Genomic DNA, 114,872 nt, shown 5'->3' on the forward strand with positions numbered 1-114,872 from the left:
TACCTGGAGGGGAGAGAAAAGGGACTGCCGGCTGCCAGCTGGGAGCCCAGCCGGTGGGGGAGGCGGGTCGGGCGGGTCATGGGAGTCTGCCATCCCTTGCCTCGGAGAGCTGCTTTTATATGCACTTAGGCTGGGGATGGGGCTTGTGGAGGCGTAGCCATGCCCCCAGAGGCAGGTGGGGGCATGGCCTCGCCCCCCAAATCTATACCTACGTCACTGCTAGACTAGCTAGACTTGGCCCCCCATTTTCATGGTATGCAGCATTCTGAACTTGGAGAACATTTTCTAAAAGATGGATGAAAGCAGGATTCATGCACAGAATCAACACTATATGAGCCGTGACATTTGATGTCAAGGACACTGAGGTACTTGGATAATTTATAAATCAATTTATTTACAGATTTTATTATCTTAAAGTACATCTCAAATTAACAAAGATATTTACACTGGTGTACACAGGGCCTACCCTGGTTATTTTACAGATCATAATTACAAGAAAACCTTACACCCTGTAATCTAATGAGCCGTGCTACACAGGGGTGTGCGACTATCGGCTGAAATTGGCCAGGAAACCAGTCTGACAAAGTTATTCTCACACATACACACACACACGTACACACATGGTGAGCAACTGAGTCTCTGCACAATACAGTACACATGGAGACAGGGTCTCCTCAAAACAGCTTTGCAAATGTGTATCAAAAGTCTCTGCAAAAAAAGAAATCAAGGAAAAAGTCCTAATTATTTGGGTGTACTACAGTACAACTTTTCAACTTTTGTCTCTCTTTTTTGCATTTCTATTATGTTAGAATTCAAATAAGTTTGTCAAGAGTCTTGCTTATCAATGTTAAGCTTTTTTGTAAACAATTAAAAAATCCTACCATTTACAAAGAACATTTCATAAGTGTCAACTGTTTTTGCCGCTGGAAAATAAGCAATCGAGTCTCTTAAGGTAGCAAAACTGATTTGAAAAAAGTCTGCGGTGCAGTTACTTCAATGGTCTCTGAACGCTATGCTACGGAATTCTTTTTGCGAATTCACACTTTCCTTCAAGTATTGCAAAAATGCTAAGGCCACGTTTTCAAAGAGGATCCAAGAAAACACACTGGGTTGCCTCCCACCCTCTGCCAACCCGACAGGTCACAAACCATGATGCTATTCTGTTGCTTCCTGAAAGGTAACAGCATTCCAATGTCCACCTGGCACAATCCATCGAGAACCTTAACTGGTCAAGCTTCCATCGAAATAACTGGGAACTGTACAAGAGCACAGTTGTGTTTCTAAAACCTACTAATTTAAAAGGAGTCCAGGCCAGTAAATGTTCTTGGGGGACTCTGTGCTAAATCTGTAGATCGGAAACAATTCTCTAAGGAGAATTGCTGCTTTGGGTATTTGCATCATCCGCTTCTTTTGTATACATTGCACTGACGGTCCTTTTCTGGAACCGGAAGAACAACGGTGGCACAAATAATCTTACTGGGCGGTAAATAGTTTCTCACTTTCAGGTTTAAAATGACTGTGTGCCCCCCCCCCCCCAATGTTCTTCTCCAGTGTGAATTAACAGTCACAAGAGTACAGCTGTCTTAACACCTGTTTAAATGTAGGACTCTTGTGTGCTGCTTCAACAATCCACTGTGCTTCAGGATGCAAATAGGCTAAGCCTCAGGTCTCCAAGAGATTCCAGGTTAAAGTCCACTTTCTTACTTGTTAAGTAGAGGATGGCCATTCCCATGTCTGCACAGATGTGAAAAGTATTCTGAAAATGTGACAGGCGTCTCATTCGCTAGCAAGCAAGCTCTTACAACGGAGCTAACCAATCTCTGTGCAACCCAGGCATACGTTGACCAATTTACATATGCCAAACATTTCCACATAGATGCAAACATGAGAAACGGCTCTGAGGGTGGAGCTAAAGGCATTCTCACAACATGTGTTCATACCCTGTGTCTGCAAAATGGATTAGAAGAATATCCCTATCTGATGTCTGCACTGTACAGCCTGCAATGACAATAACCCAGTGCCCGTACAACAATTTATTTCTACATAGGCTGTGAAGGCTTCAACTGACTGCCAATGTTGCGCTTGTTCAGATCAGCTGGAAATAGCAGCTTTGCCAGGAAGATCTCTCCAGCACTTTCTATGCCTCAACAGAATGAGACAGCAATTCTACAGAATTTTACGCTCAAGGTGATAGCAACAGTCTGCTCACTTGAAAATTGCTATTGCTATTGTTTCTGGTAACCTCGGGAATGGCAATGCACTATTTGTACAGTTACCTGCTTAAGAGGTTGCTCCCAGTGCATGGATATTCTTCTGATTCAAGCAAGTTTATCCAGGCTGCTCACAACCACAGCTAGCCCAGGTTTATTAAAATCTAAGACACTGTCATAAAAGGCATTATGCCTGTTGTATATTTTTTTTAGAAAGCAGCTCTTCTTTAGGAATTTAAAACATGCATGAGATTCAGCATGAAGAGATACTCTTAATTCGCAGCAGCAGCAGCAACAATCTGCTCCACCAGATTCATTTAAAAATAAAAGGAAAGACGTGGTTGGCACCTAGCTCTGACACAGTGAGGGGAAAAACGTTCCCAGGTCGATGTGCTGGGTGTTCTTAGAAGCATTTAATTCTTCTCTGTCTTTCATCCTTTAGCTTTTCCAGACATGACAAGCCGACGCATGAGATAGTAGCAATGCCACATTAGAGATTATTTTAATTTGGTAGTGTTCTCTGTGCTGCTCCTATATTGTGAGAAGCTACCGTGGTAGTATGTCAAAATACAAAAAAAGGCAAACTAATCCCAGAAAAGTCTCAAAAGAAGAGGCTTGGAAAGGACTATTGGCAGAGGTAAGCTGAGTTGGAAGTCCCAAGGACCTCAAGGAGATGGGTGGGAAAAGGGCACAACTCTTCCCACAAACATCGCCTGGGCCACACGGCCTCTGGAGTGCTTCCTCCCACGCTGGAGTTTGAAGCGAGTTTCCAAACTAAGAACATGTTATTCGGAAACTGCTGTGGCTCCACAGGTCATGTCAAGTAAACCAGATTTCAAATTAAGGCATCAGCATTCAAGCCTAGATTTGCCGTGTTCTCTTGCAGTCTGCTCGGCCTTCTCCACATCGTGACTGACGGCGGCTGCGTCCTAACTGAAAAACCATCCAGTGGGAAATACTGGGGACAAAAGGTGTCTACAATTCATTTCAGGTGCTCTCTCTACACATCTGTGTCTCCCATGCCACTCTTTTGAAAACACGCATGACTCCACAGCCTCCCCCTTTCTCTCCTGGAGATGGAGTCTTTCCCCACAAACCTTGTAACTCTCTATGATCACACAGTGATGGTCCTAATGCAGCCACCCTTCTCAGACTGTGGCATTTTCAGATAGTGCAGCCAGTGTAGTACTAGACTTGTACTTCTAACATACAAGTTATAAAATAAGTTAAAAAGGTATACTGCATGCATACAAAACAAAATTCGAGTCATGCTCTCTTTGGTACACACACTCCTAGCCCTAACAAGTTCAAGTCATGGCTCTGCTGACATGTTACCCCAGGTGGGAAGAAAGAGAAGAAGGAACGGGATCAAAGGCCTACCAGGACCAACTCCTGCCTGTCAAAGGCCTGAGAAATCCTAAGTGCGCATTTGTTTCAGGGCCGATGGAGGTTCTCTAGGAGAAGAACTGAAACACTGGGAAAGTAGGACCATGTGCCTCAGATTCACTCTAGTGCCTGCTTTTCACTCTGCCCAGAGGCAGTACGAGCAAGATCCCCACCCTCCGTCCCCAGCTTCCCTTGCATTAATCCAGTAACATTCTCCAGGTCTGCACTTTTAAGCCAAAGATGAAAATGAGTGGAAAAATAGGACAAAACTGGGAGCTATATGCAACATTGGGGGAGGAGACCTGTGCGGGATAAAACATTATGTTGGCTAACAAAGTTGCCACTTACAGCCAAAACTAGATAAAATCAGAAATTAAATACAGAACAATGTTTACTAGGTGACCTCAGTTTCTACTGCTGACAGTGAATTTTATACGGGTTAGCTCAGGTAACAAAATGAATCTGAAATGCATATTTCAGTGCCTGTAAACAAAACTGTTAAATAATCAACCGGGGGTTTTGCCGGGGGGCGGGGGGAGGAACCTCTTTGGAACACATTCAGGGTGAAGTCTCTAAAATTGAAGATGAGATGGGGAGACGTCACGTCGTGTTCTCTCTTCTCAGCCATGTTTAAGATCATGTTATGCTCTAGCAGCAGCATTGCTATGACATGGGCAGCAATCTCTCCTGTTTCTCATTGATCTGGTGAAGGACATCAATCGTCTCTCTGATTAAGGCCTCAAAAATCCCATCTGCCAGTTGCATCTTCACATATAGCTCGTCCTCATCATAATTCACCCACTGAGCTTCCTCTTCATGCAGTTCCTGCACCTAAAAATATTAGGAGGGAGAGCAGCGGGGAAAAATCACTGTAGTTAAATAGATGTAGTTATGTAGTTAAATAGATGTTTCTTGGCACATATTCTTGCATGGGGGTGGGGGGTGGGGGGCTGGGGTGCTTCCAGGGCTGGAGCCGACATTAGCTGGCTCCCATCTGGGGTTTAGGGGGAGGAGTGTGGCCCCCCAGCCTTCAGACGTACGTCACCCTTTGGGTGTCTTAAGTCCTGTAAGCCCTATGGAGGGCTTTCCAGCATCAAAGGGGTTTCTTTGCATTTTTTGCTCTCCGAAAAGCCCTCCTGGAGGCAGTGGGGCAGTGCCACAGCAGCACCACGTCCCACCACTGAGGGCTTTGGATGGGGCTGACCAATGGAAAAGCACAGAGGGGCAGATTACTGACAATTATAAGCAATGAATTCCACATTTTTTGCCTTCAGACCTATCCAACACTTCAGGTCCTGATTTCTGAACATCAAATGCAGTCTGTTGTTAAATCTACTGACCAGTATGTGATCCACTCTGTCACGTTTTTTACGTCCAAATTTGATCATTTTCTGCCAGTCCATTTTGTTGTTTGGCTCCTTTTTCAAATTTAACAGCTTTAGCACTTCAGCTGCTATGAAGCTCTAAAGTACAGCAGACAAACACAGAATTATTAGAAGGGAGTGCTTTCTATTCACACCATGCGCTCTGAAGGAAGCTTTTAGATGGAAGATCTCCATTTAAGGAAACATATATTTCTGAATACAGGACAGTGCAATCAAATAGCTTATACATTCCCAAATAATATTTCCTGATCCTTCTGAGAAAACAACATCCACTTCCAGAGTAAATGAAAATAATAACATTCTAATTACTATGAATATTCATCCCAGGAGGTGGCAATAAGTTACTAGAAGACTTTGAATAGTTCTTAATTTAAAAAAACTAAATACAAAGAACGTGGAATACTGGGCTGGGCCAATTTAATAACAAAATAACTAGGTAGTAAAACTGCAGGAGTTAACAATTAACATAAGTTTTTTTACATTATCATTAGAGAAGACTGACCAAAAACATTTTTGTTACTTCCCTAAATATTAGAAAAAAACAGACTAAAGGGCCACCCCCTTCCCCTGGCACCACAGTCCTGTCAGGTTGGCAACAATATAGGGCCGTGGTGGTGAACCTTTGGCACTCCAGATGTTATGGACTGCAATTCCCATCAGCCCCTGCCAGCATGACCAATTGGCCATGCTGGCAGGGGTTGATGGGAATTGTAGTCCATAACATCTGGAGTGCCAAAGGTTCGCCATCACTGATATAGGGGGAGGGGACTCCTAACGTATGCTGGAAACATAGTAGATGCAAGAATATTTTTGCTCAGGATGGGAAAGGCCTTTCTCATGATGGCCACTCCTATTAGTGAAGTTATTCTGCTCTTTCCATCTGTGAGAAGACCCTGGGACACAGAACAGGCTGGCTAGCCCTATGCACTTTGCCTACAAGAAGGAAAGTAAAGGACAAGATAGGCTGCCACCTAACATGTTTCAACAAGATCAGTCAGGATTTTCTAACACAAAATGTACTTCATCTATAATAGGCAAATCATCAGTAAGCCAGTTTTACACATCAACAAAAGAAGAAACCGAGTTGGGGCTGGGGTTTGGGGAATCCCTGTTGCAGACACCATCAAAGACCGTTTTTGGGGATAAACCTCAAACTCTGCCTTGAACTCAAGATAACTCTCACCTCCACAGAACATATTACGAGTCACTAATCAAGTTAGCAGTTTCACTCCTACCTTGATTTCCTCAAGGTTGTTTGGATCTTTCACCCGGCGGAAGTAAGTAGAAGTGATCCTGCAGGGTTTCATCCATACAGGTTGGTTCAAATTTGGATCTTCTGCAAAGATTTCTCCAAAAATCTCTCTTGTTAAGTCAAACACAGCCTTGGTAAATAAAAGTTAGAAGTATTAAGTTAGTTTTTGATTAAATTTACAATAGAACTATTCACCAGGCAGACCAGAGGTTGCAATTCAGTCTGCACTGCGATTATTATTATAGGGCCTTTCTAACCTATCAAAAACCTCTCTCATGCTCTTTCACACTCACTTTTGTGAGACTGGCCCAACCCACCTACCAGTGCAACCTATACAGGGTGTCAACAGAGTGGTCTCCGGTTTTCCAAGAATCTTGTTCCTCTGGGCATGAAATCTTGTTCCTCTCGGCATGAAAGCATATTAACTGTTCCTAGCCACTACATCTGCTTGTCCCCAAAGCCCTGGATAGTGAACACAGCATAATCATGGTGTCAGCCTCTGCTGGGTCTGGGAATGCTTCAAGCTCGGTTTTCTTCCAAAAGATACACAGATTCAGAACCCTTGATCTAGGGCAGGGGTCTGCAACCTGCGGCTCTCCAGGTGTTCATGGACTACAAACCCCATCAGCCCCTGACATTATGGTCATTTAGCCATGCTGGCAGGGGCTGATGGGAATTGTAGTCCATGAACATCTGGAGGGCCGCAGGTTGCAGACCCCTGATCTAGTGGATGGGAAGAATGGTCCCAAAGCTGTACCTGTTTATAGATTTGTTTGCTGATGGCTTCAATATCGTCATCTTTAAGGGAATCGCTTAGATCTCTGGGGAAACCAGCAGCCTGAAGATCATGCCCCAGTTCTTTGAACTTCCACAGTTCCTCGGCTGCCTCGTACACCAAGACCTCCACCTCCTCTGCGGTGTGTGGGACAGCTAAAGGCTCTTCACATGGCTTGGGCGGCACTTTGGGAGGCTCTATCTTGGGCAACACTGCCGACTCTTCAGCTTGCTTTGGAGGGAGTTTACGGGTACTCAAGCCAAAGTCCTCATCAAACCAGTCTTGGTCATCTCCTAACACACTCAGGAATTCCCGGCTAAGTTCCAACTCTGCCAGCCTCTTAGCAAGCTCTTCCTGCCCACTGGCACCAAAGACGGGGCTCTCCTGTGCAATAAGAAAAAATAAGGTTATTGTTTTGGAGAGGGTATGTGGTAGGCACTGCACTTCATTTATTACCAGAGTTCTACAGACTGTGGCGAAATCCCCACGGTCAATTAATCGCATGATACTCATGCAAAATATCAAGGTTTCATCAAGATCTCCCCACTGCTTAGCTGCCGAATATCTGGTTCTGGCGCTCCCTCTCCCCCTTATCACGTGTTTTTTAAGAACCTGTATGGAAGTGCACCTTTTAAAAAAACATGCGCCAATTCCAGATCGGTGGGGATGTTTGGGGGTTGAATCTAGATTTATTTTCCCGCCATGGGGAGTGATGTGGAGCCTTCCAGCCAACCAGAGCATGGCGGGGATTCCCCCTGTGATGCTAGGCAACATCACCCCGCATTTTAACAGTAAAGGAAGCTGAAGAAGAGCAGCGTTTGATTATTCATCCCTTAAATGTGTTTATTATGAAATCAGAGAATTGCCGTTGGGAACTTATAGTGAAGGGTCCTTCTCCTCTGAGCCTACAAGGTCATCTAACTGGGTAGTTCTCACCAGCTCAGAGGGTGATGGGCTCATTGCCACACACAGAAAGGGAAAGCAAATCCACATTTCAGCTAACCCCTTTCAGATGTTTTGTATGTAGAGCAATTACACTGGGGAAGGTGACAGTAGTAGCATGTAGCCTGGAGCACAAGCATGCAGACAGAGTCCACACAGCTACTGCTGTAGTAGAATTAAATGAGTCAAAAGAAGCAACGGAAATATAAGCTGGACCTGTAGACTACAGGAACTGACTTTTTCAGTTCACAGGAATCATTTGCATAAATTCAAAGGATAATCTATTATCACACAGTGTAGCAGAAGTGCCTTTGCTCTTGTGCAAAGACCTGGGGACCACTGGACCGCCTTTCCCAATATATGACCCAAAGAGCGCTGCACTCATCTGGAAACAACCTACTGGTGGTCCCTGGCCTGTCTTCAACCAGACCCAGGGCTTTTTTTGGCTCTAGCCCCAGGTTGGTGGATCTTTTATCTCTGTACTATGATTCAAGAGGCATATTTTGGAACTTGTGTCACTATCTGAAAAACTGGGAGGTTTATTATAACATTGTGTTGATGTGAAATACGAGACCCTGTTTATTTTTTTTCTGTAGAAATTGACACGCTCCGTTGAGCAGGCTTTCTACCTTGGGTTTATGCTCCAAGCCTGTGAAGGTTTCTGAAGCAAGCTGGGTGTGTGTGCGTGTGCGCGCGTGCGCTTAGATGGTGGCTTTTACAGAGGCACTGCAACACTGCTACATGGTAGCTTGAGTTTGCGGGTTTTCACAATATTATCCAGTTGCTTTTGATTTAGATTGTGAGCACTTCTGATGCTAAAGTATGCTTTGATTTGTTGCTTTAAGCAGCGTGAGCGTTTGCAACATGACAAAACTGTTTAGCAGATTGTTTGGCTGTTACCTTTTCAGGCACAGCTAGTGCCAATAACACTTTCTTGTGTTTTGAAATCTAATCAATGTTGTTTTCAGTTTGTTTTCTAACATGCAGTCTTTTGACTTTAAAATTCAGCTACAGTTTCTGTCTGTCTGATTATTGTGTCCTCGACCAAAGGCAGGGCTTCTCTGGCCCTAGCCTGGTGGAACTCTCTGTCGAATGAGACCCACGCCCTGTGGGGCTTGGCTCAGTTCCACAAGGCTTGTAAGATCGACATGTTCCACCAGGCCTGTGGCTGAGGGCAGCAATAGTTCAATGGACCTTCTTTGCTGGACCCTACTAGAAGTTGGACATAGTTGTAAACATAGGTAAAAATTAGATAGCGTCTAAACTGTAATAGTAAAAAGAGGACAAGGGATTAGAAGTACAACTAATTGATTATAGATCAATTAGAATATATAACACTGGGTGAAGTAATATGGTTTCAGTAAAAAGATCCGATATCAAGGTGAATTCCTATTGATTGAAGTTTATAAGTCACTGACTTTGTGTTTCCTTTACTTCTCTATATTTGTTTATATGAGATAAATAAGAACTACATAGAAAAAAAGGGGGGAAATTCCCAGAAGACAACCCCGGAAGTGAAGGAAGGAAGTTACAGACAACTACCGACCCGGAAGCACGCCATGGAAGCTGAATTGACTCAGCTTTTAAATAAAAGAAAAAAGAAAGGACTATGCAGAGTCTCAGTTAGAGACACGTACAAAGTTATTTTAATTTTAACTGATTTAGGAGTTAAGAAAGAATGTATATGGAGAAATAAGAAATATGTTGCTATTTTTCTTCTTTCGATATATCCTCCTGTAATGTTGTTCAATTATTTTAACCTAATAAAAAGTATTCAAAAAAAAATAGAAGTGAATGTGCCCTGCTGTTAGAACTTAGTCTTGGGAACTTTTACCCATGGGAGGATGATCCCCCGGTCCTTTGGTGAATAAAAGAGGGAATTTTCACTATGCCATCTTAGCCAGTTTGGTTTTTAACTACATTAAAATTTGAAATATAGTTTTATATATTATATGAATATGTTGTTAACTACCCTGAGCCCAACTTTGTCAGGAGAGCGTGGGAAATCAAATAGCTAACAAAACAAGAGAAAGCAAATACAGTGGAATCTCGGTTTTCATTGCCTTTGGTTTTCATCGGTTTCAGTTTTCATCGATTTCTTCAGTGAAAAATTTGTCTAGGTTTCCATCGATTTGCCTCAGTTTTCATCGATTTGCCATAAGGTGCAGGGGTTTGTGGAGAAAAATCACCCAGACAAAGCTGTTGCAGGCCGTGTCTGCAACTTGTTTAATGACAATGTCTTGCCCCATTTCAGACAAATCTTAAAGAGGCGTCAGAAACAGACCTATTTGGACAGCTTTCTGGTGCAACATTGGTCCGCTGGCTCTGAAGCTGGTTCTAGTGTTATTGTTTGTTACTGTTTTCAGCGTTAAACACTATGTTTATTCACCAAAAAATGTGGTTTTGGTATGTTTTTTGGAGTGCCTGGAATGGATTAATTGGATTTACGTTGATTCTTATGGAAAAGTTTGCCTCAGTTTTCATTGGTTTCAGTTTTCATCGATTCTTTTTGGACGGATTACCAACGAAAACCGAGGTTCCACTGTACATAGTATTTTGGTGCCAGCAGGCCCAACCTAAACATAAGCCAAACGGTCAGATCCAAGAACCATGAAGATATGGAAGGACCTATCCCTAACAACAGCCCCTTTCCCTAACAACACCCAAAACAGTTTGTGACAGGGCAGGAGTGATGTACTTAGTTCACAGAAGTCAAAAAGTGTGATAAATTAGCATAGATCCCTTGTGTGAGCTTAAGCAGCTCTTGGGATGCCTGCATCTTTGCACATACACTCTGCCAAGCATTTCAGAATGTATCACAAGAGGTTGCTGCAAGTAGATGTACCCCTTCAAATTATAATGACACATTTTTATGGCTGAGGCAGCACCACAACGTTCATTCCTGGACCCATCTGAGGAAATGATACTTACAGGTCTGGGACACAAGTCCGGAGAGGACACTTCTTCTCCATCATCCAACTGAGAACTTAAGATGGCCTGCAAGTCGGCAGATGCCAACTTCTGCTCTTGGACAGCAGCTAGTTCTTGATTACTGAACTGAATCTTCTCATTCCTGACTTTTCTGATGTGCTGCAGCTGACTGACAGTGTCCTTCACAAACGCCTGCAGGAGGCTGTCCGTCAACAAGCCCACTTTTTCCTGTTGCTCTTTGGACTCTTCTTCCTCGGGGGATGGGAGCCTAAGCTGGGCTTCTAACTGGCTCCTTTCTTTTGTGAGCAAGTCCAGGAGGGGAGTTGCCGACTTCTCCAGCACTCCTGTGGAAAGGTGCTCTGACTTTTCAGTGTATTCCTGCCAAGAGGGCTGTTGTTGCTTCCATTTCTCAGGGACGATACCATTCATGGCCCCTCCCACTGCAACTGCTGATGACTTGCTAAGGGCATCTGAAACGGAGGCAGACAAGAGCCTGCTGTTTTCTGCTGAGGAGTTTAGAGAATTTACAACACCCTTTTCTTCAGAAAGCACTTCTTCAACAGCATCAATAATTTGGCTTTTCGGGGCACTGAGTTCTAAATAGTCTTCAGCTGCTATAGAACCCTCTAAGGCACATGCGCCTTTTTCTGATCTATCCTGAAGACATTTCTCACTCTCAATTTTCCTCTCACTCTCCCCTTCTGCTTCCACAGCACTCTCTCTGTCCTTCTGATCTGCTCTGTGGTTGTGATCTAGTTGAGTAGTGCAGAAAGATCGCTCCTCTGTGTCCAAGAGGCCACCCAAACTCTCTGAAATCCGTGAGATTTTTTGCGGAGGAGCAAAAATGCCATGTTTTTCTTTACAATCAAAATATCTAATGCCGTCATAAGTGCCATTGTTCCTTCCTTCGGGTTTGTCCAATTCAACACCGGCCCAAAATCCTTTGGCAAAACTGGTCAGGCCCTTAAATCTCAGTGTCCCAGGTTGGACATTACTGACAAGTACTCTGTCACCAATGCTGAAATCTTGAAGAATATTTTCCTCTTCCTCTGTCTTGGAAGAGGTAGCCCAAAAGGATGAATCAACATTAGCTGATTCTCCCTCTACATCACTGCGCTCTTTACTCTTCATCAGTTCTGTTGGCGATTTCAGGATGAATAATCGTTCTGAATGAATGCTGGAAGCTACAGACAAAGCTCTGTCACTGAGACATTCGCTTATTTCCTCGTCACTTCCAATACTTGAGGATCTGCTCCTCGAAGTTTTCGTGTACCACGATTTCTCTCTCTGTGACTTCGAGTCTTTTCCAAGAGAGGCCGCAGAGGTGTCAAAATCATCCTTGTAATATTCAGTATGAGGTATCCCATTGGCTAGCCTATACTTTCCTGCTGAAGATCTCCCAAACTCATTAGAATACAGCGGTTCTGCACAAACAGGTAGCTGTTCTGCAAGCAAAGTCTTGTTCAGCTTCTGAGAGGTTTGGTCTGATGCAGAACATTCATCACCCTTGTAACATTCCTCTCGCTTCGGTATCTCCTTTGCATCTTGAACACAGGCAACAGCCCAGCCAGTCTCAGCACCTGCCTTTAACCGCGCCGGCAGGCAACTCTTTTGCTCAGCGTCCAAAGCAGAAGCATCAGATCTTCCAGAAAGCCTGTGAGTACCATCTGGCTCAGAGTCTTCTGATTTTACAGACTCTACCTCCTCTTGTATCACAGATCTGTTAGTGGAAACAAGAGTATCGCAACTTGTCACATCTTCCAAAGTGTTCAGCGACACATGGGATGTTTTGCTCAAGTCTCCTAAATCTTTGAGAACAGCCAAGGGGGGGAAACCATCCAGTGCATCACCAGATTCTGCTCCAGTCTTTTGTGGGGCCTTGCGGCCTGGGGATGGACTCTGAAAACACTCCTCTGACCGAATCTCTGCCTCAATGAATTTCTTGGTGTACAAAGAGTCAGATCTTTCAGAACGCAAGACAGCATCTGCAGGAGAGAAGGAGAGAAAACTGAAACACTTACAGTATTTTTCAAAGTCACAGTTGCTGTTTAATGTCACTAAAGTAGCTAAGAATAACTATGTCATAGTAGAAAGTTTAACCAACAGTACAAACAACCGGGTCAACCACAAGCAAATATTAAATCAACATTTTCACAGGCATTTTCAAAAACCCTATGGGGGTCAAAATACTTAAAGGAACATTGCCTATGTTTCCCCCACAACCTGTGTCACTTCACATTTCATTATTTTAGGCTGCTTACACACAATTCCCTGTCCTGCTCTGTTGTCACAGTGAATGCAAAAAAATTTCACAGAAGCAAAGGAAGCTCCACAATGGAAGTAGGGGACCCTGCACTATTCCCCACGCACCCGCCTATTCCATGGCCTGTTGATGTAACATTTTTGGCCTTTTGTTTTTAAATAGATAGTTGGTATATTCCTATATTGTAACGACACTACCATATACATCTACTACTAATCTTAAAAACACCCTGTCAAAAGCCTGCTGATAGTGGGGGACAGGTATGCTTGAGAACAGGTGTATTTGTGACCTCTGATACCTTCCCTTTTATAGCTGCACCCTGTTCTATGAACAATAATTCAACAGAACAGAGGAAAATAGAGTCAGAGACAAGCATGACGAGTAATTGGAAAAATTAACTTTATTCTTATAATTCTGGATCCTCTTTTTTTATTTATTTTATTTAAATATTTATCCTCCGCCCTTTTGTTGTGGATCAAGGCAGAGACCAATTCCAAAGTTAAAAACGTACAAAACTCCAATAACACCCCCTTCTCCAAAAAAAAAATCTTCAACTTAAACCCCAGTTGAAGTCCTCACAAATAAAATGGTCTGACAGCATTTCCTAAATGTTTCTAAAGATAGTGAGTTCCTCTTCTCCTCAGTGAGTCCCTAATCCAGTGGTGGCGAACCTATGGCACTCCAGATGTTCATGGACTACAATTCCCATCAGCCCCTGATCTGGAGTGCCATAGGTTCACCACCACGGCCCTAATCCATAAGATGGGAGCTGCTGCAGAGGCTTTAGCAGATGCCACGCAGGCCACATTAAGTGGGGCAACTATCAGGAGCCGGTAACCAGAAAGCCGCAGCGGGTGCACAGGGACAAATGGGGATAAATTAGTATTGCCCACAGGCTGGGAGAAAAATGTCCAGAGCCTTTAACAGAGGCTGAATGTGTGGAAATGGGAAGCTGAAGATTTTCACAACCTGGAAGGAAATAACATCACTTGAAGCACACCCCATTAAGCCTTTATTAAAGAGACAGGGAAATGTTCTCTCCAGGCATTGGGCAGCCCCAGGAGAAACAGTTAAAGTGACATTCTTATGTTACCTGGAGTGCCATGGGACGGAGCAACGGGGGAATGGCCAGTACTATAACTGCCCTTAACATTTCCCTGGTGGATCCCACCTTGATGTCTTAATCTTCCCATTCTAGTAGGAGGAATGGACTCCTGAAAGTGGCAGCTTTTTTTGTCATGCAACAGCATCTCAACAAAGTACAGAAAAATGAAGAGGCACAAGGAAGAAGGGAGAAATGCTAGATAATTCATATGACAGACAGATGGCAAAATGGGTGGGATTTTTATGATCGACAGTCAAACTGAGCGCAAAAGAAACAGCTTCTTTCTTTATATTGGGGCTGGGGTTGCTGTATACTACTCACCCAAAGGAACAAATACCCCACTGGTACAAACTGAGTCCTGCCAGTGCTTTAGTAGGACATGCCTTGTGGTGACAGGACCCGCTGCCCTTTGTGGAGCAGAGTGCCAGGATATAGCGCAATATTTTGCAAAATCAGTCTTAACTCTAAACAATTAACGTTTGAAATGTCACTGTCTAGAAAGTGAAAGAATATGATTAGCTTGAGCAAGCCTTGCTTTGAAAATTAATAGGGTGCAAAGGTTCAGGAGGCACTTCACTTTTGCAACTGCTTTCCTAGTTACATACCGACATGTTCTGCAATGGACTCCAGTGATCCCCTGCAACGTTCAGAATCAGTCAGTGATTTCCAACTTTTTGTTGTCTCAGATCTATTAAAAAATCAGTAAAGGACTAGTCATTACAGATGCCAAAAAGACACTAGCACAGAGAAGAAGAACAGTTGGATTTATATCCCCCTTTTCTCTCCTGCAGGAGACTCAAAGGGGTTTACAAACTCCTTTCCCTTCCCCCCTCACAACAAACACCCTGTGAGGTGGGTGGGGCTGAGAGAGCTCCCAAGAACTGTGACTAGCCCAAGGTCACCCAGCTGGCGTATGTTGGAGTGCACAAGTTAATCTAGTTCACCAGATAAGCCTCCACAGCTCAAGTGGCAGAGCTTTGCAACAGAACATACCTACACTACGCATTAGACAAAGGGGTGTCTGACAGAGTGTATCGCCCCTCCCCCTTGCTTACTTTTTGACAGCTGTCTCAGTGTGACCATAGGAAAGTCTAAGTTTGTAGTCATATGTTTTCTCCCTCTCTGGAAGGGTGGGAACTTTTTTACAATAATGGCACACACCGAGGGCTGAAGCAGATCACACAACCCATGACTATTCCTCTATGCATGGTGGGGAGAGGGGACAAGAGTGAGCTTTACCTTTCTACCTACCCAGCATGCCTGCCCTACCTTAGATGCCACCAGATGTACACAAGAGAATGTAATAATCCTATGCGCATAAAATACAATGTGCATAGATACATTTCCCAGATAAAAATTGTATCAACTTTGCAATCTCAGCCTGTGCAAGAAGGTTATGGAGGTGGGGCAGTCATGACAGGTGGGCGCCGTCTTGCTCCCCATCATACACAGAGGGGTGTGTGTTTGGGATGGGTTCTTATCAGGCTTAGCTCCCAAGGAACAACACCTTTAAGCATTCATTCCGTTTACCTGTGGAGTGGAGGCGGCTTGATCTTTGGCTTCTCCGTAACAGAAGATGGAGTTTTAATTTGAGGTTTAGCTGTAGGTGCTGCCTCCAGATCCTGACTCAGCTCTGCTTCAGTCTTCTTGATGAATTCATCATATGTCTAATACATTTTTTAAAGATGCAAGAGGGAATAAGTTTCTGTTCTTTCAAAGTATATCTCTGTGGGTGGCTTAGCTGCCCTTAGAAAAAAGCATTCTTGACAATATTGTCTTGCTTGGTTTTTATTTCCAGCTACTTTATTATTATTTAATAATAATTAATCCCCAATCCCCAAGGAGCTCTGGGCTGTGTACAGCAACAAATCCAAATACAATACAACAGTAAATTAAATACAAATTATACATTATGATATAAATGTTACAATCCTTGAAAATCACAAGCAGCAGCATCATTAACCCACATTAATTAATTAATTAAATTTAAATGAATTAAATTTATGGCGTCCTATCCAAAGGCCGGGAGGGGGCCAGCAGCAGCAACTGTAAAAGATGGATCTTAGCCTCGGTCCATATTCTAACATTAGGAAAGGGAATGATTTTGCACAATCCCCCTTCTCGATGGAGACACTTAGACCCAGGTGAGCCCAGCAATCTCCAGCATTAGCTTTTGAGAAATCAAAAGGAGCTGCTGAGAGATAAGAAACGCAGGAAAGATCAGCAGCCGCTAGTAATGCAACACAGAGATACATCCTCATTCAGCTTTCGACTAAAGCAAGAATTGTAATTCTGCAAATAGCTAATCAATATTAACAAAAATGACACCCATGAAGGCAGAATTTTATTTCCAACACATTACCATACTCTGTTCCACCAAAAGATAAAAGTAGAATTACATATTAATCTGCCACATGATGGACCTTCTTTGTTGTAGAATATTCCACTTGGGTTCTAGTGCCTACCTAGTTATATCCTCCCTACCCATTCCAACACAAAAATAAAAACTGAAAAACCCACCCACAAGACTTGTTGGTGATTGAGGAATAGCCCAGGAAGAGGCACACAAAGTTGCATACGGGCAGGGGCGTACCACCCAGGGGACATATGGGGTCAAATGTCCCTCTGGGCTGCGGCCATTTAGTCACGTGCAGGGGGAGGAGGCAGAACATCAATTTGCTGAATGATTGTTGTTTGGTCATGGTGGGGGAGGGCGGCCGCCCATACGAGTGGGGAGGGGGGGATTGGAAAACTCAGATTTTGCTCCGGGCTACATTTCCCCTATAAACACAGTTTGGCTCTCATTTAATGCCTCTTCTAAATGGCTCTTACCTCTAATTGTTTGATCAAGCTGGCCTCCTGGGCTTTCAGCCTCTCCTTGTGCCTCTTCTTCTGCTCCTTTTTCAGCTGGTAGACCACAGACTTTCTCTTCCGTAACTCATCCTTCAGGGCCCGGATTCGGCTTTCAATGTCGCTCTGATCTGAGGTGGTTTCTGACAAGGGAAGTTTGATGGTTTTAGAGAAAGTAGCTGCCTTACATGCTGCAAGATCAGACTGAGAACAATTGATCCTAGAACCGTGGTGGCGAACCTTTGGCACTCCAGATGTTATGGACTACAATTCCCATCAGCCCCTGCCAGCATGGCCAATTGGCCATGCTGGCAGGGGCTGATGGAAATTGTAGTGCATAACATCTGGAGTGCCAAAGGTTTGCCACCACTGTCCTAGAACATCTTGTGATGGCACCTCTTATTTTTTTCCCCTGAACCCACCACCGAAAGTTTCTAATCTTCAGCCCCAACTACAGCAGAATCTGAGAACTGTCTTTACATATGTCCATCTCTTGTTGACGTCTCCTGTTTCTTCCTGCTTTCTATGCCCATCCTCAGGGCAGGGTCCTGATTGGACTGAAAGTGCAACTTAAATACTCATGTATTGTTGACTTCTATCCAACTATGAGAACACCTCTTAATTTTCTCAATTCTTTGTCTTTGTAAACATAATTGTTAATAACTTAGACAACTCCATCTGCCACCATACCAAAAGAAAGAACAATGGAGTAAAGAAGCAGTAATAATTGATGCACATCCTCTTTCATGGCAATATTTAAGTATCCACAAACAGTTTTTATAATGTGAATGAAGAGTAAATTTTGCTGGCTGCCTACACTCTGAGCTTGCTAGAAATACAAGGTGTTCATCAAGAAGTCTAATCCTTACCTGACTGGGTCATGGATAATGACTCGTCAGACCAACTATAGGATACCTCCTGGGATTTTGCGGGTAAATGCTGCTGCCCACCAGTTCTGTGGGTACCTTTGCTGGACCCTTGGTTTGACAAGGATGTGCTGCTTTTAGAAGGAGACTGTCCAAAGGGGAAAAGAAAAAGTAATCTGTAAAGTGTTCACCTTTTTAAAAAAGCATGCATCATAGCCTCACTTTCAACACAGTAATTACAATCATGGAAAGCATTCTGTGGTCATAAATCTCTACATACAGAAAACGAGTCAAATCGGTGAATTTTGACAGGAGTTTCACCTGCAATTTGTTATAATAGAATCACTTAGAAGAGCTGAAGTTTTGTTCCAGCAAGACTACTTGGGTATGTTTTGGATAAAATGTAGAAAGAGAAGAAGAATTTGGATTTATACCCTGCTTTTCTCAACTGTAAGGAGTCTCACAGCAGATTACAAACTCTCCCCACAACAGACACCACGGTAACTCAGCAGTCTTCATGTGCAGGTGTGGTTCACCAGACTAGAGTCCACCGCTCTGAATCACTACACCATGCTGGCTCATTTAAAAGTCTAGAAGAAAGCTGAAACAGCAGATCTGCCTGAGTTGGCTGATTCTGTGTGTTTTAGCACCTGTATTTTTAAAGCTAAATGCTTTTAAATTGAAAATGCTGTATTTTAATTTAGGTAACCGGATCAGGGTTTATGTCTTTACAAATTGGCTACTAGGCTATTTTACCACCTTGGGTCTGAGGAGGTAGGGTGGGATCTGTTTGAACACTCTCCATATCTATTTCCAAGGCCTAACATCAACTTGGAGTTAAACCTGGGCCTTATCTTTGTCTCTTCTCTCACCTTTGTCCCCATGGGCAGTCTGTCCCAGGCTATGCCAGTGGTCTCTTTAGAACACTGGAAACAACACACAATCCCTCTTCTCCGCCCCATCGGATAAATTTTGCTTCACACTCTGGTCTGTCTCTTTGACTGCTGAAAATTTATCTTCTCCAAACTTCCACTGTCACATCTATCCAGCACTTTGCCACCCAAATCATTCACTCCTCATATTCCCTTCTCATTCTCTGCTAAGGCAATGGCCTCATTTAGATTGCTACATTTCCCTCTGGATCCAGCACAAACTCCCCATCCTTACCCACAACGGCCTTGCCCCTTTTATCTCTTACACGCAGACACATCTCTCCCTGCCTTTCACCTTCCCTTCTTTATCACTTTCAGGCACCAAAAGCCCCCTGCTCTATGCAATACCTTTACTCTTCTCCCTTGTTGACCCTCATGCCTATCATCATAATTACATCCATGATTGTATAAAACATAGAACCACATCAAAATGCCTAGATCAACCCCGTATTTCTAGACTGGTGACTGGAAAACCTTGGGTTTGCATAGTCTTTAGTACTATGATGAACAAGTGAACTCACAAGTTTTCCAGGTGAGGCAGAAGTTTCAATGTCCTGCGTATAAACCATTTCTTCCATAACAGTGGTGTGATCTGGACTTCCCAGCTGCTCTTGGACCTCAGAGACCTTTGATGGCCCAGACTCAACAGCTAGATTGCCCAGTTCCTCTGGGACAGAGCTTGCACTGTTCAAGCGAGAACAAGGCGGCACCGAAGAATCTTCTTCACTGGCTGTTTCTGAGATGAAATGGCAGAGTAAGCTCAGGCAAGGAAGGACAGCCTCTGTGTGCATCTGCAATGACTCTCTTCATCTTTTACCCTCCTAAATCTGATCCTCATAAAAGTATGAAAAATACATTGACTGTTTATAGCACAAGTGAATACAACAATGACACCTGCGATAAGCCAACTGTCCCAGCCTTGAAAAGCAGAGATTCTCCCACCCCCAGATACTCATGCATATTTTTTTCCTCTTCAAACCACAACACAGGGGGCAGGAATGAACATTAATAGGGTCGCCGTGAGTCAAAAATGACTTGACAGCACTTAGCACATATAACGTACAAGGTTAACCGCCTGTTAATTCAAATGCTATGTCAGCATAAGGCTGTTGAAGTCTCAATGTTTGGGTGATTCAGACCACTATAATAAGATTTTTTGTATTTTGCTTTTATTCATCCAAGTGCAATACTGAAGGAGAAACCATATTTTACTGTACTTTCCAAATGAACACAGTGAATGAAGTAACAAAGATTAGGGGTGGGAGGGGAGAGAAAAGTTTCACATATTTCAGTGCTCTTTTGGTGGAAAGTGTCGTCAAGTCACTGCTGACGTATAGTGACTCCACAGGGTTGTCAAGGCAAGAGACATTTGGCAATTGTTTGCCATTGCCGGCCTGCGCGTGGGCTGAGAGAGTTCTGAGGGAACTGTGACTGGCCCAAGGTCACCCAGGAGGGTTCATGTGGAGGAGCTGGGAAATAAAACCTGGTTTTCCAGGTTAGAGTCCACTGCATTTAACTATTGCACCATGCTAGTATTTTCTTGGAAACAAGTGCTGTTGATACCGACAGGATTTATTCCCAAGCAGGTACAACCCACAACTACAGGAAAACACCTTCGAACCCAGCCCACCACCCATCCCATGGTTGTGGGAGCTATTTCTATGTGGTGTGATCCCATTCCGCATGGACCATACACAAAAAAGAGCAATATGAGTAAGTTTAATTGCATGGGCCTTTCCACATAGCTAACACCCCAGTGGTGACCACGGCCTTACTCTCCCTCTCTCAGTCTCCCTCTCATTCTTGCTACCTTTCTGATCGTTCTGGTCTCCTGCTGCCATTTTGCTTGCTTTCTTTTCAAGCAGTTCTTTATCCCAAGCAGCCAAGGCTTGCTTCTCCATCTGGCGTATCTCTGCTTCTTCCGCATCCAGCCGGCGTTTCCACTGCAGCAATTCTTCAGCATGCTGGCGCCGCTGCATCAGTTTTTGCTCCCGCTTTGTTAAGAACCTGGCAAGGCAAGACATTAAAAAAAAATCAGTCACCAAGACAAGGCTGTAACAGAAAGATATCCTACCAGTATTCAAGGTAAGACAACTGAAATGACAGATGCTTTTAATTACTGTCAAAAAATACTCCTTGAACACAAGCAAGAGACATGTGACTGGGGTTAATCCACCACCTTTCATGCAATCCTACAGTTTCTGTGACAGAAGAGGGAAGTTCTAAAGTTATTATATATGAAGATTAATCAAAATTAATAAACCCTTTTCCTTCCCCACCTGATCTTTCACCCAATTCCATGAGTAGAAACCACATAATGTCAAGACCCAAAGTTGTAAGCAGTCAAGAGAAGACACGCCTGAATCTGGCACAGTGACTGCATTCCCAACCAAAGGGTGCCATTCACTTCCAAGATTCCCATTCCCAACCAAAGGGTGCCATTCACATCCGACATTTTACACGTTCAAAAGATTTTACTTACCAAAAAAGACAATTTGGGGAAGGACATCAAGCTTTTTCCCTAAGTGGGCCCCACTGCTCAGGGTAGCACAGTGTAACCCCTCTGGGTTACAGGATAAAGTTACATGTACCCATCTCCATCAACTCAACATTTATTTCAGTGTCCCCTACATTACTTTGACCTGATATAAGAGGTCAAAATAGCCAAAGATATTAGCTCTTCCCAAGTATTTTGCCATGACAGCAAAGAACTCAAAACAGTCCAACTTTCATGGCAAAATCTGGGAAGCTGATACTATAAGAGGCACATTTTGGTTTTGGAGGTATTTTGGTTTTGGAGGTAGAAAAAAATCATGATGGCAAAATACAATTGTAAATTAAGTAACTGATAGTTTGATGGCCTTTAAAATTTGACACCTGAGGTAGAACTCATGGTTGGTTGACTTGTGGCAAATGGGATACAAGGGAATGATTTCAAAAAGGTTATCAATCTAGCCTAGGACAAATGTTAACTGAACTCTTTTGACTGTAAGCCTTGAAGCCAAGTAAAATCAATATTTATTTACCTCGTTTATACCCCCTTTCTCTCTCCAATGGGGATCCAAAGTGGCTCACATGGTTTTCTTCCCCTCCGTTTTTCCTCACAACCACCACCCTGTGAGGTAGGTTAGGCTTTGTCTAAGGCATGGGTCTGCAACCTGCGGCTCTCCAGATGTTCATAGACTACAATTCTCATCAGCCAATTGGCCATGCTGGCAGGGGCTGATGGGAATTGTAGTCCATGAACATCTGGAGAGCCGCAGGTTGCAGACCCCTGGTCTAAGGTCACCCAGTGAGCTTCCATGGCAGATTCCATGGGGATTCAAACCTGGGTTTCCCAGATCCTAGTCCGATACCCTAACCATTCCACTGTACTGGCTCTCAATGCATAAGACTGTTTTATTCGGCAATGACTCCTGAAACATCTAAACAACACAACCAAAGTACTCTGACTAAAGGCTAGGGGGGACAAAATGTTGTCCTCTTTAATAGGCTTTTCGTTATTTCCTCATGAGGAAGTCTGAACAACAAAATACCAAAGGGATCATAAATATCTGTAGCATGTCTACCAGGGCTAACAGCATCCTTGGGCAAAACAGCATGGAGGTGGGGTGACAAAGATTAACTCTACCTCTCAGCTCCACAGTGTCAATTCAAGTCCTTCTTTGTAGTGCCTGTTTGTCAAGCATTTCATCCAGTATCATCCTACGTGCTAACAGTGGGATCAATGACAAAGAACAATCTCCCTCATGTTTGGTGTCTATCAACACAAAGTCTTTCCCCTCCAATTGTATTTCTTGCCATATTAAAGATCAGTCCTTCTCGATAAATCTGTGGTTGGATTCCATTCCAGGGAATGAGGTAAAGTGATCAAGTCTGATTTTTTTTAAAAAACACCCAGGAAGCAGCTTACCGAAGATCGGCATCCCAAATTGACAATGAAATCAGTGGCTTGTGCTAACTAAGATCTCGCATTCATCTTACTAACTTGGAAATGTGGAATAAAATCTTCCATGTCTAAAAATAATTCTAGGACATGCAAAACCTCCCCAAATTTGAAAAAAAAACCACAATGACTAAAAAAACAAAACCACTGAATGATCAATTTGAATTCTTACGTCGCATATTTGACATGGTTTCGTTTAGTCAGGTTAATTTCTATTCACTTTAGTGGGTCTACAGCTTCATTTTCAAATCACTTTGAAAAGGTTAAGAGAAGTAGCTAAATGAGTTCTGCAACTGAATAGAACTTTACTTGTCCAATTAAAAAAACCCCACCCAGACAGAAGATCTTTTCATTATGTACATGTAGAAAGATGCAATTTAATTTTCCGAGTCAAAGCCTAAAGCTTAGATTCCCAAAACCGACGTATGAATTAGCTAGCCAACTTCATATGCAGCAATAACCTGATTTAAATTTGTAAAGGGGAGGAAAGATTATGGAGGGAAAAAGCAAATCAAAAAATAAAACCACGCTCTGATGAAGAGCCTCCTAATCGCATAAAACGGAACAGAGCATGCTCGATCAAAGAGTCTTCCACTGAAAAAGGTGCAGTTACCTGACCAATTGGTTGTAGATATACAGCTGGAATTTAGGATGGAGGTTGGGAAAACAGACACTGAGAGAGGCCCAGTGGTGAGACGTAAAGACAGAGAAGAAGTAGTGAACAGGAGAGCAGTGTCTACAAAATAAGGAGGAAGAGTTTCAAGCCAAGATAGTAAGAAGCAAGGAGAAAAGTGAGAGTGGGAGAGCATCTAGCACAGAATCTTAAAAGGATCACAAAAATTATCATCTGCCCATAAATACAAGTCTCCAAAGGCAGCACAACGTAACTGGGAGTTAGCAATGGACTGCCATTCACTGCCACTTCCTGTTCTGGCGAACTTTTCTTCTCTTGCTTTAGCTGGTGAGCAGTTTTAATTGTGCTAAGCGGTGTGCATTCATGTACAATTTCATCCCTCCATTTCGGTTCTGAATTTTAAAACCTTTGCTGTTCTAGCAAAGCAACAGTTTGAGCAGCCTTTGAGCAACAGTTCCAAACGATGTTCTAGATTCACTCGTATCAATGAGTACTCTAGTCAACTGTCTTAATTTAAACAAATTAAACTTCTAAAAAAGGAAACGTGCCGCAGCTCCCAAGACACACCACTGCTGACCTCAATAAAAAGAAAGGAAGTGAACCAGAAACCACTTGAATTACGTGGTCTATCAGGATGCTTGACACTGCCCATTTAGAGCTCAATTAAGTTGCCATTGTATTTGTAAATGCTGGATTTTATAGTATTTTAGCTTATTTATTGCTGTTTTAACTGTGTATTGTTTCATATTGTTGTATAGCTGCCCTGAGCCCTTTAGGGATGGGCGGGGCAGAAATGCAAAAATAAATAAATAAACGAATGAAAATAAAATTGCAATTACGGTCTTAGCAAGTCTAGCAAGGTTGTGTCATCATTGATTACTGTTGCAGTGAATGGTCACTGTGGCTCTCTGGCTTTGCACTGAAAATTTACAAACCGTACTACTTGCACTTCACTGCCTTCTGACTACACTATTTACCATTGTTTTGCTTATACTCGTATCTCTCCGCCAACTGAAGTCACACTTCCTGCATCTAACAACATAGTCTCTTGTTTAGGAAAACTTGTGCAATAATAAATCTGTTAAGTCTTCAAGATGGCATTCTGGTTTTGCTTCAACAGCCTAACAAGGCAAACCCCTCTGGTATTAGCTGTACAACACACTGCATCACCAGGCTAAAAGCTGCAAAAATGATTTAGAAACAAGCATGAACTATTTGTTGGCACGTGATATCCAGAATTCCTGAACCACCATTTTGCACATTAGCGTTTTTTACTCTTTTGGTTTGCACTCTAATTCGTTTCGTTTCCAAGTACTGCTCTGCAAGAGCCACGGCTCTTCATATTAAATGTTCACATACCAAGCTGTTAGAAATGGGCTGGCTGAGAAAATTACCCATGCCACTCACAAGCACCGTTGCTAAAAGTAAAGCAATACAGATCAACATTTCTATTCTTAGGAGATTCCATATTGGGAGACTGAATATGCCAGGATCACAAGGGGTTAATTCTTTGACAGAGCATGCTCCTGTTCACATGCAAATGCTTCTCTGGAAGATAAAACATTATTTATGGCAAACCTAAAACGTTCTACTGAGCGTCCTCGGAAGCACGGTATGTGACAGTTATTCTCTAATGCGTCTATCTTTTTTGGCACTTTGCAAAAAACTGCCTAACACAGCTTCATTGACAGTACTGCAAAAGCTAGACCAGGAGTCTGCAAGCTGTGGCATCTTCGGAGAGCCACAGGTTGCAGACCCCTGAGCTAGACAGAGCAGTCTCAAGGTATTTTGCCACTTGAAACCACACCAACTGTTCTCTCTTGTGCTGCTATCATCAGCCAAGTCTATGTTGACCCAGCCACATAGGTCTATTGAGACATAAATCTAGAGTCTAAATTGAGGCCTGCAATGTGGTTTCCACCAACAACTTTTCCGGTGTCTGGAAATTGTTTCGAGACAGTAGGCAGGGCTGAGTGGGGTTTTCGTTCATCTGGGCTTCTGATTGGTTGTGCGGATTTTTTAAAAGTTGTTTGGGTAGCAGCTGCAATCACAAAACAAAGATCCTAACTGCTTGACTGAAGGTAAGTTGTGTACAGGTGAGACAATAGTTTTAAACAATATGCTCATTTTAAAAGGTGCCCAGTTGAACAGTACTTCTACCTGAAACCTTGAATACTTGCTATTAGTGCAGTGCCCTCCAGAGACAAGGGAACATCACACTTAAAGTTCTTGGGGTCTTGAGATCACAAGCCCAGTCACTTTTTCCCCTTAAGCCTTGTTTATCAACACAGACCCCTCAAGGTTTGGTTCATTTCACCCACCTCAGGGTCACAATGTGTTACGAAGGGCTACTCATCTCCTATTTTTGCCTCCTTCTACCAGCCTTTCTCCTTCCTCCCCTTTTATGGCCCTGGCTTCATAGCTTGAGTTAAGTTCGACCCTCTTCTCCTCTGTTCCTTGTCTTGCCTCAAAACACTGGGCTCAGAGAGCCATTGCTCTTACCCCCAGGTTTGTTCTCTGCTACCACATCCTTTCAGGTTCCCTGGGCAAAACTGCAAAGGCTGCCCTTGATCCCAATCTGTTCCACCCATGTGAGTCTTCCTGCTGGGTCCAAGGGCTTGCCCTGCCCTGCCCAGCCCAGCCCTTTGTTTCTGAGTAGCCTGCCACAATTAGTATTATGCATGACCTTACTCCCTGACATTGGGTGGGTGGCTCTGCCATTTGGGGCAGCCATTTTTTTTTGAGTCCACTACCCCATCTCACAATTCCAAGGGTGGCTGCCAGTGTACTGTCAAAGGCTTTCACAGCTAGATTTAATTGGCTGTTGTGGGGTTTCCAGGCTGTGTGGCCATGGTCTGGTGGTTCCTGCTCCTAACCTTTTGCCCGCACCTATAGCTGGCATCTTCAGAAAACTGTAATGGTGAGGAGCAAAAGCTACCAGACCACAGCCACACAGCCCACAACTACCAGGTGTCTGGCAGCTTATAAAGGTTGGGGTCCTTTGTTGTGAACTGATAACTGACATGAATTCCTATGTCATTTATGACAATGTTGTATGTGCAACCTTTCAGAGACTTCATGGAGTATGACTTTTCTGCTACACCTACCTACTGCAATCCCCTAAGCACCGCACTATTCTGCTTCTGAAGGAGTCAACAGACCTTCAAGAACTGCATAGGGTGCTCAGTAGGGGGAAGGGGGAAAGCTCCAGAAATTGATGCCCCTTAATGCAAACAGAAACGCAATTCCATCAGAGTAAATGTGCAGATGAACAGATGGCAATATCTTAATAAAGATTTCTATTTACACAGTAAATGCCTGTCAACATGCTGTAATCTGAATCATATAATTTTGTGCAAAATTCAAAAAGGATGGAACTGTGCCTTCATAATCCTAGAAAAGTCTATAGAAGTAACTGTTTTTCATGGAAAACAGGAACTATATTTCTTTTCTCCTACTCTATGACTGATCCAAAGGGCCCCTATGTACACATTAAGGGGGGGATGAGCCACCCCATTTTTAGTGTGTTATTGTCTGCCTCTCCGGACACTTCCCCAGTTTTCAAGAATAGTTCTTTTGAATGGCTGGTGGAGTACTGAAAAGTTCCAACATATGTGTGGGAAATCCTGGTGCATATTCCTTTAGTTCTTGCCTGTAATTTTAACAGAACGCACCAACAAGTTTCCCTTGACAACAAGATTCTATAGCTGTCTGCTACAATTACTGCCTGCTCTCTAGTATGAAAACAGTACTGCAAATCTTGGTCAATTTAGAGATGTCTATTATACAGGACAGGAAAAAAATATTACTCAGTTAAATTAATGGATAGTCTGCAGGGCTCAATTCATGAATTGTGAATCAATCCCCCACCTCATGAGAAGAATCAATCTTTCTTTTCAAGGTTACAGCTCTCATTTTGTCTGAGGACAACAAAATCCAGTATAAAAGACCACCTCCTGTCAGATGTACAGAAATACCAGAAACATTATTATATACATAAGTTCTTCCTTTAAGATTAACAGGCAGGCCTAGTTGAAAAGGAAGCTTTGCATAATCAACTGATACCACTGAGGCCGCTGGAGAAGACAGTTATCTTGAAATGTCACTGCAACTGTAGAAGCAAAAGCAAATTCTGAAGAAAAGAATCTCAAGCAGTAAAAATAGTTACTTCTCATCCATCCGGCTGCGCATTTTCTTTAATTTCTGCATAATGCTGCTGGTCTCACTGCTAGAGACAGAAGAAGGGCTACAGGACTCCGCATCTGTTGGCAGCGGACTGGAAGAATGAGTTTGTTTTGCATCATCCTCACTGCGATGCTCCTATGCAAAAAGTCAAGTAACAGCAACAATCAGAGGCTGGTTCACAGCGGCAACAATTACTCACATGGAAGACTGTAACTGTGTAAATATGGAACAGGGAGATTTAAATTATTCTATGAAAAACTACGGTTTCACAGAGGTAAAGGACAAGAGCTGGAAAATACACAGAAATGTTTAATAAGTGTGCCATCTTGTAATGTTCCACACACCAACTATTCCCATATAATCAATACCTTTATTAAATAAGAGTAACAAATCTAAGCTTATAAACGCTATTTATAGTTACGGCAACAAAAAACAGAGTTCTTATCTTTTTACAAGTCACCGTCATATAGAGTTAATCTTTCTGAAAACGATAAGAGTTTCCAAGTTCATTTATTATTTTTTTAAAAGAGCCCTTCTCTCTGTTTCAGGAAATCTCTTTTTTTTCAGTTTGAGAACTTTAGTAGCATAATTAACATTAACAGGAAACTTCTCAGAGGCAGGATTGCTGCTGTTGCACCTTACCAGCTTATTTTCCCCGGCCGATTTCAGTTTTTCTTGCAGTTTCATAGTAGTCTGGCGTATTCGCTCTATCTCTTCCTGCTGCTTCAGGATCAGCTGCCTCTCCTTCCGGGCAGCCTTATTAGCCTCCTGAAGACGCTTAATTTCTGCCTGCACAAGGAAGTACAACAGAACAAACAAATAAACAAATAGGAGTGGTGATGTTGCCATCTTCACTTCTAGCTCATTTCCACCTTCTCGTTCTTGTTCTTCATTCTCCTGCTCATCAGGTTGTTTTCTATCTTCTGCTTCTTTAATTCGCCTCTATCCTCCTTATTTTCTGGTATTCACTATTCATTATTTTTTGGTATTTCACAAAAGCACTTGCTATCAAGCAGTGGTGGAGCTACAAGAGGACAGGGGGTGCATCATGCACCGGGGGCAGAAAATCGCCCCAGGCCCCTTCCCCCATCCCCTTTCCAACATTTACTTTAGTTCCTTTCCTTTTCCTAGAACTTTTTCAGACTGAAAAAAGGCCTGTTCACAGTATGCTAAAAACAGCCTCAGGAACTACAGTTCCCAGGAGACCATGGGGCTCACAAGGTCTCCTGGGAAGTATAGTTCCCATCAGGCCATTTTTAAGCCTGAACTGTGAATAGGCCTTTTTTTCAGCCTGAAAAAGTTCTAGGAAAAGGAAAGGAACTAAGGTAAGTGAGGGGAGGGGGGATATAGACTGCGCTCCAGGCACAGTTTGGCCCAGCTACACCTCTGCTATCAAGTGAGGATGATTTTCTTGCTGGCAGGAGCCTTTTAAGCCAAAGGAATCTGCTGTGTTGTACTTTGAGAGATTTACAACATTAGGCTGTTAGCTGATCTACAATTTCCTTTTCAGCAGTGGTTCTTCTGTGCCTCAAAGCAACTTCTCTCAATGCTACACCTGTTTTTGAGGATGCAGGAATCAAGGTCTCTTCAGATCAAATGTTCTTCAGATTACAATTACTTATGCCAGTGAGAATCAGACCTAACCAGCTGTACCTGGATCAGGGCCACACTCTGTCTTTCTCCTAGAACAGGTCTCCTTCAGTCCAAATGAGAGCCCAACTGGAAATCCACATTTGGACTTTATCCCTCTACTAGCCTTTTTGGGAAGTCCGAAAATTCATCAAGAATCTGCTCCCCTACAAATCTGCTACTGGAGAAGCCAGGCCATGCCTTCTTCTGATCTCAGTTCACAGTGCATCCCCTGCCCTTGACTCTTTATGCTGTAAACAGAGAACAGACTTTAGAGGCTTATAACAGCCTGGAATGGGGAAGCGTACACCCCATCCACAATTCCAACTCCCTCTGCTGGTCTCATTCTTTACTGGAAAATTACTCTCTCAAGTTCTGTACCACTTAGCATTAGAACTGTACAATAGGGTAGCTGAGCAGGATTCATCTTATTCCTGGAGATCACCAACTGAGACATGGAGTAAGCAAGATTTATTTCTTTTAGTCCTTCTCCCTCCACAACTAGTAAAAATGATATAACAATGTATGTGAACAGTATACAGGTTATATCCAAAACCTGGATATAATCTAGTAGCGTCTGATATGTCTTTGAACAGTATTCATAGTCCATATAAAAATATAAACTATAACTATTTAAGAAGCCCCTACCTTTCAGAAGACCTCCAAGTGTCTTGCTTTGGGACTGCTTAGAACTAAGACTAATTACTCCTTGCAAGTCTGGAAATATTGAAATTGATGCTTCATAAGAACATAAGAAGAACATCAGAAAGAGCCTGTTGGATCAGACCAGAGTCCATCTAGTCCAGCACTCTGCTACTTGCAGTGGCCCACCAGATGCCTTTGGGAGCTCACATGCAGGATGTGAAAACAATGGCCTTCTACTGCTGCTGTTCCCCAGCACCTGCTAAGGCATTTGCAATCTCAGATCAAGGAGGATCAAGATTGGTAGCCAGAGATCGACTTCAATGCATAGATTGGCTTCAGGACTTTTGACCCTGATTTGGGGCCTTTCAGTTAGCTAATTTCATACCTGGTGACATGAGGGTACCTGCAGTGTAAAATTATGCTGTGTGGCTGAATAAATGTGCTGCTGGTGCTTCTGAAGCAAACCCCTCAGCATCTAATGGAACTTCTTCAAGAACCACAAGCTGTTTAATGCTCCTAATATGTCACACATTGATATTATACAGCACAGAATTAGCTTTGCCTCCCGACCACACTGGCTCAAACTTCAACAACTGGAAACACTGTTGTAGCTCTACAGAAGCTAGGTTTCAAACAGAATTGCCAGGTGTCCTACTTTGGAGGAAGATTTTCTGCCCCAAGATGGCCATTCCTGGTGCCACTGGCACTGGGAAGTGGGAGAAAAATGGGGGGAATTGCCAGCAATGTGGTATCACTTCCAGTAATACTTCAGCAATTGGCCAAAACACTATGGTCTAATGCTAGAGCATCACCAGCAACTCAGTATGTCACTGGCAAAAAGGGGACTCTCACTGGTGCCAACCGAGTGTTGGCAATCCTGCCTTCAAAGCAACAACTACCTTTTCCTGCTGCAGCTTCAGAATCAGGCCACGCTGCTTCTTCCGAATAGGCGGCATCTTGTCATCCTCTCCTTTGTCTCTCAAGCGTCTGTGAAAAATCAAGAGAACTGCATTACATTTTTGACAGATTAACTTGCACCAATTTTGTATTTTTACATTTCTTTCTCAAGAATAAAACAGTACCATAGCTTTCTCTCTCTCTTTAATAAGACTTGAAGTTCTCAATGATGTACAGAAGCCACGCTGTCAGTTATTTTATCACACATATCCTCTTCCCATGATTAAACTTCCACATGGCACATAATATTTTTATTTTGAACATAAGAGTTTTAAAAAACACAGGCTGAACCCTCAGTTCTAAGGAGGCACACATAGCTGTACAAGCTCACAAAACTCCATGCAACATTGCAGTGTGCTGTGATAGCCACTGCAAGAAAGGTGTTGGAGGTCCAACCAGCAATTTCTTTTGTCTGTAGTAGCCCGATTCTTGCAGATTACTGTCAAAGGTGAAAGAGGTGGATTTGCAGAGTTCCAAACTAAGCTGGTTGGCCCTTGAGAGAATGTAACCCTGCATTTAGTAAGCAAATCATAGGTTGATATAATTGTGCTTTCTCTTGCCCTCCCCATTGTTCCAAAAAGACTCTCCCTTAAGAGTTAGATGGACTTTTTTCAAAATGCCCACAACACCAATAATCTGAAATGCAAAGAGGAATTCCTGTATTCTTTTTCTAACAAGTGGGAAACTGGGACAAAACTTCGATTTGTGCTTCAGTTAAATTCATGAGGTTCCTGCGGATCCCTTAAATGTTGCTTCTAGGCCAGAGCTTGTCACCAGATGACCAAATCTACTCCAGAACATCACTTCTCATAAACTGCATGGAACACTTCTTCTTTGGTTGCTTGTTCATGGTGCTACATTAACAAGGGGAGTTTGTAATCAACATGTAGCAGAGTTGAAGAACAACAAAAGATGGCATCATATAAATCTCTAGGATGGAGTGCAAACTTGAATTACAAACTATTAGCACATATCTAATAATGATGGGTAGTAGCTTCAGCACTTCTGAACTCATTTTGGCCATGCCAGCAGGAACTGATGGGGACTGTAGTCCATGAACATCTGAAGCGCCAGAGTTGGACACCCCTGTTCTAGACTATCATGAAAGAAGTACCAAAGGAGGAGTGTTTTTTGCAGTTATAGGAAATGATGTTCTGAGGCAGGGCTGGTCACCTGATAACTCATGAGGGAGCTCTGATCCAGAGCTAAGAGCCTGAGCATAGTGCATGGATAAGCTGTCTTACACATATGTTGCACAAAATTGCAAGCAAAAGAAGAAAGAAAGAGTGACTGACAGACAGGAGGGTTGGGGAGGGAGGAATGGAAAAGAACATGGAAAGGAAAGGATTTTCTCTGCCCCATAAGTCTCCCATGTCTGGTTTCCAGGATCCCCATACTTTTTCTGGTGCTCCAGCCAGGCTAGCTCAGCCTTGGTCTTCTCTTTCAGTGCTTTCTCCCGCAATCGGAGCAGCGAGGACTGATGAGCTGCCCGCATTTCTTCTTCCTTCATGTACTGCCGCACCATTTCCATGGTGAATTTGGAAAAACTGTCTTGGCCTCCTGAGAAGGGCAGGCTTAGCTCCTGAAACAAGACCACAGTTCCAACTCTCAGTTTCCACAGAAAACCAGAAATTTCTCCTGCCCCCATTAACTAGAGCAAAGGAAAATGCCCTGGATTAACTTAGAGTAGTTGGACCGGCATGCCCTCTTTCTTCGATAAAATATATGCCCAACACTGTAGAATGAGAAGCTAGCAAAAGCTCATCTGAGGAATTAGTGAACATGTGTTTGTTGGCTTGTCTCCCTGTCCCCCCACCCCACGGTTCTCTTTTAGGAAACCACTGAAGCTGCAGAGCACCTTATAATGGCATAGTGGTTAATGGCAATAGCGTAGTGGTTAAGACCAGGTGCACTCTAATCTGGAGAACCGGGTTTGATTCCCCACTCTACCACTTGAGCTGTGGAGGCTTATCTGGGGAATTTAGATTAGCCTGTGCAGTCCAACACATGCCAGCTGGGTGACCTTGGGTTAGTCACAGCTCTACGGAGTTCTCTCAGCCCCAACCATTCCACAGGGTATTTGGTTGTGGGGGGAAGGGAAAGGAGATTGTAAGATCCTTTGAGTCTCCTACAGGACAGGAAGGGGGGTATAAATCCAAACTCTTCTCCTTCTACTACTAGCATGCAACTAGTTAATTTCCTATGATACATGAATATCCTTCACCCACAGAAACAAGGCTCTCGGGGTCCTGCAGTCACCTTGCCAGTAACACTGAGGAAGAAGAGGAGGGAGTTCAGGGGCAGCACAGGCCTGGAAAAGTTTCAGCTCAATCCCTTTAGACTTGAGGCCTCACAACTTTCTATTCAACAAAGGGGTTTTATTTGTGGAATGAAATTACATTCCTGCTTTCTCTGAAAAACATGTTGCCATTGCTAGGGAGCTAAAGCGAAATAAATATTGTTGTTTTGAAGATTCCAAGGGAAGGGGTGGGGGGGGGGGGAATAAGCCTTAGATTCAGTTCAATTCTTTCCTCCTCACACAATTTCATTTTTTATGATGAAACTGTCTGTTTTAGTAGTGACCAATGGGCCTTATGCAATTTTTGCAGGCCTGACAGCGTTTTCCTAGTTTGGAGCCTGCCTGCGAATAACTGGCCATCCTAAACTTCCTGGAAGACTCCCAAATATGTCAGGATATAAAATACTGAGAACTTGCTTTGACAGGGGACAAGGCTGGCTTTCCAGGAGCAGCTTCCTCATCAGAATAATCGTGGTGACCTCTTTTCTTCAAGTTGATCCGGCGGTGACTCTCGGAAGGTAGCAAGGACCGGAAGGACTTCTCTTCAATCTCATCTTCTGTCATGGACTCGTCAAATTTCAGGGAATATTCTGTAGCAACAGAAGTTGAATCTGAAGAGGAAGCCAGAAAGATTTATTCTCAAGGGAAAGCCTTCGTGATAGAAAAGGTCCACCAAGTAGATTTTGTCTCCAGCTTCACAAGTGAGTTATGCGTATCTGTGGTCCATAACTCAGTGGTTCAGACCATAAATGTGGAAGTGTGAATCATGGCACAGTGTGACAGTAAACTAGCTGACCTGAGCATGGGTGACATGAGCCACACAACAGGGTCACTCATGGATAAGGTGTGATATCTCCCAAGTAGGAGGGACTGCCCAGATATGTAGAAAACTATAACTTTGTAAATTAAAGGATAATGAGGAAAAAAACAGTCTCGTGAGAACAAAATATGCTTTAGAAGGGATGGAACATTCAGGCCAATGACCATTAGTTTAAAAAAAAAAGAAATGGGGGAGGAGAAATCAGTCTGCTTAACCCCCCTGAGCACCTTATTGAATTCTGGAAGGCGGACTTTTGAGGAATAGGGTTTTCAAATTGTTTCCCTCCCACAGGTTCCCATCTTGTTGGATTTTACCTCCAACTATTGGCTATTAATTTCCAGACAAAAACCTGACTTGGTCTTCCCTTTCAGAAAATAGCAGGGACACCACAAAGAGGCACAGGGAAGCTACAAACCCTACACCGCGTCCCTCAAGTCAGCTTACAGGTTGACCCTTTATGTATTTACTCAGATATAAACCCTGATGAGTTCAGGGTGTTTTACTTCAAATAAGAAAACAAAGGACTCTGATGCAGCTTGACAATTCCAGTCCTCTTACGTCTGGCATACCCTCCTGTCTAGTCATGTCAGTAGGTTCAAGAGTGCTTACAGTCTACACAGGTTGGTGCTGTTAGAAGAAGCTGTGTGTCAGGAAATCCCCCACTTCAAGCCTTACCTTCTCATTTGAAGTCCAGCCACAATTACCTCAGCCACTGCCTTCCATTATATTAGGGATCATTGTAGGCTAATCTATCCTGCACACCTGCTGTGAGACTCAGTGACGCAAGCAAAGTAGTAAGCCCATTGTGTTCTGCCTGCATGCCTCCCTTACACACCCAGAAACAAAAAAAAAATCAAAGCATCACCTCGAACCACATGATTGCTTACAAGAGACCTGAGCTTTTTCAAGATCAATGAACAGCATACAGAGTAAGAGATGTTCACAGCCAATCAACTTCCCAGAGTTTTCATCCCCATATTAGTGGACTTCAACTGCACAGACAACTTGGATGGCTTCATTCTTTGCTCACAACTAACTAGCAAAATGCCTATCTCTGTGGTGGCGAACCTATGGCCCTCCAGATGTTCATGAACTACAATTCCCATCAGCCCCTGCTAGCATGGCCAATTGGCCATGCTGGCAGGGGCTGATGGGAATTGTAGTTCATGAACATCTGGAGGGCCATAGGTTCGCCACCACTGGTCTATCTCCATTATGGAGAAGGATATGACCTCCAAGAAGAAGGCTGCACAACACACCTGTGCCCCTGCAGTAGACACGCGAGAAACTCACAGGTACGGTTGAAAAGATGGTTTCATCTCTGTACTGAAACACTTTTTCCTTACATATGAGAGAAAAATAAAAGGCGTGTAGCAAGACATACCATAAGGGTAAATCTCATTCAAGACTCGAAGTTGTTTTGGGGGGTGGGTTGAGAAGCTGGTTTTGCCCATTCTCTTCAACAGCATTACCTATTGAAACTCATTCTTCCGTGGCATAAAACTTAATTGAAGTTACTGAGTACTCAACCGCCACTTAACTACACCATCCTATCCTGAGCAAGACAAACAGAAGGAACCTAAGACACAGCTTTATCATACTGGTGGTAAATTATAAAACATCCATGAGTTTCTTTTAAAAAACAAACTCTACCGAGTTGTAGAGACTGAATTATTGTTTTAAAGAAGGGACAGTAATATTCAGAACAATGAAAGTGAGAACCAGCAGCCAGCAGCTCATAACCAAAGTCCAGTGAGGCAACCAAGTGACAGAGTGTCAAAAATCAGACTGCAATTTCCCAAGCAGCTCAAGAGCTGCCAAAATGTCATCAGAATTACTTGAATGTTGTCAGGCGGGACACCTGACATCCAACAGGGTCCTCGTTTCTGTCATGCTAATGGTGTTTCCCTACTTTCGGTTTCCTGCTGTCTTTGTGCTTTGCAACCTGTAGCAACGTAGATTGCGCCCAAGCGCCAGTTGGACCAGCAGGTTGGACTGATAGCCCTTCGTTTGGCCTTGAGAACTAACAGCTCTCATATTCCTGCTCTGTGTTGCTTCTGCTTTGATATCTCTGGGAGATGAAGGGAAGGGGGGCACATTGGTGGGCATAAAGGCTGCTTGGGAAGTCAATCTTTAGAACTGGCTTCTTCTGAGGCCACGCTGTCGTCTGTCAATAAAGGTACTACAAAGTCAATTGATTGAAATAACTGAGTCCGATGTTGGTAACAGATCCAGGGCTTGACACACGTGGAGGCTGACATGAAGCAGCCAGAGGAAAAGTTTCATCCCTTGTTATACATTTTCTGCATGACCCAGTCACAACCATTGTGGAGTGACGCACACAAATCGTCAGTTGGCAGTGCTCATCTGAGGACTCACCTCTCTCATCTGGGATAGATGGAATGCTATTACTCTGCAGGGAACCATTCTCAGCTGTCTGACACTGTTCTTCAATGGAACTGTTCGATTTTTCACGACGGGGGACTTTTTTGGCCTCCTTGGAAAATGGAACAGATGGGCTTTCCTGGCAACTGCTGCTGCTGCTTCATACAAAGATATAACAGGAGGACACAGATGAATGACTAGGATTGTACAGACAAGACTAAAGAAAGCCTTAGAATGACGGTCAAAGAATACACATCTATTTTTATCCAAAGAAGGTGATGTTTGCCTTCTCCTTTCAACGCCTCCAATAAAAACTGCAGTTCATTTGAAATTCTGAGTGTCTGTCAGATTGGCACAAATGTAACGTAGCTTGACTAATGTAACATCTAATATGTGTTAGACAAACTGAATGGGGAAGGTCAACATAAGCTGTGACTTGGCAGCTACATAGTGTGTGGCCTGCCAGATGCTTGGCAACCCGCAAGTGATGGCAAATGGCTGACGAAAGAATTGCACTGAGCCCTTGGTGGTGCACTATACAAGATGTGGGCTGCATTCCAAAATCATACAAAAACCAATGACATCCACAGCTGCCTGAAATTTTTTCTGAGTACAGCTCCACTGCTACAAAGGACTAAAGTAATAGTAGCAGCTACACATTCACAGGGGTCAATGAAAGGTTAGTGGAGAATAATCTGCCAGTCTTTCTGGAATACTCTGTGACTTGTTCATTTTGTCAATTAGCGATGGAACTTTATTTTGCTACCTCTATTCAGTTGTTCGAATAACCTCCCTCAAACAGATGTGTCAGTGTATAACTTGTCCCATGCATTCATAGTGAGGACGTATCAAAGCATACGCTCCCCTGAAATCTATCTTGTTGCCTTAAACCAGGGATATCCAACTCTGGCACTTCAGATGTTCATGGACTCACTTATCTCCCATTAAGCTCCTGCTGGAACAGCCAAATTTCACCCTGCCAGCAAAGGTCTGATCCACGGGAATTGTAGTCCATGGAATTACCTGAAGCCATGAATTGGACACTCTGCCTTAAGTAATCCTTTACTCCTCTGAAACTCTGACCAGTTTCCAGCTTCTTTCATGTTTTGTCTTGTTGATTTATTTGTTTTTCCAAGGTCCATACTCCTTGTTTTCCTTGGGTGGTAAAAAGGTTTGTGCTTTTTAAAGGATGCCTTCTTGCCTTTTTATGCTGTCCGAGACGTTGTTATACCTTGTCTCACAGAAAGAAAGAACCTCAAGGCGGAATCCTTCCTTTCTGCTCAGCAAAGAAATCCACTAGTGCAGTGGTTCTCAACTTTCCTAATGCTGCGACCCTTTACCACAGTTCCTCATGTTGTAGTGACCCCCAACCATAAAATTATTTTTGTTGCTACTTCATAACATGTGTTTTCCAATGGTCTTAGGTGACCCCTGTGAAAGGGTCATTCAACCCCCAAAGGGGTCGTGACCCACAGGTTGAGAACCGCTGCACTAGTGCAAGGTGAATTCTATCTCTGGAAGAGCCTCCTGCATCTGGAACAGCCTCCTGCATTTTTACTCCAAAAGAATATGTCACCCTTATCTGAACAGAGTGGTAGGATAGATACCTCACCTTTCTTCTATAAGTTCGAAGTGTTATATTTCGTTAGTCTCTTAACTAGTCATAGAAAATGCCTTGAAAGTTATCCAAAGCTGGCTTGAACTTTGCAAAATGAAACATAGTTATGAAACAAAGAAAGGAGATGAGAGAGAGAGACTAGATATATTATTTCAACCAGCTAAAGAGCAGCAATTTAAGAGCTAACCTAGGGGTCCCCAACATGGTGCCCATAGATGTGCCTGCTAACACCTTTGTGGTGCCCATCAAGAGTTTTCAGAAAATGGATGGGGCTAGGTCAGGAGTCTGCAACCTGCGGCTCTCCAGATGTTCATGGACTACAATTCCCATCATCCCCTGCTCATGGACTACAATTGGACTACAATTCATGGACTACAATTGGCCGTGCTGGCAGGGGATGATGGGATTTGTAGTCCATGAACATCTGGAGAGCCGCAGGTTGCAGACCCCTGGGCTAGGTGGACGGTTCTGCCCGGCAGGACTTCTGATTGACCTTGCAGATTAAATCCTGTTAGACACTGCTTCTGCCTGAAATGTTGAAGAGCTGCTATTAAAAGTATATGTAACTTCACTCCCTCACATTACGTGGTTAGCTTGACTCCTGTGGCAGGCATTTTGTCGCTGTGCCCACTACCTTGTGTCAGAACTCCAAAGGTAACCGCAGGCTGAAAGAGGTTGGGGACCCCTGGGCTAACACAAGTTTTCTGCATCAAGTATTATCCATTTCTTCCTTTGCTGCATTTGTAACTCATCAAATCTAGTTCCTCACCTCTGATCATGTGTTTTTGATCTTGATGATTCCGAATAACTATCAAATGAATGAGAGTAATGGTGCTTGGAATCACCCGTCTCCTCTTTATTTTGTGAATAATTACTTGACTCAGCTTTTCCTATCACAAAGAAAAGCAACCATGTTTGAATGACCGTAAACACTCAAAGAAACGCTGTCTGAAGCTAGATTTGATTTTAGGTAGTGAATGAACTTGAATATTCATAAGGGCAGAAGTCACTTAAAAAAAAGTGAGGGGAGCTGAATGAGAAATATATCAAGCTGCACCTGCAGGAAACCGATATATGCTATGGAACCTCACTTACCATTCAATAAATTACAAAATCTTATAGCAGCAGCAGAGAGGATTTCTAGCTTTGTATATGCAACCTACTACACTGGCAGGAGAATGATTAATTTATAGCAGAAGTTTCCCACCAAACAGATTAGCAACATGGGATGCTATTTGGCAAGGATCAACCCAAGTTAGGAGGCTTCCCTTTCCAATGCCAGGTCCTAGGAAAGAAATATTAAGTAGTAGGGGAGAAACTGGAAATGCTGCCTCAATGGCGAGGTGACTAAAGCAAAGGCAAAGATGGTTTCCTTCCTAAGGTCCACAGCAGGAGGAGGAGCACAAGTGGTTTTGCCTGACTGGCACACATCTTCCTCAAGGTCCTAGAACCATTCCAATCCAACCTAACCAATCAAAGAGGGACAACCTATAAGCAAAGCTTAACCATTTAAAAACCCACATGCATTTTTTTTCTAGGTTTTAAGAGGAAAAAAACACCGCCCATATTTTATCCCTGGAGCTTAAATGGTCCATAAAATACCTGCTCATATCACAGTGACTTGTAACTTCTTTATGAATGTTGCATGATAGCTTCGCTCTGGTCCAACAGCATGGAAACCAAAAGTTTGCAGGGTCTGAATCCAACCGAGATTTGCACATGGGCCAGCTCTGTCATCTGGAATAAAGTTGGAGGACATGTGCATGAAATTTCACAAATGTACCCCTGCTACTCACGTACTAGCTAGCCCTTTGAAGTTCACCAATCTGGCCTTTTAAATTTCTATGCCTGAATGTATCAACAGACACTCCTCTCAGTCCAATGCCCTTTTGCCTTAAGAGACAGTTGCACAAGACGACTGGGGTGTGTGGCTTTGGTGAAACGCCAAATTCTCAGTACTGTGCAAAGTACACACATATGGCTGATGGGAATCAAAGCTTAGTCCATGAACATCTCATACCACTTGGAGTTTGCAGACCCCTGTTCTGGAAGAGTACCTCTTCAAAATGTGTGGAATATTAAATGTAACTGGACAAGTGCTTCTCTAGAATTAGTATCCTGTTTGCAGACATACCTCCACTACTAACAAGTCATGGTTCAAACATTAGTTTTGTTTTCGCTTTAAAATAAAGACCCAAAGTATTACATTCCCAAGCTTTTACCACAGAAGCATAACAGGGAGGGTGGTGGGTTTCCAGAGGTTCTGTGAAAATGACCCATGGTCAGGGAAAGATCTCTTTCACACCATGCAGCGCCTTTATGAGGGTGCTGCTTCCACCCTGCAATCATCAGGGTTGACTGAATAACATTGTTTCAATTCACCAGGCATATACTAGGTGTATGGCTCGGCCCGTATGCTTGGTGCACCTAATTTACCCCACTACCAAAACCTGGGAAAACCTGGCTTGACTCGCAGGAAGCTGGCAGCTCGGGAGGCAGGAGGTGGAGGCTCCTCATTGGGCAGTAGGATTCCCCTGGATGTCACTGCCCACAGGAAACTCCCTCTGCCTACTGCAGGCTGGCTGGGATTCCTCAAACCCTGCTCGGGAGGCAGAGGGAGTTACTGATTTGGGTGCAGTGGGACTCCCTGGATGCTCACTAAGCCAAATTAAGTGAGCTCCTCCTGCCTCCCGTCGAGAAGTCCAACCAGCCAGGGTGCCCTCGGGAAGTTCCCCTTCGGCCCTCTTATGAGGAGGGCAGCAACAAGCTGCTTCAGTGCAGCCACAGGGAGGGCTGCGTCCCGCCACGCCCCAGCCTTGGCAGAGGGGTCTGGGGAGCCGGGCTGGTAAGCTGGGCACCCATGTATAAGCCGAGGGGCATTTTCATCCTTAAAACAGAATGAAAAAAAACTCATCCCTGTCCCACCAAGTACACTCGATTGCCTGCACTTCCAGGCATACCTAAGATCCAGACATACTCAACACTCAGTATGTCCAACAGCAGCATACAACTGATGTGGGAAAGTGTCCCACCTTCACTGCCCCCCTCCAACAGGGAGTGGGCTTTCTTTTCCAGTAATACACATATGCTAGAAAATTAGGAGGCTCACCATTTAAAAACCCACACCATTTGGTTTGGTACATGAGGTTTTCAAGAGAAAACAATGTTCTGACGTGACAGCTACGCCTGCCTGAGAACCCTCACACCAGCCACACCTTGCGGATCTCGCCGAAAGTGCAGCACCAAGTAGTCGGTCAGGGCAGCCTCCATTTGCATTGTTGCTATCTTAAATGGTTCCCTGGAGAGCCTCGGCTGCCTCCTGCCGGGACTGCACTAGCTGCTGCAGCCACTCATGTAACTGTAGAGAAGGAGGCCGACATCTTTTGGAACCACTGTCGGTTTCTCATTGGAAGTTGCAGGAATTAGAGTGGCTCAAGAGAAACCTGAAGGGGAGTCCAACCCTCCACGGAAGAGAAGACCCAGTATAGTGCAACACTCTAAACAAATCAATATACATGGCACACAGACAGTTGGCACTATAAATGAAAGGAATCTCACACAAAATACACTAAAACTTTTCTAGAGTTATGTTCTTTACCAAAGAATTAGGAAATTCCTCTCTTAGAGGGTTAGAGATATATAATTGTCCTCATTTCCCTTATTATGTGCAGGACCGCAAATCACAAGCATGAGCTGATCAGTTCTTCCAACACCCCAGGAACAGGAAAAGCTAGAGGAGGTCAGCTGGACCTAGGGTGCAGAAATCTTTAAATGTCTCAGCATTTTGCCAAAATTATAGGTGGCCATTTTTTTTAGAGAAAAACATGATAAACTGAATTGATGGGACAAATGTGTATTTAATATTGTATTATTACATTAAAGTATGGTTTTAATTACTGTATAGCTGGGTCTGTGCTCAGACTTGGAGGATTTGTTTTGAAATATGCTTTGTCTTTAGTATCTATACTTTAGCTTGGTGATTTCTAGTATAAGCTTTAGTTTTGCCTCAGTACAATGTGGGTCTTCCTGAATGGTACTTAAACTTATTTTGTCTTTGTTCCCCTAATGGACCTGTGGCAATAGGGTCATGCGTGAAAATCCCATTCTGATGGATTTCCCAATAATATTTCCCACTGGCATACTCTTCTTCTACACTGTTTGAAAGGCAACAAGCATTACCCTTAGCTGCTTTCTGCTTGCCGCGCTCCTTCCAACTGCCTCTAAGCTCGTCAAAGCCTCTCGCTCGTGGCTTCGAGTTTCCAGAAGAGCCAAGTCCACGCTTCATGTAAGCTGTTGCTGTGCCTTACACAGCAGTAAATTAACCCAGTCATTGAATCTTGATTTAATGTTAAAGATGCTCAAGTTGAAATACCTCCTGTAGTGGTGGTAAACAAGTGTATCTTTTTCTAATCTGGAGAACAGGGGTTTGATTTCCTGCTCTGTCACTTGAGCTGTGGAGGCTCAACTTAAGTGAAACCCGCATTAGTTTATGGGCACCCAAATGCAGGATAGTTGCAAGGCAATTTTAATAGCCTCAAGCAGTCTCTCTCAAAGCTCTCTAGTCCCACCCCACCTCTGCCAGGGGTGTTTGTTGTGGGAGGGTGCTAGGAGATTGTGGGCCCTCTGAGTTTTCCTTAAATAGAGAGAGGGGGATATTGAATCCAACCTCTTCTTCCTTCTCCACCCCAATGCTTTATGTTTAATAACTTCAAAATTTCTACTCTGATCATACAGAAATATCTGTGGTGTTATACAATTAAACTAGTTAGAGAGGTATCTGAGCTGACAAGAAAAAAACATGGAACCCTTTGGCAGAGATACTCTCTGGGGCCCATCTATTTATCGACACCAAGACCCAGAATCAAACTATCCAAACAAATCAAACAATTTGCACCCATTGCCTCCTCAATCTGGCAGAGTCCTTGTAGACCAGGTCCCCGACTTAGCCCCTGGTCTCCAGATGAGTACTTCTGAAGACATCATTAACTGATTTATTTTATGAGGCCTGCAATTCGCAAAATTATGACCTCATAGAACAAAAGACAGCAGCCACCAGTAAAGCGTAGTCATTTGTAGACACAATTTAACAATCAACAGAAAAGCTTTAGTATATTATTTCATTCATTTAAAGCATTTAAATGGGAAGTCAATCTGACAGTTCTGTAGACTAAATGGAAGTATGCAAATATTCTTCCAGTGGAACTCAAAGAAAAAAATTCTCTCAGAGCCAGCGGTGCAGCTATTTCCAAGGTAATCTTTACGAACAAAAAAAAGATAAATCTAAAGCAAATACGATTTGTGAACTCTACTGCCACCTTTAGCATTTGAGCCAATGAGACATTCTCTCCTGTTGGTGCAAGGGGAATGCCCGTCTATGCGTCCAGATCCGAATAGCCAGCCCATTGGTGACTCCTCAATGGTACACCAAAGTAATTTATTCTGTTGACAGGCTTGCTGGAGACCAGCAGGGGAGAAGCGCATGGTGCCTGTAAGCAAACACATGATATTAACATCTGAAGCTGCCTTGTAAACCAAGTCAGAACACTTTTTTTTGGTCTGCTCACCAGTCACACCACCTGCTCCAGTCCTGCTGGTTCCAGAGAAGGCAACGTTTGGTTTGGATCCTGAAGTTATGGGTGCTGGAGGGCTTGAAGAAGGTGGGTCTGGTCTTCTCTAGGGGCCAGAGGATCCAATTGTTTTGCACAGTCCAACCTGGAGATTGAGGAGAGCTTGCAGAGCTTGCTGTCCTTGGGGATCTTAACTTATCTGGGAGACTAATAGAAGAATAAAGACTTCATTTTTCTTCTGGTTTGATTATTCCTCCCTAAATCCAGTCATTTGGCTAGACAAACAGGGCATTCACACTGCAGAAGCCAAGAACCATTTATTTAGGACACTGTAAAATCTACTGCCAGGCTGCGAATCGTATAGTGCTAGTACATTTGAGAAGGCTTTATATGTACTATATGGTCTAAACAATTCAGAAACACTTTGATACCAAAGAGCCGAGCCCAAAGTTCATATTTCTAATCCAAAATATATTAGAAGTGCATATAAAAGGAATTTAAACCTTGGACATCGCATGTGTGGTTGACACAGGTTTGACACATGGAATCATAAACTTAGAAAAGACCACAAGGGTCATAAAATCCAACACCCTGCCATGCAGGAATACACAATCAAAGCACCCTTGACGGCCATCCAGATTTTGTTTAAAAACCTCCAAAGGAGGAGACTCCATCAGCCTTGGAGGCAACGTATTCCACTGTCAAACAGTCCTTACTATCAGAAAGTTCTTTCTAAGGTTTAGACGCGGAATCTCTTTTTCTGCACCTTGAATCCATTACTCCCTCTGTCTCTATAGTGCCATGCTGGCAGGTGACCTTTAGCCACTAGATGTTATGGATTCACACTCAGCCCCTGCCAGCATGAGCCCAATTTGCCATGCTGGCAGGAAATAGGCTGGAGGAATCCTGTAGTCCGGCAAGACGGGATGCTGCCCACACCACTGTCCCAGAAGTGGTCCTCCTGGAGCTGCAGATAACAAGCTTGCTCCATCTTCAACATGACATCCCTTCGAAGATTTAAACATGGCTATCATGTCACCGCTTAACTGCCTCTTCTCCAGACTAAACATACCTAGCTCCCTAAGTCGCTTCTCATAGAACATGGAATCCAATAAGTAAATGCACCTTTATGGGTCTTTTCACATGTTATGGTTCAGGAATACATTTTTTAAAAATGGATGTGGCAAGCAAGAGTTGGAAATATCCTATAGGTATATCTGTCAAGAGTTGAGATTGTTACAACAGTTTGTGACAATACTATACTTGCCCTTGGCACAGGAATGCCCAATAAGAATTGCTGACTTTTGAAATTCCAAAGGAAACAGAATCTTTTCCACACAGCGTGCGAATAAATAATGTTGCAATGACCATTCAACTTCGGATTTGTTGATATTAGTTTCCACCCCTTGGCCTGTGACCAACCTTCCTATTTTGCTGCACTCAAAAAAGTCTGACAAACCCACAGGCATGTAAGAACTGGGTGTCAAGGATCATTAGTACTATTTATTAACATGGCACTTCGTATCTAGAGCAATAAAATGATTACTAGAATACTACAGTATAAAGCCATAATTTGGTGGTAATATGCAATTGAACTTCTATTAGCAACTTTACCTCATCAAGGAATGACCCGACAGTTCTTCTAATGTGTTGTCAGAGTCTGGATTCTGCCCTTGTTCTCTACGAGATAATCCACTGAGAGGCACTGAAGTCTTAGTCTGTGACAGTCTGGGGTCCAGTTCTGCAGAAGTTTTGCTTTCTTCCCGCAAAGAGGCGTGAGAAGCCCCAGTTAAAGATTCCAGCCCTGTAACACATGTTTTTGGCAAAGGTTTTTTAACAAAACAAATATTCAAAAAAAAATTCAATACACATAGCTGTCGTGGATATGGCCACAAAAATAGGGAAGCATTTGCTGGAGCTGACTACACAGATCATGGAGAACGTTTCTGCACATGAGTCAGTTCTGGTCTAGCCTCAACTACACATGCCGAAAGGGTGTCCTCCTGCTGATGGCTTGGAGAGGTGCTGCACAACACAGCAAGATGAACCAATGTTCTGGCAATTAGCATAATGTAATGGTTATGAGGAAGTGATGTGGTGATCCAGGAAGTACCCAGTTCAAATGTGCCACAAACTCATCTGGTGGCCTCAGATGAGCCATTCTCTCCTAGCCTCCTATCTGCACATGTGGGAATGATAACACTGCTTTACCAAGGTCCTGGCCCTAGGTCAGAGGCTGAAGAGGGGCATGTAGGCCTCAAGGCAGCTTTTCCCTCAAGCACAGACCTCAGGTCTTGCTGCAAATTTTCCTGCAGGGATACCTTTCCAAAGCACACTCAAAGCCTTAGGACTGGACCAACAAAGAAAGGATATCATAGAAAATGGCACACGTACTTTCCTTTTTCCTTCTTCTTTTAGAAGATGCAGATGAGCAAGAAGAACTGGCAGATGGAGATCCTGAGGAATGGTGGGTAGACTCTTTAGCTTGCAGTTCATAAGGTGATTTCCTGCTGATAAAATCTTCTTTTGAGCTTGGGCTGCTTCTACAAACATTACCACAGAAGAAAAATACAATTAACACTTCTTAGCATATCACCACAGTGAAATTCATCTGACAAAAACAGAATCAATGACAATGATTTATCACTACAGCTTCTTACGTTAGTCACTGAAATATTCTATAAAGCAAGCTCAGGATTTTCAGCAGCCATAGTGGGAACAACTGCAGATATGCACTTAGATTTGATCTGAAAACATTACTCCATAGTTAATTAGGATTTAGTTGATGACTCTGGGGGCCAAGCATTAAGGGCACAATGATTTTAAGCTGATTTTAAGACATGTTTCTGCAACTGAGAATTGAAGAGAAAATATCACAGACAGCCTTTACTTCTAACAAGGCAACAGGATTTGTCCGTTAAACTGAACTCTCACTTTTAAATATATTCAAGTACATACATGGTAGTTTGCTAATGTACAGATTAAAAATATAAGTGATCAACAGGCTAATGAGCAAGCAAACAATTAGCTAGAAGTTGTAATTTAAACAATTTTGCCAGATCAAGGAAACTTCAGAATGTTTACATAATTCTTGAATAAAAATTCAGTTTCAAAGGTAACTGAGCTAACAGAACCATTTGTACTATTGAGCGGTTGTACAAAGTTGAGACCAGAAAGTTATTTTTGTTTCCTCAGTGCCACAATAGACTGATTCAGAAAAACTCTACTATATTCCTCTGACACTGAGAAACAGAAAATGAGATGCAGGGGGCCAGTGAACACTCCCAGGTAATGGAAAGCATGCATTCCCCCATATGGCCCCCAATTCTCCCCCCTTGCTCACTTCCCATCCCACCCATTTTCATTTCCCCACCACCACTGCCAATTTCCTAACTCCCCTCTCCCTTTCACCACATTCTCATCCCCATCCTGCTGCTTTCCCCCTCTGCCCCTTTCTTTCCCCCTTGCGTTGTTACTTCTTCCCCACCCTATACTTATGTCACCTACTTTCTGCTCTCTCTGACAAGTTGTTAGGGGTTTCCCCGCCCCTCCCAGTTTCTCAACTACACAATGCCAAGAACGATCTCAGAACAACTTACTTGGCATTTCTTTAAAGTTAGTCAAGGTGTTTTTTTTAAAAGTCCATTCTTACCTATCTGTTTCTCAGATTTTTCTGCCAATCCAGGCTTGTACAACCTAACCCACCTTCACACACCCAAATATCTTTGGTCCCACTGTGCAGATTTTTTGATCTACACTCTGAAGGCAGGTTCCGAATTAGATACATAGATAACACTGCAGTATATAAGCAAATACTCCTCAGCGCACAGCACTTTTAATGAATGAATTCTGTTCTGGTGCTACTTGTAAACTCACATGTACCTGGGCTCAACAGCAGACACTTTATCTGTCACCGTCCCACTACCCTGCGATGAGATGAAATCATCCTCATAGGAAAGAATACTATCCGGGGGGCTCATTATTGGAAGTGAAAGTTGCTGGATTGGGGATCCTGATTCTGACTGCTCCTCGGACCCTAAAAATGAAAAACGTGACAACTGTACAGTCCACATTTCAGAAATATTCAACCTCCTCAACAAGGCAAGGATATTCCAGATGAGCAGAAATCCAAAACTACTGAGGTTTCAGTCTCTTCTACATGGCTACAGAATACTTTGTAAAATACACTTTCTCTGGGAGACACAGTGTTGAAATGTTGGCCCATTTACTGAAGACAGTAAATTAATCCATGATATGATAGGATGTGCCAGTATTCCAACACAGATTAATTCAGCATGGCAAAGACGTTAAAATGTTGAATTAGGATCTGCTCTGACACATTAGGTATCCTTGGGTCAATCACTTCCTCTCAGCCTTACCTGAATGTTGTGGGGATAAAGGGGGCAGGGGGGAGAAAACCATGGAAACCATCCTGAGGACTTGGGTTGGATAAAAATGCATCTTCAAATGCACAATTTTATTGGTTAAAAAAAGCTGCATGCCAGCTATGCACTGAATTTACAACATGTGAAACATATAATGCACATAAAAATAGTGAAAAATGTTTGTTATCAATCATTTATTCTGGTCTGTTGCACTAAGCCTTAGCAATAAATTGTAGTACTTTTAATATAACAGATAATATAATCTCAGAGAAGACTGTCTTCTTATCAACTGCTCCTTCAGTCATAGGCATTAAAACAAAAGAACTTTTATACGACAATATACCAACGATATTTGACACTAAACAAGCTAACTAGAATTTACCATACCAATAATACGAGGAAGATGTTGATCAGGATATGTTTTGCTAATATTCACTACTTAAACAATTTTGGAGAAAGATACTTGATAAAAATACTTTAAATAACAGGATATGAAATCTCTTTTATTGGGACTCTTATTAGAACATATTCTTAAAGCCCACAGATGTATGATCTTTTTACTGCTGCAAACATGTTAGGTGTACACAGCTGGAAGACCACATATTTCACTGTATGATCTTGGTGTGGGAAACAGCAAAATTGTCAAATGGGACTAAATTAGTTAGGCTATGGATTGGATTTGATGACTGAGCTTATTTTTCTGAACGCTAGAAACTTTTTCATGATTTTTGGAGGGAAGTTATATGTGACTATGAATACAGATCATTGGTCATACTTTTTAAATTAACAGACTGATCAGTACATAATTATACCTAGAAGATGATATAGTTGGGTGCTATGTTTAACAATTATTACCACCATTGCTTTTGCAAGATTGTTTATTAGTTACTATACATAAACTTTATTTCAAAAATAACATGCACAGATAGAGTTGAACTTCACTACAACTCCAGCAAATTAAACCTCAGAGTTTATTTCATTTACAAAAGAAGAAGAGTTTGGCTTTATATTTCCCCTTTCTCTCCTGTAAGGAGACTCAAAGGGGCTTACAAACTCCTTTCCCTTCCCTCCCGCCCAGCAAACACCCTGTGTGGGTGGGTGGGGCTGAGAGAGCTCTAAAGAACTGTGACTAGCCCAAGGTCATCCAGATGGCATGTGTTGGAGTGCACAAGCTAATCTGGTTCACCAGATAAACTTCCACGGCTCAGGTGGCAGAGAGGGGAATCAAACCTGGTTCTCCAGATTAGAGTGCACCTGTATTTAGCCACTACACCACGTTGGTCTCGGGACAGTAATACACTTCTCATTTATCTGTTTTTCTTACCTTTCCCACAGAGCTGAAAAGATTTTGTGAAGATGTTGATGACGCTGTGTGGACTTCCTTTAGACAGTCCCTCCCACGGCCTTGAAATACTCCTCATCTGTGTGGAAAAGGGCAAATACTTTTCTGCTTCTTTCTGAAATTGTTCTATGGGCTCAAAGCCAGCTTTGTCTGCAGCACAGAACTCCTTTTCCTTCAACATTTCGGCTGTCCTTAAAGTTAAGTGCTTGAACTGGTCCTCCTCCTCTTCGGACAAGAGATGGTCACTGAGCGGCCCCTCGCTGATTGAATCTGTGCTACAGTCATGCGGAGCTACAACTTTACTCTCGGCCTTCGGAGAGCAGCTTGGCTTCTTGGATAGGTTTCCTACTATTCCTTCAGATCTTTGTTTGCATGGAAGACTGAGAGCGGCAGTGTGAGGGCTGATGGTCTCTGGGAGCTTTTTAAACTCACTAAGATTTCCCACTCCAGGAAGGCTATCATCAAAAGTTGTTTGACACACACAGGTACTCAGCATTTTCTGAAGCCTGGCTGAAAAGACATCGTTCTCTTCTCTCACTGGGGGGCTGCTGGCCTTTGCCCCATAGCCACTCCCCTGATTTCCTTGCACCAGGTCATGTCCAGAGTTCCAGGCTGCTCCATAATCAATGCCAGTTCCAGCTAACTTCTTGGCTTCACTTTCAATTCTGCTCGACAAAGAAGCTGCTGTTGCTTTCAGGGCTTCAATGCGGTCCAGTTTACTTTTATACTGACTAATGGTGGGTTGCAGCGTAGATGGCATAACTGGTTGCGTTGCCAAAGGCAAGGATCCCACAGCTGTGCTGTGGCTCCTCCTGGTTGATAACGCAGAGTCAAACCCCTTTTGAAAAACGCTCATTTGATCTAGAGACAGAAGCTGGGAAAAGAAACCTCCATTCAGGACAGCAGAACGCTGTGAGCAAGGTGGCTGGGCTTTTGAACTCAGTCTATCTGGCTGAATCCATACAGACTCCAACAAGTTGTTCCTAGAAAGCAAACAGTGGAACACTCATAAGTTTCAAGAATGGCATCTGGGCCGGGGGGAAAGAGAAAGAGAGAGTTGGAGTTGGCGCAGAAAGAGAATGAGTGCTAAGGAGAAAGAAAACTGGAATAAATGGGCAGAGAGAGAGCTGGAGTAGGGGGGCAGAAACAAAGCTGGGGTAGTGGGACAAAAGGAGAGAGATGGGATAGAGGGGCAGAGAGTTAAAAAGAGAGCTTGGGTGGCGGGGCAGGAACAGAGAGCTGCGATAGCAGGGCAAAAATAGAGATGATTAATAAGAGAAGGGACACGAGGATGGAGAATGAGAGGCAGGAGGATTAGTTTTCTAGAGGCTGTTGTATTTTTTTGCACAACAGGCGTTATTACCAGTAGCATGTAATCACTGCAAGTAAGCAAGAATCTGGCTTTCCTATTAAAACCTGGAACAGGTTCAGAGGAGGGCAACCAAAATGGTAAAAGGTCTGGAATCCATGCCCTATGAGGAGAGACTTAGGGAGCTGGGTATGTTTAATTTGGTGAAGAGAAGGTTAAGGGGGGACATGATATCCATGTTTAGATATTTGAAGGGATGGAGCAAGGTATCTGAAGCGATGGTGAGGGAGCAAGCTTGTTTTCTGCGGCTCGAGAGACTAGGACCAGGAGTAATGGGTTCAAGGTGAGAGAAAAGAGATTCCACCTAAACATCAGGAAAAACTTCCTGACAGTAAGGGCTGTTCGACAGTGGAATGCACTACCTCAGAGTGTGGTGGAGTCTCCTTCTGAGGTTTTTAAAGAGAGGTTTGATGGTCAGGAGTGCTTTGATTGTGTGTTCCTGCATTGCAGGGGGTTGGACTTGATGGCCTTTGGGGTCTCTTCCAACTCTATGATTCTATGAAAACCAACAACCAAAGCTCCTAGGAAGCTGGATGTTATACCCAATACAGTGTTATGCATTCTGTACTTCAGCAGAGCCCCAACACATACCCAGACTTGAGACCCCAAGCATATTAGCATTATGGCATAAAATCGTCTAGGCTCAGGATGCTGAACTGCTGCATTCTAAACTGTGAAGTGAAATTGCAGGGAAAATGCTAGTCACCTACAATACAACAAGTTTTCTTAGCAAAAGCTCTGCTTTGGTAGCCTTTTAAAAAGGACTCCAGCTCCCTTACCGAGCAAGAGTATGATGAGGTTCCCTTACCTAGCAAGAGTATGATGAGGTTCAGACAGAGACACATCGCTACTGGAGGAGGCACTAGGTGGACGCTCCTGTGCCTTGTTTTCCTTGTCAGACTCTCCGGACGGCTGATACCCAGGTTTGGGCTAGGAAGAAAGGGAAAATATGTTAATAAACTGGAAGAATAATTTTAAAGGCAATCCTTGAGACAAGAGTGAATCTCAAAGAAAACTGGCTCAGTCTGCTGGGATTCTGTTCCAACAACTGGATTTTTAAAAAAAGCCTGAATGGCATAGCAGTTAGTGTAAGACTAAAATCTGGGAAACCCAGGTTCAAATGCTCGCAGTCACTCTCTTTCAACTTAAACTACCTCACAGGGTTGTCGTGAGGATAAAAGGGTGGAGGGGAAAATGTAAGCGGCTTTTGGTTCTACTGGGAAGAAGGCAGGCTACAAACAAATAAATATTTTAAACCTGGATAAATAAGAATAAAATTCTAGCACTGACCAGCGTGGTGTAGTGGTTAAGAACAGGTGCACTCTAATCTGGAGAACTGGGTTTGATTCCCCGCTCTGCTACCTGAGTTGTGGAGGCTTATCTGGTGAACCAGGTTAGCTTGTGCACTCCAGGACACGCCAGCTGGGTGACCTTGGGCCAGTCACAGTTCTTTGGAGCTCTCTCAGCCCCACCCACCTCTCAGGGTGTTTGTAGGGTGGGGGGGGGAGGGAAAGGAGTTTGTAAACCTTTTTGAGTCTCCTTACAGGAGAGAAAGGGGGGATAAAAAATCCAAACTCTTCTTCTTCTGTAAACCCACAGCCCTTCTAAATTTAGCCACAAATGTTTAAAGCCTAGCCATTAAAAAGAACGGTAGACTGAATCACATACAAGAACCTTCAAATCCCATAGACAGTCATGGCTTTTAGGGCAATATGCTTCTGAAGCAGTTGGCTACTGCTGTAATGCCCAATTGTTGCAATGCTGATTGCATCTCAAGTCTGAACTCCAAGGAGGTTCAGCTGCTTATTTAGGAAGATGAGAACAGAGTTTTTAGCCCAGCAATAAAAAGACGTGCACGTCCTCCTGCCATCGCCTAATGGGCCCGAAGGTGATACTAGCATTGACAAAACCCACTGATATAAACACTAATCTTCATCTGTTATTTAAACCACATTATTTACAACACATAAAAGTGCTAGTCAACTTCCATTCGCTTCCATTCCAAACTAGATACGAAGAAAAGGGAAATATATTACTCATCACACTTGTTGCTGCCACCCACCTGTGCAAGGTTTTGAAGGCAAGAAAGTTTTCAGCTTGACTACTAACACAAGCATCTTCAAAACCGCAGTTTTCCCCAGCAATTTTTATACTGTTCTTAATTTTTCCCATGCCATTTTTTAAAAAAAATTCAAACAGCAAGAAGGCATTCCCTTCCCCAACAACTATACCTGCACATCCTGTAGGAGTGGGGGCTGTGGCACCTGAAGCAAGGTTTGATCTAGGAACAACTTGGTGTAAGTCTCTTGTACTTGCTTGGGGACCAGCTCAGGAGCCGATGCACTTTTTGTCTTATTAGCAAGAGCCTCTCTCTGCTTCCTGTACAGTTCTTGAAGTCTCTTGTTCCTCTGCTCCGTTGCCTCCTTCTGAGCTTTCTTCTGTTCGCTCTGCTTCTTCTTCCTTTCCTCTTGCTGTTTAATTATATACTGCCGAACTTCATCTGTATCATAATGACGTCTCTTAGAAATGACTTGAGACTCTTCGTTGGCACCCAGTTTGTCTGGTTTCCTCTTGGTCGGGCTGTGACTCCGGGTAAATGGAGCAGGCACTTCTGAACTCTGGTTTTCTTCATTCATCTCTGGCTTTGCATGCTGAGCCACAGAATCCAGCTGTAGGTCATCAAGAATTCCTTGGATCTCCACTGGCAGGAAGTCCTTATTTACATGGTCATCCTTTTGTTTAGCATTCTTAATAGCGGCATCTCTCTTCCTCAAGCTACTCTCCCTTCTTATTTTACTCCGGGATCGTTTGGGACTTCTTGAACTGGGTTTTACGATCACAACCCCGCCTGGATCAGATGCTGTCTTCGCAAAGTGAGATGCTGCGGGGGAAGGGGGGGAGAAGTGTCAGAAATGTTTCACTTTGGGCTGCCTAAAGGCTGTGTAAGGTGGACTACAGGGCTAATATATTTTGTATTATATCACAAGACGTAACACCTGAAAGCGGCAAGTACCATTTTTATTTAAACTCCCATAGGAAAGAGAAAGAGAAAGTGTCTACACTTTAGAAATGCAAGACAGATTTGGGGCATTCAAGCAATACTGCAGGAGAACTAGCTACAAAAGACAGGAACACATCAAACATGACTTCAGTTGCTGACAGAACAAAAGGAAGAGGTTGAGAACATTTAGAAGTTGGGAATCACGATGGAGATAAACCATTCAAAAAGCTTCCCCAGCTGGAGTAAATCAGCAGAAAGCTTCAGTAGTCTGGGGCTAGATGAGATCACTTCCTTCCACCTGATATCACTTCTTCAGCAGTTTAGTACTACAGCATCATCAATCTACCAGGTCTACCTGTTGAAGTTCAGGGCTAAGTAAAAAGGAGGCTTCTCATCTCACTCCAGACATGCAGGATGGGTGCATTTTTCTCTCTTCCCTATGCATTAAGGACATATCCTGTCCATAGCTGCAGGTGTTTTAGGTGGGGTTTATTGGGTTACTTATGGTTTTATCCTAAAATTGTAAGTTGTCTTCACAAGAGAAAGGGAGGATAAAAAGGGAAGTTATAAAGGGAGGGTATAAGTCAATAAATAATTCTGCTACTGATTTAAGGTACCCTAACTACTTAGGGCGTACAGCCTCCTATACATCTTAAACTACTTTGGAAGAAGGCAATGCAATTAAGTCAGAAGGAAGTTGTTTCCGTTCATTCTTAATTAATTCTCAGAACTTGACTATTTCCCCTTGAAATATTTATAGCTCTTCAGATGGCGGGAGAGGGGAGGCCAAGGATCCACCAGGGCAAAGAGGAAGTGAGGCCACCCAGCTCAAAGGAAGAAGTAGGGGTTTGGCACTTTAAGATTAAAATATATGCTGGAATAAATTCTGTTAGTCTCTCAGGTGCCACTGGATTCCTGTTTCATTTTAGTACATGTATCAGTGTGGATAGGTGAGTAGGTTCCAAACTGAACCCAACACAGGTACAATGCAATTCAATGGGTAAACCTAAGAACAAGCTAGTACCCTGATGTGCTACATCTTAAGAGGTTTTGGGTAATTTGTATCATAAGGCAATTCATCAAGGGAGTATTTGATCACACTGAGACTGAATAACTAGTTAAAAGAACTAGATTGCTCCTCAAATAAATTCACAGTCACCAAATACTGAGAACATTAAGGTTTTTTATATGAAGAAGTGAGGTGAGGGGTGGCATTCAAGGGAGGGGGCCGGCATCTGGATATGGCCCACCCACCCTAGCAGAGGGAGGGATGGGGAAGGGAGGCAGGTGAGTGAAGGAGGCGAGTGAGTAAGGGGAGGCATGCAAGGGGGGAGGGGAGGGGAGAGGGGAGGGGGGAGGGCTAGGTTGGAAAGCCAGCCTTGTTCTAATTACAAGACTGATCTCACAGGTGACAAAAACTACCCAAATGTGCAGTCTTAATGCAATGGGTCACATAAATCTCCTTTAGGGCTAGCTTTTTAGCAATGAGATTCCAAAACTACTCAGAATACCCTTTCCAGAGCATGAAAACAGCAAGTTAGACTAGCACGAGTCTCTGAAAAGATAAACAGAAGATCCTCAAACACAGACAAAGCTCCTAGATAGCTACTGGGTTTATATGTGAATTAGTGATTAAAAAAACACATAACCCAAGTATTCTTCCAAAATGTAAATGCTTAGACTTGCAACCTGTCTCATCCCAGGAGCTGAGGCTTGGTACTGCAAACAAAATACATCAAGAAATGCAGATTTAATCTAACTGCATGACGTTTCCCAAAACTTGTTAAACTTGCATCTTGATGACCACGTTACAAAATCAGAGAAGTGTCAGCATCTCATTTTAGGAAGCGGAGAGAGTGTTAAAGCAAGAATTACCAGACCAGCATCATTTCTTAGTGTGTCTGTTGTGGGGTCATTAATTAAATTAAGTCTGCCCTGCCTTATAAATATTATTATACTTAATACCCTGCTCTCCCCACAGGAGAGGGCTCAGAGCAGCTAACAGCGAAGATAAAATACAATTTATATAAAATCATAAAATACAAATGATAAACCACCACCCCTGATTTAAGGATGAAAATGGGGGTTGGCAAGAGGGAGGGAAGCCAGACAGCTGGGGGGAAGGAGGAGATGCCCCCATCATAGCAGTACATTACCTTCAGTTGAGGAAAGGCTGCCTTGCCTGCCTCCCCCTCCCCTTGCTGCCCTTCAAGTCTCTCCCCCAGCAGAATCCAGCCCAGCTGATCCCTGGGGCAGATTCCCTGGACTTCCTGGGACACCCCCCCCCCCCCCGAAAATGGGGACTGGCAGCAGAGACTCCCTTTCAGCCTCTGGGAAGTTTGTTCTTCCTGTCTTGGGAGAAACCCACAGGGAGGAAGAGGGAAGAAGTAAGGACAGCATCTCCTCTGGCCAGAGGGACAATTCAAGGCGGGGGGGGGGGTGATCTGCCCTTTCCCCAAATGCTCCTGGTCTCCTCCAGCCACTCATTCTCTGTCTCTCATCTGCTTTTCCTGCCCTGCCCCTGCCCCTTTCCCTTCCCAAAGCCTGTCTTGCAGAGAGAAGCGGGGGGTGCCCTCCGCATCCCCGACAGAGGGGTGATGCTTTGGGGATGGGTCACCTCCACCAACTGTCTCCTGTGTATGTATGTATAAAGAAGCAGTCTTTATGTGAGTGTTTCCTCCAGCAAAGATGCTGAAATAGCAAAGCCCTGCCAACATCTATCTTCTTTTAATTGGTAATTCTTCAACCACTTTCTGCAGCACAAAATACTCTCTGCAGTTACCTGAGAAGCATGCAACACTGAAAAAGAAAAAGGGAATGCCACATTTGGCTCAACTTACCAGATTTAACAGACCTATCCCTCCCAGTTCTCTCAATGGCGGATGACTGTTTATCTTGTTGCTGTGGTTTAGGAGCTGGACCCAGTAACTTCTTTGCCAATCTTTGTCCTTCCCGCCAAGATGACACACTTATTATATTTGTACTTCCTAAATTTAAAAAAAAGTAATGAGATGCACATTAATCTGCCAGTGCATTCTGGTTCATAAAGGATCAGCAAAAAGTATGCTGAGATTCATGTGGCTCGTCAGCATGCCACTGGTGACTCTTCTGAGAACTGTTCCTCAGTATCTTCCCCATGTTTAAGGAATGGGGGCAAAGCTCTTGACCTATGGAGCTTTTGGGTAGCAGGTGGTTTCTACCTTGACACAGCTGGTGCCAGAGTAACAGGCAAGCTGTGAGCCTGTCCAAGATGCAGGCCTCATGACGAGGGTAAATGGGGCTCTTCAGGTTGAAGGGGACCATAAGTGTGGCTCTCCACAAGCCACAGATCGAGTACTACTGTTCTAATCTAACTCCACCGAAATTAACAGGCTTGGACTGGAGTTCCTCAGCAGAGGACTGATTTCTAGTCTTCCAAGGTGGAGAAGGTATTTAAAAGAAAGGATTAGATCTACCACAGTGGCCGATACAAAAAAGAAAACTGTAAACTGAACCCTGTTTAAAAAGCAACATAAGACAAGGCGCTTGTTTAAAAGCAATACTTAAATCAACCTGGCCTGGAGTCCGCACCTGGTTGCTCTGTCACTTTCTGGACTTTGCGCACTGTTTTGGTTGCTTTCCGCACCTTACTTTTTTCAGCCGGTATGTCTTTCACAGCAGACTCATCTTCTGAAAAACAGAACACATACACACAAATGTGGTTTACCATCCTCAAGTGGAGGAAAGCATGCTTCCCTAGATGATACTAAACAAATGTCTCCAGTTTAACATTTAGAATGTATCAGTGAGAGATATGTTGCTGGTTTTAGAAGAAGTTTGGATTAATACCCTACTTTTCTCAACCATACGGAGTCTCAAGGCAGTTTACAAATTCCTTCCCTTCCCCTCCTTACAACAGACACCCTGTGAGTTAAGTGGGGCTGAGAGAGCTCTGAGAGAACTGTGACTCGCCCAAGGTCATTTAAAAGGCTTCATGTGGAGCACTGGGGAAACAAGCCTGGTTCACCAGATTACAGTCTGCTGCTCATGTGGAGGAGAGAGAAACCAAACTCGGTTTTCCAGATTAGAGTCCACTTGCTCTTAAGTACTGCACCACACTAGCTGACATCCTCTATTTGGCAGACAACAGGGAAAAATTGCTGTCAGGTGTTCAGTGCTAACATCCAGGGTTATGAAGATGTGCAACCATTCTTACATTTGCAGGAGCAAAGTAATGCAATTAAGCTAGGTAAATACTGTTGTAGCTCTACTCATATGTCAAACAAACTATGACTCATATGAGACAAGAAAAAGCAAGCCCTCAGGCTCACATACTCCTTCCCTTCACCTCCCAACCACTTCCTTTCCTGCAAAGCACTATAACTGTAAACTGAGAAGTCATCAATAAACTTTAATTTGTTGGGCCATCCAAACTGTTTGTTGATACAACTACCAGTCCCAGGCCTGATGAAATCAGATCTTGCTGTAGCACACTAACTTGACCCGTACTTTCTTCTCAAACTCAGTCATTTTCTCTTTCTTGTGTCAACCACCATGACAGATGTCATTCCTTCTCCAATCACTACTTTATCTTGAAAGACTAATTATATTTCAGCTGTAGCTTGCCTTACTAATAGCTCATAAACAAAATTCGTTTTATTCCATTTTTACTCAATCACCACCTAAGCAGAGCTCATGACAAAGACAAAATGAAGAATTGCTACATATGCTGTTAGTGGCTCTTTATTTAGGTAATGTTAATATATTAAATATATCCTGAACAAAGAAAGGTACTGAGTCCATCACCTAAACTAAAGCAGAAGTTTACATGGCTTGCAATTTTGGATCTGTGCAGGAGGGAAATTGGCAGGGGAAAAAGAAGAACATAAACCCATGGCTTATGGGTTTTGCAGCCATAATTCTGGCTACAAAACAACATCTGAACGCAGCCTAGATCTACTATTTACCTTCAAACTGGAGTTCCAAGTCTCGGCATAGCTCTCTACTGATATTGAGAAATTCTTCTTCACGCCACACTTTTCCATCAGGAGTACGAATCTTGGCTTCTGATGGATTAAAACCTAACAGAATAAGTTTTACAAACAAGTTGGTTAACCAAAGAAGTAATCTGAAGTTAATGATACTGTAATATTTTAAGCATCTCACGCAAGCTGACCAGTTCATTACCACAAATCAAGAAGCCGAGAGAATGATATTTATACTATATAAGCATTAGAACTCAGGAATTTCTGTACAGGAAAACCAGTATTGATTATCAGGTATCCAAAAATAAAGGGGCAGGAGACATTATAGAAAAACTAACCCCCAAAGCGGACTGACGAAATTTTAATATATGCCACAGTCCTAAAAGTCACTTGAATGCCCACGTTTTTGTCCATTGTATGCATGCAGAGAGCCAGTAATTTCAAATAAGCGAATATTTTAAAAATCCTTCAGGCAAAACATTATATTGCTGCAACAATCATTGACAGTTTAAAATAATTTCACAATAACTATGAGCAAATACATTTAACATAGATCATAGGAAAATGTGTAGCGACAATATGGCACCTGACATCACGTGCCCTCCCACCCCCAAACCAGGATGGAAGGAGGGAAAGACATAAGAGCGAAGCCAGCCCTTATCAATCAGTCTGTAGGATGTATTGTCGAAAGCTTTCACAGCTGGAATCACTAGGATGCTGTGGGTTTTCCCGGTTGTATGGCTGTGTTCCATTAGTATTTTCTCCTGCAGATGCAGGTGAAACATCAGGAGAAAATACTTCTGGAACACGGCCATACAACCTGGAAAACCCACAACATCCTAGCCTGTAGAATCTTTGGGGGTAGCCTGGGGTTCAGCAGGCTAGGGAGCTGGAGGAAAGCATTTAACAGGAAGTTGGAAGGGCAGAGCCAGGGGGCAGGAAGACGGGTTCAGTAGGGACTGGCATTTTCCCTCCCACACAAGTTCTCACAGATCCCGTATGGAAGGGAGGAAAAACGCAAGCAGAGCCAGGAACACAGAAAGTGTTATACCGTATAAACTTGCGTATAAGCCGAATTTTTCAGCCTTTTTTAAGGCTGAAAAATGCCCCCCTCGGCTTATACGCGGGTCACACACACCCTGCGCGGAGTCACAGCGCTTACTCATGCGTCGCGAAGCCTCGTCCCCCTGTCTAACTCAACTTTCTTTTTTGCAGGCTCTAAGTTTAAGGCGTGGTTTCAGGGAAGCTGCCGGCTTTCTTTCTTGCAGGCTCTAAGTCTACCAGGAAGCTGCCGCTCGGGGCAGCCTGTTCTATGGTTTTCTTAAAAGACCCTTTTAAGAAAACCATAGAACAGGCTGCCTCGAACGGCAGCTTCCCTATAGACTTAGAGCCTGCAAGAAAGAAAGCCGGCAGCTTCCCTGAAACCACGCCTTAAACTTAGAGCCTGCAAAAAAGAAAGCTGAGTTAGAGAGGGGGACGAGGCATTCTCAGCTTCGCTTTCTCCTGCCTTCAGCCACTTTCCCTCTCCCCAGACCCGTGCGCGCCTGCCTCGCCCCTCCTTAAAAAGCCTCCCATAGGCTTCTGGGGCGCTCCTTTCCTCCATCTGTGGCTCCTTTGCCGGCTCAGCACCCTGCCTCCTGATGGATCTTTCCCACCCTCGGCTTATATGCAAGTCAATAAAATGTCCCAGTTTTTTGAGGTAAAATTGGGTGCCTCAGCTTATATGCGGGTCTGCTTATACGCGAGTATATACGGTAAATGGTAGAATATTTCAACCAAGTAGAATTCTAACCACCCCCACTGAAAGCACTGAAATAAAAGCCACTGGCTTTACTGAACCTACCCCGAAAGACTGACCTTTGTCTCTACACAAAGACTGTAGTCAGAGACTATGTACCTTTATATGAAGGAGCAGGAGGCGCAGTTGCCACTTTTCGGATTTTAGGTGTTACCGTATTCTCTGCAGCTGCAACGATTACTGGATGATCCACATAGTCCCGAAACTGTCCTCTGCTATTCAGTTCTTCTTGAGATTCCCACTGCTTCCTAATCCGTTCCTTCAATTTTTCCAGCTTGGCATCATGCTGGTGACTCTTTAAGATATCGAGCCGGTGGGCACTAGAAGTACTGGCAGAGGAAGCTGAAGATTCAACCACCTGCGGATCCTTCACTTCAACATCTGGGACACTGGTACTAAGAGACGTTTTAGTGTAAATATCCCTAGACCCCTCAGTCTTTTCCTCCTCTGATCTCGTAGGAGTTAAAACTTTAAATATAGGATCTGAGTTCTGCAAGGCGTTGATTGCCGGTCGGTCATTCAAATATCGGACGACAGTTTCATCTGCAGAAGAGAGGCTTTTGAAGTCTGTGTTTTGTAAATCTGATTCATCTTTTTCACAGGCCATGTCACTCATTCCTTCAGTCTTGTTCCCCGATTCAAGCTTCGAGCACATCCCCTCCAACTGGTGAGAGGTTTTGTAAGACAATGACCACTGTGCATCCCTGGCAAGAGAGGCAAATCACATTATAAAACAAATGTAGGAAGTTGAAAGCAACTCTGAACAAGTTGGATTAGACACCAAACGTACGTTATCTTGAGTTGTTTTTTTTAAAAGGAAGGAACGCTTTTACTGAGCAAGTATCTACTTTCTAAATGATCTCTTAAGTTTTGACTGAATTTCTCACAGCACAGTTTTTACCTGATACTACAGAATATGTGAAAAGCCCAGATTACGCCCCAGTTAAAGAATCCTTGAAAATCTTCCCCTTCCAAAGACATTTAATACTCTGCTAGATTATGAATAAGTAATAAACCAGTACTCTATAACAGAGGTCTGCAACCTGTGGGTCTCCCGATGTTCATGGACTACAATTCCCATCAATTGGCCATGCTGGCAGGGGCTGACGGGATTTGTAGTCCATGAACATCTGGAGAGCCACAGGTTGCAGACCCCTGCTCTATATGAAGGCCAGCCTCTCCACCTCCGTTTCCTTCCTTTGCTACTCTCAGCATTTCATGCCTCCCAGAGTATACGCAGTCCTCCTCAGACTGGGTTTTCTTTTGGGAAGGTGTTTTTAGTTAATTTATAAAGTCATATTTTGCTGCATACCAGGCAGCTCCCCACATAGAATCACAATCGTACCTCACTGATCTTCAAGCCATGGGGTTAAGATCTCTGTTACAGAACCCTCCTGTGGGTTGCAACCCCCTAACAGACCTGTTATTTTTCACTGCCTTTGGGAAGGATCAGTTGCACAGGAAGGCCTCCTGCCTTTGAATCCATGTTGAGAAGAGCAGGAAGACAGAGAGATGAAATCACTTGTAGTACATTCCTAAGCAAAGTTACACCTTTCTAAGCGCAAAGACTTTAACGGACCCAGAACAGTGTAACTCTGCTTAGGATTGAACTGTCAGCAGTGGAAAAGATCCTTCCTTACTCATGACTTGATCCTCACTACAGTGCGCCTGCTGCTTGCCTTTCCTTTCCTGTGCCCCCCTCTTTTGGTCTGCTGTCTTTTCACAGGCAGGGTCATAAATTCTGCCTAGAATCATAAAGTTGGAAAAGACTGGCATCAAGTCCAACCTCCTGCAATGCAGGAAATCATAATCAAAGCACTCCTGACAGACTCTGTTGAAAAACCTCCAAAGGAGGAGACTCTACCACACTCCTAGGTAGTGCATTCCATTGTCGAACAACCCAACAGGAAGTTTTTCCTGATGTTTAGGTGGAATCTCTTTTCCTTCACCTTGAACCCATTACTCCTGGCCCTAGTCTCTGGAGCAGCAGAAAACAAGCTTACTCCCTCACCAACATGGCATCCCTTCAAATATCTAAACATGGCTATCATGTCACCTCTTAACGTTCTCTTCACCAAACTAAACATACCCAGCTCCCTAAGTCTCTTCTTGTAGGGCAAACATTTGTAGTTCAATGGGTCCCAAATGTCAAACACTTGTAGTTCCTGTCAAACACTTGTAGTTCGATGAGTCCCAAATGGATGAAGATCAATGTTTTATGGACAGCCTGGTTTCTCCTTTCCTTGCTGGTATAAACTACCCATTTTAATATTAATAAACCCGAGTAACATATCCTGAACAAATTAAAAATATTCATAACAAATCAGTGATAAATAAGATAAACTACAGCAGAATGCAAATCAACTCTGAAGTTAGTCCAGACTTGGGACTCTGTAACCAATTTGGAAGTTTCCTTAAAAAAAACAGATGGTAAGCATTTATAGTCGCAATTTGATTCCGTCAACATGGTTTCAAAATATCATTTTTTTTTCCATACAGACCTAAACGAAGCCAGGGGCTCACGAAATTCGATATGTCCACTCTTTTTCACATTACTATCCAAAGTGGTAACACGTAGAGGGCAGCGGGGAGACCTCTCCTTTTTTTGACTGGAAGACCTGCAGGCTAAAGCAAAAAACCAAGAATCTGGGTATCTACAAGGCTCATGGGATTCCATTTACATTCTATTAAGTAAATCACAAATTGATGTCTCTGGTAAACAGCATCAAGGTCGCAGATGTAGTTGCTTTATACTGAATCATGGTCTACTCAGACAGAAGTCATTTACTGTCTAGTTCATAGGTGTCAAACTCGCAGCCCTCCAGATGTTATGGACTACAGTTCTCATCATCCCCTGCCAGCATCATGATGGCAGGGAATGATGGGAACTGTAGTCCATAACATCTGGAGGGCCGCGAGTTTGACACCTGTGGTCTAGTTCTTTTAACTGGAGATGCTGGGGGTTGAACTTGGTACTTACTGCACACCAAAGGTAAGTCACAACCTGTCCACTAACTGAGTCACAACCTGTCCACCAACTGGAAGATTGTATCATTTATGCCAAGGATAGAAACATATGAGAACAGCAGAACTACTTCTGAACTCTTACTCCAAATAAAAGGAATGGGTCTAAGGCCCAGTCTTCTTTTAGCATACCTCTCATTGCCTTCAGTGTTCCAGCTAATTCTGGAACACGCAAGCCCGCTCTGAACAAGGAGCTGGTTCACAAACAGTAGCCACAGGCACAAGCAAAGGCACGACCCAGATTTTAATCAAATGACTCTACAGTTCATACTGAAGGAAATGCTACAAAAAATTCCACAAGGCAAGTGTGTAACATTGCAGAACTCAAGCAATGCCTGCATTTATGAACAGTCCCTTTGATCCAGCATCTGAAATGACCAACCAAATGTCCATCAGGAAAAGAGGCTCTAAAGGCCCTGCTGCCCCCAGTAACTGATACTGATGAAACTATCTCCCATGACCTTGTTCATTATTGTTCATTACTTGGGAGTACTGTGTTCAGTTCTGGTCGCCACATCTCAAAAAGGATATCGAAGAGATAGAAAAAGTGCAGAGAAGGGCCTCGAGGATGATTGAGGGATTGGAGTAGCTTCCTTATCAGTAGAGGCTGCAGCGTTTGGGACTCTTTAGTTTGGAGAGGAGACGTCTGAGGGGGGATATGATTGAAACCTATAAAATTATGCATGGGGTAGGAAATGTTGACAAGAGAGAAATTTCTCTCTCTTTCTCACAATACTAAAACCAGGGGGCATACATTGAAAATGCTGGGGGGAAGAATTAGGATTAATAAAAGGAAACATTTCTTTCCTCAACGCATGATTGGTGTTTGGAATATGCTGCCACAGGAGGTGGTGATGGCCACTAACCTGGATAGCTTTAAAAGGGGCTTGGACAGATTTATGGAGGAGAGATCGATCTATGGCCACCAATCTTGATCCTCCTTGATCTGAGATTGCAAAGGTGCTCGGGAGCAGCAGCAGGCCATTGCTTTCACATCCTGCATGTGAGCTCCCAAAGGCACCTGGTGGGCCACTGCGAGCAGCAGAGTGCTGGACTAGATGGACTCTGGTCTGATCCAGCAAGGCTCTTTCTTATGTTCTTATTATTATATTCCAAATGTGACTATACCACAAGCTTCATAGTATTAGTTAGTTATATGCATAACACAAAAAAGGTTAACCTGTCATTTACCTTCAGGGAATTTCTCTGGCTTCTTTAAAGAATTTCTGAGGCTCAGGTTAATGTCTGTCCTCTGGGGGATTTCAGAGCTTTACTATGGACAATGCTCTCATAATTAAGTGGAGAAGTTCTTATTGAGGAAGTAGGTGTCTGTATTTTCTGCTCTGTCACCAGGCAAAAACATTTTGAATCCTCTAACTCAAATAGTAAGTAGTCCCTAAGCTCTGCCCTCGGCTGATGGGACCTTCCAGTTGCCTTAATCGCCAAGGATCTCTTTGTTGCTCTGCTGCCCAGACAAGGACTTTGCAGATGTTGCTATCTTTGCAGCCTGTAGAAGGTGAACTGAATAGGCTTCCTGAGGCCCTACCTGATCTGGCTAGATAAAGACTGAAAGAGACTGCAGTCCAAGAGAGGTAGCAGACCTTTCATCGACCTTTCCTGCAGAAGGGGCTGTGGTTTAGGGATAATAATAACAATTCCAATGAACAAAAATAGAGGAAGGACTGGAAAGAAATGCCTCAAGTGATCTTTTAGCCTTGTTTTCTATGGTACTTCCAAGTAACTAATCTCCCATCGGTGGTGGAATCCTTATATATCAGGAAGCATGGATTACCTTCCCCATCAGCCACTGCTAGCATGACCATGCTGGCAGAGGCTGATGGGAATTGTAGTCCATAACATCTGGAGTGCCAAAGGTTTGCCATCACTGTACTACTCCGATCAGCACCCAAACAAAAAACACAAAAGGAAAGAAGAGATGTATTTCCTGTTGCAGGATATTATCAAGATTTATGATGGGCATACTGGCTCCCACACCCAACCATTTCATTTGCATAAAAGACACAGATTGGGCACGAATGACAATTCAACATGAAGTAATAACTGTCCACAAATATTTGTGAGAAAGAATTCTTCACATCTGTAATACATACCTTTTCTACTTATTTTCCTGGTAGTACTGGCAGATGGCTTCTTGGCATCCATGACAGAATCTAACACAGCTGTGCTGGTAGGAGCTACTTCCAATTTATTTTCAATGTGTCGCAGCTAAGATATTTATATATAACACCATTAAAGTTAGTAAAAAAACCACAAATTAAAACTTTTCTTGCATTTAAAAGCAAACAGCAGATAAACAATACTGTAAATTTTGTGATTTGCACCATAGTCAGTTGAAAAATTCTCAAGTAAAACAGAATAAAGTTGGGCTGAGAACTCAACCACCATCCTTTGCACAATCTAGCACAGACTGGCATCTACATTACAATCAAGTGATGTGTAATGCACTGAGAGTTCCTCCTGTGAGTTTTTTGGGTTTGGAAGACTGTGGTCGATTCCCCACGGTCAATTAATCGCATGATACTCACGCAAAATACCCAGGTTTCAGGAAGAACTCCCCACTGCTTGAGCGACGAACAGGGATTCATCCCGTTTCTGGCGCTCGTTCTCCCCCTTATCCCATGTCCTGGCAGAACCTGCTTGCATGTATAACTTTTCTCCTTAGCACGCTTTCGATCTAGTTTCGTGGGGAGGAACGGGGGTCCAATTCGTGTTTAAAATTCCCGCCGTGGAGCATGAGCCCTTTGGGGGAGGGCGGTATACAAATCGAATAATACAATACAATACAAGTCTAGCAACCAATCAGCTCTTGGAGGGCGCTGAACGGTGCACGCACAGTCTCTTCCAGGTTTCGGTTAGCATAACGAAAAAACGCTTACACGATTAACCGTCCACCCTTCCAAACGAGCGAAACGATTAACCGTCCACCCTTCCAAATGAGCGAACACCCACTTAAACACCTAAACGTTTATCCTTGCAATGTTTATCCTGTGTTAGTTAAGTTAAGCTGTGGCAATTATTTTGTGGCTGGAATCATCTCCTGTGGCAGCCCACTGTGCCTTGTCAGAATTCAAATGTGCCCAAAGGCTCAAAAAGGCTGTGGACCCCTGATACAGAAGGACTTACAAGAGGAAGACACACATTCACTTCAGGCAGAAGACAGAAAGATTTGCTGGTAGCTCCACAAATTGTGGCCTGCCCTCATGTGACCTCAACTAGACCTTTCCCCATCTTCCTACTAAATGCACTATCTTCCCAATGGCATTTCATTTATATATTATTTGAGTTTACCTAGCCATGCTCCCTACCTTGGTGGATTGCCAAATACCTTGCCCCCCAGCAAGTATATAGTTTTAATACTGTATAAAATGAGGATCCTTGTTCTTCTATCAACCAGAAAAGAGGCATAAAGATTCCTTTGGGCAAGGAGGATACTCCTGGAAAATGCCACCCTAATTAGACTGGGGAAGGAGTTACAAATGAAAACGTGTTTCGGAAACAAAGAATCAAAACTGAGTATCTAAAGCCAGATCAGATTTATACGAGAGGAAAAACTGAAAATGAAAAAAAAATGTGCACGTTGCTACTTTTCACAGCTTCAATTCAATAACTTGCCTAGTGAAACACAAATATCCTTGGTATGGTACCGTTATAGCGGAAGATGCGACATAAGTTGCATTCCTTTCTACCCCCAGGAGTGGTTCCTGCTTAAGTTCCATCAGTCCAAATAAGGACATTTATTCATGGTCGATAACAGAATGACAGGGAATAGGACTAGAACAGGGGTAGGGAACCTTTAACACTCAAAGAGCCATTTGGACCCGTTTTCCACAAGAACAAAAAACACTTGGAGCCACAAATAATTTTTGACATTTAAAATAAAGATAACACTATATATATTGGGTTTTTTCTATCTTTTACTCCGCTCATTCTGAGAAGCACATGGATGAATCCGCCCTGCTGCCTGCAGGGCGGGCAAGGATGGGGCCAGGGGCTCGGTCTCGCCGACCGCCGGGAAAACGCCCACCCCGCTCCTTGGTATGGTACCGTTATAGCGGAAGATGCGACATAAGTTGCATTCCTTTCTACCCCCAGGAGTGGTTCCTGCTTAAGTTCCATCAGTCCAAATAAGGACATTTATTCATGGTCGATAACAGAATGACAGGGAATAGGACTAGAACAGGGGTAGGGAACCTTTAACACTCAAAGAGCCATTTGGACCCGTTTTCCACAAGAACAAAAAACACTTGGAGCCACAAATAATTTTTGACATTTAAAATAAAGATAACACTATATATATTGGGTTTTTTCTATCTTTTACTCCGCTCATTCTGAGAAGCACATGGATGAATCCGCCCTGCTGCCTGCAGGGCGGGCAAGGATGGGGCCAGGGGCTCGGTCTCGCCGACCGCCGGGAAAACGCCCACCCCGCTCCAATGGGGCAGGTGAGAGGGGAAGCCCGCGGCACGGCCCAGCTGATCGCGGGCAGTTGGTGCACCTGCCCTGCTGCCTGCAGGGCGGGCAAGGATGGGGCCGGCGGCTCTGCTTGTGGAGCCACAGTGCAAGGGCAGAAGAGACGCATGCAGCTCTCGAGCCGCAGGTTCCCTACCCCTGGACTAGAATGTTAGAACTGAAAGGGTCAGAATAGTTTTAAACATGGCATTGTGTGTACGTATGTGCACATATATGCATGCATTTGCGGGGACTTTTTCCTAATGTGTTATCTGCAGTGAACAATGGCAGGAAAATGAACGGTTTCCAATACACAGCATTCTGCTGCTGGCGCTACATCTAAACTTTCCACTGCTCTTGAATGCCCCCCGTAAGCCACTCAGAAAAATGATCACTTTCCTTTTAATAAGTTTAGAACTATGAAGACAGAGTACATCCAATATGACTGTCATGGGCTTTCACATTCTTTAGTACTTAAAAATAGATATACTTACCGCTGCTTTAGTCTGTGAAAAAGCATCCCATGCGGTCGTTAAGTCTGCACAAAGAATGCCAAACAAGTTCCCTTTAAATTCAACAGTTATTTCCATGAATAATACTTTGCACAGCTCAATAATTTTTTTTTAGATAGGCTATATCAGTTACAGGATGAATTTATTTCTTGAATGAATTGCTGGGCAATTTCATTTAAACAGAACCCTAGAACTACCTATTTTCAGGCAGGAAAAAAAGCTATCAAAAGCTCATGCTTTTTATATGGGACAAATTACACTTTGTAAGTTACTGCAAATGCTTTCCAGTGCGTATCTGCATCAAAAAGCAGTTTAATACAAAGACAATATACCAAGCAATTTTAAAAAGACGCTAACGAAAAGTTCTTAATTAGGCAGCCAAAAATGTGCTTCTGCCAAAATGTTTTAGTGTGTCACACCACTGATGAGGCAAGAAGGGCAAGGCCCAATCAGGCAACACTTTGTTGTGCCTGGATCCAACTCAGCTGAGAATCCCAATGAACAGTCGGTATTTTGATTCATGTGATCTGCTCTGAAAACCTTTTTTTTGCAGAAAAGAATAAAAATGTACATAAATTTGTATATTTTATCTTGTTTTATTTGTATATCTTTATCTATATTTCTACTTACATAATACCATTTCTTGCATTGTTTAACACGTGTTTAATATTTAGGTCCTATTTCAGAGTTCTGCAGTTGTAGTTCTATTACATTGTTTATTAGATGCCTCCTTCTCATATTAATTGTACTGACTTACATTATGCAATCGGCTTGCAGTTTTAGCTAGAAAATCTGTCAATAAATACAAACTAATATCCAAAACGGCTTGTTTTCATTTACATGATTCAGACAGCTTTGAAAATGATTTTCTCACAAGGCACAGAACTGCAGTTAAAAACTACACTATCCCCTTCTGAAAGAACTGTGATTACAATTGTAGCATTAATAGCATTCTGTGCAATATTTATCGAAAAGTTTGAAAGATGGCAACATGAATGCAGATAAAAGAAGCCAGCATCTTGTCCGGCAGCTTTTCTGACACTATTAGCCATCTGTGTTTAAACATAAGATTTGGAGACTACTGTTCCATACACAGCAATCTGTGTGACACAGAAACATGGCATGCAGCCAAATTTTAAAGCAGTTTACAAATTCAGGACACAGCAAAAGACACACATACCTCTGATGGAATCCCTGTTGAGGGAGGACCTTGGATTTTGTAAAGGCACCTCATTTTGTTTGCTGCTCCACATCTTGCCACTTCACCTATAACACACACAAATATTTACAAATTCTGAGCACACAAGTACATCTTATGACGCAAGTAAAATTTTGATGTGGGAAACAGGGAAAAGCCAACTAGATGTAATCCTGCAAAATGTGTTCAACTGAAGTTCAACGTGGTCATTCAAAAATACAATATAAAAAAGACAGATTTCCTACTGGATCAAATCAAGGCCAAACCAATGCACCAATCCATCTCTAAAAGCAGCCCTGAGGCCTCTGAAAGACTACGGTTGCAAAGCCTCATCAGTCACCGACACCTGGTAGTCAGAAAAATACTACCTCTTCCATGAAGGCTCTATTTATCTACGATGGATCTTACCAATTGAAACAGCTATCCCCTATGAATGTATCCAACTACTTAATTCCTTGCTTTCACATAAAATAACATCCATTTTAGATTTCATGGGCTCCAGTTCATAGGGCAGAACAATGCTGGCACGTATCTGATGATTCTAAATGTTTCATCAACAATGAAAGTTCCAGTATCATTTGTAAACTGTAAGCACAAACTCATGGACTAGGTAAAAATGTATGGTTTGGATCTACAGAAATATATTCACATGTGCATCATTGCATTTTGATAATATTACTACTCTTGCTGATCATACGACAAATGATAGAGCCAAACATTAACAAAAATTTGTTAACGCACCAGCAAAATTCCCAACAGCCCAATTATTCCTGCCAAAGCAGGAATCCTATATTAAAAACCTGCTGAATACTGACAATATACAACAATTTCGTTGATCATTATTATTTATGTACACTTTATTTGGAAACTAAAGTGCAAGAGCCAAGGATATACCAGACAAACTTTTAAATTGAGTTCACTGTAGAAAGTAGTCCACAAAGTCTAAATGAGCCAAGACTATAAGATCTGGTTAGCCCCAGGCTGGCTTGACCTCACCAGATCTCAGACGCTAAGCAGGGTCGAACCTGGCAAGTAATTGGATGAGAGACCTCTAAGAAATACCAGGGTCATGATGCAGAGGCAGGCAATGGCAAAGCACTTCCAAAGATCTCTTGTCTTAAAAACCCTATGGGGTCACTATAAACCAGATGTGACTTGACAGTAACACACACACACACATACAAGTGGGGGAGAATAAACACAATGCAGCATTGGGAGTCATTTCTGGAGGATTCATAAAACACTGAGCTGGCCGTTTCTAGTCTCCTCCTTTAAAATTAACCTGGTTCCAAAGATTGGGATCTAGCCACAAGAGATGTTCATTTAAGAATGGACAGGTCATTTAATAGTAAGAATGAATAGGCCACACAAGTAATTTTTTTCAAACTGCAAAAATCCAGAAAGCTTTAAGAAATGTTACTTACAGGCAAGGAAGGAACATTCAGGAAAGGGGCTGTCCAATTACTAATAGTCCTGTATCACACACTATTGTTCGGATCACTACTCAAAAGAGAATTTCAACTGAGCCGAAACCAGAAAGTACTTGACAGGCAGCACATTTTGTCCTACCGCATTTGCAATGTGAAAAGGTACTGGGCAGGTGACAAGGTGAAGAATAAGGAAGGGGAATCAGAAAACAGCTGAAGTCAAAACTCTGATCGCAGTTTCAAGAAACAGCAAGCATAAATGCAAGACAAATAAGGCTAACTGGCACACCAACATATTACACAGTAAACAGATGCTTCAGCCCTTTTCATTGGTATGGCTCCCATTGCTCCCATTATCCCAGTAAGTACTGACGAAAATTTGATAAAGCATTACTAGCATCCTGTCCTAGGAAATTACCAGCCCTAAATATGTACAAGGGTCTTCTAAAAATATTGACATTACTATACTGAGTGGCCTGATACTGAAAGTCTATTGGTTTATCTCAGGGGTCCCCAAACTTTTTAAACAGGGGGCCAGTTCACTGTCCCTCAGACTGTTGGAGGGGCGGACTAAAAAAAACTATGAACGAATTCCTATGCACAAATGATTGTAAAATGTTTGATTTCACCTTTCAGCCTTTCTGTCATGGTCTATTTTTAGAACAGTGACCAAAGTATGTCAAGTACGGGGGGTGGGGGGGTCCAAATATTGTTGGGGAGGCTGTGGAATACCTTCCCCTGTAAAAAAAAAAAGCAGAACTTTCCCATTGAAACATTCCATCTAACCCAGGATCAGGTATCTTCCTGGGTTCTTTCCTCCCTAGCAGCCAGCGATCGATTCGCCAGCCTGGCTGATGCCAATGGGAGTGAGGTGGAACAGAAAGCCTGAGAGCAACACGTGGAGTAGCTGAGAGGGAAGGGTGGAGCAGGCATTGCCACATGTAAGGTTTCCAACTCTGGGTCAGAAAATTCATGGAGATTTGGGGGTGCCATCACGTAACTGCAATCAACAGCCGTTGGGGCCGGTTCCTCCTCTCCCTCGAGCCCCCACTGCACATGAATGGAGCCATCGCCACCATGCCTGGCGGGCCGGATAAATGCCTTCAGGGGGCCACATTTGGCCCCCGGGCCGTAGTTTGGGGACCCCTAGTTTATCTACTCAAGAGTGTTTTATTTATGACCTCCAGTTACTCTCCAAGGTCCCAGGCAGACCCTGCTAGCCAAGGGCTGAACTAGCCATGACAATCACAGACCCATGTTTAAATATCCATTAGTTAGGAGTCTGATTTTACTAGCAAAAGTAGTAACAAGGTGAGTAGTTAACCTCTTCTTGCCCAAGGCTTTTCTCATTGCAGCCTCTTCTTCTAGAGGGCGGTTAGCTCAGCTCAGATACTGGCAGCCTAGAAGTAAAACAGCTTGAAGAGAGGGCTAAATGAGAGGTACACTGGGTGTGACAGAATTCTGCATTCTTGTGCAGTTGGTCTCCCTCATCCACTTTCTATGCAACTGAAGCACATTCAGATTTAAATACACACTGCTTCAGTTAAGAAACCAGAGATGGCAAATACCCTCGAAGTAGTCCAGCAGAACAGTCTGTTCTTTCATAGAAAATAAAAGTATCCAAACATCAGAGGGCATCAACATTATTTAAAAGTTCTCTAAGAATTGTGCAATTTAAAGAAAGAACCTGAAAACTATGCAGTTAAATGCTGACTCTTGGTAAAAATTATGAACTTTTTACTCTTGTCCTTCAAATGTTTGCAGGTTCATTTCCCACAACTTCATTCTTGCTCCAAGCCAGCTGCAGCTAGGTTGAAAGTAAGGAGCAATGGTTGAAGAATACTGGAGAATCATAACTCTAAGGTATACCATACTGCAATGTCTTGTTCCAAAGGTTTATATTTCAGAAAAACCTTTCTTGCTTAACTAGCTGATGAAGAACAGACTAGGAGCTGTTCCGTACAGAATCGGGGGGGGGGGGGGGGGTAGCTCTACAGAATGGGTTGGGAAAAGTGACTAAATTGCTTTCTCATAACATCCCAATGCCAACTTGCTAAAATAGCGACATTGAGCACAATGGATCTGAACCCCAATGCCAAGGAAACCAATCTCAGTAAGCTACTGAATTATCCAAACTTTTAATCATCAGAAGCAACATGGAGACCACAAAAAGCAGCTCAGAGAAATGGCTCTCCACAGATGCAACAGTAGCTGATCAATACAATGTTTCCATCATTGCCACAAAACAGCCGCCATTTAATTTGCATTTTGGTAGTATTCGTTGTGAGTCTTCCTCCAACTGTGCTTTAGTTGTCTTGACTACTTGTCTCATCTCCCCTAACCCCCCTGTAAACTCAGGCATTAAATAAGCCACTGGAAGCATCAGAGGATGTCTAAGGGCAGCTGTGTCAACCACTCAACTCATCTCCCAAATTCATCATATTTTCACAAATGTAAAGCAAATGGCATGGTTGAAAAGCACAGAAAAGCTGCTTCAGCTGAAACTTAAGGTTTTCTCAAAGATATAAGGCTGGATCCTATACTTCATTTGAATTGCAAAAGATTTTCAGTGACCCCCACTCCAAACCACATCACGCTGTTCCCAATAGCGCAGGTTGCAGTGCCTAGACCAACTGTGCAGAAAAATCAGTTTCCAAAGAAAGATACCCACTACCTTATTGAAACATCAAATCCCATAAATCACTGATCAAGTGGAGAAAACACGTCCTTTAAGGATTAATGCAAAACCTTCAACAAGCACAGTGCAGTATACTGAAGTACTTCAAAGATAAGGCAAAATATTTCAAAGTTCAATTGATCTTAGTGACAACTAAACACCTGTACCCCACACTAAACCATTAGGGCATTTAAATTTGTGCTGGATCATGCACTTTGAGGGGCACTCATCTTGGAAGTTCAGGAAAAATACCAAAGCAATCCCCCCCTCCCAAATGTACAGGAATGCTTAAACAAAAACAGCACTGAAGATGCATTTCAAAAACACTCTGAACACACGTTATCCACACCACTGTCATTCCCATTTACAATGAAACCAGAAACATTTTAAGGGACTCAAATGATGAAAAACAGTTAAAAGACAAAACAAAAAAGAACAACTGTGTCGTTTTGCCAGGACAGCAACAATATAAACTTTCAAAAGTAATAGTGGATATCCAAAGTGTTATGCACTCAAAATGAGAATATATACAAAAAAACAAGAAATTAACTTTAATTCTGTTAGATGCCTAGTTTTTGTTCTAGTTTTATTCACCTTTCTAGTGTGTAAGGGGGAAGATGGAGGGTTTTCAATATAGTCTATATGATGTAAATGTGCAGGTAACAAATATACCAAGAGAAAGGAGGAATACTCCTAGAGAAACAAATGGACTATATTATAATGTATACTCTTGTCTATACTATATATTCTATGTTACTGGCGAAAAGCATTTAAATAAAGGATTAAAAAAAAGAGAATATATACAAACAACATTATTTTAATTTACTTCTTTTTAAAGAGACTATGTAGCGTTACAGGAAATAAAATACACCTGATTTAAACCCACTATTCATTTATTTGTTTACTTGTACATTTCGACCCACACTGCCTGTGTTGAGGGCAGATTATGATTAGCCATAAAATGATCATACTATCAGACCAAACAAAAGCACTTTTTGATATTCAACATAATGGGAGTCACTAAAAACTTGAAATACAAAAACAATGCTGATTATTAAAACCTAGTGCAATCCACAAGGGGGGGAGGCATCATGACCCTGGCACCAGCAAAAATGCCATTTGCACCAGCATAAGGGGCATTTACGACATGCCAGAGCACTTATGGAGAGCTGTATGGCAGTGTGAAACCTGGGTGCCAGTGCAGCTATGGCAACAATGGTGCAGGAGCTCATAGCAGCACCAAAGGGGGCATTCTTGGGATTGGGCTGGCATTAGTTTAGCTTCCTGAGCCCTTTACAAGTTGACAAAACTGTAACTCAATTTGCATCATTTATTCTTATCAAAGCGGGCATTATAAAATCCTAATTTTTTACAATGAGCAGACTGGGAAGTACAATAAGAACGGAGTTAGGGTCAAGAGAGTACATTCTCAAAACTACTTGATGTAGATCACTTGGCCTTTAACACAGCAGATCTACTTTTTGTCAAAGCAGTTATGAAGCAGTAGAAAATAGAGGAGGGGCAGGTGGGTACTCCATCTCACTAGTGCATGGGTAGGAATGGAACAAGAATTATATCTTCATGCTATGCAGTTATCTGCTATAGATAGCTAATTCCTGTTGAAAGAGGAATGGAAACACCACCAGTAAGTTACATAAAAAGGTGAGGTCAATGTGGGGTTGCAGTATTTGACTGAAGTCCTATGTGGAATGTTATATTAAATCTCATCACCTGAGACGTTAGTACTTAGTGCCCCGAATGGTCAAACTTTTCCCCACAATCTTGGGAATACTTTGAGACGCCCATTTCCCTACCATGCAACAAACACAAGATGATTTTGTGATTTAGCCATAGCACCACACAATTATTTTCTAAATAGATATATTAGAATCAATTTCTTTAATAAAAAGCTGAGTTTCCTTACATAAAGCAACATAAAAAAAGCAGAGGCCTCACGGACAAAAACTAATCGAATTACTACTACCCCCTTTAAAAAGTTATACTGGTTTCAGAGGACAGAACAAAACACCATCATGTAAATATTTTGTGCAGCCAATTAGAGTACATGCAGGCGAAGTTGGAAGTCCCTAAGATCAGACTATAGGAATAAAATGGAAAAGCTAACCAAACCACTAAAAACTGCAGGCACTGAAAAAGTTTTCACATCACCTCCAGTAAAACCATTTTCAGAGCAGTTAAGAAACCCATGACTTGGCAGGAGGACCAAAGTCTAAGAACATACAAAAGGTTCTCAGAGAGACATGAATACTGCCTAAGACAACTTCAAGTAGCATGCACCTCTTTTCCCTCAAGGCACAGCTGAGTGGCTCACGCGTGGTTTTTATAATTATACAAAACTTTGGTTTCAGGATATTTTAATGTGGCAAATTTGTTTTAGACCCTTAGCCTCGATATCTTGATTTTCAAAAAAAGATTTCCCTGTTGTTTTTCTTATTGTTTATTTGTTCATTTGGTAATCCTTTAAGAAACGTGGACTGCTCTATGTAATAAAGCACAGATATTACTAACTGCGGGGCTTTGATCTGCATAGTGAGACTACTCAGTGATATTAGGTATGATTGGTAAGGGAGAGAGGAGTTACTTGAGCAATCACCTAATCACATGAAAAGGAAAGGTTCAAAGATCAGGATAACACAGAGCAACAGAGGGGGGCTGAAAGGGGCTGGACATCAGGGATATTCTTGGCCCCTTCCCTCAGTGGTCAGTTTTAGAAAATAAGTCTCTTAAGCTTTTTACCTCTGGAGATGAAAAAATGTGTAAAAGCACCCCCCCACCCCCCCCGCCCCCGTTCACTAAGAAATAATCCCCTTTTTCTTTTGCCGGAAAGAGCTCAACATGCTGGAATGAACCACAATCACCTGTGTACTTGACACTTACTTTTCAGTTTGCCAAAGTCAATAAAACAAAACATTAAACTTCTTGTATTTAGTGTTCTGGTGCACACTGATCTACGGGTGCAATGCTTCAGGCCACCCAGTGCAAGATCTGCAGGTACAGAAATTGACCCAATCACGCAATGAAAGCTCCTAGACCTCAGTCAAGGTACTTCTTAGCACAAGTGCCTGGTTGTCCTGTCAAATTCCTTTGTAACCAAAAAAAAAAAAAATCCCAGCAACATCAGTCTTTAATTAATAAAGTCTTACATTTTGTTTATAATGTCTCTCAACTCAGGCTTCTCAGTTATATAAAAGCGCCTCTCACTTGCCTCCTTCCCACCACAGCAATTGCTCCCTTTATTTGTTTGGAAAAGTTTCTGTAGCCCAGGAACCCTTCCACTGCGCACCCAAGCTTGGTATGAGCTCCTTAACCATACCTATCCTCAAGCCTTTGAAAAGAAAACACTCTGCTCCCCAGTTCCCTTCCATTCTGTTGCACCCCTTGAGTTTCAGTTCCCTTGCTGTGCTGTCCCCACTCGTGTGGCTTCTTCCATGCACCTTCTACAGGACTATTACTTTTGATTGTTTCTTGAATGTTTGATTGGGTTCTGCTCACATTCCACCACTTCTCCCGGCATTTCAAACTTTCCAGTTTGTGTAGATCTAAGATCAGCTTGAAAAGTCAGCTGTTCAGATGATTGGAACCACCCCAGATCTATCCCCCTCCCCAAGAAACTTATAAAGTGAGGTTATATAGCTCTCTGCCTCCCACCCCCCACACATACATACACCTATCTTTCTCAAGTTTACATATCAAACAACTATGTGAGGTATGGGTGGGGCCGTTCTAGTATTTAGTGCTATACTTGTATTCCGATATTATTTGGGTTATTTTAACGTAGTTGAGAGGAGAAAAGTAACTCTTTTTCTACTAAACCAAGATCTCAATTTTCCTTCCAAACTTACTCTGGAGCACCTTCACTTTGTCATAGATACAAAAAATAAAATAAAATGTGGTGATCTGAGTCCAGATTTGGACTTGCTTCTCTGCGTACAGATCTTAAAACCAAACCCAGTAGGTCTCTACAAATTAAGAGAAGAGCAAGAAAAACCCTGTGATACAGTATGATACACTGCAGTAAGTTCTGCTCAAGTTCTGAGTTTGATCCTGCTGGAAGTCAGTTTCAGATAGTCAGATTAAGGCTGGTTCAGCCTTCCACCTTGCTGAGGTCGGTAAAATGAGTACCCAGATTGGTGGAGTAAAGTGTAGATCAGGGGTCCCCAAACTACGGCCCGGGGGCCAAATGTGGCCCCCTGAAGGCATTTATCCGGCCCGCCAGGCATGGCGGCAGTGGCTCCATTCATGTGCAGTGGGGGCTCGAGGGAGAGGAGGAACCGGCCCCAACGGCTGTTGATTGCAGTTACATGATGGCACCCTCAAATCTCCATGAATTTTCTGACCCAGAGTTGGAAACCTTACATGTGGCAACGCCTGCTCCACCCTCCTCTCAGCTACTCCTGTAAAGGATTCAATGGTGTTGATGGTGAAGTAACCTTGAGTGCATTCCACAGCCCGGGCGATGGGCCAGATGCATCGGCGGAGACGTTATCTCTGCGCGGGAGATGAAGACACGGTTCCCATGGGAAGCAGGAAGGGGGGATGGGGTGAATGGTGTTATAACCTGTGCTTCTGGCGGGAAGTGCCATTCCTGCCACTGCGTGTACTTGAGCTTTCTAAGATGTCTTAATAAATGGACTTTTATTCCTAAAGCCTTTTATTTCTGCGTCTATGGAATTCCTTACATTGTGGCAGGAATCTTAATTCATCTATATTCCTGTGCAGTGGACCTCTTGTCTTGCGATGGAGAGGTTGAATTTTACTGCGGAAGGTGCGGTAGCCCCTAAAGAGAGCTCCGACCTTTCCCTTCTGGATCTGGAGGAACCAGCAGGAGAACGGCCTCGGCTGGTGGCTCTTTCCCGCCCTCGTGGTCAGCACGAAGTCTTCCTTTACCTCGCTGGAACGAGGGACGGACGACGCACCATGGGGACTTACATGAGTCGCTTTGGGGCTGTCTATGGATCGAAAGCCTGTGGATCGGATCTCACCCGCTGCGGTGGGATTACAAACCTCAGATGCAACCTGTCATGGAGGAGACGGGCTTGACCACCTTTCATGCGGCAACCCAGGAATCCATTGAACGCATTCCTGGACTCGTATTTTGGTGATGCTCCCAAAGAACCACCGTGGCACAGCACTGGGGCCCGGCCCAAAGTACACCGGTGACTAAACCTGGAATTGGGAGGGGTATCCGCATCAGCTTCCCAATCGGACCCCCCTAATCCGGCCAGCAACCGCATCGAGGTGCCTCGGGAGCCACCGGTGGCTACGGCGGCTACGGTGCCTCCGATGCCTCGCTTCCAGACGACGAAGAGTCCGAGGAAAGCCTGCCTTCCCAGTCGGACCGGTTTTCCCATCGCAGAGAGGACTGGGATGAGGAAGTGGGACGACTGCGAGATGCCCAAGCGGCATGGAACCGTGAACGCCAGCTATGGGAGGAGGAACGGGCACAGTTGCAGCAAGAGCACGAAAACCTGCAGAGGGACCGGGAACAGCAACGCAAAGAAGTCCAGCTCTCGAAGTTGACCCGTGCCAAAGACGCCAGCTTCCAACGCATTAACAATATGCCTGCCCAGAATCGGTCAGTCCATGATAAAGTCCTGGAACATTCCAGACTGGATTTACAACGGCAACGCCTGAAATGCCTGCTTCAGGCCTTATGCGCAGACGCAAAGTGAGCTTTTCCACCTGGAAGCCCCTTAAACGGGATCTAACTGGCTAAATTGGAACGAGAAAAAGCTGCTTTGGTACGCGCATTCAGGATGCATTGGCTCAAGCAAGGAGAGGGATCTTTGGGCTGCGTTGGAGAGGGAATCTAAGGAGGCAGCAGACCGGGAAGACCCAAGTTGGAGTCTATGCGTTGTTACCTGATCATGCCGGTGCCAGGGGGCCACGCATCTGGGTCCTGCCACCCAAACGCCAGCCGCAATCCGCCATAGCGCCTCCGGATTCGCTCCCCCCGTGCACAACAAGCTGCCTTCCGCCCAACCTTTGCTCAACCCTCGTTATCGACAACCAATTCTCCCAGCAGGCGCCAAGAGTCAGCCGAACGGGCTACCATCGGCCTCCTCGATACCAGCCTCGCTTTTGATGGGGAATCCGCTTCCAAACTTCCCTACTTTTATCTTGCAAACTCAATGCCCACTTGGAAGACTATGATGATTTATACCGGTCTGAGCCAAAAAATACCGGAACATCGCTCAGTCCTGGATGGGGCAGCAGCCGAATTTGGTTCGTGACTCTTTTGATTTGCAGGGATGAGGGACTCTCTCGCGACAGTGCCCGTGATTCCTCCAAGCCTTAAGAGCGCCGCTTGCAAGATCCAGGGCGCCGTGAATGAAGCTATCCGGCACTCATCAAAACCATCCAGCAAGGCAACCGCCCGGCTTGGCAGATTTTGCCCGGTGAATTTCGCGCGGCGGCCGTCAATTCCCTCCTGAGTGGCTCTGAACGCATTGAAATGCTAATACTTCTCAGATGCTGTGGACGGGCAAGCTACGTGAAACGGGTAAGTTTTTAATTCCGGGTTCCTTCGCACTCGCCACTCATTGCAGATTGGATCCAGTTGGGGTCCCAAGTGGCGCCCCTCGCTTTGGAATATGCTCGTCAAGCGAGGAAGCCGCCTGCGCCTAAAACCAGCTACTACTGTGTCCACCAAGTCAAGCTTCCAGTCCGCCCCTAACAAACCACTCTTCTGAAACGCCAGTCGCCGACTGGGATTGTGTTCCTTTACCGGGCGCGAGGGCCAGGCCAGTCTAGTCAGCCAACTGTCCCAAGAAACAAAAAAAACCAACCGCCTTCCAGTTCACGCCAAGACTCCGGGCTCTGCCAAACCACCAGTCTAATGCAGGTCAGGGGTCCGCCTCCCACTGGCTCGCCTAAAGCGCGTAAGGTTACCGGCGCACACTCCGGTGAGGAGGGGAAGCAGCTGTTTTGCCTTTCTTCAGCCCCCCATGGACATGTGGGCCCACTCCTGGACGCTGGGTGAGTGAAGGCAGCGCCTCCCATTACTGTTCAAGCATTTCTGGCCAACCCCGCTTAAACACATCTCCTGCGATTATAGCCTCGGCCCTGTGTGGGATTCCGGGCTGCCTCCCACTGCTGGTCAATGCGGCCCCAGGTGGTAGGAGGGGAGCTAGGTTTGGACCGGAATCCCCCTGGTTTCTAAGCTCCATACCATTCCACCCAAATGGACGGGCAGCCCCTCGAAACGGTAAGGACCGGCCCAGTACAAAACACAGCCGGTTCTCCTCCGTTGCACCACCATTGGGAGAAAATTAGTTTTATTTTGGCGCCAGTGGCCAAACACTCCATAGTTTTGGGCATGCCTTGGTTATTGTTACATGAACCAAAGTTCATTTGGAAAGAAAGGATCCTAGAATTCATTGACCCTCCCTTGGTGCAGTGGAATCACACTGGGCAAATCATACATACTTTATGACATTAAGCTTTTTTTTTTTTTCTTTTTGGCCCGGTTCTCTGCAAAAAGTGCCATATATTCCAAATCACTGCGTGTGAAAGTTTTACAAAACCGAGAAACAAGTCTGCATTCCTATAGTCTCATATAGTTAATAAAGTGATCTTAACTAATTTGTAATGCAGATACTGCCATAAAGATAAACTCTTGCAACAGGATTATTTTTTGTTTCTCCGTCGTGTTGCCTTTGATGTTCTCATGCTTACTGTTGTTACTAGCTGCATATTTTCAAATAGATTTTTTTAAAGAGTGTGATATAGCAGTTAGAATGTCAAAGTAGGATCAGGACACAGTTTCAAATGCCCACTTGCCATGAGATATAGTAAAGGATCTTGACCAGATCTCATTTGGCCTAACCTACCTCACAGGGGAGTTGTGAGCAAAATGGAGCAGCAAAGAACCATGCTCACTGTCCTGAGATTACCTGCCACAGAATTTACTGGGTAATCTTGGTCCAATCACCTTCATCAACTAACCTACATCACAGGCTGTCTCAAGGATAAAACAGAGGACTGGAGAGTCAAGAATCAGATCCAACAAAGATTTTATTGGGAGTGCTTTGCAGCCTGCAGAATCTCACCTCATTCATCTCCCTGTTGCCCAAAGCACCCCTTCTGTCCACAGGGGCCCCCTAGCAGACCCAAGCAGACATATGCTGTTTTGAGCTTACTCGCCATGAAGCTCACGGAGTGACCTTGGCCAGCCACACCCTCTCTGAACTAACCTACCTCACAAGCCTGTTGTCAGGAACAGGAAGGGAGCAACAGAGTTCCTAGAAGAAGTATAGTAATAAAACTGAACTAAGAGTCCTTTTTTAAAAAAAGGAAATAGCTGTCCATTATGAGGTCTTAAATAATGATGACCTGGAGCAAAGAACCTGGATGACCTGGAGCTGCTCAGCTCATATATATATATATTAGTTCTGATAGGGAGCTGCTCCCTATCAGAACTAATATATATAAGAGCTTCTCCTTTTTAGAATTAACAATATATATACTGGTATATATGAACTAATATATATAAGAGCTCCTCCTCCTTAGAACTAACAATATATATACTGGTATATATGAACTAATATATATATGAACTAATATATATAAGAGCTGCTCCTCCTTAGAACTAACAATATATATATGAGCTGCTCCCTATCAGAATTAATAAATATAAGAGGTGCTCCTTATTAGAATTAACAATATATGTATATGAGGTGCTCCCTATCAGATCTAATAAATATAAGAGGTGCTCCTTATTAGAACTAACAATATATGTATATGAGCTGCTCCCTATCAGAACTAATACATATAAGAGGTGCTCCTTATTAGAACTAACAATATATACAAGAGCTGTTCCCTACTCCAGGGATAATTCTTTAACACAACAGAGGGCTATTTTCCTTCTTCATGTGCGGTGATTTTCATACATGATTTGCCAGATGCCTCCCTGGCGAGATATATGTGGCAACCCACACGCTAGAAGAGAGAGGAGAGTCCCTTTAAACGACCAGGAAGCGACTGACAGCCCGGTCTAAGCTGAGAGGAAAGCAGGGAGGAAGAGAAGCGGGAGAAGGGGGGGGGGGAAAGGGGGGGGGGACAAGGCCGAACACGGCTGCGAAGGACGAGGCCGAGAGAGGAAGTGACCTGAGACACACACACCCCGACCCCCGTTCTCTTCCCCACCCACCCCCCGACCCGCCGTCGTCCCTCGTCCCCCCGTCGTCTCCCCGCCTCGTTCCCGGCCTCTCTGCCCGTCCCTCCGACCCGCCTCACCTGTCCTAGCGTCGCCTCCGCTCTTTCCTCCTCCTCCCGGCCGGCGGCGGAGGTTCCCGGCTCATCCCGTAAGGCGTCGCGGTCGAGCGTGGAGATAAACAGGAGAAGCGACCGCGGCTCTGGCCAGTCGCTTCAGCGGCGGCCGCAACGCCGCCATCCCGGCGCCATGACCGGCCAACGACTGACACAGAGGCGGAGGGAAGGGATGGGGAGGGCAGGAGCGGAGGCGCGCGGCAGGGCGGGAGCCGCTTTGGGAAGTCTCGCGAGGAGCCAGGCGTGAAGACCGCGACCTTTTAAAGATGGCTGCTTGGGAGCGCCTCGACCGCCATTTTGGAAGTGGCAAAGCTGGAGACTCCGCCCCCCACGCTCTTTGCGTGAGGAAAACCAGGTTCTGGCTGGCTCGACCGCCTCAGATCACGGAAGCTAAGCAGGGGCGGCTCTAGTCGGTGTTTGGATGGGCGACGTCCGATGACTACCCAGAGGCGGACAAGGAAAACCAATTTTTGAACTTTTATCGCTTGAAAACGCGACTAGAGTTCGCCATAAGTTGGGTGTGACTTGATGTAAAATAAAACGAAATCTGAAAAAGCTGCAGCTCTGCATTCAAGCTGTCCACCGCTCTCTCTTCATCTGGGTCAGGAGTGGCATAGGTCCTTCTAGGTCAGTGATGGCGAACCTTTAGGTTTACTCAGAAGCAAGGCCAGCCTAGATATATATGTGTGTGTGGGGGGGGGGGTGATTTTCTGCTCTAAGTGCCACCTCTGGCACAGGTGCCAAAGGTTCGCCACCACTGTTCTAGGTCCTCACAACTACATAAGGGTCCAGTAGCACCACCTAACAGTCACCTTTTGAAGTAGGTGGTCCATAAACTTATCTAAAGTTAATCAGTGAACTTCCCATGGCAGAGTGGGGCTTTGAGCCCACTTCTCCCTGATGACAGCTCTACCCCACCCAAGGTTGCCTGGTAGCTTCCTAGAATTACAACTGATCTGTTGCCTGATCATTCTGCCTGAGACCCTTGAGGGCCACTGCCAGTTTGAGTAGACAATATGCACTTTGATCGACCAAGAATCTAATTCAGTAGATTAGCTTCATTCCTCCTACAGAAAATGGAAGCATCTGCAGGTGGATGCTGAAGCTTCCCTCTCCTCTCCAAATTTCACTCTTCTCAAGAACCACCCCTAAATCTCCACAAATTTCCCAAGCCAGCACTAACAAGCCTACTGATAGCCCTGTACATCCTTCATGTACATGAGCTTTGTAAGAAACATTCAATTTACAAATGAAACCACTAAACAGCAGCCAGATAAAGGCAGCGTTTTAGTTTAATCATATATTCAGCTGTATGTGCTTTGAAAGTAAAGTGAGAATTACTTCACACACAAAAGCAAGTGTGCGCAGGACAGAGTTTGTCCATATGATCACTGCAACTTACAAATAGGGCAACAGGCTCCAGCCATTTGAGGAAGGGACAAGGCAGGGGGGAGAGGGGGGGCTGGCTGGTATCTATATTTGGTGCCAGTGCTTTAAAAAAAATAAAGCATGTGTTACAATACTGTCTCACACACCACTCATTCTTTTGAAATTAACAAGTCTGGAGGGATTGCAGAGTTTAACAAAATCATCTGGATAAGATTATACTGCTGGTCTCTTAAGCCATCCAAGGACTCTAAAGAGCACATTTCAAAGTCTTGGTGAAATTTAGAAAGAGGGTTTATCACCCAACTAAATCATTTCTAGTCCATAATGACAGTTTCAGTTGATTTATCAAAGCATATATCGCGTGCTCTCGCGCTCTCTCTCTATAAAATAGCCCTCATTCTTATATGCAAAAAGAAACAAAAGCAAATGTGTGTACTTCAATTAATACAACTTATTAGATATTACAAATACATATCCATACCAAAGGGTATGCTACTTTGTCAGACAAGACAGCTACTTCCTGGCTGAGGTATCCATCCCTGTACATAAATCACATACCATCAGCAAAGGCGCGCAAGGCATTCCAGAAAAGACAGCAGAGAAGGCCTATGAGAGTGTGTGTGACACACTTCCTTCCCAGAAAAGAATCTCTTCACCATGTAAAATGTATGTAAGCAGCACAGAAATCTGGTATTTGCTCTTAATAGCCCGCAGAGAAACACGTAATGTTCTGTGAATGTGACTTCAGGGTAAGTTAAGAAATAATTTCCGTTTAGGAAAATTAACCAGGCACTGAATCTACTAGCAAACATAATAGCTTAAACATTGCCAACTGTCAGCACGTGGCAAAGAGCATATTAGGGGCTTTCACAAAAGCAATCCTGTGTTAGTTGGTTATGTGTATGTAGTAGCAAACTTCTGTGCCAAGTTCACTGACAATCCACACTAAGAAAGCCAAGTTCTGCAATCAATATACATTCCAAAAAGGTGCATGTACCCAATTCATTCTGCATCTACTAGATTCAGAGACTGACAAAAGACAAGAAATGCATGGATGCTCTTCTTGGCTACCTGGCACTGTGCTAAGCTTCTTTCTTATTCACCCCCAGGTATCCGAACTTCTACATGGTATTGCCTAAACAATTTCAAGCTTATCCTCACACCTTTCAGGACTAGAAATTTGCTTCAGTTTAAAATAAATTGGAGACTTTACAATGGATAGAGAATGAAGCATCTTTACCACTTCTGTTGTTCCAGCAAATGGAATGCATAAAATTAAAAAGGATGCCTTCAGTTAATGGTAGAACAAGCAAGACTTCATGTTATACGAAAGCTATTTGCTGCAGCATGAAAAGAACAAAAGGAAACTTTCGTCTACTGTGAACACACAAGGTTGCAAATTCTAAGGAAGCTTGCACAATTACATTAAGCTGTAAGCTAAAAAGTAATTGTTGTGCTCAAATGCAAGATGTTAGATTTTAACAGAAGCATCTGTTGACTAAACTACTAGATATGTGTTTCAAAGTGCCAAGCGATGCAGGTCAAGAACCAGGGACCCTTCTAAAGTACTTTACAGCACCATTAGTGCTGAATAGCCAGGGGTAACTAAAGTATTTGGCTCAGAAACAAGCAATATGCTTGGAAGTGTTGAAGTCCCAGTGACGTTAGTGAGACCTGCATACCTATGCCTATTTCAGCCGAGCATAACAGTACTGGATAAGTCTTTCAAGCCAGCTTTACCCAACATTATTTTCACTTGAGTTTTATGGTAAAATCCTCCCCAAAGGAGGAAAACATCAAGGGAACTCCTCGGGAGCAAATTCAAGAGCTACAGTCTTGGGCCCAATTCATAGCTTAGTAGAGCCCTGGAAGAGCTGTTTCCACAGTCCAGCTCCAAAATGCACCAGTAGCATGCACACATTGGAACTATCCATTGGGGTGAATAATATGGTTCCTCCCCCACAATTTCTGTTTGACAGGAACCTTGTCATGTGACCTTGTTAGGGATGCCAACCTCCAGGTGGGATCTGGGAATCGCCCCGAATTACAGCTCATCTCCAGTCTACAGTGATCAGTTCCCATGGAGGACATGGATGCCTTGGAGGGGGAGGGGGGGGGACTCTACGGCATCATGCCTCACTGAGGTTTGTGTCCTCTCCAGGCTCTATATCCAAGTCTCCAGTTTTCCAATCTAGATCAACCCAGATCATCCACCCCACTTCCCATCCTCTGCTGAAGACCAGACAGAACCCAGAAACCCTGGCCTAGACCTGTGGTGGCGAACCTTTAGCACTCCAGATGTTATGGACTACCATTCCCATCAGCCCCTGCCAGCATGGCCAACTGGCCACGCCAATAGGGGCTGATGGGAATTGTAGTCTATGAACACCTGAAGCACCAGAGTTGGACACCCTTGCCTGACCAATTGGCCACGCCAATAAGGACTGATGGGAATTGTAGTCTATGAACATCTGAAGCACCAGAGTTGGACACCCTTGCCCTAAACCTTGCCCATGTAGTCTGGCTCAATGATAGCAGCCTGTGCTTGGAATACAGAAAGTCCCAGGTTCGGTTGCCAATTAAGAGGCAGTGAACAGGATAATGAGAAAAACCGCGTCTTGAGACTCATTGGAGGAGGAGGAGGAAGAGAAGAAGAGTTTGGATTTATATCTCCCCTTTCTCTCCTGTAGGAGACTCAAAGGGGCTTACAATCTCCTTTCCCTTCCCCCCTCACAACAAACACCCTGTGAGGTGGGTGGGGCTGAGAGAGCTCCGAAAAGCTGTGACTAGCCCAAGGTCACCCGGCTGGCGTGTGTGGGAGTGCCCAGGCTAATCTGAATTCCCCAGATAAGCCTCCACAACTCAAGCAGCAGAACTGGGAATCAAACCCGGTTCCTCCAGATCAGAGTGCACCTACTCTTAGCCACTACAGGATGGCTAGATACAGCTGCAGAGTAGCAGCCAAAGTGCCTTTATATGCTATGTGGGCTGGATCTCAGAGATTGGAATGGTCATCTCAATAGAGAAAATTTCATATTCATAAGAGTGAACGCTAACAGCAATAACAGCTCATTCTAGCTCCTGCAAAGAAAGTCCTTGAAAGATAATTCAGATTCCACTCGAATTTAAACTGTTGACCCACTCCATGTTTTCTGCAGTTCTTTTTCTTTGATTAAAAACCAGCATTTTTACTTACCTGCTCCTCTGATTCATAATTTTCAACACAACCACTATTTCCCTTCCCCCTTTACATCAATTCTTTATAGAATTCACATCCCGCTAACCATTTGCTTCCCAACCCCGACCCCCCAGTGAATGGAATCCAATAAAAAAAGCAACCCCCACCCCCATTTGCAACAGCTAACTTCGTTCAGTGTTTTTCCCTTTGCAAAAGTCGAAACCTATAGCAGAAGAAAACAAAACAATCCCGCGCTAAAGGGTGGAAAATCAGATTCTTTCTAAAACGCAACTGCTTATAAAAGATTGTGTTTTTGAAACCCAGTTAAAGCTTTTACCTGCTGGAAACAAGCAAAGATGGAGCGGGAAGGAAGGCCTTGGTGTCCTTACATCCTAAAGTCACCGCAGAAAGATTCAGCCCCAGAGCCCGCAAAGTGTGTATTACAGCTGAACAGTCCCAAAGACTAGAATGCGCTGGCAAAACAGGAGACAGGAGCTATGCATGCAAAGGCCTTCTATCATCTTACATCAGTCAAAGGATTGTGGCTGGGAGAGAGGCGATGGAAAGTTTTTCCACTCCATAGTATTCTTGCACAGTTCTCCTAAAAATAGAGCGGCAGCTGGGTGTTCTAGCTGAAACCAAAGCTGGTCCAGTGGCCGGCGTTAAAGGAAGCCTGTCAGTATTTTGGGAAAGCTGGCCTCCACCTGTTCACGCCAGAGCAAGAGGTCAGCCGTAGAGTCCAAAAGCCACAGGCAATGGCCAAGGGCTCGAGAAAGCTGCAAGAAGGAGCACTAGTGCCAAAGACACAATACTCTGGGGCAGAGCTCGAAAACCCCAAAAGGTCACCTTTCCCTTCTCTCTGCTTGAAATGCTAAAGAGCTGCACATGTGTGGAGAGAAAACGAAGTTATGCGACAGGATCTCTCATTCAAAAGATGTACGAGCACAGCAGAATAGATATCAGATGAGTACTTGCAGGAGCACTGCAAACTTGCACCCAAGTCAGGCTTGCCTTTGCTCTGGATAAAAGGGGAAACTTATATTCTGCACAACAAACAGTGCTCAGGAATTCCAAAGCTCCACATGCAAGTCCATTTTACAAATTAGTACCTAAGCAGTGTAGCAAAGGTCCAGGCAAGACATACAGCCAACCTGTGCAACCAGTGTGGGGTTAAGAGCAGGTACACTATAATCTGGAGAACTAGGTTTGATGCTTGTAGTAGTGCACTGCCGACCCAGCAGTGCCGTAGTAGAACGTTGGGACGCCAACGGACTCCGCGGCTCAGCCAGCCGGGTCGATCGCGACTCCCCACTACCTCATCCCCATGAGTCAATACCGTCGCGGAACTGTCTGGCTCAATCACCGGGCTTAGGATGTGGTCTTGCCCCCCCAGGTGAGGATTAGGCTCAGACGCTGCACGCCCCTTCCTCGCAGACGTGAGCCAGATGAGATCACATGCATCATGATGATCTCCCCGACTCCTCCGCTTCCGAACTCCCCCAGTCCTCCTCCTACACTAGAGTAACAATAAAGGTGCCAGGAACCGCAGACGGAGACTCGGGCGAACACGGACCTCCGGCCCTCGGCTGCTGGCGCATCTCCACCAGATGTTATCTCCGCTGCCTGCCTGCTCTTTACTGACCGCATTCCACTACAAGCTGGTGCCGTAAACCGGAATCTCAACCTCCACCCTGCTCAATCATCAGCCTGAAGTGGTCATGATAACAAGTCCGCTGGATCGGCGAGATCCAGGGATCCACTGCTTTCGGGTATCGCCTGTCCCTCTGATCGGGCGATCCAGAGACACGCCCTCTGTATTACTCTCGTCCGGGACGTGGAACACTGGTAGAGTATGGGAGCTTGCAAAAGCAGGGCTTATGGACAAGCACTGCTGATCAACGAAAGCTGCTAACGGAATGCAGGGTCCCTAGTAGAAGGGGAGCAAGAAATTGGTTGAGGAGACAGCTCAGTGTCCATGGTACCCAGAGGGGGGGACATTGGAATCTTAAGGGACTGGGGAAAACATCTAAGCACTCTCTCAAGTATTAGAGCCTCGGGTCATGTCGCTGCTACTGACGTGCGGAGACAATGTTTTGTCGCCATCAGCTCTGTGTGACCCACGCTCCCTTGCTGTAGGCCTCCTTTCGGGATCTTTCACCTTCAATTTCAACCTGAATTTTCTATCCACTCAAATTGGACGCCTCTGTCCTTCTGCCCCCCCCTCAGCCCTTCAACCTGTTTCTAACTTCTCCCAAGGCTCAGCCTCTCCCCTTGTTCACTTCTCTTCATTTTCCTCGGGCCACTGTGACCCTTCCTGGCCAGTTTACTTAATGGCGCTGGTTTCTAGAAACTCTCTAGGAACGTATTAGCCACGCATCTGCAGAAGAAAGAGAAACTCCTGACGGAAGACGATGCCGAATATTCTTGCATTGTGCCCCATCCACTTCACAGATAACTGAGGGGAGAATGGCCATCCCCAAGGGTTGTCGAGTACTGCCCCCAAGCTATAACATCCTTACCGAAGCTCATAGGCAATGTGGAATAGGAGTCACTAGCCCCTACGGGAGAGGTATGTTGGAGGCTGCTTCCAAGGGAACCACCCAGCGTCCCAGATGACTGGAAGACCACCTTTCAGATGCTCCTGAGCTCCCTGCACAATTTGTGGTCTGGGAAAGTGAGTTCCGCCAGCAGTGCTTCAACAGAGCAGCCACCTCTGATGGCTTCTACACCGGGCCGCTTTACTGTGGTTTCACAAGCTTTGCCAATCCCAACCATCAGATTGTCCTGCCTGAGGCCTCACGGGTCGCCTCTCTGGAGTGCTTCTATAAGGCATTTATCAGTCCCCAATGCCGCCAGCTAACCCAGAGTTTCTCCTCCATCCGCAAAACCCCAGAGCCTCCTAAGGCTGAATTTGTGAACAGGGCTCCAGGAAGCCAAGAGGCAGGTAGATAGCGAGGGGAGGGGCTCAAAACGGAATTCTCGGCGCCTCTAAAGAGAACGCCCATGGAGTGCCGCTAGGGCAAATCAATGGGCCTAGGGTAAAAATCCTGAACTGGCCGACATGCTTAAGGCTTGCTAGACATTGGGTCCTCCACGAATTGTAAGCTAGCCTCTCGCCGCAAGAAAGCACTTCCACCGGGCGGGAGACAGTCTCAGGATGACTGCTTTAACTGCGTAGACCCGACACTTCCTCAAGGGGAGTGTAGGCAGCCCGGTGGGGGCCTATAACCCCGGGATGGAGGAGGGTCCTCCCCAGGAGGAGAAGGGCCACCTAAAACCCGGGTGCCCACGCTGCCAGAAGGGGCTTCCATTGGAGAACGACTGTCTGCCGGGAAACTCTCACCGGCGCTTCCCCAGCCCAGGGACCAAGGAGGGAGAGTACTTATGCAGACCCAAACGCCAAGGCTCCCTGCCAAAACCACCCCCCCTCGTGGCATCTCGGCCATGCACCCAGCCCATTCCCTTGCCCTCACTCGGTGGGTTCTTGTCAGCCCCAACCCAGTATGATGAGCCCATCCCTACCGGGACAATTGGGCTAGTGCTGCCAGTTGGCTCTGCCGCTGAACAGGGACTGCTCATCGCCCCCGGAGTGATCGAATTCCACGCACTAAGGACCCATCCACCTCCAGGTCTGGACAAACATCCCACAGGAGCTGCCTGGCTGGAGCCAGTTGCGCCAGTTGATTCTCTTGCCCCACGCGCTGCCACAAGCCACCCAATAAAGGCTACAGCCCCAGCAGCCAACATGGCGCAGCCTACACCACCGTCAGAAGGTGGAGACGCTTATCGGGAGCTCCTGGGTCCATATCTGAGCTCCCAGAAGGATGTAAGTTCAAGTGGGCCTGGTGGACACCGGCGCTTGGGATGTTACCGCTATCAGAGCAGCCAAGGCCCGGACCCAGTGGCCACCGCGCTTGCCCTCGCACATCTGGGGTGGGGGAGACAAACCGCTGACGGAGACCGCCACGGGTCAACAGCCCAGGGACTCGAAGCGCAGCTCACAGTCCCATTATTTTGGCATCCATGTCAATCTCTGGGAAGGGACCATGAGTCAGGGTCAAAACGACTTTGGTCTGGGATAAAGCCGCCACAGATCACTGATCCCAATCGTGTCTTCCGGGTATCGCTTGCTAATTGCATGGAAACTGTTTCCTCTCCCTCTCCTCCTTCTGTTTCGACTAGGTAGAGGCGGGAGGGCCAATTGGCTGACTGGTCTCCTGGACAGGTAATTCAGCCCTCGGCCCTGATACCGCAGAAAGCACTGTCAGGACAGGCCCCAGTTTAAGGGGAAGTGGTGTCGCATTATAGCACTATCATCACTTCAAGATGCTTGGTCGAGTGGTTTCAAGTATGCATCTCCCCAAAGATAATTCACAAATTCTTAGCACCATCCAGCTTCCTGCATTGGCCACTGTCACGGTGCAACTCCCCTTTGCAAAGAACCCCCCCCCCTTTCCTCTTGTGTGTACTAGGAAATTGCCTCTAATCAGCCTGGATTGTTTATCTCCTGGATGCACCCATCCCCCCAGAACGTGCTTCCAAAGCCCCCTTTTGTGTTGCTGGATTTTAGCATGCATACCCACAACTTCATAGGGACCCGGCTTCTGTTCCCTCTCCCCTCGAGGTTCGACCTCGGCCTTGACGCTCTGATGACGCCTGAAGCTAATTCTCATTCAGGGCCACTCCTGCCCCCCTCCTGTCAAAACAACTAAAGAAAGAGGGAGTGTATGCCCCAGGAGGGTTTTTTCGTATTGTGCAACCTTCACAGCTGTAAAACAAGCCTTCTTCCTTCCTATATTAAATCTAAACACTAATCCCCATCCCAATCTCCGCCATCCGCTTAGAACTGAGTCCTGGGACTGGCTCTGCAGAACCTGGGAAAGGGGGGCGTTTCAGTCCCTCTTCCCTACAGGTTCCCGTGTGGACTCCGGGATTCGCCATGACAGGCCAACCCATGGAATGGCGCCAGGAGGAAACTAACTCCTTATCCCGGAGATGGAACGCGATTCTAGAGGATCCCTACCAGCGCATCCCAGCAGGGAACCAAGCCGCCAACGCCCAAAGACCCGAATGACCTGGGAGACGCCACTCACCAGCCAGGTTCTAGGCTGCTGCCAGCAAGCATTCACCCCAGACACCTCGAGAACCCTCTGTGTCAGCCTCTTTGGCGACATCATCACCACCAACTCAGCTGCAATTTCACCATCCTTGCCTGCTCTGCTGCCTCCTGCCGATGGCGACCGCCACCCCTGGCAAGCTTTCACCAGACCAACATCTGGGAGCAGTTTGCTGCCAACGCCTCATCTTTCTGCCTGGGCTAGTACCTAGGGAGCCTGCTGAGCTCACAGCCTGCTCCACTTCGCCTGTAGCACTGGAGACTTCCTAGCGAGTCTGGGCTGAGCCCCTTCATGAATGCCTCATCCATCAGATATTCTATGAGCCACTGGGACCCGCCGTTCAAACCCCGGCTGGCTTCCCTTGTCACCAAGACGGGTCGCTAACCACGAGCCCAACACCTGCGCCGTGATCACCGGGCGCAGTCAATCGGGGAACCCACCCGCCTATCTACTGCTCGGCCAGTTGGAACTGCACAACACATGGAGGACATTCCCGTGTTCGAAACATCCTGCTCCCCAGGGGCTGGTTCTGACCCGCGGGAGAGGACGCGACTACATCCCTCACCACCTCCCCTGCCGGAACTTTGCTGCCTCAGTCAGCCTCTACCATTGTCCCACCCCAGGTTCCCCTGGGAGCCCGGACGCCGACGCCGGCCCGGCCTGCTCCTTTCACCCTCCTGTCGGAGCGACGCTGTCGCCTCTCTCCGGGCGGGAGTTCGCCTCCTCGCGAACTTCCTAGTGGGAGTCCCCATTCCGCTTCCTAAGCAATGAGACTATTGGCCGGCTGGCCTGTGCCCCGCGTAAGTCCATCAATCCCCACCTCCACCGCCTGGATGCCCTGGCCTCCCAGCAGCAGGAACCGCTGCTTTACCCTAGACAATCGTGGCCGCTATTGTTGATTATTTGTTGTTGTTACATCACCAAGGTTGTGAGAATGTACATAATATGTGTTCTTTAATCTTTCTGATAATTCCCAGTTGATCCACATGAAAGTGAGCTGCAAGAAGTTGTATCTAATCTGGAAGTATGATGTTTTGCCCCATTGGTGGTCAGCCCTCTGGAGCTGGCTGCCGGGAGGATGGTTGAGTGCTATTGTACAGCTCTGCATTGGTTTAATTGTGTGCCTTGTTATCGGATCTTGTTTCGTCCAATGTCTAATATTGCCTGTAACGTGTGTGCGAAACCCTCGTGATTTCACCCCAAACTAAGTTCTAATGTTGCACAAGCAGCTTGGTCAACTTGGACCAAATGCATGGAGGACAAGCGCCCCTTTAAATCGCCTTAGCGCTTCGCCTCCCCGCTTTCTAAAATGTAAAAGAGGAGATGGTAGTGCACTGCCGCACTCCAGCAGTGCCGTAGTAGAACGCTAGCCAACGGACTCCAGCGGCCTTGCTGTCGTGATCGCACTCCCACCCTCATCCCCATGGGTCGCGGAACTGTCTGGCTCAATCACCGGGCTTAGGGACAATGGTCTTGCCCCCAGGTGAGGATTAGGCTCAGACGCTGCACGCCCTCTCCTCCCCAGTCCCTCCTACACTCTATAGAGTAAACAATAAAAGGTGCCAGGGAACCGCAGACGGAGACTCGCTAGGGAAACACTGACCTCCGGTTCCGCTAAGTTATTGGCGCATCTCCACCAGATGTTATCTCCTGCTGCCTCGCTCCGTTTTAATGCTGGACCAAGCAAGTGGGTTTCCACTACAAGGCTCTGCTCTGCCACTTGAGCTGTGGAGGCTTATCTGGTGAACCAGATCAGCTTTGTGCACTCCAACACATGCCAGCTGGGTGACCTTGGGCTAGTCACAGTTCTTCGGAGCTCTCTCAGCCCCACCCATCTCACAGGGTGTTTGTTGTGGGGGGGGGGGAAGGGAAAGGAGATTGTAAGCCCCTTTGAGTTTCCTTGCAGGAGAGAAAAGGGGGATATAAATCCAAACGACTCCTCTCTTCTTGTGGAAGTTCTTTCTACCCCCCACCCCCATTTCACTCAGAACAAATGTTAGGAGCCTCAGGGTTTACACTTTATTCAGAATCAAATTATTTTGTGTTGCAGGTAGACTGGGAAAAATGTGAGTGGACAAGCATCCCATTTGGGGACAGGACACCCCTTCCCACTTTCCCTTTTTGAAAAGGATCAGAGATTCATAGTATGTCTCTACCCACACATTATATGCAAGATGAACAGGTACTTGAGACTTGGCAAAGTTTCATTCATTTTAAAATTAGGGAAATTCTGCGGGTAGGTTTTGCTTTCACATGTAGAGACCTTGTGCCTCTTCAGATTAGCTTGCCAAGTCAGAGGTGGGGCAGGTTTCCCCTGAGGTTATTTATAGAATGTCACTATGCCAAGCTACCTATATTTGGCAGCAGCCACAGGGTAAGGCAGGTCTCTCACTTCAGCTCTGTACTGGGGGTCCCCCAATCTAGATGAAGGTTGAAACATTGGAGACTGGTGCATATTAAGTATTTCCTCCCTGGAATTTATTCTCATATAGCAAACCTCAGTGCTAACAGTTACTGACAAGGGTGGTAACAAAACAGAAGAACCATCCCGACCACCCACAGGTCCCTCAACCAGCAAATTGCACTGACCCATCATCCTTGTAATTCCAGGGAATCCAGCAGCCCAGAGCAAGGAAGAAAGCCAGTGAATTCCTCAGTCCTCTATACCCCAATTTAGCCTTCCTTGATTCCAAGTATAACAAAGGAATACAGTAAAAAGGAAGAATATATCCCTCCCTTTGCTTTGCTTCTTTCCCTCAAGGAGGCAGTGTGGTATAGTGGTTAAGAGCAGGTGCACTCTAATCTGGAGAACCGGATTTGATTCCTTGCTCTGCCACTTGAGCTGTGGAGGCTTATCTGATGAACCAGATTAGATTGCGCACACTAACACATGCCAGCTGGGTGACCTTAGGCTAGTCACAGTTCTTTGGAGCTCTCTCAGCCCCACCCACCTCACAGGGTGTTTGTTTTGGGGGGGAAGGGAAAGGAGATTGTAAGCTTCTTTGAGTATCCTTACAGGAGAGAAAGGGGGGATATAAATTCAAATTCCTCTTCTTCTTCTTCAAGAGCCAACATGGTGGTTAAGAGTGTGGGACTAAATTTGATTCCCCACTCCTCCACATGAAGCCTGCTGGATGACTTCGGGCCAGTCACAGTTCTGTCAATGCGCTCAGCTCCACCTACTTCACAAGGCAGGGAGAGGAAGGGATTGTGATTGTAAGCCACTCTGATACTCCTAAAGATAAAAGAAGAAAAGTTTGGCTTTATACCCTGCCTTTTTTCCTGTACGGAGTCTCACGGTGAGTTACAAACTCCTTTCCCCTTCCTCTCTCTACAACAGACACCTTGTGAGATAGGTGGGGATGAGAGTTCTGAACTATGAGTACCCAAGGTCACCCAGCAGGCTTCATGTGTAGGAGCAGGGGAAATTGTGCATGGAACTTCAGGTATAGGAGCGAAGAAAAAAATCCAGTTCACCAGATAAAAGCCCACCACTCATATGGAGGAGGGAATCAAACTTGGTTCTACAGATTGGGGTCCATCTGCTCTTAACCACTACACCGCAGTTGGCTATCTGGTATAAAAACCAACTCTTCAATATTTTTACAAGTCCTCACTTGATACTTTTAACCTGCCTTTGCAAATACAGCCTAGCTTGGTTTTCAAATGAACCTTACTGGAATATATAGTCTCGAAGGCTACACACAGGAATGACCAAATCCAAAATCCAAACTTCACATACACGCTACAGGGGTCAGTGCTATCAGTCACAGACCAGGAAAGGGATTTGGGCGTCTTAGTTGATAATTCCATGGGAATGTCAACTCAATGCATGGCAGCTGTGAAAAAGGCAAACTCTATGCTGGGGATCATTAGGAAAGGAATTGAGAATAAAACTGCAAAGATTGTCATGCCCTTATATAAAGCCGTGGTGCGACCGCACTTGGAGTACTGTGTTCAGTTCTGGTCGCCACATCTCAAAAAGGATATCGAAGAGATAGAAAAAGTGCAGAGAAGGGCAACGAGGATTATTGAGGGACTAGAGTGCCTTCCTTATGAGAGGCTGCAGCGTTTGGGACTCTTTAGTTTGGAGAGGAGACGTCTGAGGGGGGATATGATTGAAGTCTACAAAATTATGCATGGGGTAGAAAATGTTGACAGGGAGAAATTTTTCTCTTTCTCACAATACTAGAACCAGGGGGCATACATTGAAAATGCTGGGGGGAAGAATTAGGACTAATAAAAGGAAACACTTCTTCACACAACGTGTGATTGGTGTTTGGAATATGCTGCCACAGGTGGTGATGGCCACTCACCTGGATAGCTTTAAAAGGGGCTTGGACAGATTTATGGAGAAGTCAATTTATGGCTACCAATCTTGATCCTCTTTGATCTGAGATTGCAAATGCCTTAACAGTCCAGGTGCTTGGGAGCAACAGCCGCAGAAGGCCATTGCTTTCATATCCTGCAGGTGAGCTCCCAAAGGCACCTGGTGGGCCACTGCAAGTAGCAGAGAGCTGGACTAGATGGACTCTGGTCTGATCCAGCTGGCTTGTTCTTATGACCTTGTGCTGGGGACCTAGGTCACCCCAAGCAAGCGGGTACTAATCACAAGAGTGGTCATGTGCACTGTGCATTTTCTCATATAAGCACCCCAGTTTTTCAATTATAGGCTGAAAAATAAAATGTTGCCCCTCCAGTGTAAATAACAGCAGGTACCAAAGTATATGCAGCCAGGAATCACACCAAGGTTTAGTTACTACGTAACGTGCCTGATCACCTGTATCACCTCCCTGCAAATATTCAGCTAGGAAAACCGCAACACACTTCCACTCAAGGGTGGCCTGCAAAGAAGAAAGTAGATGGGAAAATGAGGCGCTCCAAATAAATTCCTAAAGAAAATGGACAATCTTAGCACAGACAGTAAAGAAAAGCTGAGCTGAGAAAAACGCATGACTTGGCAGCTCCCAGTAGTAAAGAACCATCTTTTTAAAGTGGTGATTCTAAGAAAACACAGGCTCAGAATACATCATCACAGGGAGGAGGGGGAGGTTGTGAGCAGTTTCGAAAGTAGTTTGATTACAGATAGAACAGAAAACAGCAAAGAAAAGGAGAAGTGGGAGCATTTTCACCAGACTAATCACTGCTCAGTTGGATGCAGAATGACGCTGCCTTTTACATTATTTTCCTAATCATTTTATACAGCTTGAATCAGTACCCAACAGTATAAAATACTTAAAAGAAATTTAGAGTAGAGCACTTTACACTCAGGATGCTATGAAGCCATTTTCTCCTTTTTAACGTCCTACTTAACATGCAGAATCTTATTTCTACCACACTGTTTCTAAACCTGAAAAGACCCAGCTGCTCCCCCCAACAGGCTCCTGTGCGAAAGTATTTTTTATAAAAACCACAGATTTCACAGTTCAAATTGCTGCCAGCCTTCTGTTTCGGCAGTTTCACGCAACAAATTTCTCCCATCTCAGTGTTCCTGCACTTATCTAAGGAATGGTTAGTATTCCCATAAGAAGCATTTTATGGACGAACGGGCTAAACGTTGTCTTTTCCTTAGAAAAGTGTTATCTAATCAGCTTTCCCACAAAGTTTCTTCAGAAGCTGAACCATATTATGGGGTGGCAGCATACCTCTCATGTCAAGTGACAATAACCAGCAACTGACCCGTGCACTAGCAATAGTCTTTTGACACACCTCTCGAGAACAACTTCACTCAAATTAGAAAAAGCTCAAAAATGCCACAGCACGAACACTATGCTCCCGAGTTTTTTTTCCAGCTTTTTAGTGGTCCGGTAAACCAATACTCTTTTGCCAAAGATGTTGAACTTATTTGTTTACTTCTTACATACACTTATGTATCAAATTCCCAATCAGAGTCCCATGGTGAGGATCAAAAGAAACAGCCAGCCAAGATTAGTTTTTTGCCAATACAGAAAAAACCCAGCTCTGCAAAAAAAATGTAAATATTAATCCAAAAACAGACTAATGGGGGCTTATCTGTTCCATTTTTGTGCTATTCCACTATTTAAATGTTTAAAGTGTGTGTGTATGTATATGTACGTATGTATGTGTATATATATATCTACATATATGCGCTTTTATAGCTGTCCCTACATACTGCTTGACAACTGCAACAACTAAAAATAGCAGAATCTAAATTAAATTTTTGGCATTAACTGCAAAGATCATTAATACACCCATAATTATCAGTCTGAAGGCCAAGTTTAAGGTTTCAGCACTTAGATATTCAACCATACAAGCCTAGAATGCTCGAAGGATCTCCTCTGTCCCTAATTCTGCCTGATAGTTACCCTCTTATCAAGGCAGTTCCCCTACATTATGAAACATCTGTCCTATCTGGAACCTCTGCTCTTTTAAACGGGCTTTAGAGACTTTTTGCAAGCGCTTCACAATAAACTTTTTCTTCTGCTTATCAGTCTTCAGATTTTTATCAACAATGCATAATGTCGTTTCCCACCTGCCCACAGAACCATAATACCAAAAAGACATGCAATACATTTTGGAAATAAAAGGGATTCACAGCAAATCCCCTTGCTTGTCAAGACCAGCGGTCTTTAACAGCTAGACACTATCATAGCTGGGCTATAAAGATAGCATTTTTTAGCCATCTTAGAAATAGCATTTTTCAGCCATCTTAGATTTTTCCCTTAAAAAAGTAGAGAGCTGGGTATTAACACGAAAAATTATTTAGCACGCGACCTTACTACAAAACTACAACATTTATTCAATGATTATTAAAATAGCTTTGACAAGTCATCCACTTCCTCCTTGATAATTTTCAGATGTACATCAGCGTTATTAAAAAAGCATTTGTCTGGCATGACTATGAGAGTGGTTTAAATTCTGCTTATATATATATATAAAAACACAATTCATATTTCCATGTCATGGCTGCTACCACACTTCCACACCCTGATATAGTAGTCTTCGTTGTCATTGGTAAGGCCATTTAAAAGTAACGGCCTATTTAAAAGTAACCAATGGAAGCATTATTATTGGCCATAAGGAATGTGCAGATGGGCTACATGCAAACAACCTCAAGCGAAGAAAAATTCTTTCGAACATAACCACGAGTTTTTTTTCCCCAGTGCTTATGAGACAGGCTGAGTTTTACTATTAAGCTGTATTTATAGCAACTGCTCAGTGATAAAGGACAACATGCCGGAGAGTCGCTAAAAAAGAACAACGGCTCGGACATGCTTACAAAATGCAACAGCAGCTTTTCAAAATTCCTGAAAATGCAGTAAGAATGGTGGAATGACAGCTGCGAAGACTTCACTGCCAGGAAGCAAAGATTTGAGGTTTCCATGTTATTACAATTCACATTAAAGTATGCGTATTTACAGAAGGTTGAAAGATAAGCCCATGGCAAAGCTACTTTTAATCGAGGCTCTCAAAATCTGTCAACCACACAAGAGTCTTATAAATCAAAGTAGTATTGATACGAACATCTGCATGTTTATGGGGAACAAGACCGTATGAGTTCGGTGGCTTGATTATTGCAATAACTAGTTAGCTTCAATGCTAAGGGTTAAGACCATGGGATCCCTTCTGCTAACCCTTTCCTAGGGTACAAGGAACCTTCCCCCAGCACAAGAGGCTTAAAGAATTTACTTGTACCCAGGGAAAAGCACCCTGTTACAGAGGAAAAATGTCACTACTAACAAAAAGTGTCTGTGGGCTCCAACATTTCGTGCTTAGCTAAAATAATCTTTGCTTTTAATAAGACTTTTTCATAGAATGCATTTTGAGAAAGGAATAAAAAGCCACTTTCAGTCCAAGCCTTAATCCACAGGTGTCAAACTCGCGGCCCTCCAGATGTTATGGACTACAGCATCATGCTGTCAGGGGATGGTGGAAACTGTAGTCCACAACATATGGAGGGCCACAAGTTTGACACCGGTGCCTTAATAAGGCTGGGGAACATCTGGGCATGGACTTTTCACTTTTAAACAGGAAACACAAAACACACCCTCAGAAAAAGCTGGATCACTTTTCTATCAGATTCTCCCATATTCACCAGTCACAGAAACCGGCAATGGGCCAACAGAGATTGAAGCACGTTATACCTCTAATCTTGTTTAGTTCGGAGGTACCAGATTTCAGTACCCAATCCCAGGTCCAAAGGAAAGGTAATCTGCCTCTACTGCTTATGGAGATACTGGACTGCAATTTTCCTTCAAATGATTAGATTGGTTGGTCAAATTCTCCTTTATAACTCAATTATCCCACCAGATCTAGCCAACACAGAAACTATTATGAAAATCTGCAGCTACAAGAAACTTAGTCAATTGACAGACTGGGGAAAAAATGGAATAGGACAAGTGTTGTTCTTAGATGCAGGAAGTTTTGTCTTTGAATTTTTTTCTAGTCAGTTGCAAGAAGGGAAAGGAGATAAGAAACAGATACAGGGCTATAACAGCTTTCACTAGCTTGCAGTTCCTAGTAACATTATTCTCCAAAAGGTCTTTGAAGCCAAATGATTCAATGAGATCACGGTAACCTTACACACAGCTGGAGCCAGGTGTCCAGAATTCTTTTTCTCCATTGCTGACTGTGAGCGTTTACAGGGATAACCACTTGCCAGATGCATGGGCACGTATCCTATCACTCAGCTCAGCAAAGTATGAAGCCTTCTGCCAACATCCAAGACCCTCCACTGGGGGAAGAGCCACACAGATGTTGCTGAGCGAAGTGTGAGGACACATGCTATGAACTACGAGTTCTATCCACATAATTTTCAGCTCCTCCTCTGGCAAGGAATAAAGCCTATACTATCTCTAAACTGGCCGTTGTGCTGTTCAGAAGCACACGTTGAAACCACTCTTCCTTTCCAGGCACTAACAGATGTCTACCTGACTCGCTTTTTTTTATTTCACCTGCAGACAGTTCTCCTGAGGGAGGGTACTTTCAGGCCACACAGGCAAGACCTGGTGGGATATGCGACTCCACAGCCCACTGAGCTTGTCTGTGTCCATGTGGTTATAAGAGCTTGGCATGCCTGAATTGGTAAACTTATCGGAGAGGAAATCTTTCACTTTCTCCTCAACTTGTAGCAGAGTGAGGCCCTTTCCGAGGGACTCTTCCTCCAGCAGAACAGTCAAGAATAGAGCTACGTCCTTAAACGCTGCGTTTTCATGGTCACAGTACTTGTAAAATATCAGGGTGGAACCTGCCGGCAGTGACTCGAACCGATGCACCACTGCGGCCTTTTTGCCTCCGCTGAACCCGGAGCTCAGCTCTTCATCTACAGCCAATTTCACAGCATCACTGTCCTGGGCGGCTTTGCCAGCCCCGTCAATTCTGATTGTAGCAGTGCTCTGAGAAAAGGAGAAGGCATCTGCAATTTGGTTGCTTAAACACTTAAGGGCATCTTCAGCCTCTTTCGCAGCAGTGAGCAATAAGATGGCAGGCTCCGAACGAGGCTGCGACGAGTTGAGACGTTTCTCTAGAGTGGTCTGGATTCTCTTCCACAGTTCGCTGTCCTGACTCGGGTAGCTGCTCATGAGCTTTCTCATCTGGGTTTTGAATGCCGGCAGGGCTTGGTCAATTTCTGGAGTACGGGATGGAGGGTACAAAAGATACCACCCACCAGCAGCAACACAAGTGCCCACAAACAGTAGAATCCAGAAGACAGAGTGTCCCGCAGGTTGTACAGCAGAACCTACAAAAAGGAAATGGGAGGATAAAAAGAGAGAGAATACGGATTATTAGTAACATTACTTCAAGCACACCAGTTTCGAAGAATCAGAGTGCCTTGGAGAAACAAAGCAATATACAAAGAACAGTCATTCTAGCTCATTACTAAAGTTTTAAGAGAGTCAGTGTGGTATAGCGGTTAAGAGCAGGTGCACTCTAATCTGGAAAACCAGGTTTGATTCCCCTTCTGCCACTTGAGCTGTGGAGGTTTATCTGATGAACCAGATTAGCTTGTGCACTCCAACACAAACCAGCTGGGTGACCTTGGGCTAGTCACAGTTCTTTGGAGCTCTCTCAGCTCCATTCACCTCACAGGGTGCTTGTTGTGGGAGGAAGGGAAAGGAGATTGTAAGCCCCTTTGAGTCTCTTTACAGGAGAGAAAGGGGGGATATAAATCCAAACTCTTCTTCTTAATTTAGAGCAATTCACGTATTACAATAAACCCTCATAACTAAAATATTGCAGTTCTCAAGCCCGATGGAATGGAAGACACATCCCAAATTTAAGTAGCCGAGTCAAAGCCAATTTGACATTTCAAGTGTAAATGTATGTTTCATGAAAATCATTTAATGTCAAACCCCCCAAACCATCTTATGTCTTGCAAGAATTGATTACAATTGTGGGATGGAAGAAGGAGTACTTTTATTAAATATTGGAGCAATTAGTCATCTATCTAGCAGGTTCCTTCTTTTCACAGCTAGTAAAAGGAAGTATCACCTCACTCAGGAAAATTGAGAAAGGCATTTTCATGGCCTTCAAACTCCTTCAGTGCTACTTGGTCCTTCTGATCTAGCCTTTCTCAGGCAGAGCACCAACCTAGCAAAAATCCAGTTTTTGGTAATCCAGGGCTGTGCTTTCAAGTTAAGCCTACTTCCATTTTCTCAGAATCCTATGTTAGCTCCAAAAAGTTCTAGTACAAAGAAATCAGAAAATGCAGAGGTGGCCATTTGCTTGTGCCATGAGGAACAAGATCTATTTCTAAAATCTTCAATATCTGTCCTTTTTTATATGAAACCTAAATTTCTATCTAACGTATTTAGAGACTGCCCTGTCTATAGTGGATATAAGTGGTGTTTGAAGAGCAGAATTTGTGGTTTCCTTTTTTCAATGCTACAATCAAAAACTAGCTAGTGGTTAAAAACAGGTGCACTCTAATCTGGAGAACCGGGTTTGACTCCCCGCTCTGCCACTTGAACTGTGGAGGCTTATCTGGTGAACCAGATTAGCTTGTGCACTCCAACACATGCCAGCTGGGTGACCTAGGGCTAGTCACAGTTCTTCGGAGCTTTCTCAGCTCCATTCACCTCACAAGGTGTTTATTTGTGGGGGGGGGGGTGAGGGAAAGGAGATTGTAAGCCCCTTTGAGTCTCCTTGCAGGACAGAAAGGGGAGATATACATCCAAACTCTTCTTCTTCTACTGTCCCAGTATCTTGCTATTTGACTGCACTGTCATGAAAAACTCCTAGCCAAAATCTATCCAGAGGGTTTTATCCTGACTTCTCACAGATATGGGAGGGCAGATGTACTTGTCCTTGCTACCTTTTCATCTTCAGGACAATTGTGTGTGGCTGTTTAGTCTGAGAGAGCAAAAGTGTGTGACGGCTAATTCACGGCCACCCAAACAGCTTCACTGTTAAGCAGAGAACTGAATGAAGAGTGTCCCCAATCCTAGTCTAGAATTCTTCCCTCTTTTCCACTAGGTTATGTACAGAAGTAGACAAGCCTATGCAGTTATGATCAACTTCAAACATGTAAAATACACAACAGCACAGAGTGTGAATTATTTCTGGCAATACAGAAAAACTGGGAGACACACAGTATCAGTAGAAGGATTAAAATCCTACTTTTATTAACAGCTTCCGAATGCTTCTTCAGTATGCTGGCTTGAACTTGAGGGTGTGCTTTACCTGACAGAAAGTAAGAGGAAAGATTAATAATATAAGTATTTGGGGGTTCTGGGTCTCTAGAACATGATGCTAACTGGATTGAATTTGTGATTCCAATTTAGATTTGGAATATGGCAATTTAACAAGTTATCTAAAAAAGCTCAGAAATCTCCAAGGTTGCAAGTTTCCAAAAGCAGACCGGTTTTTGTTCAATCATGCATCCTTTGGAGACAGGATACTCTTAAAATGTGGCAACTAGACCTTCTACACAGAAATATAGTAATAAACTTGAGAAAACAACACATATCCTATCACTCCATTTGGCAATGTTTGAAACTTTCCTCCAGCCTAAGGAACCAGTGAAAAGCCACTTAAAAGCTTTGCTCAGCAAAATGGTAGGCCACACACTAGAGATTCAAGTTACGCTTTGGAAGCAAGCTAAGTTATTGTGAGGGAAGGTTCTGAATTCCAAACTGAGAAAACACAAGGCCAAATAGATGTTCAACATACAGGGATTTTATATTCGCAGAAATATATTTTAAGAATAGAAGCCTGGAACAGAACAAAGTGAACTAGTTTTGTGTCTGGACAGACCCAAACTAATTACAAAAATATAACATGGAAAAGGTGTCCCTCCGTATATTCTGGGTACATTGCCAAAAGAGAGATCTCTTCCAAAAGATAACTGGAGCCATAACAGCGACACTCATCTTTGTGTTAACTTAAATCTGACTTGTGTATTCTCCACATAAATCCAATTGCTTCAGTTAAGGGAATACTTCCCTGTGCAAAATTTAGATTTGAATACATATTGCACAGGGTGAAGGCATGCTTGAAAGCAAGTTATTTCGTTGAAGTTGCATTTTGACTCAAGAACAACCCAAGACAGATTGTATCCAACAAAAGTACTGATACCCAGTTGTTGATTAGGATATCGCCAGACAACCTAACCAGATTTTAAATCTGGTAGTCAGCCAACACCAAAGAACAGTCACAAAAATACTATGGGATGGCAACAAATTCTAGGTACCCAGAACTACTACAATTTAACATATATACCAAGTATGCAATATGTATTTTAGCTACACAAAACTAAGCCAATAGCCCGGGTTCAACCCTAGTTTCAATGTTCAGGACTACAGTAAGTAGCTTCTAAGTCCACAATTAATACAAACAAAATCAGTTTAAGAAAACAAACACAGTCTTGCCTAATTCTTCCAGCCCTCCTTAGCAGTCCAAGCCAGAGGTGTACCACCCATAGGGACACCCATGTCCCCCGGAACACGCCTTTCGGTCACATCTGGATGCTCCCCACATGACAAAACAGCATGCACCTGAGCCACCCACCGCAGCACCCCACCCCCCTTCCGGGCTCCCTGCAGGCCAGATTCTTCCCCTACCCTGGCCCTAGGGAGATCAGGAGCCGGCTTGCAGGGATGGGGGGAAGGGGGTGGGACTCCATGGCAGGCGGCGGCCCACCCTCCTGGACTCCCTGAAGGCTGGCTTCAGTCCTCCCCCAGCCCCCCCCCTTGCTGGCATGGGGAGCCGGTCATGCCCCCGGGCATCATTTAGGCCTGGTACGCCACTGTTCCAAGCAGATCCCAGTTAATTGCCAACTTCCATCTCTTCAATTCAGTACTCACTCATCTTCCATTTTCTAACTTCACCACCTTGCACTTCTTCCATTCAAAACTGAAGAGCCACCAGAACTCCACTACAGTTCTACCATTTATCATCAGAGTAAACAAAAGCTCTTCATGAAGACAGAAATATGAAGTGCCAGCAACCAAATAAAGTAAAATGCTGGCATATTTTTCCTGCACAGGTATGCACAAACACACAGAGAGAGTAGAAATTGTATACATACTTGGTACTCTAGTTCTCAAAGTTGCCTTTTGGTCGAACGCATAGGGCTTTTGAACAGAGGCTTGAGATTCTTTTCAAAAACATTGTAAGAAGAAAAATGATTAAGTTCATGGTAAACTACTATATTTTTATTTCTACATAGAATGTTACATGCACAAATAAACACAGAAGACCAGGACCAGAGAAATGGCTTATAAAGGAATTGGTGAAGTAGATCTTTCCTTACCATTGCCTATCAGTCTGCAGCTTGCTCCGAAAGAATTCTCTAAAGATTGGGGGGTCTCTTAATCAAGCTCTTTAGGCCTTTTCTTACCAGATCCAATCTAGACAGTCTCATGCAATTCACACATAGCCAACTGTGGGTATTTCATATGCAGCACAGTGTAAGCGGGTGCCACATCTGACGCCTCAGAAATATCCAGTCCTTTGTTGTGGCCAAGAAAACTCTACAAATGCTTAAGGTTCGTAACTATTGGGTACTGTACAGAAAAAAGACAACTATTACCTTCTATTGAATGGTATCTCTGAGTCGTTTGATAATTATGAACAGTATCTTTAACTTCTGGTTTTCTCTCACTCCCATCTTTCTCTTTAGTCGCTGCTCCTTCTGAAAAGACAAACGCATTAAAGTCAAATTTCAAGGCAGAGAACAATGCATTTTAGTTAATCTTTAGGTTTCAACTTGAGTCAGTCATATTAGTGTATATCTAACAGTAAACTTTGGTGGCTTGTGTCCATCTTGAAAGTAACCAGGGCCAGAACCTCTGCAGGCATAGTAGGGTTTTCTGCATACTTGGAGAGCAACCCAGGTATGCAAAAAAAAAAAAATCCTCTGTAAATTAACCAAAGGGAGAGGCCCCAACAGCAACTGATGAGGATGGACTATATTCCATTAGAAAATGAGAGGGGGGAGCAAAAGAAAATTTGCCTTCATGATTCCTTAGGCTCTTACAGACTTGAATAGGCTGAGATGTTAGGTAGATGGAGTGCTATTTCCACCCTCCAAATGTTTCACTAATTTTTAAATGCCTATACATTAAAGTGAATATTAGAACTTATTATAACTGAGAAAATAATAAAGCGGCTTGTACTTCAAGGAACTTTTAATTTTAATTGCAATAAAAAATTTCACACAAAGGCAATTAAACTAAGCTATGAATTGTTTCTAATGGCATTTTTGCCCCGCAACACCCATGCAGCCATTTGAAAAACGTAGGAGTTCATTATCAATGTTCACAGGAAAGTAAGTTCAATGAAAACTGTGAATGCCATGGCCACATATTCAAAAGGAAAGGGATCTAACCTGTTTTGTTCAGTGTAGACTCCTTGCCTGGATCATAAGAATATCCTATTAGGACGGGAAATGTTGCTTAAGTTATCAAACCAAAACAGGAAATAAAAAAAATAAAATAAAAGGAAGGCTGTCTGTTCTGTCTAGGGCAGCTCTGCTTCCTATTTTCAAACAATCTTTAATTCAATCCCACAACCCTTTGAAAGGTAACGTATAAGCCTGTTACAGGTATAAACAAAAGCTCAAAGGTTAATAGCTGAGAAGCAATTGTAGATCTGCAGCCAGAGACCAGATTCACATTTCTCAATGCTTAAATCACCATTAGAAGTATGCAACATGCAACCCTTGTGCCAGGAGAGATCTACTCATTAGTCTGCTGGGGAAGTTTACATTTACCTATCCTTGGACTTCTTCTAATAGGCGGTCGGATAAGTTCAGAGTCATCAGGAATTCCTACAGTGCTTATGTGCCCTAACAAAGAAAACAAAGTAGAAATCCAAGGAGTTCAGTCATTAAGTACCTCTATTACTACTGCCCACTTCCTTCAGTCGTGGACAGAATGGATCTGAATATCATCTAACAATCCGAAGGCATGAACAGTATATGTAACATCATAGTACGGACAGATTATTTACCAATCCACAGAAGTACACAAAGTAAATCTATTGAAGCTTCATGGACACACATGCCACATTATATAAATGGCATATTTACAAATCCTTGCACACTATGACGCTTGTGTGAAGTGCAACCAGTGTTTTCAAAGACTAAGAGAACAGATTATGCATATGGCATAAATATGGGAAATAAACACCCCTTACAAGTTATCTATGATGCTCTGAGAACCTGCTGTCAAACTGTGCCTATTATTTCTGCTTGTTTACAAGTGTGAGAATAGGCATTGAGGACCCAGTAGCTCAGTGAAAATGCAATCAAGAACCGCCCCAATACCTGCCACTTGTTTCTCTCTACCCCAGTTGATCACCAAATATCAAGACAGCTAAGGACCATATTTAAAGGGTTCAATGAACATACAGCAATGACTAATAATCTTTTTGATCAGTAAAAGTTCTGAGTAAAGTGCTTATCAAACGCTGATATATTTAGTGGCAGAAAATAGCTAATTACATTCATATTTTCTTGAAATGTGCTGTAAATATTCATTTCCAGTTTCCTATGAAAGATAAACCACTGATCCTAGAAGTAAATGTTAGGGTAACAAACAAGCCATTAGGAACCAAATCATTTTTACCATAATCTTTAAAAGTTATTTACAGTCACTTAAGGAAAGTTCACAGAACCTACTTTAATTTCTCCTAAATCAAAAACAAAAATTTGTAATCCAAGATAACTGTGACAAAACATCACAGTGCAAACTCCCAATATTATAGAGTGACAAGCCAAAAATAGCAGCTTTTTCAAGTTAATTTATTCTTCTAGCAGGGCCATAACTTTTGCTAACCAGAAGCAATTTCTTCCCATCAGTCTAGGGTACATGGCAAAAACCAAACACTGGTATGTATTTGTTATCTGTAGACTTGCAAAGTTGTATTGTATCAAGTCCCCCTCCAGCTGCAGGCCACTGAATCCACTGAGGTTTTGCCCTGTGGGTTAAGTGGACCCGCACTTGGGACAGGGGGAAGCAACTGAAATCACCACTCTGCTTTCCACAAATGGAAATGTCACTCCTTTGGAGGACAGCATGGTTGCATACAGTCCACTCACTGCAAGCCAATACCATTCGTTCAAGCACAACTATCATCACATACAGCTTTACTGAGATCTGACACATTATGCATTTGACACGCAGTGTTGTAAAACCTTTTTGAGAATATATTTAATTTAACAGATCCAATGTTACCTGCTTGCAAACGTGTCCGGCCATTTGAGCTTTTATTGGTTCTTTGGCGTCTGGTTGGGGAAGAGTCATCTGCAAAATATGAGGGAGAAAATCCTTCAGAAACAAACAGAATAAAAAACTAGCTATAAAATAATGGTTAAACAACTCAGACTTCCATGAGCTGAACTGAGTCTCTGTTCCTTAATTCAAACCCCTCCATACCAGCAATACTTAAACACCCTTTCAAAGCGGGGAGGGAGGCTGGTGGCAGACTTTCCTTCCCCTCCTCCATTATCACCAGCCGACTTGTTTCCTATGAAGCTTCTCAGAATTTGTGTATTCAGAAAAGTCTTATGACTATAGGGAACAGAAACTAAAAGCAAATTAGTCACTTCTCAGGATGAAGAGAGGTCACTGGTGAGCACACGTTGGGTTCGGTCAGTCAACCAATTACAAATCCATCTAACAGTAGCATCGTCTAGCCCTAATTTTACTGTACTCTGTTCCACCAAACGATTTAAGTGTGAGAAGCTGAGGTGTGGTGGAAGTAAAAATAGTGTATTTCCATGGGTGAAAACAGTTCTTTCACCTTTTCAGTTCCTCCCCCAAAACTTTCTCAAGACTATTCATTCTCTGTCTTTCATTACTCCCTCGCCCCCCCCAGTAAATGGGTTCTGAATATTAACACAACCTATTGAGCTCTGGTTCCTTTTATATAGGGTTTGCTTTCAAATTGCATTCACTGTGGGGAGGAAAAACCAACAGTGACTCAAACTATTTCCCAGAGGAAAGGTGCTCCTGAGGATTTTTCTTCTGGGATCCTGAAGTCCTCAGCTGACTTACCTTGCACTAGACAGTCTCCAAAACTAACCTGCCTCACAGGGTGGTTATTGTGAGGATGACAACCATATACCATTTCTGAGCTCTTTGGGGGGGAAAGCTGGACAAAAAAAAGTACTAGAAAAAGAACAAGAGTGTACCTGCACCCTTATAATGTAGTTAGCACATTATTATTTTTTAAAACTCACATTCCAATACAATATACTTGTTTCCCCAAAAATAAGACAGTGTCTTATATTAATTTTTGCTCCCAAAGATGCGCTATGTCTTATTTTCAGGGGATGTCTTATTTTTCCGCTCCACAGCTGCATGCTTTGGTCGACGGGGATAATTCCAAACAAAAACTTTGCTACGTCTTACTTTCGGGGGATGCTTTATATTTAGCACTTCAGCAAAACCTCTACTACGTCTTATTTTCAGGGGATGTCTTATTTTCGGGGAAACAGGGGTAGCATATCCCTATGTAATTTAGCAATATGTTTTGGGCTAGAATTTAGTAACTGAATCCTATGAAGAGTTAGCGCAGCTCAAAGGCCCTGATTTGGACAGGCTTAGACGGCAATGACTCTATGGATGACCACACTGCAGGAGACCAGGGTTCGAATCCACCGTCTCAGGGCAACCTCTGGGCCAGTCCTTCAGTCTCAGAGGAACCTACATCGCAGGGTTGTTGTGAGGGCAACAACAAAAAGCCCTCTTCTTACCTTCCGAAGAGCTGGCCGAGTCAAGCATCCGCGGCTCCTCTTCCTCCTCCCTCTCCTTCATCCTGAACGGCGTGGGAGGATACCGCGGGGCCGAGCGCAGGCTGTAGGGTGCGACCCGCGGCGCTTCCTCGCTTCCCTCCGCCTCCGCTCTCATCCTGTCCCGTCTCTGCTTCCTTACCGGCCGCCCGTCCCCATCAACCGACAGCTCCAGCACTTCCTCGCTGAACCTCACTCCCCGCCGCGGCTGGCGGTGACGGCTCCCTCCATGCGAATAGGGGCTCGGCGGGCGCTGCCGGAAGCTGCCGCGGAGACTTCCGCCGCCGCCATTTTGAGCGGCCCTCAGGGGCGCCCTCGCGGTCACGTGACAGAAGAGCGGCTTCTCCCCCCTCCCCTCCCCGTCCTCTCCCCCCTTCCACTGGGCATCCGAGGCTGCCGCCAGCCTCCCTCCCCGCTGCCGGGCTCAGCCCCGCAGAGCAATTGGGGTGGGGGCGGCAGTACCTTATCCCTGGGGTGCAGGTGCAGGGCTTCTCCCCCAGTTGCCTGGCTGCTGCAAAGCAGAGCTTCCTTCTCTATGCGTGGCTGCTATCTCGGTTTCAACGCATACACAAACACACCCGTCTCTACCTCCTGCTCGGACTTAGAGGCAAGTCGACCCCAGCGCCTGCAAATAAAGACCTGCTCGCGCCTGCGAACGCCTCTCCCGCAACTTCACTTTCTTCGCCTCCCCCTGCGCCCCCCGCTTTCTGTCCTCAATCCAGTACAAAAACAAGTTGCAAATAAAGACCTCCTCTCCTTTCCCTTGCACCTGCAAACATCCCTCCCGCGACTTTCTTGCTTGACTTTCCTCGCCTTGCCCTGCAAAAACCAGCCGCCGCCTCCCCTGGCCCCCTCTTAGCCAAAGCTTTTAATCTGACCCTGCTAAGAGGCGCCCGTCTGACAGTCAGCTGCTCCGAGGGCTCGCCCACCCATCCAGCCCAGAGAAACGCAAACAAGCCAGGAGAGAGGACTGGGTGGGAAAGAAAAACCATCTCCTCCTCCCCAGCTCTGTTTTTAATCCTGGCATAATCAGCGAATGAGGGAGGCCCGGCCCAGCAGATGTTCGTAGGTCACCAGGATTTAAAGCACCCTCCCACCCCAGCCACACGCGCTAGGAATAGCCCAAGCTGAAAGTAAACCCCTTGAAATCTGTTCATCGCGAGTATGTTCGGGGTCGAGGCAAAATAAACATATATGAACCATTAATTGTTAGCAAAGGCCACTGCCGGGAATGTGGCCTGCTGGAGATTCTCTGGTTTATAGGGTGGTGTTAGGTCTCGATCCTTGAAGCAACAAACAGGTTCTGCCAGACCTGGCTTTTGCACCCCTCTTTATCCAAGACGAATCCCCCTCTCCAGTCTTCCCCAAAAATGTGAGAGTTACATCGAAGCCTGGAAGGCCCCAAGGTCGGGTGACAGATAGGGATAATACCACCTAGCCATCTGCCCCCACAGAGCAACAGAAATACTCTGCTTCTCATGGGAGTAGAACGTATCAGGGATAAGCCTTGTTTGTCGATCAGGCGCGAGAAAGACTGAAAGTAAGAACAAAGCAAGAATGTGCAGTTCAATGTAGCAAAATGCAAAGTGATGCACATAGGGGCAAAAAATCCAAACTTCACATACATGCTACAGGGGTCAGTGCTATCAGTCACAGACCAGGAAAGGGATTTGGGCGTCTTAGTTGATAGTTCCATGGGAATGTCAACTCAATGTATGGCAGCTGTGAAAAAGGCAAACTCTATGCTGGGGATAATTAGGAAAGGAATTGAGAATAAAACTGCAAAGATTGTCATGCCCTTATATAAAGCTGTGGTGCGACCGCACTTGGAGTACTGTGTTCAGTTCTGGTCGCCACATCTCAAAAAGGATATTGAAGAGATAGAAAAAGTGCAGAGAAGGGCGACGAGGATGATTGAGGGACTGCAGCACCTTCCTTATGAGGAAAGGCTGCAGCGTTTGGGACTCTTTAGTTTGGAGAGGAGACGTCTGAGGGGGGATATGATTGAAGTCTATAAAATTATGCATGGGGTAGAAAATGTTGACAGAGAGAAATTTTTCTCTCTTTCTCACAATACTAGAACCAGGGGGCATTCATTGAAAATGCTGGGGGGAAGAATTAGAACTAATAAAAGGAAACACTTCTTCACGCAACGTGTGATTGGTGTTTGGAATATGCTGCCACAGGAGGTGGTGATGGCCACTAACCTGGATAGCTTTAAAAGGGGCTTGGACAGATTTATGGAGGAGAAGTCGATTTATGGCTACCAATCTTGATCCTCTTTGATCTGAGATTGCAAATGCCTTAACAGTCCAGGTGCTCGGGAGCAACAGCCACAGAAGGCCATTGCTTTCACATCCTACATGTGAACTCCCAAAGGCACCTGGTGGGCCACTGCGAGTAGCAGAGAGCTGGACTAGATGGACTCTCGATCAGGCGCGAGAAAGACTGAAAGTAAGAACAAAGCAAGAATGTTCCACTAACAGTGTGGTTACATTTAGCAGGCACAATACATATACCTCAAAGCAGTTACATTGACAGGACTGCACCTCAGTCACCTAGATACAATCACAGTCTACATTTATATGGCCTTGCCCTGAAATCAGGACTGCATCTCAATCATTAGCTGCCATTCCTGACAGGTGGCAAATTCTACCTTGGGATATTCCTAGAGCTTTGGGGACAGCACCCAGGAAAGGGCTTCCATTTCTGTCTTCTGAAGCTGCCACTATTTGTGGGAGAACTGATCTCTGTAGTATGGAGATCAGTTCAGATCCTAGGAGAACTCCATGTGCCACTTGAAGACTGGGGTCTCCAGACCTCTGCTCCTCTATGACACAATTAGACTTCTTGAATGTGCAGGGCAATCCCTGGCATGTTTACTCAGATGCAAGTTCTGCTGGATCCAGTGGAACTTTCTCCTAAGTAAGTGTACAAGTCATTGTAACCATAGCAGCGCAGTCTACAAAAACTCTGCCCAGGCTTCCTGCATTCAATTTAAAATACTGAGGTTGCCTCTTAAATATTTTCTCTTGGTTCATTTTGTTTCCAACATCTTTCTGGTTCATAAACTATATTTTGCAGGTTTTGCTGAAAACAGAAAATTCAACCTAGGCTATAAATCCCAGCAAACTGAGGTATTAAGATCAAAATGTTTCATTCACTTTTCAACTGGTTAAATTTAACTTCTAGATTTGTTACAAAAATGAGCAGCATAGGTAATAATATTGAAAGTGATACTGATTATAATTTTTGTTGTTGTTAGCTAGTTTGAGACCTTGACTGACAGGCAGGGCATACATATAGACATATAAATAACAACATAAAATGTGCTATAAATTGCTCAAATTACTAATTACATTTCTTCATAGCATCTGCTCTCTTTCTTACATTCAGGTCAAAGTCCTAGTTTGAACTGTAGATACCCTGTTTCCCCGAAAACAAGACATCCCCTGAAAATAAGACATAGTAGAGGTTTTGCTGAAGTGCTAAATATAAAGCATCCCCCGAAAGTAAGATGTAGCAAAGTTTTTGTTTGGAAGCATGCCCGTCGACCAGAGCATGCAGCAGGTGATAGAGAAATGTATGATGTATCTCAAAGGGACATTATGAGTTTAATTGCCAATAACTAATACTGTGCTTAGATCTGTTGCCAATACATATTTTATCTGTTTCTCTGTTCCTCGGGGCTTATACTGGCTAAGAGTACAGCTTCATACCATAGGCTGGTTTCCCACAATGGTGATTCAAGATGTAGTATTCGCACAGCCATTCTTCCTGCACTTTCCTTTCCATTGCCCCTGTGATCCACTGCCACATGAGGTCCTCTGAATTCCCAGTTATCATTTTTTTAAGTTTACAGTCCTTTTCCTTATACACATTGAGAGTTGTGGATAAATGGCAGAGCAACAGCTTGGCATCTAAAAAGTCTTGGTTTCATTCCTCAATT

The 114,872-nt window shown here is 44.2% G+C and overlaps 2 protein-coding genes across 2 annotated transcripts; both read right to left on the minus strand.

Moving 5' to 3' along the window:
- Positions 1 to 374: 374 nt before the first annotated feature.
- On the minus strand, positions 375 to 83,227 carry CEP350 (centrosomal protein 350). The gene is given in 41 exon segments (XM_048497814.1): positions 375 to 4,427; positions 4,937 to 5,059; positions 6,217 to 6,363; positions 6,991 to 7,392; positions 10,882 to 12,866; positions 14,855 to 14,937; positions 15,780 to 15,916; positions 17,082 to 17,242; positions 17,969 to 18,113; positions 19,419 to 19,633; positions 20,708 to 20,904; positions 23,457 to 23,579; positions 27,646 to 27,797; positions 28,305 to 28,451; positions 30,836 to 30,923; positions 32,291 to 32,475; positions 33,610 to 33,803; positions 36,392 to 36,555; positions 38,785 to 38,905; positions 41,231 to 41,304; positions 41,306 to 41,373; positions 42,195 to 42,317; positions 43,331 to 43,414; positions 43,416 to 43,501; positions 43,580 to 43,670; positions 43,672 to 43,789; positions 45,197 to 45,386; positions 45,977 to 46,125; positions 47,465 to 47,618; positions 49,292 to 50,292; positions 51,487 to 51,608; positions 52,910 to 53,559; positions 56,520 to 56,666; positions 57,250 to 57,348; positions 58,626 to 58,739; positions 60,541 to 61,145; positions 62,943 to 63,066; positions 65,577 to 65,691; positions 68,430 to 68,473; positions 69,628 to 69,713; positions 83,008 to 83,227. Coding segments are annotated over 40 exon segments (9,168 nt in total). The 5' UTR covers positions 69,701 to 69,713; positions 83,008 to 83,227; the 3' UTR covers positions 375 to 4,259.
- A 16,233-nt stretch (positions 83,228 to 99,460) lies between these two features.
- Positions 99,461 to 114,718, minus strand: TOR1AIP1 (torsin 1A interacting protein 1). Its single transcript, XM_048497815.1, has 11 exons — positions 114,643 to 114,718; positions 112,307 to 112,457; positions 111,563 to 111,630; positions 110,888 to 111,346; positions 109,365 to 109,433; positions 107,900 to 107,974; positions 107,516 to 107,560; positions 106,718 to 106,819; positions 106,214 to 106,282; positions 104,305 to 104,367; positions 99,461 to 102,424 (listed from the first exon to the last, which is right to left on the minus strand). The coding sequence occupies exons 1-11, from the start codon at positions 114,716 to 114,718 to the stop codon at positions 101,631 to 101,633; spliced, it is 1,971 nt and encodes a 656-aa protein (XP_048353772.1). The 3' UTR covers positions 99,461 to 101,630.
- Between the last annotated feature and the right edge of the window lie 154 nt (positions 114,719 to 114,872).

This window comes from Sphaerodactylus townsendi, linkage group LG05 (assembly GCF_021028975.2).
Source record: "Sphaerodactylus townsendi isolate TG3544 linkage group LG05, MPM_Stown_v2.3, whole genome shotgun sequence".
Classification (NCBI taxonomy): Eukaryota; Metazoa; Chordata; class Lepidosauria; order Squamata; family Sphaerodactylidae; genus Sphaerodactylus; species Sphaerodactylus townsendi.

Excerpts from the sequence above, each read along its gene's own strand:
- TOR1AIP1 (XM_048497815.1), bottom strand. The coding sequence starts at position 114,718 with ATGGAAAGGAAAGTGCAGGAAGAATGGCTGTGCGAATACTACATCTTG. Across the intron at positions 111,631-112,306 it reads GGGGCCTTCCAGGCTTCGAT|AAAGCGGGGGGCGCAGGGGG; the intron begins GTAACTCTCACA and ends GATTGAGGACAG. Across the intron at positions 106,820-107,515 it reads GTCTACACTGAACAAAACAG|AAGGAGCAGCGACTAAAGAG; the intron begins GTTAGATCCCTT and ends TTGTCTTTTCAG.